We start from the raw sequence: 144,179 nt of genomic DNA, 5'->3' as shown, positions 1-144,179 counted from the left end.
ACTACTGCTGTTTACTTCTAATGGAATTAATTTTGCATATTTTTCCTCATGATTAGAGGCATATAGATGTCATTTCCAATTATGCTTTGTGAGGAGATGAAATAAAATAGATGAAGACATAAAAAGATAATAAATAACAAGTATATAAGAGTGAATAATTCACATTTCACAAGTGTCCCTCTTTACGATAGATAATCTTATCTGGTCCATATTTGCTTCTAAGCCTGGCACTATCCGACTTCTTTTACTGCAAAATATTGTTGGGAATATTGAATTGTGAAACTGAGATGCTAGACAAATGATTTAAAATCAGAGAATTTTTTTCACTTTAATTAAAGATGATTGCACAATAGTTTTGTCCTCATTTTGCCTCAGTATTCTGTTTGTCATATGTATGGATGTTTGAAGCTCTACGTTTGCCAGCAGCCCTAGGCAGGCTCAGCGCTACCTCGTGCCGTAAAGGCACAGGAAAGCGTGCCTGCTTGGGAAAGCTACTTAAAAAGGAGCTCATGGAGAGCCATGGCCTGATTCTTCAAGGACCAGCAACTTTTATTTGAGGCAGCTATTCGCATGCATAAATGCTTGCAGAAACCAAGTAGCAACAACAAAGGATCAAGACCGGGCAATAAAGAGAAGTGGAGATACATAAAAAATGCCAGCAGAATGGTTTTGCTGAGCACCTTACAGCTAGATGCGTGTGCAAACTCTGTGCCTCTGATACTTGCAACAGAAAAAGGAAGACAGGACCTCTAAAAACATTTAGGTTTACATAGCTAAAACAGGTGAGCAGCACTAGTATTCTAGTATGTGAGTTGTGATCCTGTCTGTATTGAGGAAAAGCACAACAGCAGAAAGAGAGAGAAGTAGATTTGCTGATGCCATGACCTGCATAATTGTCTTGCTGCACTATTCAGTTGTAATAGAGCTGTTCCAGGGCTACTGGAATAGAGGAAACTAGACAGGACCTCTTTATGGCACAGGTTGGTCAAATATTTTATTACAACTGCTGACATTTGTTGTTGATATGCATATAATATGTAAGATGCGTTGGGACAGATGAAGTCAAGTTTCAAATGTATTTTTTTCTTCTTTTATTGTGAGTGGATCATATTATTGATCAATGAACATAAACACAGGAGGGATAAAAAGGTCCTTTTATATGTTAAAGGCATTTCCTTCTTATTTTATTATTTAAGCCAAATGTAAATTCATTACAAGATTTAAGACTTAAAATTAATTTAAAATGTATAACAGTCTTTAGAAAAAGCAATTACTTGAGTTTGGTATTATCTTACTCTCTGCTGTCAAGTTATTGGAATTTATCAGAAGGTGGGAGAAGCAGAAGAGGCAAGCTGTTTCAACACAGTGCAGTTTTATTGCTCTCCTGTTAAATTGTGAAGATAAATTTAACACGCACACACAAAACCTGAGAGCTTTTATCTGAACTCCTGCTATCCTGAGTTGTAGCAACTTAGAAGGTCCTGTCAGTGGAACTAATGGAGAAAATATTTGTCAGGATAAACTACAATCACTGAAAATGAAGAAATAATAGAACTACTTTTGTAAACTTCACATTAAATAGTAGAGAAATTATCATCTAACCATGGAATTCGCCATCTCCATACACTTATTGAGATCCTTCAGATTTCATGTAAGTAGGGTGACCAAAAATGTGGACGGAGTACAGTATTGATTATAGATGAATTTCTACATGTATATTGATACATACATTGGGACACTAGGAAAAAAAATCAAAAAAACAGCAAAGCCAAACCAACCCAACCCAAAAAAAACAGAAATAAACAACAGCAATAAATGGAAAACAGAAACCAACACACAGCTATTAACGTCCTAAGAAAACCAAAGAAAGTGAGAAAAAGATAACTTGCTCGACAGGCAGGATTTAAAGGATAAACTGGTATTTAGAGGGAGACCTTGTACAATGCACAGACAACTCTCCTGATGAGTGAGGCCTACTGTGTTTGGAGAAATTGGAATGTATTTATTTCCATTTTGTCATTAATCCCTCTTCATAAAACAACCAAAAAGATTTCATTTTAGTTCACTGTTCAGGTTAGGAGGAAAAAAAAAAACCAAACCAAACCACAACAACAACAACAAAACAAAACAAAAACCACAAAAACCACAAAACTAAACAAAACCAAACCAAACAAACAAAACCCAACAAAACAAAACCCACATCCCCTCCCCCCCAAAAAAAATAATCACAAAATGAACCAACAAACAAACAATAACCCAAACCAAACTAAACGAAAAACAAAATCAACCAATGAAACATAAAGTCAGAAAGGTATCACTGTAACGAAATACTTGAAGGACCCCTTTGTGTCTTTTATGAGGGAAGAACACACTGTACCAAACTGCAGAAAAGAAAAGCTTCATGACAGGATTACACAATTCAAAAGCCGAATCTCAGTGTACAAATCCTATTTATAGATATGGTAATTTCCTGTAAAAATAATTATTTTTCCTCTTTTGAAGCAGAGCAGAACTCAGTGATAGATATGTCTGAAGACAGAACTGCAGACCTGAGCTATCACCCAGGAGTTAATCTTAGCCTAAAAACAACTTTCTGCCAGGATTTTACCATAATGCAGCTATCATTACACATCATTAGGTACCATCATCTGTCCTCCAATTTACCAGTGTCCCAAGAGGGGAGACTGTGAACAGGGTAAGTACAATATAAAGCTTTTGACTGAAATATGGCTCCTGAATTTCATAAAAGATGTTTCAAGAGCCATGGAAATATCCAAGAGGCATCAAAACCTACTAATTGCAATAAAATCTTTCAGCCCTGGATACCTGCTTTTTCTGCTATGTCTGTCACTACCTCAACCTGTAATTCTCAATTATTTAATGGTTCCTGTCAGAACATCAGCCCCAGATGTATCCACTGGCTGTGTGTCTCACCATTTTATTTTCATGTGGGATGAGGTATCCATTTTAAAGTATCACATACAAGGTATTTTAGGGAAATTTGAGCTTCTAGTTCTTGCTAAAGGTGTGGAGGACCTAAATATATTTTTAAATCTGACCATTTGTCCTGGATTGGGATTTTTGTTGTTGTTGTTTGTTTGTGGTGGGGTGGTCACCCATAAAACACACCAAAAGTTCTTTCCGATATTTCTCTTTTCTCACTGTTTTTAACATCATGACACTGTCTTTTATGACAGACCTCTGTTTTGTATAGCTGTCAACAGATTTGTTTGTCAGCTGAGAAAAGTTTGCCAAATTTCAGGGTCATTGCTAAAGATGTTCCTTTTTTTAGAAAAAAAAAAATCCCAAAATAAATGTAAGACTCAAATTTATTAAGAAAATAACATTCTCTTTCTTTCTTTCTGCTGGTAAAATTACAGCAACATTTGGTTGACAATAGTGCATTGGAACATATTTTATCTGCTGAAGGAAATAAGAAGAATAACAAAATTGTTTTTTGTTGGCAGAAGGAAAATAGACTTTTGAGGAAATGAATTCTGTCACTGGAATAAAATAGACTTTAAAAAAAAATCCTCTCATTTACCACAAAGCAACTTTTCTGCAAAAAAGACATTTTTTCCCTCAAAATTAATAATTTGTCTAACTTTGTTCTATTTCATCTGGCAGTCTTCTCTAATGGTTGAAGTTTCACCCCGTATACCCTTCTAAGTCACTAAAAAGACTTAGACTCTTATTTTCCTGAAGGAGTATAGTTAGCAAGGCTTCCTAGACATATTAAATTTGACAAGTGAAATTTATGGGGTCATTTGTGGTATTCTGGGATTGTTTCCAAAATATACTATGTGAAAAAAAAAAAAAGTGAATTAGCTATTCATGTGCTCCCCTAGTCAGGTATACAAACATATGTTATATCCAGGGTATTGTTTTAGGAGGTCAAACACAGTTCTACATCATACAAGGACACAATTTCTGAGAAATCTTCAAAACCCTGATATCAGAATGTTGTTATCCAGCCATATGGAAATTTACGGCACATTTTTTTTCTCTGTAGTTATAGGCAATTGCATGTGATAAAATAAAATCAAACATCAATGTTTTGTGCATAAATTCTCCTTTGATGATATTATAATCACAGAAAGGAACAGGAATAGATTTATCTGTATTCCCATCTTCAGCTAATCTATTGATGCTTCATAAATTGTTACTGTTTCTCAGGAATGGCAAACCAATGAGATTTTTCAAGCCAGCTTCAGGAATATTAACTGCTTATTATTCAGTCTTGAATTTAGTCCTTCATGTGAACCTTCACTCTAGAAAATCAAGCCTTATGTCTCCAATACTAGACACCAATGGAAACAACAGCAATTATAGTGCTTTTGAATATTTGCATAGATTTTTATTCACCAAAAACTCTTGCTCAGTTTTGATTTTTCCATTTGAATAGTGTTGTATTTCAGCTTCCTCTGATACGTGCTTAGTTAACAACCATAATGTAGAATTTATGAAAAGTGAAAGGAAGCAACTCTGAAAATTACAGATAGCAAACATTCACACAACTTGACCAGCCAAGCTGGAAGGCAGAGATGGTTCTGAGGCTGACGCTACCTGCAAGCATGCCCCAAAATATTTCATTTGTATCATTACCTAAGGGTACCGTTTCATTTTACCTATAAAACACCAAAAAATAAAATATCGCTTTACCTGATATCAGGGTTTTGTCTCATTTCCCCTCATATACTGCATAACTATGAATTGGGCTGTTTTTCCTCATGTTGCCTTCCACCAAGGTTTGTCTTTGACCTCTAATGGTTCCATGAGTTTCATGCTTAGTCAATCATCTAAAAAATCCCTGTGAATACATCTACTTCAAATAAGCTTTCCATTGCAGTCCCATCACAATTAGGGAAAGGAAAAAAAAAAGTGTCACTGGGTACATGACCATTGCTGCCAAAAAATTGTAACTTCAGTTCCTTTATTTGAGCTCCCAACTCTACCTCACCTATATTACAGCTGGTAAGAAAGATGCGTTATACTGAGCTTTATTAGATATGTAATATGAATTATCCTGGAATATAGGTTGATGACAATTTGTGAGAAAAATCCAGGCATATTATGAGGCTTTTATACATGGAGTACATGTACTCCTAGACCGTTCCCAGTAAGATTATTTGTTAATCTGATAAGGCCACTTAAGAGTATTAGCAAGTGCCAAAGGTCTGATAAAGTACAGTAAATCAGGTTACACTTCACAAGATTATTAAAACAAAGGCACTAGAGTGGGAATCGCATTCACTAAATGTTTACAATCACATACAAATATAATTCAATATATTACACCAGATTAAAAAAAAAAAAAATTATCCTAAAGAAAAAAATACATTCTACAACTCTATCTGATATAACACACAAAGATATAATCTACAACTCTGTCTCTCATATAACACTATTTTATCAATAATTTAATCAGAACCTGTGTTCCCAAATGTCTATTGCAAAGCACCAAGCAAGGAGTTCAGTAAACACAGAAGCAGTTTCAGGACTCATACAAGAATAAGCCTATTGTTGTGAGCACAAATATAGCAGTAAAATACTTGTATTGCGATCAAATCCATCACAAAAAAGTGAAGTTCCAGATAAATATTTTTATGACATAGCCATGAAACAGATTTTAACTGTGCCAAATGTTTTTCACATGGCTAAGTGTCTCTCAAATTAGTAGAAATACTGAAATGAAACACTAATTAAACAACTGAGATATGCTTCACAGAGATAATTTCTTTTTTGAGTCCTATTTCTGAAAGTTCACCACTTCTTAGAAGTACCAGGCATGGAGAGCTCACATCCATCACTAATCATGAAAGGTCTAAGAATTCCAACAGGTATTCCCACTGAATTCATCGGTGTAGTCTTAGCTTTGTTTTATCAATAAGAATCAGGTTACCCAATGTAACTGAGCAAAGTTTGTGCTATTGTTAGTAACAACACAAGGACATAAGAACAAAACTGTTTATAAAATAAATGTACAAAATGTACAACATGAATAATATGGAACAAAAGGAGTGGGATTAATCTCACTTGACTCCTGCCATCCCAAGTCCACACTGCACGTTAATTCCAACAGTTTCACGTGTCTGTTTAACAAGTGAATGAAGTGCTGCTGAAACTGCTTGTCTCCATTGACTACAAGAGCACTTAAATGCTGTAAACTTAGAACAGGCACCTGACTTTTACTTAACTACAGTCAAGTGAGATAACCTTTTTCTGGCGTACCATGTCGCCAAAGGACTTGCTTTTCAAGGCCCAAGATAGTATTTCGGGCTGTAGCATGAGGTACGGCCTATGTTTCCAACCATCCAGTGGTTGCTTCCACCATTGTAAGTACATAACGCTTACCTTGACGTGTTTGTGGAAGTGTAATATAATCAATCTGCCAAGCTTCTCCATACTTATACTTTAACCATCGCCCCCCATACCATACAGGCTTTAACCGTTTCGCTTGTTTGATTTCGGCACAAGTCTCACATTCATGAATAACCTGTGAAATAGTGTCCATAGTTAAATCCACCCCTCGATCGCGAGCCTATTTATATGTTGCATCTCTACCTTGATGCCCTGAAGCATCATGGGCCCACCGAGCTAGGAAAAGTTCACCTTTATGTTGCCAATCCAAGTCCACCTCAGCTACTTTAATCTTAGCAACTTGATCCGCTTGTTGGTTGTTTAGATGTTCCTTGGTGGCTCGACTTTTAGGCACATGAGCATCTACATGCCGAACTTTCACAGGCAGGCTCTCTAGCTGAGCAGCAATGTCTTGCCACAGTGTGGCAGCCCAAATGGGTTTACCTCTGCACTGCCAGTTTCTTTTCTTCCATTGCTGTAGCCCCACAAGGCATTTGCTACCATCCATGAGTCAGTATAGAGGTAAAGTATTGGCCACTTCTCTTGTTGAGCAATGTCCAAAGCCAGCTGGATGGCTTTCACTTCTGCAAATTGACTAGATTCACCTTGTCCTTCAGTGGCTTCTGTAACTTGTCGTGTGGGACTCCACACAGCAGCTTTCCACCTTCGCTGTTTTCCTACAATACGACAGGACCCATCTGTGAACAGTGCATACTGCTTATCAGTCTCTGAAAGAGTATTATACGGTGGTGCTTCTTCAGCACGTTTTACTTCCTCCTCATCTGGAGACATCCCAAAGTCTTTGCTTTCTGACCAGTCTGTAATCACTTCTAAGATCCCTGGACGACTGGAATTTCCAATTCGAGCTCGTTGCGTGACCAATGCAATCCATTTACTCCATGTAACTTCGGTTGCATGATGTGGAGAGGGAACCGTCCCTTTGAACATCCAGCTCAGCACCGGCAGTCGAGGTGCCAGGAGGAGCTGTGCTTCAGTACCGATCACTTCTGAAGCAGCTTGAACTCCTTCATATGCTGCTAGTATCTCTTTTTCAGTTGGAGTATAGTTGGCCTCAGATCCTTTGTATCCTCGACTCCAAAAACCTAAGGGTTGACCTTGGGTTTCTCCTGGTGCTTTCTGCCAGAGGCTCCAGCTAAGTCCATTATCTCTGGCTGCAGTGTAGAGCACATTTTTAACATCTAGTCCAGTCCAAACTGGTCCAAGGGCCACCGCATGAGTTATCTCATGCTTAATTTGTTCAAAGGCTTGTCGTTGTTCCGAGCCCCACTCAAATTGGTTCTTTTTATGAGTCACTCGATAGAGAGGGCTCACAATCTGGCTGTAGTCAGGAATATGCATTCTCCAAAAACCTACAACGCCCAAGAAAGTCTGTGTCTCCTTTTTATTAGTAGGTGGAGACATTGCTGCAATTTTGTCGATCACATCCATTGGGATCTGATGACGGCCATCTTGCCATTTTATTCCTAAAAACTGGATCTCTCGTGCAGGTCCCTTGACCTTGCTTCGTTTTATGGCAAAACCAGCATCCTATCTGGGTCTGTCCCCTCTTGGTTGTCTGGTCCAAAATAGATGATCTCTCACACAGCTAATTCTCTCAGGAACTGAATACCTCTCTCCATAGTATTCCATTTCCCTAACTTGGATATACAATCTTCCTTGTAGGTAAATCTTACTTTCATAGCTGCCAGGAGTCGGGTCCAGAGAGTAGTGGCATTAGACTCTCTTGAAATTGCCCTATCAATGGTGGAATCTCTTGACAGAAATCCCAGCTGCCTGGCTTCACCACCTTCCAATTCAATTGTTTCTGCCCCATTGTCCCAGCATGGGAGCAGCCAGGTTAAAATATTCTCGCCTTCACAACGACTAAAGTCTTTTCACAGATCTCTCAGCTCACCTGGAGAAAAGGACCAAGTGGTGGTCACTTCATCTCCTCCCTGTCCTGATGATGCCCCTTGGGTTGATGTTGGCCCTGTGCCATCATCTGCTGCACGGGTAGTCTTTCTAGTGACTTTCTTACAACCAGCAACTGATGCTGATAGGGGTTCACCATCATTTGATTTATTTCCAGAGTCGGAATGACTGTCACAGTGATTGCTGTGGTTACAGCAGCAACACTGACCAGTGTGTGAAGAAGGGGGGGCTGCCTTGTTAGCCTTTGAGGCTGGAGAAGTAATGTTATCTGCAGCGACCTTGGCAGAGGAACTCTGCGGAGGAGCTGTAGCTTCAGCCTGCGAAGCCGCCGTTGTGGGGGCAGTGGCTGCAGCGGAGCTTTTGCTGTTTTGCTCTTTCTCGAGCGGCTCGGAGTGCTTTTTGCTAAAGCTTCCGAAGACGCACCGCAAATCTCAGGACAACAAAGAGACGCAAACCTCCTGTTGAATGCCGTTTCTCTTAACAGAAGCACAAACTGACACACATTCAGCAAACCAGATAACACCATCACAGTTCTATCAAAACTCCAAGGATATTCAAAGCTCTCTAAAACATTTGCGAACTGTCCTAGCGAAAAAACGACAGTATTGTTAGTCAGCCTTTCTAAAGGTTCGCTCGACCAATTAGCAAGCACAGAGCCATACTGCTCCTTAATCTCTCCTGGAGGCTTTTCAAGGTAAAGCAGAAGCGAGTAGAAATTCATTAGCGGCTGCAGTATAAGGAAATAAACCAGTGACAAACCACACAGTATCATCATGACCATTGTCCAATTCCTTGTTGTTATATAATGAATACTTCGATTTAAAAAGAAGGCCCAACACAGATATGGAATCAATGAGCACAATGTAGAAAATAACTGATACAACTTATGCCATAACATCTTTAAATCAGTGTAATTCACTTTGCCTTAATACCACTAAATAATGTTCAAAGCAAACAGACGCGCGAGTATCACAACTCTATGAGTTGGCACCGTGCCAAGAAAACTGAAAGGTACGTCAGAGCAGTAGAAAAGCCAAAAATCTTCAAATTTACCCCTTTCTCTTGCCCCACGTTGGGCGCCAATTATCTGTCGAGGGTTAAGATTGCGGGGTGACAATAAAACCCTGGCAGATGTATTGTTAACCCCCTCTCCCCCCCCCCCACTTCCCCTTTTTTGCCCCTCTCTCTTCCCCCCTTTCCCACGTCAGACAGGTGATCAGGAGGGAAAGAAGAACAGAAAGAAGAGAGTTGGAAAAATTAACAGTGTTTTACTAATGCTACTAATAAGAATAGAGAAAATAATACAAAATATACAAAACCAATCTTGAAAGTCTCAGCAACTGCAGAGCCGGCACCTGAAGTCCTGGATTAGACTCTGCAGCCAATCGGAGCTGGATTCAGCCTCTCACTAGGCCTCAGTTCGCAGGGATGACTAGCAAGGTCCTCTCCTAATGTCGGCCATAAACAGAAGGGAAAAAGGGCCGAGATCCTTGTGATCTCCCACTTTTATATGAAGTATTCACGTGAATGGAATGTTATACACAGTTTGTCAGTTTCTTGGTCATGGGTTTCTTGTCACCCCTCTCAGGAGATGTCCGTTCGTGCTTATCAATAAGTTTGCATTCCATTGCTAGGTTTACCAAAACATGTGTCTGGTTCTCCAGGAAAATGCAGTTAATATAAAGGCTTTAGCTGACAGGCAAAATTCACTGAAAGAGAAACTTGTTTTTAACAAAACCAGGACACCATCTTTATCTAGGCAGTCGTGACTACAGTCAATATTACGGCAGTTTAGCTAAGACAAAAAAAAATCTATGTGCAAGTTAGCCTTGATCTAACACTATAAATTAACATTTTGTTTGTCTTTTAATGAATTAAATATTTGTAAAAGATAGTGTGAAAAATTAAATACTTCAATAAATCTTTTTATTAGGGAAAATTAATAGGTAAATTTACAACTCTAAAAATGTTATCATTGCATTAATCCAATTTATTTGAGTTATATTGCTTTCCAAAACCACTGATCAAACCAGTAAGTTTATCAGACCTGTTTTTATAAGACTTCTTTAAACACATAGCATGTTATCACTATAATACTGAGCCAAACTAAATTGAATCATTTATCTTTTTAGAGAAAAGCTAAATAGGACCATAATAACTAGAGGGGCATAAAGAAGTATTAATAGTACTTTATTTAACAACATCAATATTCCCAGCCACATCTTCTGACTCAGATGTGTGCTACAGGCTTGCAAATAAATGCAATTTTTAGTTTTATTAAAAACCAAGTCACTTTAAGGAAAAATAAAATTTAATATATTTACTGAAGTGATTCAGAAAAATTGTAGCTGCAGGAGAAAAAGAAAGTAACAATTAATAAAAAATCAAACTTTTATGAGTTTGAACATGCATCAGAATTATTCTATAACTTGATGAATTTTCCAAGTCAAACATGTATTTTGAGGAATTTAAATGGCCTAGATATTCTCCAGCTTGTTGTTGCCATTTACACTCCACAGAGCATGTCAGCGCGTTATTTGACCCACCCGCACAAATACATAAAGACTAATTTAATTAAGTTAGCTGTTCCAGGACTGGTGAGCCTTCCCAAGCTATTGAGGAGGTATTTCAGCTGCATAATTGAATAGATATAATCTTTTCCAGTCACAAAACTCATAGTTCACTTCCTGCAAGGGAATTATTTATGAGAGTGTCAGGGTGCATTTCAGCAAAAGCTGTAGAGTCACTATCCTCATACCAGAAAGAGGAGACATATGAGCAAATTGCCATGTTCCTAGGATCTTGAAGTTTTAAAAATTCTCAGGTAGAATAAAATAACATTGTATTTTTTTTAATTAACACTAAATAGCCGTGTGGTTGATCCATCTTCATATGTAAATATTTATTTCATTGATAGCCAGATTATAAAGTTGCATTATTTTATAATCACTATTATTATTTTATCAGAAAATATTAATTGAGGCAATGTATACACTGAAGTCTTGTCTTACCTTTTTTCCCAAACTCACAAAAGGGTCACTGCTTCTCTTTGATAATTTTTAAGCACCTAAAATTTACTACCAAGACTACCCTGACTCTGATTTGTATTAGTTTAAAGCATGATCTTCTCAGTCTTATTTTTCTGGGAAGAATAATTCTCTTACAGGTCATGATAAACATAAATGTAGTAAGCTGATGGCCAAGTACAAGGATTATAAGACATTTACAATCTGATACAGAATTGTTTAGTAAGAGCAAAATTATATTTTAGTAAACTAGGTATTTAAAATTATATTTTAGTAAACTAGGTGCCTTAACAGTAAAACAGTTAATGGAGGGAAAACAAATAAATAAAAGGGCTAATACAGATCTCTGTGCCTTTATATTTACCCTAACATCTATGTTTGCTTAATAAAGGACCCATTCTTGATTTATATGTAAAGGCTGTTTTGCTGTCAATATCCAGCAATGTTAAGCTAGAAGGATCCCTAGAAGACGTTTTTTGATTCATTCATATGAGCAAGGTAAGTCCAGCCATATAGATGTATGTCTCAGCATTTACTTGTCTATTGTGTCTGTGAAGACTTGCACAGAAAAAGCGTTGTTAATCCTCCCAGAGAGCCTATACAGAGGTTGGCCTTCTTTCTAGTTATGAAGTTTTCCTAGCACTTTGTCTGAGTGTTCATTACTGCAACAAAATTCTACTATTTCTCTTACAAAATTGAGACTTCTCTCACATACACCTCCTCTACCATTTCTTCTTTAGTCTAAACAATCTTGAATCTTTAAGGCTTTTTTCTGTAGGAAATATTTTCTGAATATCTACGAGTTGTGTCCTACTGAAATACTTTCAGGCAGACCAAGTCTCCCTCAGAGTGAGGCTGGACTAATGCTTTACACATTTAGCACAGGACAAGAATATATTGCTTATCTCAAATAATTCTTCATTCTGTTTTCCAGGATGATGTTTGCCTTGCAAGACAACAGTGCCGCCTCACATTCAGTTTATGATCCAGAGCCCCCTGAACCCACAGGCAGTGACAGTGACAATACTATGTCCTAGACCTGCACAGACATTTATCCCTGACAAAGCCAGGACTCAATATTTATACATGTGAAATGCTAAGTTATCTTTCTTAGATTATTTATCCAGTTTATCCACATCATGTAATTTCAAGAACCTTTCAGCTAACACACCAGTAGACCCTTCCTGGCTCTTTGCACTCTCTATTAGCACCTGAGCATTAACAAAACCACTGAATGGCAGCAGAGTCAGAGCAACGCTTACAGAATCCCACTGGATATCTCTTCCATTTTCATAATGGCATGGAGTTATTCAAAATAAGTCTCCAAGTTCCCAGTCAGACTGAAGGCTGCGATATAGTGTTTTAATCGAGACCATGCTGCTCCGTGTGTCAAGGCTACTCCGCAGTTTATAGGATTGTGTGTATGGAAACTGTGCTGCAAGTCAAATCTATATTTTTGTATGTTTTTGACCATGCTGAAGCTCTTGACTCTGCTTAGTGACTAAATAACATGAAAACATATTAAGGGCAAACACAAAGGGAGGCAGATGGTATGCTTTATTTTCCCTTGTACTTGTTCACCACTCACCAGGGCAATGCTCTTGGGTCAGAATGGGTTGCAACAGACAAGAAGAGGCCAGATGTTCTCCATGAATTGCTTTATTAAATTAATGCCAGTCTGAAATTTCACCAGTAATAGGGTCATGACTGCTATGACACATACACACACAAAAAAAAAGAGATGGCAGTTGATGTTTCTAATTTCAAAAAAATATTTTTTCTACTATTTCATGCTAATCTAAAACTTCAGTGACATAAGTCTTTCTTACTGTCTGTAAGACATACAAAGAATAAACAGATGCTTCTCATGATTTTACAGTACCTGATATGAGCACAGGTCAAAAGTATGACAGAGCTGTACAGCAACTAGACTCAGTCCTGGGAGACATACTGGTGACTCAGTGGAGCAATCCCAGGGGGCGAATTTTCCACTCAGAGGAAACTCAGATCATGCATTAGAATATGGTCGTGCTGCTGCCAGCACCTAAGAAACCTTGCTCACAGCTAGGTCAAATATCCATGCACGGCACTACATTGCATAGTGTAGAGATATTGAGGAGAGAGACAAAGTCGAATGTTACATGCCTGTCTGTAAACTAACAAGTCATCTGAGACAAACAAAGCAACAAAACAAAATTAAATAGAAAGGTAATCCTCTAAGTGGCCTCATCATTTTGTAAATATTAATTACCTGTTGTTGATACAGCTATACATATTATGGATGGATAAATCACCCACTTGAAACAGAAACCCCAGCCGCAACTCACCCTGAAGTGAATCCCTAGCCAGTGTAAAATGACATAGCTTCCTTACAGCCCAAGATGTGGTGGTTGGTTAAAGCAGTATCAGATGTGGTCCACTAAGGCTTTTTCCGTATTGCCTGGGGCCATGACCATTTGGTACATCTTATTTCTGTGCATCTGCACTACTTCCTGCAAAGCGAGAGGACATGACCTTATGTAGGGACATTTGATGCTTGTTTGATGTGAGGTAAACCATGGCCATCGACAGTATATGTCTTTGAGATGAGAGTAACATTTTAAATATATATAAGCTTAGAAAACTGAATGGGTTTCACAGAGTAAGTAAAGGAATGGTTTGCAAAACAAAATAGAAAAAAGAGCATGTTACTAAATAAAGCAGTCCCTTTAAAAGGCTGAGCTTGACTCTATTTCAAGACAAACATTTCAACAGCATGACTGTTGAGATGGCAGCAAGCATCCTATAGGAATCATTTGCAGAAAAGAAGCTGTTTCAAAGTAACAACTGTACACAAAATTCCAGTTGCTTTTATCAATCCTACACTACAGTGTAGGAGAAAGAGAGAGTATAGACCACTGGAATCACACAAGAATAATTTTTTTGCACAATGCAGTGCAGTGCTACTAAAGGTAAGGCTGCAAGTATTCATATTTACGTGTGTTCTGAACTGTCACTCTGTTACATATGTCAATTCATTTAACTAGACAACCACTTCTACAATCTAGGGTATGGCTGTAAGAGCATGAATGTTACAAACACTAATTGTCATAGATGTATTCCTTAAAATCTGGAAAAGTTAAGGCTTAGTCCCTTTCTACATAAAATTTTAATTCTACAGTACAACAAAACGAACAAAACATATTGGAATAAATTCATGTCTTTATTTTTCAAATTCGTACAGGGAGCTATACATATTTTTATCTTATAAAAATCTATCTAGAAGATACATTTTTGGTCATCCTGATTTCATAGAATCACAGAACGTTTTGGGTTGGAGCAGACCTTAAAGATCATCTAGTACCAACCCCCCTGCCATGGGCAGTGACATCTTCCACTAGACCAGGTTGCTCAATGCCCCATCCAGCCTGGCCTTGAACACTTACAGGGATGAGGCATCCACAACTTCTCTGGGCAATCTCTTCCAGTGTCTCACCTCCCTCATGGTGAAGAATTTATTCCTTATATCTAATTAAAATCTATACCTTCTTCCAGTCTAAAGCACCTTGTCCTATCACTACATGCCCTTGTAAAAAGTCCCTCTCCATATTTCTTGTGGGTCCCCTTCAGGTACTGGAAGGATGCTGTGAGGTCTCTGGAATCTTCTCTTCTCCAGGTTGAATAAACACAGCTCAGCCTGTCTGTACAGGAGAGGTGCTCCAGCCCTCTAATCATCATCATGGCCCTCCTCTGAACTCAGCCTGGTGGTTGCATGTCCCCGTTATGTTGAGAAACCCAGAGCTGAATGCAGTACTCCAGATGGAATCTCATGAGATCTCCCTCAACCTGCTGGTCACATTTCTTTTGATGCAGCCCAGGATACAGCTGGCTTTCTGGGCTGTGGGTGCACATTGCCAGGTCATGCTGAAATTCTCATCAGTCAAAACCACCAAATCCTTCTCCTTACAGCTGCTCTCAATTCATTCTCCTCCCAGTCTGTATTTGTGCTTGGGATTACCCAGACCCATGTGCAGAACCTTACACTTGGCCTTGTAGAGCTTCAGGACATTCACACAGACCCATGTCTCAAGCCTGCCAAGGTTCCTCTGGATAGCATCTCTTTCATCCAGTTTGTTGACCACACTACACAGCTTGGTGTTGTTGACAAACTTGCTTAGGGTGCCTTTTGTCCTACTGCCCATGTCATGGATGAAAATTTTGAAAAGCGCCAATCCCAGTACCAACTCCTGAGGGACACCATTCATTCCTGGTCTCCACTTGGACATGAGCCATTCACCACAATTCTTTGAGTGTCACCATCAAGTCAAAGCCACATCCACCAAGTCGTCCATCAATTGAATCCATGTGTGTCCAATTTAGAGACAAAGATTTTTTTTTTTTTTCTTAGAGTCTTGACCCCATCAGAAGTCTTTTGTCTCTTCTTACTTGGACAGCAACAATAAATATAGCATGGACACAGGATCAAAATAGGCTTTGTGAAATTTTGTCCCCGAATATTACACTGGAGGCTTGAAAGGAGAATAGGCATGTGTCTTGCAATCCCTCCCATGAAGAGGTGCCTGAGGACTGAAAGAAAGGCAGTATCACTCTAGTCTTCAAAAAGGGCAAGAAGGATGACCGAGGGAACTATGGGGCAGTCAGCCTCACCTCCATCCCTGGAAAGGTGATGGAACAAGTTATTCAGTAGGGGGGAATCATGTTTGACCAACCTGATAGCCTTCTATGATGGTATGACTGTCTGGGTAGATGAGGGAGGAGATGTGGATGTTGTCTACCCTGACTTCAGCAAGGGTTTTGGCACTGTATCTCACAACATCCTCATAAGCAAACTCAGGAAGTGCGGGCTGGATGAATGCACGGTGAGATGGATCACGAACTGGCTAAATGGCAGAGATCAGAGGACTGTGACTGATAGTACAGAGTCTGGCTGGAGGCCTGTGGTTAGTGAAGTTCTGTCAGGATCAGTATTAGGTCCAGTCATATTCAATGACCTATATGAAGAGACTGAGTGCACCCTCAGCAAGTTTGCTCATGATACCAAACTGGCAGGAAGGGCTGAGACACCAGAAGGCTGCCATCCAGCGAGACCTGGACAGGCTGGAGGACTGGGCAGAGAAGAACCTGATGAAATTCAACAAGGGCAAGTGTAGGGTCCTGCACCTGGAGACAAATAACCCCAGGCACCAGTACAGGTTAGGGGTGAACCTGCTAGAAAGCAGCATTGTGGAGAAGGACATGGGAGTTCTGGTTGACAAGAGGCTGACCCTTGTGGCCAAGAAGGCCAACGGTATACTGGGTTGCATTAGGAAAAGTGTGACCAGCAGGTCAAGGGAGGTGATGCTCCCCCTCTACTCTGCCCTGGGGAGGTTGCATCTGGAGTAGTGCATCCAGATCTGGGCTCCCCAGTTTAAGATGAAAAAGAAGGAATTAGTGGAGAGAGTCCAGCAGTGGGCTACGAAGATGATGAGGGGCCTAGAGCACCTTTCTTATGAGGAGAAACTGAGAGACCTGGGTCTGTTCAGCCTGGAGAAGAGAAGGCTGAGAAGGCCCCATAAAGCGAAACTACCTTGGTTGTCTACACAGTGCCATAAACTGCAGTCCTTACCAAAACACCCTGCATCCCTCCACAGCTGAAGAGCTGAGCTAGGAGTCACCATTCATTTCCTGCTGCCCCAGTGAGGAGGTTCAGACCCTCCTCGTCTCAGTAAATCCCTCTCCAGCTTTTTGATCCTCTTGTGGCCACTTCTTGGATACCTGTTGTGGGAACAGGAGGGCAACAAAGCTGTTGAGGGGTGTGAAGCACCAGTCTGATGAGGAGCGGTTGAGGCAACTGGGGCTGTTTAGCCTGGAGAAAAGGAGGCAGAGGGGAGACCTTATCACTGCCTACAGCTACCTGAAAGGAGGTTGTAGCGTGGAGGGTGTTGGTCTTTTCTCCCATGTAGCAAGTGACAGGACAAGAAGAAATGGCCTCAATTTGTGCCAGGGGAGGTTTAGATTGGATATTAGGAAAAAGGTTTACTTGGAGAGGTTTGTGAAGCACTGGAACAGGTGTGTCCAGGGAGATGGTGGTGTCACCATTCCTGGAGGTGTTAAAAAAGGTGTTTAGACAAGGTTCTTAGAGGCATGGTTTAGTGCTAGAGTTCGGTTGTGGTTGGACTTGATGACCCTGAGGGTCTCTTTCAACCTAAATGATTCTATGGTTCTATGACTCTATGGTTCTACGATTCTATGATTCTTTGTCTGTCCTTTAGATTCTTTAGAGTTCCACATTTTTTTTAATTTTTTTTTTTTTTTTTCCAGAAAAACCTGTATCCAAATGCATACATCGTAAAAAAAATAAATCTCAACAACAGAAAATGTCAACAATGTTCAGTAGTTGCATCAGCTTTTGAACTGTGTGTGCATGTCTACATAAATATATATAAGCACATTGTAGCAGTTGCACATCCCCCTGAGATCTGGAGCCTTCAATGGGGCAGCTGATGGCTCCTTTGGACCTTTTGTGCCCCATTGTGCCATGTACACACCTAGGGTGGTACCAAGGTGCTGACAGTCGCATCCCGCCCTACCCCAGTAATGTACCACCACATTAGTACCACTAATTAGTGCTAGTGCCCAGCCTACAGTAGTAGTACAATGCCCAGCATACTGGCTGGGGCAGAATTTTAGCCATTTTAAATTACAAAAGACTAGCAAATAAGTATGAGGTATTATGTACTAAATGATACTAAAAGTGTAAAAGCTACATATTTTGGCTTAGAAATTTGTTAGCTGTTAATGATGATTACAAGGAAAAGAAAAATAAGTATTAACATGTGTCTGTTGAACAACACCTGCTATGTTCCCAGAATTTTGCCCAGGCAACAGAGTATTCTGCTTCTCATTCAACACTAGGTAGAGAATGCAAACAAAGAATATATGCCAGCAAATACAGAGGTAATATCTGCATTCCTCAGTGTCTTCATGGAAAGTTGATGCTTCCTACTTTTGCTGTTGATTTGCCAGGGAAAAAAATAATCCTACTACCCTGTACATACAAGGGATGAGAAATATAAATACAATGATGCGAACTATAAATACAATGATGCATTAAAAAAAGAAAAATTGAATGTTTTACCAAAAGACATTGTCTTAACAGGTCTTCAATATCAGTATATAGATATATTTTTTTAAATAAAGATAATATTTTTTCTAAAATTATTGATACTTTATTATTAATTGAATATCCTATTATTAATCTATTTTTCTTTAATCTTGGCTTGTTTTCCTAATCAATATAATTTGTTACTAGAAGAGAAAAAACAAATTGCCATAGTGTCAGTGTTATTTTAATATGAAAAATAATGTTTCTAGTAAAAGAATATATGTATATATATATACAATATACTTCAGAGATTAGTTTTTCCCTCAAGAGAATGAAGTCAGGTTTTGCACATTTTCTCTCTTTGAATCAGTGAATACTTCAAATTTCAAAATAGCAACAGAAAGGCATGCCCAAGGATTGTTTTGTGTTAGCACAGAGTTTTGCTGTAGTTTCAAACTTTTACATGCTATTTTTTACAGATTGTTTTGTAGGGTAATGTCACTATTTCTAATCACTTTTGTCTTCAAAATATTAAAAAATAAATATGCCCAATTTTGAAATATGCCAGATTTTGAAAATTTTCAGAAAGATTAAACAAACTGAAATTAGCCTTTTCTCACAAGCAGATTAGATTTTGATTAATTTTTTATTGTTCAATTATGAAAAAAAGTGCTAAAATAATCTGTCAGTACTTCTCAGTCAGATCTTCTCTCACAGTCCCCCTCAGCCTTACTAACAGCAAAATTTCTTTGTAGCTCAATAGCTTTTTATGTTTAAAATCAAATAGGAATATGCTGGAGCAGCTAGTCTAAAGTACAGCTCCAAGAGCTTCACACTAAACTGTTCAAAGATCTGTGCTTCATGCTTTATGTCATCAGTCGCAATGACTAGTGCTACAGTGAAATTCCTTATAATATTTTTGTTTCTCCTTAATATAGATTGAAGGTTTTGTTTATTATTCTTGACCTTTAAAAACTAGGTAAATCCTGCAATTTCTGCTGAATTTAAAAGTCTCAGTGTTCTCTGGTAACCTCAGTAGTGAAATTCTCAATAAAGCAGACAGAGGTCCAATAATAATATTTCATTTGCTAGGAAGCTGAGCTGTAAAGCCTAACCTCATTAGGTTCTCACACACAGTTTTCATTCAAAAATAATTATCTCAGAAGTTAGTGCAGTAATCTGCAAGGATGTCACAGTACAGATTTCCACATCAAAGTGCCACCAGCTAAGATACTCTATCTAAAGTGTACTTTACAGTGCAAGACATACAATCTCTTTCAAGTCACATGTTGCTGTTCTTGCTCCTAGCTAAAGCCCTCTTGATGAAATAGCCTTTCTGAGTCTCATTTAGCAAGACAGGTGAAAGTACGTATGCCATATTTTTATAGATGAATGCTACCATGACCCCTTGGTCCAGACGAGTTTCTCAAACTAATTAGTTTACAGATACTTGCTTGTAAACTGTCTGGAAAAAACACAAAGCAGAATAAACAAATGCAGAAGAAAAGAAACCAAGATTTTTAGATTAACAGACTGACTCAGTCTGTTTATACTGATCATGAGAAAACTGAGGATGAATGTTAGCTGCAAAGAGGTTCAAAATAAGTGGCAAATGAAGAAATCCTGGTTTGAAGGTAGAGTTTTGAATCATAGGACACATTTTTAAAATACAGAATATGGCAGAGAGAAGCTAGTTGCAAAGAGGCCGTGGTTTTCTTCCCCATAGTTTTCACCAAACTTAAACCTGGGAATGAAGAAAAAATGGCAAAATTTAACTTAAATCTGTCTAGTTTACTATAACCTCTGGCCTAACTAAATATACAATTATATTGTCACTCCACACTGTGTGTCAAGGTCCAGTTCTGGAGCTGGACTGAGTTGGCTTACAGGGAGGGTTTTTGGGTATGTTCGGTTATCAGAATGTTTCAGACAATGAGTCACTGGTAACCCTGAGAAACAATGTCATTGGCAAAATCTTTGATCACGCTGCTGTTGGTAAGGATGCATTAATGACACTGATAATGTTGAGGAACTGATATTGCAAAGATTAGTTTAGAGTAAAAATTACTCTGGGAAAAGTAGGTCAGATAGAGGTTGATCATATCCAAGCCATTTAGCCACCTTCATCCTTAATTTTAAACCATGTTGACTGCCTTTTGGCAGTGGGTGAAAAATACACTTTTCAGGTGGTTAACATTTTTTTCCTTTGATAACTTGGGAGATTTTTTATTTTTTCAATGTAGTAATGAATTCCACTTCAGTAAATATACTGCTGTTGTTAAAAACAAACCATTTGAAAAACTGTCAGAGATGCGTATACAAAATGACAGCTACCCCACTTAGTGTTCTTAGAATAATGGATTTTAAAATTGAAATCTACTATGATTTACTTTTACAAATATTGGGATGCAGATCAAGCAATCATTCCCAAGAAGTTCAAGGCTCAGATTTGGCTCTCCATGCTGTCTAATTTGAAGCAAAACTTCTGATGGAAACCTCCTCCCTACCAGTCTGCTGGAAATGGTGGATGACCTTAACTGGAGATGGGGTGCTACTGTGAGTTACCTGTTCTGTTTACATGAAGAAAAACAGCCCCTTATTCTCATATTGCAATACAAATTCCTTACTTAAAGGAATTTAACAGAAGCATTAGAGCAGTTAGGAGTGTGACATGACAATTCCATCCTAAAATGATGCTGTTCCCCAAGAGTATGTTGGCAGAAAATTTCTATCATTGGGAGCTGTCCTAGTTTCAGCTGTGGTAGAGTTAACCTTCTTCCTAGCAGCTGGTATAATGCCGTGCTTTGGATTTAGTGTGAGAAGAACGTAGATAATATGCTGATGTTTCGGTTGTTGCCAAGCAGTGTTTATACCAAGTCAATGACTTCAGCAAGAAGGCTGCACGTGCACAAGAAGCTGGGAGGGAGCAATGCCAGGACAGCTCACCGAAGCTGGCCAAAAAGGTATTCCTTACCATATTACATCATGCTCAGTGTATAAACTGGAACTCACCGGGAAGCAAATACTGCTGCTCAATAGCTGACAGCCTATTGATGTCATGGGCAATGAGCAATTGCACTGTGCATCACTTGTTCTGCACAGTCTATTATTATTATCGTTATAATTCGTATTTTCTCTCCCTTGCTGTCCTATTAAACTGTTCTCTCAAACCACTAGCTTTTTTTCTGTCCTTCCTTTCAATTTTTTCCCCTGTCCTACCTGAAGGGGAATGACTGAGCAGCTGGGTGGTCCTTGTTGTTGGTTGTGATTAAACCATAACAGGAACCCTTATTCTTTGCTAGATTCCTTTGTGTTTCAAGTGCAGACAAGGAGAAAACAAGCAGTTAAAGGAAGAGATATTTAGCTTATGTGCCCACATCTCCAGTAGGGATAAATGAGGGAAGGTTAGGTTCCTACATTATGAGCCAAGGTAAGGGGGGGTAAGGAAAAGGGTTAAATGTAACCCTGATGTCACTGTAGAAAATGCCATGCCATACTGCATTTTAAAAGATATCACACTAGGTTTCTCTGAATATCAGCCCAGGAATTTAAAACTTATGTAAAATCTGGTAAATTTTTTACGGGTTTTTAGACCCTCAATTACACTATCTACTTAATTCTAGAGTATGTTCTTAATTCTACTGGGAAAGCAGTAGAAGATGACAGTGGTGGAAAGCTGTAGGAATTCTCTAGTGGCAGAATAGGCCCTGTCTTTTTCTTAGACATCACCTTAAAAGACTTGTATGCTTTACAAAACCAGGACAAAACAGCGTTGTATTTCTGTTCTATACAAACAATGGATCCAGGCTTCTCTTTGGCTTCTGTAACAAAATTACCCAATTCTACTGTTAAAGACTACTCTTAGGACGCTGAGGAAATATTTGGATTTGTCTCTTAATGCTGCATTTGGGAAAGTGACTCAGCTGAAAGAAGAACTGTATGAGAGGCATTTATCCCAGGTTTTCATGTTTGATTTTAGCATGCTTTTCTTTGACATAATTGTAGAGACTTATAAGCCAGAAAATGTTATTCTGTATGCAAATAACCTGAGCTGTGCAAAGCTGTATCCCAAAGCTTCGCTATCAGGAGGATAAATCTCACAGTGTCCCTGAGAGCTTTTTCTTCTCCTAGCATACCAATGGTATATGGACCCCAACTTCATGACAATTTGGTTGGCCCAGGTACAAATATTTAAAACATTTGCACTTTTGTTCAAAGCTCACAAACTGTTTGATTTCACTGACTTCAGATAGTCACTAGTTCTGTTCAGATCTGAACCTGTCCCAGAATCTAACAAACAGACCTGACAATGGAGACAGGCCTCAATACACTGAGGAAAAAGTCACCATAACAGATGCAACAAATTGATTACATTGTCCATCTTCGTTAGTTTTAGAGGGAATTTTCTGTCATGGTGGAAAGTGGATTTAAACACAAAAGGTGGTGATCCTGTATGTCCTGATAGTAGTTTTCTGCTCTTTTCTCAGCTGAAATCAGAAGTTACTCAATTATTTTTTCATGCTCTGTTCAGCCATTTTAAGTTCATATTCTGCATGGATGAAGATAGGCATTCTTGCTTTAATCCAGTGCAACAGAACATTACATAAAAAGAAGCTCAGACCTCAACTCCACTAACAGAAATGGAAGAAGAGGAGCTAATATTGAATAGCAAGCAGAAACATATTGACAGTCAACTAATCACCAGCATTAGTCAGCTAAAACTGCCCTTCAACATCACCTCAAATGAGGCAATTTCTACAGACATGTGCAATCCACCTGTCTATATCCCATCTTATCAACTTTTTCCCCTTGAGCTCACAACAGTGATTAAGGAATTGTTGTGGGTTGTTTTTTTAATCTACAGGAAGAAGATAGTAAAGGTGGAAGAAAACTGAGAGTCACAAGTGTTAGCAGGTGTGTGCAAGAGTAAGAACAGAAACAGGTCAAGCCACACACAGTAAAGCAATTCATATGCTTAGCTTCAATTTTTTAGAAGTTCTTGTCTGCCTGACTCCACACGCAAGGAACTAATTCCTCTAGTCCTTCTGTACTGCGCAGTGCCATCATAAACACAAGCTTTTACTGAATCACCTGGATCCCGTTCCAGGAGGGATGTATCCCTCTGCTAACATACCATGATAGAAGCAAGCAGTCTTTCTGTGACGGCTTTTAAGTGAATTTGCCCACAAATCGCTGAAAATATAATGTCCCAGACAATTTTACTCTTAAACGGAACACTTGTTACACTCCGGAGGTGTCTGATGGGTACATCACAGATATGCAGATACAAATTTACTGAGAACTGAAAACATGTTTGGAAGATTTGTCTTGGGGTTTGGATGAGCAGGAGCCAATTTGTTGTCTATGATTGAAGCCAGGAAAGCTTTGAAGAAAAATCCTAAGGAGAATCACAAGTAATTCAAATTTGTAAATCACACACATACAGAAAAATGGTTTGCTCCAAGCTCAGCAAAAGAGTAGTTATGTCTGGCAAAGCTCTCATACAGACCCATGTAATTATAATTGCCAGGGAAAAGCAACCAGCAAATGGTTTAGAAACTTCATCTGAATAAACGCAAAAGCATTCACTGAGTTTACCAATGTCAGGAATTTCATGGAGGAAAATGAAGAGAAAAATAGAAAGGTATTCCTTCCACAACTTGCCTTTGTGAGTTCTGCTGAGCAGCTATGAGCACCATTTCACAAGAAAGCACTCTTCCCTACAACAGACTCTGCATTTGCAAATACTGTAGCAGTGTCAAGGTCTGTGATTTCTCATGATGTGTTTTCACATTACTTTCATGTTAAACCTCAAATAGAAAAGTGTGAGACTCAGCTTTCCAACAAATTATTTTGGAGCATGAGTTAGATTCAAGCTGCATCTCTACAAGTGGTTACGTCTACCACATGGCTCACCGTCACCAAAAGGAGAAAAGCATTGCTCTCATCCCTTCCTATTTCTTCACTCTCACAGTCCTCAACCCCATTCCAGATTATTTCCATTATTACGACCAGCCATAGAGGGGACCAGTGAGCACCAGAACAGTCACAAGCAGCAGTAGCACATGACAGATAGACAGGGAATCCATGGGGAAAAGGAGAGAGGCAAAAGGACATAACACACTGCTCAAAGTGACAGTGATCTATCAGATCAGCTTTCCACATCTGGGCTTGATAACTTAACTTCGATATTTGTTCAAAAATCTCACACTGGAAATCACCTTCTTCTCTTCTGGCCATCTGGCCTGGTTAAGTGTGTTCATCCCTCCCATCCTTGTCCCTTTCCTCATTTTTTTTTGTTTTTTTTCATTTCCTCATCTTTATTCTACAGCATCTCAGCCCTCACAGCTGTTCTTGCTCCTCTTGCCACATCCCTATTACATTCTCCACTGCTAACACGCTGTCTCACTTCACTCCACCCCAGGAGGGGTGCAGCTGGTGCAACAGACATGCACAGGGCCCCAGGCTTGTGCAGGGGCACAGCAAAAGGATCCTCCCTCATTCCCCCCAAGTTTTGCAAATCCACTTTAAAAACATCCCAAAAAAACCCAACAAACCTTCAGCTATCAGTACCTATATCTATGTACTGCGTATGAGTACATTCTTCCACTGTAATGCACAGATGTCTCAAACCAATCTTCTCTACTGAAAAGTTGCACAACAATAGAGATCACAGCTGGATGTTAAATACTGATCATTCAGATTTCAGACTACTCTGACCTTTCTTTCACCCAGCATTTTAAGATCTGTGTCTCATTTGGTCCAACTCCTGACAATGTTTTTTTAGGAGAGGTTTTTGAAGGAATTAGGCCTGCCTGTATGCTGCAACCACCAACCAGACACTAATCCAATCAAAGCACAAATGCCTGACATGTTCCACGTAGCGGAAAACATCGCTGAGTGCTTATGAGTGTAAAGCAGTTCTTGATGAAACCAACACAGCTTAGCCTTCAGCAAAGACCCAGCACAACAGCTGAGGAATTTCAATTGCAGCCCTGCAAGCATTCCTCTCTGCTGGGAGGTTTTCAGCAGCTCTGGAGACATAAGGTTCTCCCATTCTTGCACAGGGCAACAACAGGGCATAGGAACCAGCACTGCTTGAGCTACCTAGCAAAGAAAAGCAGCCTGCAGGGAATTATTATACACGGTTTTACAGATGTGAGGTGCGAAAAACGCCTATACCTTATGTCTGCATTTTCAGACGCCTGGTGACCCAGAGTGGCATGGAAGAATTGGCACGGGGAGGGGAGGGAGTGATATGGAGAGCAGAAGCCAGACCAAGCTGAGAGCTAATCTGGGGCTCCCCTCTTTCTGTGACAGCTTCCCCAGGCAGACAAATGCCAACAGATAGACTGTGGGATGTTGATCCAGCACACTGATACTTGAAACCTGAAGTGATATCCAGCTGGATTAGGTACTTCTCCTATTTCCTTGGAAAGCAGGAAAAAGCAGCCGGATGTATTACTCAAGTCACACTAGATAGGCTAGGTTGTATGCAGTATTTTCTACTTTCTGAAGTGACATAGGGCCTCAAATTGCATTTTCTGAACCTGGATCATGATTTCTGAAACAATAAGCTGTTGAAGGTTCTGATTAAATATTGATTCTTGCATTCAGCAAATTGGTTGTAAACAGCAAATGCCTGACATTGAACACACAGATCTCCCTGTCATAGATATACATATGCTTAATTTTGCAGCTAGTGTATTTGGCTATACCAAAACTGTATAAAGAGGGATCAACTCAAACATTAAAATTATTGCCCAGAAATGTGTAAGTAAATTCAGCTAGTTATACTGTAACCATTTGGAGAATAAACTGGTGGATAGTTCAGTAGATTCAGCTATCAACACAAAAAAGATAGTCAGCTGCAAATGCTGTGCTAGTCAAACATTGATTAGCACATAGAAAGAGTAGTTATTTCCGTGAAAACATTCCAGGTACTAAGACATTGATGGCAGGCTCTGGCAATGACTGCTCCAACAAGGAACATCTCAGGGAGTCTAATCCCCAGAAGAAAATGAGTATTCAGTGTAGAGGAAATCTTGGCTGAGCCCACGAGAAAGTAATTTTGGTTGTTTTCCCAATACTTTCTAATGAAAAATGAGTTTCTAATATCCAGTAGTTCAACAGTGTACTACTTGCAGTCCAGACTACATCTAAAGCAGGATTACATGCTGCTTTACAGAAATACACCACCACATGTTATGCCGACTTTTAGCTCTTATTCCATAAGTACAGACTCAATTTCTAGAAACTGAGCTTGAAATTTATTCCTTTATATGTATTTATATTTACATTTATACACACATTAAAATAGTTTCTTTTAGCGTTTTAGTAATAGAGATTTTACACTAAGACTCAATAGAAATAAATCACCAGTTTCAAAGGTCTGAAGACTGAGTCATACTTAAGTGCAGTAAAGTGTAAACCAGAGACTATTTCTCTAGTATAAATTATGTAATTTATTTATTTATGGATATTTTCATTTTTAGTAGGCTGAATCAATATTTGAAGTGTCTGCTTCCCAGTCACACTGCCAGAACTCTACTCTGAGCCCCTTGGACCAGTACAGTGAGCAGGATTTTTACTTGTAGTTGTACTTGAAGGATATTAAACATACTGCTTTTCTTTTTCTCGAATTTTCATAAGCTTATTTTAAATCATATAATTTTCTGTTACAACCATAAGGTTGTCTCAGCTCCTGTTTCCTCAGCTCCCACTTAACAAGTTGTCAAGTGACTACTCAAGCAGTAAAAGACCTCTCTGTAGAACTGTAAATTATTTATTGTTTATAGGTAGCTGTAAATGAGACTAACCAATCCTATGAAAAACAACATCAAGCACTAACTCCTTAATTGTGTTTCAAGTCACTATGAAAACAAAAGTATAATGGCAGGGATGTTATTCCAGATCTTTCCTCTTACGAGAATTCACAACTACCTGCTTCCGACCTGCCCTCCTTGCTCCTCACTGGTACCTGTACAGTCACTAGCTTTTTGTATCCAGCCTGTTCTGATCAGAAGTCTGATATTTCTGCTTCTGTGCATTGATGCCATCCTTGAGGAGATGATAAACTCCCAGTACAGGGAAGAGATGAGGAAGATGGGCACACAGGATTCTGGTATGGGAGTACAGCATCACCTCCACATGACAGTGGGCCCTTTGTATGAGAGATGACATGTCATCAAGCCTGCCTTCACAGTGGCTTGCTGACCTTCAGACATCCTACCAGACCTCCTAGTGGGATCCAACAGGTCTTGCCGTTTAAACAACCTGTCACTCCTCATTTACTCCTGCATAACATTTCACTGTATTCTTAAAAAAAAAAAAAAAAAAAAGAAAAAGAGAAAAATCACTTTGGACTCTTAAACAAGTGTGATAGTGTGTGCCACTTATATGATGTTCTTTTAAAATCAGTACATCAGAAAGGAAAATCCCTTTTCTTCTTCAGCCTAAAAAATCCACATCTCCTAAAATGAATTCTGAAGTACGGGTTTCAAGACTCCTATTAATTGGGGCCAGCAAATGGCAGCACATGCAACATTCGTGGAGACAGGTTGAGCACAAGGCAGAACAGAAGACCCAAAGGTTCAGACAGCCTGAAAAGTTATCTGCAGTTATATTTTGATCCAATTACTAATCATGCACAAACAATATGGGTGGAAACACTATTCTCTGATGAATGACTAGTTCCTATCCAGGATTTCTCTCTTCCTCCTTTAATCAGACCTGTGCTTGCAACAATTCAGGCAAATTTAGTGAATGTCAAAAACCAACTCTGCCTACAAAATTGGACATTCAATCTTCTGGACACAGGCCAACTCTTCTCCTACTTGGTCAGGCTTTTCTAGCTGAGAAATGAGGAATGTGGGGACAAAGGGCTAGAAGTAGCAGGAGAATAAAGAATAGTTTCTGTTGAGTCTCTTGCCACAACACTTGGCCCTACTTCATGTATTTGGTGTCAGCACTCTTCTTGCTTTAGATTGCCGTGGCTTCCAAAAGAAAAACGAAAAAAAGGAAATGGAGAGTTGTTTCCAATCAGAAAAGCTGATGGCATGGTGGGCAAAATCTGTTCTTCTGGACAAAGCAGAAGATGCATCTACAAAGAAATCAAAGAGGCTCATCAGCTCCTGTTGAAGGATTGCACAGTCCTATAGCAGGCAGACTGCAGCGTGTAGCTTTCCCAACAGAAAAAGACCACAGCTAAAATTAGTGACAGTCCTGAACCTACCAATATTTAGTACTCTTCCTCTATTAACACTCACAGCACCAAGACTCTCAGGGGGATGGAAGCATAGCTACCTCACAGCACACGGGTCTTTGGAAGAGTTCAGCAGAAAGATAGTAAAGAAAATTATTCTTGTTAACACACTCAATTCAGTGACTGAGGACAGTCACCATTAGGAATTACTGCATTTTGTAGAGCATATAAGGCTTAAGAGCACTTTGGAGTTAATTTAAAGGCCAATAGTGATGGATCATTTCCTTCTTGAGCTACCAGGCATTTCTCAAAAAGTGGAGAAAAGTGATAGTTTACCCATCCACTACTACTAGTGTTGAGCACAACAGTACTGTTACACCAGTTACTTCCTTAGTCATATACTTCCTACACATACAAAATACTCAATTATTTTTAACAAATCGGGGACTTGTTTGTTTGTTTGTTTGTTTAATAAAGCCCACATACATTTTTTTTTCAAGCTTTTCTAGGCTAGATATTCAGTTTTATCTAGTTTAGTTTAAAAGAACCCTGGCCCCATTTATGACCTTCAAGGGCTACACTGGATAAAACTGTCAAATGAATTAGGTAACAGTTTTCATCCAGCAGATATTAAGGGCATGGGAGGACACTGGAAATTATAGACTGTAACCCTGACTTCTGTAGTTCAGTTTAAAACAATGTTGTCAGCTCTTTATTCTGATAAAACTAATCTGTGAAAGACCTGGACTGACAGTGGCAGATAACAATTTAAATGGAACTATTTGGTAATATTTATAGCTGATTTAGAATGAACTGTAATGGATCATCATAAAGAAATCCCTAATTGTCTTGCATTTTGCCTGACGAATATTCCCACAAGTGCGATCATATTAGGGAAGGTTTTCATTAATTCCAAAAGAAAACCATGTTTTATGCTGGAAATAATGCCATAGCTGGCAACACCATTCCATGATTTTGATAACACTTTCATTTGAATAAAGATGTTCCATCTCTGTTTTGAATTAGAGGTGCCCAGGTATAACATATGTAAAAGACCAACTGAAAATTCCTCTGTAGTAATTTATAAATGTATACATAAAATTAGAAATACATAGAATTATATAAAACTTTAAACATGTAATTCATTTGTTTTCAAAATGGTGAGCAATGACTGAGGAACACTCTTCCTAGAATGGGCTGGAGTGTGCTGGGAAGTGGGACTCTCAACACCGCTGGTGCAGATCGTGGAACACTGAATCAGGGAAAGAAGTTCAGCATATTTGTCTTCTCTCTTCAGCACCTGAAGCCACTTTTCATAAATTTCGCATGACCCTGTTTAGAATGAAATTTTCTCATAAACTCCAGTTTTTCCTGTGGTTGAAATGTGTGTCTTTAAGGCACCATCCTCCTCCACACTATCGCACACAAATTGAAGACTTGCGATTGTCACTGGATTACAAGAATTTCTTTGGAACAGAAAGAAAGAACAGATGATGGGGCTTCAGTGCAGAACCTTATTTTTCAGACTTTTGCAATTGATACACAGGCTTGTATTTGGTGTTTACAGTTTTGAAAGGTAATTTCAAAAGTATGTAGCTTCTTACTACAAAACTGTGTATCATAGAGAGGACATTACTCCCCTTACTAGAAGAGGAACTAACAGCTCCAACCAGTGAAACAAAAGTTACAGGCAAAGCACTGATTCTAATAATAGTGAGTGAAAAGATGTCTCTTTGTGGTTTTCAATGTGAAAGGGGCTCTAATCTAGTGAAAACACAGATAGCCTCTTCTTAATACATCCAGGGGAATCCATCAGTCCTGTAACAAAAATAATGACAAAAGCATGAGGTAAAATATATGAATAAACTTTACTTGTAAAAAATAATTAATAAATAAATAATGAATAAAATAGACCAAAAAAAGTCTAGAAGGATGCTCAACTGCTCTTTCAAAGCTACATAAATTAGAGGACACGGAGAAGATAGCATTTCTTACAGTGTTATTAAATACAGTCTTCTATGCATAATTAAGAGTACATTGATTTCCACAGCAGAGGTAAGAAGGTATCTCCTTAAAAAGGTGCTTCCATGTTTACTAAAAAAACTAAAGCTAATTTTATGAGATTAAATTGAGTTTCAGCATTAGCATGTGTAATTCACAATAAAGTTTACAAGTTTACAGAACACTGTATATTCTGTGACGCAGGAAAAGTTCTTCATATTTTTTGAAGTTTATCCCACCACTAAGTACAAGAGCAGATGAAAATCTGCAGCATAACCCTTGAAAAAGAAGAGCTTTTATTTGAGATTTTGAAAATTACAAATTCAAGTTGACAGTAAAACAAAGGCACTTTTTATGACCTTTGAAAGGGAGAGCTACTAGCTTATATCATAAGCAACAAAAGCATCATAAAAATTATTGCAAATTAATTTGCTCTCTAAAAGCTTAACAAAGATTTAAGAGAAAACCTTCATTTACAGGAACAAAAATGTCTAAGTGCTTAATTCAAAATGTAAATGCTGTAGCATCTCTGTTAGATAAGGTTATTCTTGTCTCCCAGTGACCTGCTCCACTCTGTATATCACACTTCTTTCATCAGAATCACTCCACTCTCAAATTGTTAATATTATGTTAATCACTGGTTTCTCCTGCTAAACTCATAAACAATCAATCTACAGATAAAAAAGATGTTGTAATAGGAGACTTTTGAAAGAACATGGCTAAATATACAGCTTCCATAGAAAGGCAGTGGAGAAATAAAAAATAACTGCAAAGGAAAAGAGTTAAGGAACTCATAGAGATACCATCCATTCAGAATACACAGAAGGAAGAGATCACTTGGTTACAACACAACCAGAGGCTCCAGAATGATTACAAGTGAACTTCTGTTGACTTCTTCAGAAGTATTCTGGAAATTCCCTTTGGAAAAAATCTTTAAGCAGTATATTTCTTTCCATTTTGAAGCACAAGTACACATATTCCACATGACACCTGTCTAGATTATGAAATAACTAAAGAAACATAGTTGCCCATCTTGACAGAAATACTCTTCCTTGGCCTTTCAGTCAGGCCAATGCAATACTCTAACAGAATGCCTCTTTGTAAGACTCTGGTACATTAAAAATAAATCATACTTTGAGCTACTAATTTCCCAATAATTATTATCTCCCTTCTAGGCCCATTTGTGAACAACGATGATGTACAATTTTCCTGTTGTCTTTTGGTTTGTTTCTGCAAATACCAAAGATGCACATTTACTTGATTCCAAGTTTTAGAGGCAGTAATGCATTTGTAATGACCAAATGCTTCGTGTATTTACATGTGGAACAGTATCTTGCCTTAGATTGCTTTGCACAGGATGTGAATGTGTAGAATTTGTTGTGTCATGACTTTTCCTAGTCTCAGGAAGAACAGATTTCTTTTCTGTGAACATGAACACTTTTAAATTTAACTTTTCCTCTTCCCTTTTCTTGCCTTCAGCTTCCGAGACCATCTGGAGAAAGGGATGGAAGCCCCTGGCAACTCCTTACTGAAGACAGAGGGTGACTAGAGGCTGTGGAAGATGGGAAAATGCTGCATTGAATTCAAAAGGCAATGTCTTCTTATGCAACACAGACATCTTTCTCAAGACCATGCACATGTAGAATTAACTAAGGGACATCCTAAATGTCATCATTTTTACTCCAAGTGCAAGGCATAGTTTTTGACCTTGTCATTTCTAGCATAAGCACATATAGCAGCATGTGTTAGTATCTATGTATGAAAATTCAGAAACATAACACTCCACTGCACACACTTTTTCCCCCGGGGAGAGAGTGAGCGAACAAACACATGCCAGATGGTAGTCACATTGCTCAGTGCACTACTGGAAGGCACTCAGTTATTGCAGAGACAAACACAACGTGCAGGAAAAGCAGAAAGTCTCCTCAGAGCAGCCACTTTTTGGTGCTGTTTGTGTACTGCTTAGCACAATGGAGTCCTGGTCCATAACAAGGTCTATACATGTGCTCAAACAAGCGACAGTGACATTTCCTACCTTTATGTGGGTGGAGGTAGGGTCCAAAAGGTGGATCAAAAGCCACAGCTCTGGTTCATGTCTGTCGTTTAGTCCTCTGTATCACCATCAAAACATAATGCTAAGAATAAGACCACAAGCACACGAAGAACTATTATTAAACTTCAGTGAACTTTAACATATTGTCTGGTTCAAAGGTCAACTCTGCCAGCCCCCAGTTTACACAATTTCAATTGAATCCTCTAAATTTAGATACCATTTTCTCAATTCAGTCACAAGTATTAATCATTTCCTTTTATTTTAAGGTAGATTTGGTAGCATGTTTTGATTACTTGACAATTTCAACTACATAGAATCCTGCAGGAAACTTTACTTTGAGAATTGCACTGAAAGCCAATGCTTTAGTCACCCTTCAAAAATCCGCAGGTATAAAGTGTCAGGTGGCAACTTGTCTTATAAGTTTATTCTATGCAATTTCACTCAGATTTTGCTGGATGATTTAAAGGGAGGGAGAAACAGTGTTTTTCCTTTTGTTGCTTGTGCTTCTTGGAAGATTTTGCCAAGGTAAGGCTACTGGAAACAGCTACTCAAAATGTCTGAGTCTTTGCACTTACAATAGCTGCAGAAACTGCTGTGTGAGCAGGATGACCAGAATAAGTTTATATGGCTATGAGGTCCACCCTATAGTTCAAGTGTTAAGTCAGTACTTTTTAAGGTTTCAGCAATCACATCAAGCTCTTGATCTACAAAGCAGTTATTCTTAACAGTCCTTATCATTAAAATCTGTTATTACCTTTTTTCTCTTTGAAAAAAAAACACACGAATCTGAGCAGATTATGTTGAAATAGTGGCAACTGAAGATCTTTTGCTTCACTGTGCAGGTTGGACTCTGCTTGCTTTTGCACAACATCCAAAACAGATGGTCAGTAAAGGGAGGTAGGTTTGGATGGACAGTAGTAAATCTGGCATTTCTTTACTTCTGGGAACCTGATTTTTCCTCTAAATTTTATCTTCTTGTTCTAAGCACATCATAATTATATGGTGGTTGTGGGCCATCCTGGCAGCTGATGTAAGAGGGTGTTATTCAGGATCTTATTCACCAACTGATTACAAATACACTAAGCTCACAATGAGTCGCAAGACCAGAAAACCGACAGTTGTACCTGTTGTTAGAAACTAAGTGTTTTCAATAAAGGGAGCTCAGATATGGACAGCACCAATGAGTGAAAGAGCTGGACAACTCTATTAGAGGACAGAAGCTCTCACTGCTGCTTATCAGGTGTTTCACTGCATCTGTATATTTTCGGCGCAAGAGAGAGAATCAAACTCTGCACATTAACGACAGGATTTTTTATTGTTGTTCTAAACCAACAAAATCTAGCAGATGGCTGACACAGCATAGTTGCATTTTTCTGCACAAAATAAGCCCTTGTCCTACTCTTATTTTCTGTCTCTTAATATTACTACTGTAAAATAGGTCACAGTCCAAGAAACAAAGGCTTTTTCTCATCCTATATTTTCCTCTCATTCACTTTTTTGGCATCCAGACATTTTGCTTTGCCAGGCTGTAGTGGATTTCTTGCCATCCAAATGACTTCGTCAATACTACTGAATGTTCAGAAGCTTAATATATATATTTAGCAAAAGACTGTGTGTCACGGTCCAAATTGAAGAACGAGAGGCTGACCAACAAATGCTGCAGCTGAGGCTGAGACAAATATTCACTATCAAATCAGATATTTCATATGCAATTTCATGAACTCTACAACAAATAACTATAGAAGTATTTAAATTGTGTCAGTGAATTATATGCCATTTAAACTTCTCAAAATACACCGATGTCACAAATGGAGAAAGGTGAAAGTCAGGCACAGGAGAAGAAAACAGATTTTAAACCAATATTTTCTTCTTTTATTCCTTAAGTCTCATTCAGATCATTAGAAATCTAACAAGAGTTATAAATATTGACTATAAAAATTAAGAGCATTTTTCATCTCTATATCTCACAAATATCATGTATCAGTCAAAGTTTGTTAAATCAATTTTTATGTTGTTTTCCATGGTCTTTCTTCTGCTTTATCATCTATAACTGTACAGTGTTAAAACACATCAGAGTGAAGCTGCTGAAGGATTGCAAAAACAGTAACTGAAGTTCCCAAAATAGTCACTCTTCCTTTCTCCCCCAAAAAAGGCCCATGAAAGTCCTTACACATGGTTGTTTATAAAACAACAACAGCAAACCCAATAAGTTTTGTTTCAAAGTAGAATATCACTTGATCTGAAAGATGAATGTTTTTTTTCAGTACCAGACAAGCTGATGACACTACCAGCAAGGGAGTTCACATTTAAAAAAATGCACTAAAATTTATTCCTCAGCAATGCAGCTCAACAGAATTTGTGTATAATGAGCTCCATAGTGTGCTGAAGATGAAAGATGATGACTGATTAGAAGAGGTTGTTTATCTGAACGTTACCATAAACAAGTATTTGATGAAAGTGTTGGCTGAGTATTCAGAGATTTACTTTCTTCTTTACCGTCATGTCAGAGAACCAGATGACTATCTGTAGGTTTTGAAGCTTTGACAAAAAGTTGGCTGCTTGGCAGTCTATAGGAAAATCAGAGTTAGAGATTAAAGCTTATTTTTAGAATTCATGGCTGGCAATATAGACAGAAAATGCCTTTGAAATGGTAGTCACTTCTAACACACACACACACACATTTCAGAGAACTTCTTCTCTACTTATCCACCTATCTGTAACAGTCAATGCTGGAATGAGGAATGCAGTATTTTTGTCAAAAATTCAATAAAATAATCATTGCAGTTTAATTCTTTAACTTTTTCTTAAATAAATAGAGGCAAATTTCTGTGAGTTTTATATGAAAACAAGTATTTGGACAAGAATGTTTGCTGTTGATGTCTTCATTTAACCCTTTTACTTAATATAGCAATTCTGGGGCCATGGAGAATTTGAATCAGTTGCTAGCCAGCATTTTCAGGGGTATTTCTATCCTTACAGCACACTGGGTTCTGGCAGGTGTCTCGGCCAGGAATTACACTAAGGTACAGAAAGAGGGCTGCCTCCCAAGTACATGAAATTAGCCATATGTAACCAGAACCTGGCTGTACACCACCCAGTCTGTCTTGCTGACAACGCTGAGGCAGAACTACATCAAGGAAGAATAAAACACCAGCCTGTCAGGAAGAGACTCAAACATACCCAAATGTGGGCTGTGATTCCACGGGAAATTATCAAAGAATCCACCAAGGGAAAGGCTGCACGCCCTGTTTGCTGAAGTGAGGGATGCAAGAGCTGTGGTATCACCTTGCCAGGCTGGGACCTACGCTCACAGGTCCAGAAAATTCATGTCTGGAAAGCTGTTGTGCAATCATCTGGCCTTTGCTACACCCAAAGGCAGAAGTACCTGTGCACAAGCTTTTCCCTGTCCTCACATAATTCATAGCTCCTAGGAGTGGAGGTACTTTGATATTGGTGCTTCTACATTGTTGTAGTTTTCTCCTCTATATTTGTATAAAAATATATACAGGGATGATTGTTACATTCCAGAACTAAGACACTTCTTTGGAGCTTTCTTACTTTTTATAAATACAGAATATACAAAGCACTGTAGATGAAAATTGAGTTATCATATGATTCACTTAGATTTTCAAAGGGAAGATTATTTCCTTCTCCTTAATTCAGAAATAGTGCTCTTACATCCTTATGTAAATTAGTTGAGTGCAACTGGTTTGTAGAATATTTTTCCTCATGCTGACCAAATATTACCTATTTTGTGTGTTCCATAGAATTATTTAATTTAGTGATGCATGTAGAGAAAAATAATTATGCTTCAAAAAGTTGAATAAAAATGTGAAACTATCCTTATTTCTTCTCACTCTCTTCTTTTTATGGGGCAGAAAATTAAATATATGTGAAATTAAATGCAAATGTTTCGTGCAAAGAGTAAACATCATGACAAAAACAATCTAAAAACATCTAAAGTTTAATTAACTCCGTTTTATTAATTTATTATTTCTGCTCTGTCCAGGAGTCTTTACCCCTGAGAAACTGCACTTTTGTGGCATGGGAAAATGATGTCTTGGTGGAATGTGGCTGATAAAACAACAATGCAAAAGGAAAAAACAAAACAAAACAAAACAAAAGAAGCCCAGACAAACAAACACACACAAAAAACACCCTCCCCCCCCCCAAAAAAAAAAAACAACACAAAAACAAACAAACCAAAAACAACAACACAGAAAAGAGGAAAGAAGAGAACTCTACATCCCCATGGGGTAAAATGTCACAGATAAGGTGGATGAGAAAATGCATTGATGTCAAAGGTGGCCCCAGCAGACAGTTGAGGCCTCACAAAAATGAGGTTCTGTGTATTTCTATTAAGCCTTTTTTGGAGTTGTGATATCTTATTCTGGTTGCATTCAACTACAACCAGTGGATTACTAGGACAAGCACAGTGGTGAATCCTCATCAGTTACTTCTGCCCTTCCAGGCTGATTTAGCAATAGGCAGTAAAGTCAACAGTTCTAATTAATTTTTGAAACAAACAAACAAACAAAACCAAACAAACCATTACTGGTGAAAATGTATAGGAGCTGATTTGATTATTTCTGTGAAATCCTATTATAACTCAAAATGTATTTTGAAGAATCATTGCTAAGGCGTTCTGTCCTTCCAAAAGAACAATTGTGTTAGTTGAAACCATAGATATCCTTAGGTCAACAAACAATTTCCAGTTATTCCATAACCACTTTTCCCGGTCACTTATAAGTCTATAGAACTCTATTTGTCTGCTTGCCACATATATGCACCACTCCATAACTTGTTCATCCTTATTGTTCTTCTCTAAAACTTTTCCTGTTCTATGACAGCTTTCTGAGTTGGCAAGACCAGAATTGCACACTTTGTTCAAGATTCAGATATGCCATGGATTTATACATTAGTAAAATTATATTTTCTGTTTATTTTCTGTGTTGTTTTTTTTTAATTATTATTTTGTTTTAATTTTATTTTTTATTTTCCTTCTCATTTGTAACATATTTTGGGAGTGCAGGGGAATTAAGTCTTATTGAGTAATGAATTCATGCTTCTACAGAACTGCCATAATCCCAAAATATTATCCCTGAATATTAATGTTCACCCCATTGATGTAATTTTAATATAAAATTAAGATGTTTTCCTTAAATCCATTACTTCACATTTATCTACACAGAATTTTAGCTGCTGCTTATCATTCAGTCATTCCAAAATGAGAACTTAGTTATTGACAGTAAGAGAAAAAAAACCAAGCAAAACCATTCTGCTAAAATATTAAGTTTACTCACATAGCAAACCAGAAGTTTAAAGGTTCTGCATAACAAGTGGTATAATCATTTGTGCCCCCCGGGAACATTTCAACATTTGCATGAAATGTAATTTGTCATAATCCAGATAAACAGAGAAATATGCTTCACTAGCATGCTGTAGGATATACACTTAGAGAAGAATTGCTCTGCATCCTGTTCTTGCATGTGATAGAAATAGCATTCATAAACAGATCAGGCTTCATCCCAGAGTAGCTGCCTTTTTCTTCTTCGAGGTCTTATCTAGTGAGATAAACACACACACACACACACAAAGCCATCAGAAAAATTCAGTTCTGACAGGTCTCGGTGGAGACAGCTTCACACAGCACCTGTAAACAATTAGGGAAGCCTCTGCCATGCCAGCTGGAGCTTCACATGCCAGCAGTAGCCAGAGCAAGCCCTGGAGAATATCTTGTGTCATTGTGCAGCGACAACCAGGTTGATATTGCTGAATAATCTCAGTGATCCCTCTTCTGGGAAACATACAGAAAAAAACAGTACCTGTGACAGCACAAGTAGAAATGCAGGGCGGTCTCACATAGAAAATAACACTGCTTAGTTCAAGCGAGAGAGCCCTTGCACTGCTTTCAGGACAGCTTGAGTGTTTACTTAAAAATAACCTTCAGGCCTCAATTATCAGAATAAATAATCTGATCCAGCAAGGAATAAGCAGGTACTCTCATGTTTTACAATACATATTTGCTTATAGACAAAGAGGAGCAAGAAAATTCCATTCTGCACACGTGTGAGTATTGAAAACCAGTGATCACTACCACTGCTGGCTGCAGACCCTACAAACACAGCCTCAGTCACACCTAAGACAACCAAGAGCTTGCCATAGCCAAAATGCATTAGCTGCATATAACTGCATAAAATTTACATCTTCGTGATCTTCACGAGAAACAGCAGCATAGACTAAATATTAATATAAGTATTGTAAATGTAAATATTTAAACATCAAGTGCAGCAGATGTGAAAGGAAGAGCAATTTGCTTACTGACTACAGGAAAATATCCATCTTGCTTAGTATTGCTATTATGCTTGTAAATCACCCTCAGCTCTGCAGCTTTGCAGAACATCATTTCAGCATTGCTGGGCTTGCTGATCTGTAATGATGCAGAAGTCTGAATGGTGAGAATGCACAATTGTAACTTTTGTATACAATCATCAAGAAATGCCTTATCAGAAACTGTCGTTAGTTGCTGATCAAGTAACACTGACAGCAAAGCATAGGTAGCATTAGTTCGAGATGAAAAGGTGAGAAGTCAAAAGAAATCCCCAGATGGAAACTCCTATGGCAGAAGTAACACTTAGGAGTATTAACTTTCTAACTAGGACATGGATAACTGGAAACCCAGTTAAAGACATTCATTTATTGCAGAAATTATTTGTAAAGGTCTACATGAACTTGCTTCATACCATTTCTAATCTATAAGGGTTTTTTAAAAATTCATTAAGAAAGAAAATGTTTTGCTAATGAACAATAGCAATATAGAAATATAAATGTATCACATCATATTCTCCAAATGGTCTTATCAAAGTTTTTCTGTTTGACACAGGAACTTCATAAAAAATCACCCAGATAATAGCTCTAAAATTTACCAGTTCCTGTCCCAATCAGAGACAACCTCAACTAAACTTCTCGTGTACCCTGAGCAGAACAAATTAGGTTACTGTTGCAGCAAAGGGGAAATAAATTTAACACTTGAGAAATGTCTTTTCTTCAGAGGAAGGATCTTGGAGACAAGCTCAACCCAGCTCATGACATGTTCATGAAACCAGCATTCATAGTGAAACCAGCATTCGAAGCTGCACCCCAGTGCACCCAGGCAGAGCAGTACAGGTGCAGCTTGACTCCCATTACAGCCTGAATCCGTGCAACACATGATGTTTTTCGGTTTACCGTGCAGAGCAAGTGGAGTAAATCCAACATATCCTTCACTTGTTTGATTCACTTTAAGTGTGCATTAAATCAATCTGTGCATGTTCAGTGATCTAATACACGTAAATCCAATGCTATACTCACTATTTCCATATTACAGTTCAGCATGCTGCAGGTGAAGTTCTGGTGGATACTGCAAAAAAAAAAAAAATAAAAAAAAATAAATTCAGAAGCCCTCAGGAAATAATAAAAAAGCAAAACAAAATGGAGAAAACAGCTTTTAAAGGGCTGACAGCTGGATTTATAGCTGCCGTAAAATGGCATTCCTTTTTAGCCTGAGGTAGATTAGAAGCAGCATGAAGTTACCGCTTACACGATCAAGTGAAGACACTCAAATTGGGGAGTATAAACGTTTCTTTTAATACTCAAGTTTTCAGCAATTATTTGAATCTGGGTTTTGAATTTCTATATAGATAGCCTTAATTTGGACAGAGATCCTTTTCCTCAGAGGATGAAAATTCAAGTATTTCCTTTAGATGGAATAGAAGACTACTGTTTCAGACAAGCTGATGCTCTAGTCTGACATTCAGAGCAGACACAAGAACATGCATCAAGGCAACTATTAAATTCACCCATATGAAATTTACAGCCTCCTACACAATTGTGTCTGACAAATACGTGCAGCCTACAAGAAAATTTTAAGTTGAATTATAACATGTTGTTTAATTTTTTTTTTTTGTAAAGTAGTTACTCAGATGTTTTTAAAATTGTAAGATAACCTTAAAAAACCCAAAAAGTTGGGCTAGAGGGTGAGAAGACCTAGATTATGTTGGTACATTTACACTCTCAATGTCTTTCATTGGCATGCAAAGTATGATGCAATATATATCTAACATGCATGGCATTGCTTTATTTTTTAAAATCTCATTTTCTAGGGTTTGGTTTTCCAACAGATAGTTGTTCACCAGAGTAAAGTGCCAGAAATTTGTTAAAAAATTGTATGAGCACAGTTCACAGAATATTTGTTAGGTTTTTCTTTGTTTGGTAATGTAAGCTGGAAGCAAAGAGGTAGAACACTTTGTTCCATGATTCATAAAGCACATCTGCATTGCAGATGATTGAAAAGTGAAAACTAGAACAAATGCACCTGCATAGATCTCAAGCTACCCCACTTCTGGCGACAAGACTGGGGCATGTGAGACTGGCTCAGCTGTCTCCATACCACACAGCATTGTGCACTGGGGACATACCAGTAGTCATGTGAATTAGCTACCTAAAACACGTACAATGTCACGTTTTTCACTCATGGCAAAGGCTGCTGCTTCTCAGTTGTTGTGATTCAGAATAGGTTGGTCCTCAGTGTTGAAAATCACCCCATGCATTAAAGAAATAATTCTCTGAGTAAATGGTTACATGTCTTATGTGCTGTTTGGTTTGTTATTGTGAAAAGTTTGTCATTGTTATTTTCCATATTTCAGTACATAATTTCAGCTTTTTTTTTTTTATAATTCAGTTTTGCAATTTTTGATCAGCCTTGTACAAACAACTCCTCCAGAATGTCCTTGAAAGAAATGTTCTCTCCACTAGATCTGAAACAAATCTGTCCCTGATAAGCAAGTGGAAGGAAGAAAAAAAAAAAAATTAGGACAAGTAATGAATAAATACTGTTAAATGTAATGGAGGCTGTAAGCTGAATTATAGCACTGAGTCATTTTTCAGTGTTGTGGCCAAGGTTGCTTTATCAGTCTGTTCCTTTTTTACCACTACGCAGACTCCAGCTGGGACTTTTCAAAGCCATCTAAATTTGGACATGTACTTTTCATTTCAAATAAACTGGGTGCCCAAATCACTTGGACTTCTTTGAAAACCACAGCTTGACTAAACTGGCATATTTTCTTGAGGACAGCACAAATCAGCTTTATCTAAGGAGAAGGTCAGAAAGGGTTTGTGAATAGCCAAAGCATAAACAAGTGCCCCATCTCCAAAAGCAGCTAGTGCATAGGAGGGAAGCACAGGCTTAACCTTTCCACTCTCCATCTCCAGCAGGACCACAGATCTTCGCAAGAGTCTCCATTCGCACTCAGAGGAAGGCAAGCTGATTACTGGCAAAACTGAGCCATGAATCACGTTCATGTACACCTCCGTTGCAGAGGACAATATTTACAGTGAATCTGTGATCCAAATCCAAGTATGTAGGGTCAGATCAGGTACTACAGAATGTGCTTATGAAACAACCCCTGTTTGATGAGCAGGCCAGTTTTAGCTTCCTGTTCCTGGCTTTTTCCCTTGCACCACTGTTTGTTGTCCTCTCTATGTTTTGCTGATACAAATGCAGCCCCACAATTTAACAACACAACTAAGGAAAAGGCAAAGAGGGAGGAAAGAAGGTGGGAAGGAAAAGAGGACAAGGACTGGGCAAACAGAAGAGCATCCTCAAAGCCAGCTTCATCACTGTACCTGGAGAAGTGCTGCAAAATGGCATTACAGTTACAAAAGGTGCACAACAGCCACTCCTCCTCAATTCCATAGAGAAAGAGCAGATGGCTGAGTGACCTCATCAAACAGTGCCCAGCTGCAGAGGGGATCTGGGGAGAGAAGGAAGAGAGATGCCCCTAAAGCAAGTGCTAGTTCTCCTTGTCCCATGCACATATATGGGCAGGCATCTTACCACTAATTTTCAGGGAACTGTTAGCAACTAGTTAAAAATTCTGTATAGACCTTATATGCTTATTTTTAATTAGACATTTAAAATCTTGCAGTGTGGCAAAATCAAGAAATTATTTTGCCAACAACACTGAGAACTGAATGTTACCTGAAGATGGAAGGAGAGAGGAGGAAGAACACACCATGAGAAGGAAAAGCAAGAAAGAGGAGTAAAATAACTGCAAAGCAGGACACAGGAGAGAGATGGGCCTCAGGGCTTCTGTGCACAGAGCGGTGGAGAAGGCTGTGCTCCCAGGCTGGTAGGGTACAGCTGCTGGGGAGCAGCAAGGGCTGTGCCCAAGTCTCAGGCTAGGTCAGGGTTTTAACCCCACATACTACCACAGTGATGATGTACAATGAAAGCATAGCCATAAGTTTTAAGTCTACTTGAAGAGGTTCTCAAGAACAAACTAATTTAGCTTACATTTGAAATCTGTAACTCAATATATATCTGCATAGGGTAGCAAAATATACACCTTTGTTTGAAAACAATCTGCTTTCCATCAGCCCAGCCTTACCTAGTTCCTTGTTTTCCCTTCACTTCCTTATCTGCACACTGATTGCCTCTTTTGCACTTTAATTTTCACCAAATGAACAGATGGGGGTTGCCATAGTTCTGTTGGAGCTGCCTGCTCATGAAGATGCATGCAAAACAGATAAGTTAGCCTCACTACACATGTAGCAGAGTTCACCTGACCATGTCAAGCTTTCATTAGTCTGGAATTTACAAAGATACTGGATAAATAATAAAAACCCTGCCTAAGTTAAATTTCAAAAAAATATACAGTTCCTAGCAAGCCTACGTGTATGATTACTTTATTTAAAGACACAGAACTGTGCTTCACAGGCATCCAGTTGTTAAAAACAAAGTGAGCATCAACCAGGGAGATGGCTGTCAGGAGGCAGAGAGTTGCAGTGGGTTTTGACCCACTCACTATCTGAGTTCAGGCAATTTTTTGCTGTGTTGACTCTCCTGTAATGCTTAATCTTTTACCTGGCACTATCTTTCTTGATACTCAGGGGAGAAATAAATATATACTTGGTTATCATGAACTTGCTCTGAAAAGTGGAAGTTAGTTTACCACTGTAGTCTCCTGCATACATCACTTAATGTTTTGTTCAATAGTTTTGTTCAATTCATAAAGAAAAGAAGATGTTGACTTTTGCCTCTACTTCTAACAATTAATCCTGCAAACCCAAGCTGGAATCTGAAAGTCAAGCAGGGCTTCGTTTTTGTCAAACATCACACGTTTGCACAAGACAATCTGCCACTCAGATAGTCCCCTGAGGACAACAGTGCGGCTCTCATGCCCGCCTTGTGGTGGAAATGACCTCAATAAAGATTTCTGCTGATGACACACAGGAGGAACAGAGGCCACAGCTTTTTCCTACAACTGTGTCAGTTCAGCAAAGTTAAGAGAGCTAAGCAGGAATGAGAACACTACGTGAAGTAGTTGCTGGAGGGAAAACCTACTGTCATGGCTGCAAAACCGTTTCTCCCAGTTAGACTGAATTCATTCTTCCAGCACCTCCACCTCTCTTTTTAAAAAGAATAGTGCACCTTGCTCCAGAGGTACTCTTTTAAAAGAACTTTGGCAAACGTTTCTGTGATATACATGTCACAGTATCTGCACTCTTGAGACCCAGGTATATTATTTCCAGTTGCAGATATTCTGCTGCCTCTGGGCAGAGACAACATGTCAGTGCTGTGGGCAAGGGGGGAGGCACTGCTTTATTCCATGGAGAGTCATCATGTTTTTCTGTGAGCAGTGGAGACTGCCAGGTTTTTGCTCTGGCAAGGAATCTGGAAGTCACCTGGGCAATCTGGGTATATACCTTCACAGTAATTTGTGTGACCATCCATATTGTTTATTTAGAATACTTTAAACCATAAAAACAACCCCTGCATAACATTGACCTAAATGCATTTGGACTGCAGCAGGAGAGGTGAACTGACTCTTTATAGTTCTGCTGGCTGCCTTTTGTGTTAGGCAGTCAGATTCCCAAAGTGCAGATGTCTGCCACAGCAGGTAGAAGTGGAAGCAGTGACACTTACACGAGACATTTAAAATCCACAATTTTATATTGCCTAGGGGAACTGGCAGGCAATATCCATCCAAACCTGCAGGCAGGATTTCATTAATCTTCTCTTCTCTTCTCTTCTCTTCTCTTCTCTTCTCTTCTCTTCTCTTCTCTTCTCTTCTCTTCTCTTCTCTTCTCTTCTCTTCTCTTCTCTTCTCTTCTCTTCTCTCTTCTCTTCTCTTCTCTTCTCTTCTCTTCTCTTCTCTTCTCTTCTCTTCTCTTCTCTTCTCTTCTCTTCTCTTCTCTTCTCTTCCCTTTTCCCTTCCCTTTTCCCTTCCCTTTTCCCTTCCCTTCCCTTTTCCCTTCCCTTCCTTTTTCCCTTCCCTTCCCTTCCCTTCCCTTCCCTTCCCTTCCCTTCCCTTCCCTTCCCTTCCCTTCCCTTCCCTTCCCTTCCCTTCCCTTCCCTTCCCTTCCCTTCCCTTCCCTTCCCTTCCCTTCCCTTCCCTTCCCTTCCCTTCCCTTCCCTTCCCTTCCCTTCCCTTCCCTTCCCTTCCCTTCCCTTCCCTTCCCTTCCCTTCCCTTCCCTCCCCTCCCCTCCCCTCCCCTCCCCTCCCCTCCCCTCCCCTCCCCTCCCCTCCCCTAGAAATAGCTATATACAATTGTATGCAATATATTCTACATTTTGTCAGTGTTTATACACAGTCTAATACTCCAAAGAAATTCTGATGTACACGTATAAGTCATGTTCACTGTGGAAGCCTATAATCTAGCACATGTTTTTCACCTAGCAATTTCAAGAAGTCTAAGTGTACCAATAGAAAAATCTCACATGACAAGGGCAGAATTTCAACAAGTCACACCAGCATGAAAATAATTAGAAATGTAAAGGCAGAAATTATTCTAATGTTATTGGCTGAAAAATAGAAAGCAGCATCCATTTTGTCCAAAATTTTCAAGGAGGAAGAAGATTATGACTTGCTCATGTTTCTGACTTCATATATCATGTAGCACTTCACGTCAGGACTCCAGAGCAGCAGGAAATGTCTCCTTGTTAGCAAAGATCATAAGTTAAATTTCTGCTTATGACTTTTTAATATATACAGTAGCTTATAGGTATCAGTACCTGGGTGGCATTTGTCCTCACTGACATCTCAATGCCATATAAAGGTCATACCAACATCTACTTAAACTATGTAATAAACTGATAAGAGACACATTTATCTATCAGCCAGCACCACTAAATTAACAGTAGAGCCTTTGCTGAAGGACAAACTAAAAACAATCCAATAGCTTTTGTAGATCACTTATGAAGATAATTGATTTATTATTATTATTATATTTTATTTTTTAAAGGGACAATAGAATGGAGCTTTTCTCCTTCTACTCTCAGATATTTCAAGCCAGGTAAGAGCCGGATAAATTAAACAAAACTACAGAGAGATCAATACTTTTTTTTTTTTTCCTTTTACAAAGGCTTTAACAAACATGCAGGTACCCCATACAACGTTTTCCTGAAGAGTTTATAAACTCAATGACAGAAAAAGGGAGAGCAGAAAATGTTAATGATCATTGCAGGAGATACAGGATTTTGTTTCCTGAGCCCTGTGCCTTATCAGCTATGTCACTGGGCCTCTTGCTGAGCAGGACCAGCACTTCTTAACCAGGTAACATGGGCATGCAGAAGCAAGGAAATATCATAGATGTTTTCAGGGGTGGCAATTAAAAAAAAAATAATAATAATAATTAAAAAAATGTATCTTGCTGTACTCTCAGGGACAGAGAACTAATTGCAGCCAAATTCCTTTTCCTTTCTGTCAAGCACTCTTGATTGCCATCAGCACCCAGGCTTGCTGCTTCTGGTGTCACCAGGGGCTCTCTGAGGACATTCCTCTTCGGCTGCACACTCCAAACTTTCTCTGCTCTTTCTCCTAACTGGTACCTGCAGTCCCGAACAATCCACCTGAGCACAGTATGTTTCACAGTATCACAGTATGTTAGGGATTGGAAGGGACCTCAAAAGATCATCTAGTCCAATCCCCCTGCTGGAGCAGGAACGCCCAGGTGAGGTCGCACAGGAACATGTCCAGGTGGGTTTTGAATGTCTCCAGAGAAGGAGACTCCACAACCTCCCTGGGCAGCCTGTTCCAGTTCTCTGTCACCCTCACTGAGAAGAAGTTTTTTCTCAAATTTAAGCGGAACCTCTTGTGTTCCAGCTTGATCCCATTACCCCTTGTCCTATCATTGTTTGCCACCGAGAAGAGCCTGGCTCCATCCTCATGGCACTCACCCTTTATATATTTATAAACATTAATGAGGTCCCCCCTTAGTCTCCTCTTCTCCAAACTAAAGAGACCCAGCTCCCTCAGCCTTTCTTCATAAGGGAGGTGCTCCACTCCCTTAATCATCTTCGTTGCCCTACGCTGGACCCTCTCCAGCTGCTCCCTGTCCTTCTGGAACTGAGGGGCCCAGAACTGGACACAATATTCCAGATGTGGTCTTACCAGGGCGGAGTAGAGGGGAAGGAGGACCTCTCTCGATCTACTAACCACCCCCATTCTAATACACCCCAGGATGCCATTGGCCTTCCTGGCCACAAGGGCACAGTGCTGGCTCATGGTCATCCTGTTGTCCACCAGGACCCCCAGGTCCCTTTCCCCTACACTGCTCTCTAATATGTAATTTCCCAACCTATACTGTAACCTGGGGTTGTTCCTGCCCAGATGCAGGACTCTACACTTTCCCTTGTTAAATTTCATTAGGTTATTCCCCACCCAACTCTCCAGCCTGTCCAGGTCTCACTGGATGGCAGCACAGCCTTCTGGCGTGTCAGCCAGTCCTCCCAGCTTAGTGTCATCAGCAAACTTGCTGATAGTACACTCAATTCCTTCATCCAAATCATTAATGAATATATTGAATAATATTGGCCCCAATACTGACCCCTGAGGCACTCCACTAGATACTGGCCTCCAACTAGACTCCGCACCATTGACTACCACTCTCTAGCTTCTCTCCTTAAGCCAGTTTGCAACCCACCTCACTAGCAAGAATGGCCTAACTCAATTCCTGCAAACAGTCTGGCTCCTGGGACTAAGGACAGCATGAAACAAAACCAGCCAGCCTTGATAAAGTACCATTTATTCATTAAAAAAGTGCCACAGAGGAAACCATTCAGAAAGCAATCCCTAGCTGTTGCCAGGCTGTCACCCAAATCCTGCAAAGAGATTCTAAGGCTGAAGTATCTCAGACCATCTCTGAAGAATCTCAGTTTTGGTCAGTCCAGTTTCACTTCTGAAGTGATTGAGCAAACCCTTTGCTTCAGTTAGGGTTTTCTGATCTGACAGAAGGGCACCAAAAGGAAGAAAAACAGGAAGATCAAATGCTTCCCTTCTCTGTGGGAGTGCAACTTAAGACAAATCACCAGCATTGCTTCAGCACCAGGGATCTGCACTAAATTACTACTCTGAGACATGAGCTTCTGCAGGAAACAACACTGGCACCACATTTGTAATACCAACACAATAGCTTTTGAATATTCCACATAACCATGGTGTCTTCACCATCCCTATCAAAGTTTCATTCAAAAATTGTTCTCATTAGATGAGAAGCCTGTCTCTAGGTTTTGCTTAGAAAAAGCAACAGAGAGATTACAGGACCAAGCTGTTCTAACTCAGGCTGCAGCTTTAAGGAGCTCCTTGGTGACAGATGGTAGAGGAATATAGAACCATCACACTCACTACAGCTCCGATCTGATCTGAAATTTAAATAACCTGATTCATTAAACGATAATGCATATGGACTTATACAACGTAAAAACTGCAAAACAATCTAAATCATTAACTGTGATTTCAACACTTAAAGTTTGTATGTGACAGGTCGTTATAGAGTACAGCTTTGGCAAAGGGTAGAATTTTTTGGATAATAACAACAGCAACAGGGGGTTGTCACAAGCACAAGCCATCTCTGCTAAAACACAGAGACTATAGCTGCAATCAGAAATCATGTCCCCTAAATCACAGAATCATAGAATCAACCACAGAATCATAGAATGGTTTGGGTTGGAAGGGACCGTAGAGATCATCTGGTTCCAACTCCCTGCCATGGACAGGGACTCCTTCCACTACACCAGGTCACTCAAAACCCCACCCAGCCTGGCCTTGAACACTTACAGGGATGAGGCATCCACAACTTCTCTGGGAAACCTCTTCCAGTGTCTTACCACTGTCATGGTGAAGAATTTCTTCCTTATATCTAATCTAAATCTACCCTCTTTCAGTTTAAAGTCATTATGCCTTGCTCTATCACTACATGCCCTTATAAAAAGTCCCCCTCCATATTTCTCGTGGATACCCTTTAGGTACTGGAAGGATGTTGTAAGGTCTCACTGAAGTCCTCTCTTCTCCAGGATGAATAATCCCAACTCTTGCAGCCTGTCTTCATAGGAGCAGGGCTCCAGCCCTCTGATTATCTATCATCTATTATCTCTCTGGACTTGCTCCAACAGTTCCATGTCCCTCTTATGCTGGAGAACCCAGAGCTGAATGCAGTACTCTGGGTGGGGTCTCGTGAGAGCAGAGTAGAGGGGGAGAATCACCTCTCTCATCCTGCTGGCCACACTTCTTTTCATGCAGCCCAAGGTATGGTTGGCTTTCTGGGCTGTGGGTGCACATCACTGGCTCACCTTGAGCTTCTCATCAATCAACACCAGCAAGTCCTTCCCCTTACAGCTGCTTTCAGTCTCCAGGGCTTTATCCCATGATACTCTAAAAAGCTGCTCCCTGAAGGGGTCAAAACCTGCTCTCCTGCAGTCCAGGGTAGTCAGTTTGCTGTGTGTGCCTTCCTTGTTGCCCTAAGGCTGTATCTTCAACTCCACCATTTCATGGCCACTGCAGCCAAGGCTGACCTTGAGCTTCACATTCCCCACTAGTCCCCTCCTTGTTGGGGAGAACAAGGTCCAGCATAGCTGCTTGTTAGCTCCTCTATCACTTTGAGAAGGGAGTTATCATCAACACATTCCAGGAACCTGCTGGGTGTTTTGTGCCCTGCTTTCTTGTCTCTCCAACAGATATCAAGGTGTTTAAAGTACTCCATGACAACCAGGGTTTGTGGACATGAGTCTGCCCCTATATATGTGTAGAAGGTCTCATCCATCCGGTCTTCCTGGTCAGGTGGTCTGTAGCAGATCCCCCACTAAATGTCACCTGTCCCTGCCCTCACTCTAATCCTGACCCATAAGCTTTTGGTCGGCTCCTCCCCCATGCCCAGGCAGAGCTCCATGCACTCCAGCTGGGCATTGACATAGAGGGCAACACCTCCACCCCGTCTTCCCTGCCTGTCCATCCTGAAGAGCCTGTATCCCTCCATTCCAACACTCCAATCACAAGAGCCATCCCACCACATGTTCCTGATGTCAATACGATCATAGCCCTGCAGGCGTGCGCATGTGTCTAACTCTTCTTGTTTATTCCCCGTGTGACATGAGTTTGCATAGAGACATTTAAACTCAATGGATCTGACTTACTGGCTGCAGTGGCTAGAATTCCTTTGTGCGGCTCTTCAGGTGCTTTCCTGCTGTCCTGTGATATAATGATATAAGAAGGATGCAGAAGAATGTTATTTTCAAAAACCACAGGAGTATGTACCTGCAATTTCTTGTTCCTGACTATCACATTCAGATAACATGGTACACGTACATTGCAAGGGCTGAGTTCAATAACCACCATTCAAAAGCTTTCTAGAGCCATACCAACACACTTTAATTCCCACTTTTCTTAATTCCTCTTCCCCTCCTACTCAGCATTAGTAAATTATTTTAATCTAATAAGGCTCCAAGAGCGTTGTTATTTGCATGCACTTTATTGCACCATGGGAATCAGTAGCATTTGCAATAGCTTGCATCTGAATAACTGGCAAAATTTAGATATTAGGACACACAACTCAAGTCAATGTGCAATAAATTAATGTCAAACACTAACTATGTTAATGGTAAAGAGCAGTAATTTGAGTGCAGGTGAATCATCACACAGAATTTGAGCTCCAGGTGTTGATTTTATTTTGCTTGTGAGAGTGCAGCAGCTTCTTTGTGGTGAATCTGGCCTGGCCAGTACTGTTCTCTGCAAGGGAAGTGACCATGTGAAGATCAAGGGACAGAGTCTTACTGCATTGCAGAACTGTCCAATGCAGGGAGTTAGGCAGCCAAGTAAAATTGCACCAGGTTCAAGTGGAGGTGGCCAGGCCCTTTACAAGGCAAAAACATGGAGAGGTGAAAGGAGATGGAAAGCAGTACCTTGCTCTTGTCATAATACTGTGATAAATGTATCTGAAGCAGACCTAACAATCAGGGCAGAGAAATCTTCTCAAAGACATTTTCTCAGAACTGCTTAATAAAATTCTGAGCACATTAAAATAATGAGAAGCGACAATCTTTTTTTTTTTTTTTTAATCATTCTTTTCAGGAGAAAAGGCATTATTATATCTGTCAACAACAGGGAAAGAAATAACTGGGCATTTTTCAGATGTTTGCATTTTTTTTTAATTTTAAATCAGCTATTTAACTTTTTGTGATGGTCTTCCATGGATATTGTTCCTGATTTTAAACTCCATTTTCTATGGCTGCCTCTGAGTGATGTTTCCTCCTACACCTGCACCATGCTTTTTTTTTTTTTCCTTATATTTTTTTATAATTAATTCTTATTCAAGAGCCTAATCCAAGTGGTTGTTTAGTTCTTGACCACTTTCAGTCTGAGGCACTGTGTGTCACATTATTACAGCATCAGAGGAAAGTGTCTATTATAGAAAAATTATTTATGTTGTAGTATGACAGTTGAAGAAAGTAATAAAGGAGGAAAGAGTTTAGAAAATATAGTAGGAGTTCAGTACAAATGCATAGGTAACAAGGGGAGATGCTGTGTATCAGCAATGAAGCTCTTAAAATAGTGAGTGACCATTTCAATTTTCTGGATTCTCAGTCAGCTAAAATATAATTACATATCACTGCTGATAGAATTAAAGCTGAGAAATCTGTGGAGAAAAAAAAAAAAAGTTATGTTATTTAACATTTACAGCTCTTGATATGGAGCAACATTAGATGATGTGCAATGCAGCAGCTGTTGGTGTAACACAACAGTTCTTGTTGGCCGGAGAGGAGTCGGGACAGGCTCGTGGTCCTGGTGTGCTGCAGCAGGCTGCCAGGCTGCGTTTCACACCAGAGGTCTGTCTGATGGAACCCCTGCAGCGGAAACTTGCAAGCACAGCAGGAAAGTTTCATTCTGCTTACATGATTAAATTTTTTTTTTCCTTTCAATAAAGAAAAAAGTCCTAGCTCTATTTTAATATAGAGTGTGGGAAATAGCTCTGCTTCTACTTACTTCTTGCGAGGTCACCTTAGGAGGTCACTGGGAGCCACATGGAGTCCACATGAAAAAAACCCTTTCTAGTCCTCCCCTGAATCAGCAGCCAGGAAAAGCGAGTCAGGGGAGCAGTATTTGTGACAGATGATGGGGAGATAAAGGCACAAGCTGCCATGTGAGCCAGGTAAGCCTTGGATCCCCCAGCTCATCCTGCAGCTCGGGGCAGCTCCTGCACACACACCCCAGGCAGGAGGAGAAATCACAGGGTGCCAGAGAAGACTATTCGTGAATGACCCTGCACCTCACAACTGCACCCAGGATGACGAAATTGTGGGTAAATCAAACTGTAAGCATCCCCTGCATGTAATGCAGTGTTGAATACTTAATTCTGAAACAGGAAACAAAAAAAAAGAAAACAAACAAACAAAAGGACTATGTCTTTATTCCTGAATGCTCTTCCTATTTTGGTAAATACTGGATATTACTACTCTTTCACCATTACACGGAGTCTCTAGTAAGCACAAGCACAAATAACATATTCCAGTTATTCTTCTGAAACACATGTGCCCTTTGAGGTTTGTTGTTAGATTTTCTTCTTGCTTTCATCGTAATTCAGCTATGGTAAGGCCTCTGAGCACCTAGTTTTCAGCCTGCTGTGTGCATATGCATGTGAGGAAAAAAGAGTTCCCAACTTAAAAGGCCTTTAAACTGACACATGGCAAACATATGGCTATTTTGCATCCAAACACACCCATTTTTCTTCTTCCAAGTGTTTAATCAGAGTTATCCTGCTAAGCTACTAAACAGGGAGGGGAAAAAAAAAAAAAAGAATTAGCATATCCTTATGCTCTTTTGTAATTCCCCTTCCCTTTTTAGCATCTAAATTCCAGAGCCAGCAAGAATGTCATTACATAAAATAATCAGCACCCTTGCTCCAAGTGTTAGAAGGCTTTTTTTATGGCAATATAACAACATGACAGCAGTAGATTTTTACCTTTATTAATAGTCTTTGTAAAATAAAGGAGAAATCTTTTAAAAACATCTTTCAAAAAATGTTGAGTATTGTTGACTATCATCAGTATGAAATTCTTTTTCTGTTTCACAAAGTTTCTGCCAGGAGGAAGAACTGTCACCACCAGTAATATAATGAATCTCTATGATTTGCAGAAGTCCTGACTTTGCCAAAGAAAAATCTGTTTATACTTCTGGATCATAGATAATAAGGGGAAGCAAGGAAGACATGCTGCAAATACAGCTGTTGCTGTTCAAAGCCCTGTTAAAGTGGACAGACACCTTTAGTATAATATCTTGAATACTACACAGTGGCATATAGACGTGACTACGTGAAAATACAAAGGCAGACAAAGTGGTGGTCTCTTTGGATTTCTTTCAGGTGAAGGCCATGTGTTGTTTTGTTTTCCAGAGTATTTTCTGCTGGCCACTTTTCTTCATGCAGTTTAGACTATTTGAGAATGCAAGGTAGCACAAGCAATGGACACTGCCTCCAGCCAAAAGGCAGGAAGTTAAGAGAGCTCCTTCGCTTTAAATGAATCTGCACCAAATAAGCTTGAAGGAAATAACTTTAGCTATATTCAGTCATGCAAATCCTCTGCAACAGAGGAGCAGACGTACTACTTTTCTGGAACTAAAATACAATGAAACTTTAAGTATGCTTTACTATTTTACATTTAAATTTCTACTCAAATTCTCTTATGTGAGCATACCACTGAATCTAAAGCCATTTAATGCAGTCTTCCTCTAAACAAACTTTAAGCAGTGGAAGTAGAACATGGACAGGTAAGAGAAAAACAAACAAACAAAAAAACCCAAACAAACAAAAAACTGTGAACAACAAAACCTTTCTATTGATTTCTCCTTTCTCACACAGGCTTTCAGAATCCAAGGTCGTCACAAGGTTATTGAAGTGCAAGCACTGGAATGTTATCAAGAAACTAGAAGCAACCTTTAAGCTCTGAAGTGATATTTGAGGATGAATAGGAATCACTGTGCAAAGGTGTAGGCAGCAGGTCTTAACCTTGTTTTATGTTTACATTCAGTAGCAGGACTGTTCAGGTAAATATATAGAGGCCAATAATATCATAAGGATGTTTGATTGAAAGGACTTCTGTTTCACTTAGCTCTTCCATTTTCAGGCAACTGCTTAACATCTTTCCATTCACAAAGAGTACAGGTTCAGTCTACCAGTCCACTAGAAGACATTCCAGACATGGGCAGTTACAAATCTTTGAAGTTTATTCATGCCCAATCAATGGTTCCAGCATTTTCTTTCGAAGTCCATTCCTTCCCCATTATTTATTCTCCTGTTGAGTTTGTTGATAACATTCCCAGCCTTTTTCAGTTTGCTTCTTCTTTTGCCTATGTGAAGGTAAGCTCAATCTCCCCCTCATTGTCCTGGAAGTTCTTCTCTGTTCATGTGGCATTTCGAACTAATTTTCCTTATACCTTGGTGATCAGAACTGCATGAGATTTCACCAGCTCCTTCTAGAGAGATACGCACAAATATCTACTCATCTCTGCTTGAAACACCTTGGCTAATTTATTTGCTGGAAACACAGACATGTTTTATGGATCTATATTATCCTGATGACCATAATAGGATCAATATTAAACTCGATGTTTCTTTCTCAACCATTTTCAATCTACGATCTCCACTCTTAATGGCAAAAGCTTTGATTAGTACTTAAATGCACAATATCTCTTAATTTCTTCTCAAGAGCACATGCCATTCAAATCTTTCCGTGAACTGAAAATTTCTGCCAACAATGTATCACCTGCAAATTTTAATAGCATATGCCAACTTGTACAAAAATTAAGGTATTAGATCCAGTCAATCCTGGAACAAATAACTGAGAAACTTTACCAGTCCCCTTTTGTCCTAGTAACATGGTCCTTCCTTTATTACAACCTAATGGTATCACTTTACCTACCTATTGTGCTTGTACTAATCATCATTTCTACAGCTGAACTAATTCTTTATATTCAAATTTTGAATCTTGATTTAAAAAGTCTGATAGTATTAAGTGGTCAATATGTCAAAAGACTTACTGAATAAACTTCAAGTTCCAGGGGCATAAGTTCCTAATTATTTTATTTTGTAACAATCTCATTGGATTTTTTTGTCTTTAACAATACAAATGTATTTTTTAAAGCCAAGTATTTTCTTAAAATTTTGCAAAACTGTCAGACATCTACAGTTCAAAGGGAGTTTTTTGTATAGGTAAAATAAAGGACTTTGAGACGATGGAATGTTTTTTTTTTGGAAGTGGACCAACAGTGGTTAACAAGCATTAGATACAGTAAAATAAAAATCATTAAAATTATCAGATAACGATATTGACAATGTATTATGAATGCAGACATCTGACAATGGCTTACTTCAGTCATGTAACAGTTATTGGCATAGATATAGTGTCAAAAATCAGTTAATTTTTGACATGTAAACAACTAAAGACAAATATCTCTTGTTGAGTGCAAGTGATGGCTAGTATTTTTATGACACCCTATCTATGAACAGTAGGAATCTCTGTATATCTGCTACATTTGCTGATGTTTCATACCCCAGAGAATCTCTAACTGCATTTTACTTAAAGCAATCTTACCTTTATTTTCCATTATTTAAAAGAACAGTTAATTTACTTCAAGGAAAATCTCTTCTTCTCCTACAGCTACAGTTCTACCGAACAAATACCTTTTATAAAAGCAACATGCTCTTTGAAAAGTAAATTCTACTAGCCTTCGCATCACCAAAGTCTATGCCTGTGTTTTAAGTGAAACATACATGTTCAGCTTTTTCACAATGCAATTTATCAAGAGACATCTCTGCAAATAGATCCAACCATAAGATTTTCTCAAAGCTATTCATATTTTTCCTTAAACACTGATAACTACTCATGCTAAGTATTTCCAGTACTATTCCTTTGCTAAAGATCATCTAGCAACTCTTTTTTCTTTTCTCTTCTCTTCTCTTTCCTCCCTCTCGTCCTCCCCAATTTCTCATCCCCTCCACTCCCCCCTTCAATTATGACATAATCCCCCTGGAACTGCAATATTTGAATCAGATCATAAACTGAAATACACCAAAGGCAGCGATTTGATTTAGTAGTGACTAAAATACTGTAATGTAGTTTTACCAGAAATGGTTAGATGCTACATATAACCTGCACCTTTGTTAAAATACAAATCCTAGCCCAGATTTTAATATGACATCATTCTGAGAACGTAAATTTCTAGTTCTTAAAGCCTGAACAATAAAGCTGATTATTTACATGATTTAAAATGCATTTCATTGATTCGATTAAGGACAACCATTCTGTAAAACTCAAAGCAATCTCTTGACTCTGACAATCACATACTTTATATTCACAATCACAGCTAAGAAAATTCATTTGCAAATGTTTTTCAAATAAAATTGTTCAGTTACTTTGCCTTGTTATGCGTGCTTATCACAGTTTATGTTCTTGTATATTTGGACTGCTTATAGTTGTGAAAAATGTTCACATAGTGTTAAGGTTGCACCAATATCAGAGGCAACACTGATATTACATCTGGAGCCAACTGCAAAGTTTCAGATGTAGCTTAATCCTACTAAACAGACTAACTGTCCAATGAGAGTTACAAACAGTGCAAGGGTACTGTTCATAATCTGCTACTTATATCAATGTTTTCACTCAAAATATTCCATGGGAGCCTAAAAATAAGCAATATATCCATTTATACATGGGTATAAAGGGAGTAAATTAACATGTTGAAAATGCTAGATAACCAGCACTTGCCAAAAGAAAAAAAAATACAGGACACAAAGCTGTTACTATAAAAGTTATTTGTTTATATAGATGGAACTAATTGGGAAATTAATGTTGCATTCCAGAAGGTAAAAAGAACACTGCAAATCTGCCCTTAAAATGTTATTATGTTTCTTTTTTTCTAAAAGTAGTTTTTCATTTACTAACACAATGAAAACAGAATAAGATTGCTCAAAGGAAGAAACCAAGGGATGAACTTGTATTCTGGCCATTCTTGTTTATCTTCTTCAAAATGGTTCACTAAACATTAATCAGTTGCAATGCAAGATGGGAAAGGTCTATGATTTTATCTTTTTCAATAAAAATGCATCTTTCACAAAAACAAACAACAAGTTTTGCAGGGGAAAAAGTACCAGTTGCCTCCTGGGATCTCTTCACTGCCTCCAACACCCTTCCCTCGTCATCCTCAGAGCTGAAGAACTTCTTTGCTCAGGAGGGATTTTCTCTGGTGTCACTGAGGACACACTACAGAGGTAACAGGATTGCAGGAGTGCAGCTGAGGACAGATTTTGGCCGGCAGAATCGTTCTTACTGGTCATGTAACGTGTGATGGAAAGATCCCAGTCTGACTCTGACAGGCTGCATCAGCTTGTCAAGGTTGGCAGCAAAGGGAATAAAAACCTTGTTTATTGTAACCTGGGCACATTTGATAAGGATTGATTGAGACATAACACACACAGACACCCAGAGTATAATGTTTAGAAGCTCTTTCTGTCCAAATAGAGCCACGCTTCAAGTAAGCATTTGGGGCTTATAACCTCCCCTATCTTCCATTCATCCAGAATAAAAATTTTAATTTGCGCATCCATATTTTAAGTGGTACAGCATGTGGAATTAATAGAAACTGTTATCAGCTAAATCAGCATGGCCCTTCCTGTAAATTAAAATACGTTGCAGTTTTAGAACATTAAATGAGAGAACGAAGCTCCCTAACCTCTTAATCAAACAGTTTTCTATAAACTAAGAGCACACTCAGTACACTGCAATAGAGCTACTGGCTTTGAAGTAACTTAAAAAACTAAGGAAGGCACAAAGCTGCTGGTGGATATATTCCTAATGCTTGGTTAGCCAGTCTTGCACCTGAAAACAGTGTTCAGGAGAAGAAAATAAACTAACACTGTAAGGCACCAAATTGTTTGAAAATTATTGAAAAGTGATTACTGATAGACTTTGCAGAAAAAAGAAAAAAATATATATATATATACATATATAAAATTGACTTTAAAATGAGAGGGAGCAGAAAGGGTGAGATTAGTTGTGATTAATAAAATATGCCGAAAGTTACAATAATTCCTTTCTTCCCAAGGGTAGGCTTGAAATGTCATTACTGAGATTCTAGGATGGTTTTGAACGAGTGGAGAACAACACAGTTTAAGACCTCATTTGGGAAATTTCCTGCTAGCCTGTCTTATATAACTAATAAGAGGATTATATACTTCAAAGCTGGGTTTTATCATCCTTCTGTGCTGACCAGGGCCATCAGTTCACTGGTTTGGCTGATAAACTGGAATTAGATGTCAGAAATGGACATTTTTATAAGTAAGCAGTTATATGTCCTGAACAATTTATAAGCCAAATGACCAACAACAGCAATTTATAAAATACGGTAATGAATTTCAATAGCTAAGTGAATTTTAGACTCCTGTAAACAGTGAAAACATTTTTGACCAAAATTAGAACAAAGTAAGATGCTATAAAAAAGAATGACGGTATTATTCATCATCAGAAGAAAAACATTATTATGATCTGAAGATTCCAGCTGCTGAGCTCCAGGTGTAAATTCTAACTGAAAATAATTCATTCACTAAATAGTGCCCTGTCCCTTAGAAAATGTTCTTTCTCATTGCATGGAAGATGCATTACGCTCCTCAGAAAATGTAAATGCACTTCCAGCCACACATGCAGAAGCACAGTTATAACAAGTATTCTACAGGTATGTGAGGATATGAGATCTATGCAACATTAAAGAAATATATTCTTTAAGAAAAAATATCTGATATTTAAGGAAAATGAGTTATTATTCTTCAGTTAGCTGTGCATTCAGATAGAAAGAGATAAAATAACCACATTCATATCTGCCATTTCAAAAATGCAGATATATGATTTTCAAAACTGTGGGTTTGACCAATGTTGAATGAAGCCGGCACTCAGCTTAGCCTGCACCAGTGCCCTGACCATTGTACCGATACATAAAGGTTATTCAGATTACTCCTTTTGTAGCACTAATTGATTTCACCTGTGTGATGTAGATGCACTCATTTCTCTAATAATAGCTTATCTACAAGTAACTCTCCTCTAAGCAGATACGGTCAAGCTGGGTCACTTGAGCCGAGTGTCCCAGTGAAGTTGCACCAGAGAAGAAGCTGTCAGGTAGTCCAAATCTCCAACTGTGGCATAAAGTAAAGTAGCAAAACTGCTCAGGCTGATATTGTTACGTGACTCACTTACATGTAATGCAGCGATAGAGCTGTTATCATGTCCTGCTATTCCTGGAGCTCTCCACCTCCTTGCTCTCTTCTTCCCTGGGAAAGGTGATGAAGGTCCCAGCCAGACAAAGATTATTGTTAATAGCTCAAAAGGTCAGTCAGGAGAACTGGCAATCACCTCCTTATAAAAAATTATTTTAATTTGACTGAAAGCTGAATCATTAACTTCATACATTATAATGCTTCTAATGTTATTTTAAAAAAATAGTGTACACTCACTCTTTGAATTTTGCTTGTATAATGATTCCAACAAACTAAGTAAAATCAGAAGATTTCGAAGTCATTCAGCATGACAATGAAAGGTCTCCTGTTTCCTTCCAACCCACATCCTCCTGCATTGCTGCTGCTCAGTCAAATTTACATGATGAGCAGCCAAAGGTTGTCTCATTATTACTGTAAAGAACCATTCACCTGGGAGGATGTGAAATCTTCAAAATTCAGCTCAAATGCTGCTTGTGCTTATGTCTGAAGGCTTCTGATGCTGGCTGATGAGGCTACATGTTTATCTTCCTTTCCTGTTAACCAGTACAAATTATACATTGCTTTTATCTAGGAATGATAGGTACCCTGACAGCAAGGTAAACTTGCTGAGGTCAACATCATAAACCTAGCAGGCTTTCAACCCAGTGAGCTTCTTAAAATGCCAGTATCCCAGTGCTGATAGTGGTTTTATCTCTGGTTAGCTCAAACTCACAACTTTCCCTGAGGTCATGAGTGCACTTTTTTTTTTTCTGTTTTTTTCTCTTTTTCTTTTTTCTTTTTTTCTTTTTTTTTCTTCTTCTTTTTTTTTTTCTTTTTCTTTTTCTTTTTCTTTTTCTTTTTCTTTTTCTTTTTCTTTTTCTTTTTCTTTTTCTTTTTCTTTTTCTTTTTCTTTTTCTTTTTCTTTTTCTTTTTTTTTCTTTTTCTTTTTCTTTTTCTTTTTCTTTTTCTTTTTCTTTTTCTTTTTCTCTTTCTCTTTCTTTTTCTTTTTCTTTTTCTTTTTTTTTCTTTTTCTTTTTCTTTTTCTTTTTCTTTTTCTTTTTTTTCTTTTTCTTTTTCTTTTTCTTTTTCTTTTTCTTTTTCTTTTTCTTTTTCTTTTTCTTTTTCTTTTTCTTTTTCTTTTTCTTTTTCTTTTTCTTTTTCTTTTTCTCTTTCTTTTTCTTTTTCTTTTTCTCTTTCTTTTTCTCTTTCTTTTTCTTTTTCTCTTTCTTTTTCTTTTTCTCTTTCTTTTTCTTTTTCTTTTTCTTTTTCTTTTTCTTTTTCTTTTTCTTTTTCTTTTTCTTTTTCTTTTTCTTTTTCTTTTTCTTTTTCTTTTTCTTTTTCTTTTTCTTTTTCTTTTTCTTTTTCTTTTTCTTTTTCTTTTTCTTTTTCTCTTTTTTTTTTGTTTGTTTTGGTTTGGTTTTAGTTTGGTTTGGTTTTTTTTCCTTTTATTTTTTCTTTTTTTTCTTTTTTTCCTTTTTTTTTCTTTTGGTCACTGTTTAATTGCAGGGTGACAACAAACTGCTGCAGATGCATTGTTAACCCACTCCCCTTCTCCCCCCGCCACTGCCCCCCGTCTCCACTGAGGAAAGTCGATAGGAGTGCAAAGAGAGGCAAAGAGTCAGAGGACCTGCAAGTTGGAAAAAGTTAAAAATGTTTTACTAATGCTACTAATAAAGTAGAGAAGATAATACAAAATATAAAAAACCAGTCTTGAATTCCCCAGCACAGCTCAGCACTGCTCCAGCAGCTGCAGGGCAGGCATCTGAAAGTCCTGGGCTAGACTCTCCAGCAAAAGGGAACTGGATTCAGGGATGGAGGGCCTGTCACTAGGCCTCAGGTTTCAGGGACCACTTGCAAGGTCCTCCCCAGACGCCGACCATAGTCAAAGAGAGCAAGACCTTTGTGATCGCCCACTTTTATATGGTGTTATGACATGGATGGGATGGAATTATTAGTTGGTCAGTTTTAGTCACCTGTTCAGTTTGCTTCTCCTTGTTTACAGGAGGTGTATTCTTGCCAGCTATCTTGCATTCCATCACTATGTCTACCAAAACATGTAGCCAAATTCACAAAAGTGCAGTTACTAAGAAGAACTTAGCTGACAGAAAAATTCACTAAAAGATAAACCGATCTTGTTTTTAACATAACCAGGACACTTTTGTTGTTGTTGTTCTTGCTTAGCACAAAAGCAATGCTTTCAGTGGGTAACGAGTGATGTGCACCTGGCAGCTTAAGAATACTGTCCATACAAAGGCTAAGTAGTGAGGGGCTCTTCATAAAAAAAGAAATTACTGAGTTGTTATGGTCTAGCTGTTGAACTGCAAATGTCACTGACAATTAGCTGTGAAAAGCAGTTTCTCACTATGAAATTATGGAGCAGCAGGTTTAAAACAAAATGAGATCTTGGAAGAAATTTCAAGTAATACATAATTCATTAATGTAGTATTATTATTAATTATTTAATTGCCATGACATGTCACTAATGATAATGGTGCAGACAAATTCTAGATTAGAAGAATATGTGGATTGACTTCAGGAGTTCAGTAGTACACAAACGCAACAGAACAGATACAATCTCCAGAAATTTTTTAAAATATTGTTTGCTGGACCCTGAGAGAGTCACAAGAGGAAGAATAATTTACAACTTATCCAGTTTCTTACCGGTTTCCCTAACCACCTGCTACTGACCACTTCAAGAGCTAGGATACTAGGCCAAGTAGACCACTGTTCTGTTCTGCTATTGCCTTGTCAGTTTAAAATAAATAAATAAATAAATAAATTTAATTAGTTCACCTGTATTTCACATATGTGTAATAATGCTAACCAGTCATAAAAGCAAAAGGTACCTATTCACAAAATTGTGTTAATTCCTACATCCAGTGAAACTATAGTCATCAGGAATATTAGATCACTTCTGTGTTGCATTGAGCATAACCAACAACTTAATATTGACTAACTACGGTCCATTTAACAAGAGCTCTGGCAGTTGTCTTTGAGAGCAAAGAGTGGGCTTGGATTTTTGCAGCAGGATGCTGAGCAGTTCTGCTGTGCTCAAACAGATCCAATACTGGCCAGAGATGGATTTCAGACATCAGTCATCAGAGTTCAACAGATGCAAATCAAATCCTGTCACAAGGCACAAGATCCGAAGACTCTCACTTGCATCACTGTTAGTGGTGGGAGAAAGGCCACCACACTAGAGAACAGGTCCATACAACACAGCAGGAAGAGAAGTGACTATGGGCTTTCATGGTCACAGATGCTTGCTAAGAAGGGATCGCTCCCAGCAGACCGCCCTTTCACATGACCAAGGTGCCTGTGGTGCAGGTTACTGCACAACTTCTCTATAACAAATCTCATTATTTGCAGCTTGAATTTGTTGAAGGCCTTGTGTTAAGGCCTGGGTAGGCTAGGTACCTGGACTGGGTACCCTTCACTCCCTTGCCACATATGCCAAACATACCTTTGAAACATGATCCCCAAGGATAGCTTCTGTCTTATTTGAAGTCTGTGCTTAGTGAGGCCCAGGGGTCAGTGTGACTGAATCCCCCCTGTCTTGTGTTTCTTGTTAGTTAGTGTTGCTGAAGACAGAAGTTCTCTCACTTGGGCGACCTCACACTTTATACCTGGATAAGCTGGCCAGGGTTACTGATGATCTGAACTGTTAGTACTGGCCTTGTGTCACTGTCAGCTTCACATGTTGAATCAGAAACAGACCTCCCAATTACTGTTTGCCTACTTAAGTACCCATGCTGTTTTAACGAAACTAAGTTAATTTTTTCCATGCAGTTAGAAACTCTTCTTTTTCATAACTAGCACTGTCATAATTTTGATTTAGTTTGAGAATAATAAGACAGCACCCTGTGATAGAATTAATGTTTTTTTCAAGTAACTTTCCAGTGTTTTTGAGTTGGAATGCTAGCTGCTGTCTAGGAGACCGAGGTCTTTCTGGGCTCTCTATCTTCAGGTGTGTGGCAGCAAGGTGGGGGGCATAGACGGGACAGATGTTAACTAACAGCCAGGGTGATCAACAAGAGCATTCCATGCCATTAGCATCATACTTAATATTTCATGGGAGCTGGGTTTTCCAGATGGTGAGATCCATCCCTGTTCTGCTCAGTTTCAGTTGAGTTTTGTTCGGGAGTTTCTTTAGTTTGGCCTTTTGCCGTTCTTGTATTTTGCCGTTGGCCTTTGCACCTTTCTGCCTTTTTGGCCTTTTCACTCTTTCCCTGGGATCAGCTGGTCGGGGCCAGGGTGTCCTCTCTCTTCCCAGGACTGGCTGCTCAGCTCAGACAGAGCTCATGAGGAATTGCACTGTGTATCACTTATGTTATATTTTTATTTTATATGTATTAGCAGCAGTATTAATATATTTTTATTATTTTATTAAGTGTTTTTTTTCTCAATGCATGAGTTTCTTCTTTTTCTTTTGATTCTCCCTCCTACCTGGGAGTGGGAAAGAGGGAGCGAGCAACTATTATGATTTTGATTGCTGGCTGGTGATAAATCATGACAGTGCCAGACACATTGTCATGGACTGTCAAACGTCTCCTTCATACAAAGTGAGAAGAAGGAAAGGATCACAAATTGTGGGCTTGGAGTCTTCCAGCTATTGATTAAACAATTACATATAAACTTTTTTTTTTTTTTTTCTCCCCTGTAGCTGGAGTCCTGCAAATTGCACTTCCCAGAGGAGTCAGCAAGACAGTCATGTCTCAGACCAGGATGGATAGGTTTGGAGCATCACACAAAATTCTAAGCTTTGGTATATAGGTCATGGGCAAGCACTAAGCAGAATCTCCATTGACTTTGTTTAAAACAGCTTTAGGCATGGGCAAAGCAAGTGATTGCCTATAAAAGCACACTGATGTTGGCTGTAGGAACAGCCCCACAATGAGCAGCTAACCTCTGCTCCCTGTGTGTCCAATACTGATTTGTGTTTTTCTCTAGGTTTTGCACTCATCCTTTTTATCCAGCACTGGAAAGGTTTGCTCTGTCTCCTGCTACCTGTGAAAACATGGTGAAACTTGTCATTCAGAGGGAAGGAATGGCCTGTCATCCAGACTGTGAACTGAAAAGTACTTGTGCTTAATTCTAGTAGAGAAATAAGGTTCTGCTTGTAGTGTTGGGGAAGTCAAATTGCCCACAGGGAGAATCTCCTGTCATGCTAGGTGCAGCAAATTAAATTCCGAAGAGCCATGAGCCAGCTGGTCCTTCTGTGAATACACTGGGGAAGAACAAATTCAATTTAGCCAAGTTGTCTTTGCAAAGCTTATAATTAGGGTTTTGGTTTTCTTATCACTTGGTTTGGTTTTTTTCATTCTTTTGAACTGAGCACATTTGATGAAGAGATTTTGCCTTCCATGGAGTTGAACACTCTCTTCATGGAATTACACTTCGTCATTGAAATGAACTCTTAACATAGACGAATAAAACAGGGTCAAGGCAAAACTTTGTAATGCATATTTTAAGTGTATGCAAGTCTACAGTACAGTTTCAAACAAGTAAGTGTCAGTCTACAATGTAATAAAAGGAGTATGGTGCACAGGGCACACCATTCTGGGCTTTTCCAAACCTATTCATATACATCTGAATGTATGTTGGTTTACCAGAGATTTAAGATTTTTCATACATATTACAACACACATATTTGCCTGCATTTCTTACAGTCCTGCCAACTTTCTGACAAACAGAGATCTCAATTCCAATATAGCTGTCGTAGGAATCATTGATAAAAATAAAACCTAAGGTCAGTGAGTACCTTCAGAAAATTATATGGTTCTACTCCACGTGGACTGCAAAAATGTTGAGAAATCATTTCCTCAAAAAAGATAATAAAGGGAGATATTTTCTACCAGAGAATGTGGGCATTTTTTATTACAGAGTTTAACTGAAAAAGTAATGGTAGATTGGACTGAATATAACATAATATAATTAATATCAAGGCCCTAAAGAACAAATTGAATGAGTCTCATTAGTCAAGTAATCACCAATATTTTGGTTCCTCTGAGCTGCAACTGACTATACTGGCTCTCAAGAAGCAACGGTAGCTACTATGATTTCCTGAACACACGTAGTTTTTGACAATTTATCTTTGCTACCACTCCATTCTTTGTTGGGATACAAAGGGAACAGCTAGGAAGCTAGTTATCTTGGTTTTCCATCTGTAGCAGTCACATCAAGAGCCACATAACAGAGCTGAGATTGATATATATGGGCATATCTAAATTTGAAAGTACCTCATTCACTATAAAATGCTAAAAAGATTGCTCTTTCACAAAATTTTTTTTTATTTATTTTTTTTTTTGGTTATGATAGCAAAGTTGAGGCTTTATAAAAAAATCTGAGCTCTTAAAAGTCTACCAGTATTTCCACAAGTAGCCAGCATGGGTCTGTGGATCTACCAGCATGTGTGCTTAACTCCTTGTATGTTCTGCACGAGCTTCTTCAGTGCACGGCTTTTCACTTTTTCAGCTCACAGTCAGCTCTTGAGCTTGGAAATGGAAGCATGATGGATGCTTTCTCAGAGATATGCAGTAATACACGTTATGGCATATAGCTGCCTTTTCACTTCCAAAAATCATAAGCAACCAAGCAATATCCTAGCATAAATAAAGTGCCTTCCCACTTAGACTAGGTAGAGATACCTAAATGCAAGCTAAAAGGGCAGACTTGGAGGGAATGTCAAACTGATCACTTAACCCACCTTCCTACAAGGAAGGAGCAAGCATGTTGAGGTCTATCTCTAGCATATTTGTCCATCTGAAAGCTCACAAGCAACAAGAACAAAACCAAATATGTTCACATTTCACACATGAAAGGCCTGTTAATATAACCCTCCTGACATAAAAAAACCCACTTTTTTTCATATTTTCATTTTTCCACATGCAGGGAAACTTCAGCAGAGAAAATACATGTTTAACCTTCCCTCCATAGTATCATTGCAAAGTAGAATAAGTGGAGCAAAAGGAAGTACCTAAACTTGATATCATAATCTCTCCTGTTTCTTGGTAGCAAAGGGAAGTTTCTTACTATTCCACCTACCTGGACAGGAAAAAAAAAAACCGACAACAAATTGCCAGTCAGATGAAGTTTATGGTGCTGACTTTTTCAATGTCACATAAGGATGGCCAGATGGAGTCTGCAGGAGTTACTTTAAGGACAACTGACCAGAGTCGAAAAGACAAGCATTAACATTCATTGTCAACTATTTTATGTAATGCCCTAGGCCTGAAATCTCCCGGCATTGCAAGGTATCCTTTCACAAGAACATGAAAAGATAAAGCTGTACACCATCTGTACTCAGTGTATGCTTTCATATACTTATCAAATTCTGCAATGTTCCCTAGAGCTGCTGCCCTCTCAAGCAAGGTGCATCAGAATATGAAGCTTGTAATTCTGATATAACATTCCTGGAATTTCAGATGGGGATGGGAACAGCTGACCTCTCAGCTTCTCATCAGTTCCCCTTATCTGGGTTCACCTTTGACAGGCTCTGTACTGCACCCAGACAAAGTGGCAGTGATTTTTGCATCCATAAAACACTATGATAATGTCAAGACCTTTCAGTTCTTCATGGTGCAAATGGTTCTGCTGCCTGGACAAGGCTGTGCCAAAAAGCTAGGGAAAACCAACACAGAGACAGCATGGAAGGTCTGGGAGGAGTTGTCTCTCTGTCTCAGTTGAAAAAAAAAAAAAAAAACATATCCGTTTCAGCTGTTCTCATCCTTCACAGATCACACACCACCCACTGCACCCGCAGCTTAAGAAATATCTGTATTATAAAAGATAATACTGACAGCACCTAGTTCTGCCATCACAATGTTGTTAGTAACTGTACACACTCTTAGTCACAGTTCCTGCTAGTCAGATAAAAAAAACATCCTGACAAGCCTGATGACTGCAAGTGTCTCTGGATAAAAATCCCACCTGACGTTAGCATCCATCTTCTCTCTGAAAGGAATACAGACCTTCCTCTTGCTCTGTCCCACAAGCTTCTTGATAAATTTCTAGTATCAAAGTATCCTGGAGTAATTGCAGCATTTCAGTTACATGGAATATGTACTTAAACTCTCCATATTATATTTGTCATATGTCATTGTGACGATTTTTAATTGCAATATGCAACCCTAAACTAATTTCTGACATCTGATTTCTAAAGTTTGCATTTTTTTTTTTACTTGAGAATCCCCATTTCATTACTTAGAAGGTTCTGAGTATTTATATTATTTTCCCTATTTCAAACTAAGATCAAAACATTACTGCTCTTCTTCACCCCAAACAGAAAAAAATTACAACCCTGCAACTAAATAAACAGCAACCCAATTATAAAGTGAAGAGCAGAAAATTCTACTTGAACTGACAAGGCAAAAGACTAAACAGTTCATTTGCAGCACTTCTGTTTTATCTGCTGACTTAACTTTTTTTAGCCCTTTTATTGTAAGAAGAAAAGTAATATCTTACAATAAAAGCATTATGCAGGCTGCATAAATTACAGAGGAGTAGCCAGGCATTTCCATCGTGCTTTTGTCCTCATACAGGCAGCACTTTGTCAGAATACAAAGTTCCTAATGTAGGACCTTTTTTGAGTAGGAGTATTTCCCGCATGACAACCCTAAACAGATAAATTTATGTCGGTACAAACACAGTTTTGCAGTTAACACTTTCCTATAAGAATTTATCACAAGTCAACTATCCTCAAAGGAAAACTGAAGAGGTGGCACTCAGATAGAGTTCTCTGCAGAAAAACCTGGTCCAGCAGCATCTCAGTCATCTCTCCATCTGAGAGATGAGAGTGTATTTAGGTAATCACAGCCATCCCTTGGGACACTGCTGCTGTCCAGAAAACAGCCACAGCCTCCCACCATAGTATCTCAGTCCCAAAGAGGAATTTCTAGTGGTTACAGTTGTACTGAGTGTAGCCTTAAACCTCATAGCTCTGTACCCAGTTTAAGGGCTGAGTTAAGAAGGACCTTTGGCTTAAGGGAATTGAAATTACATCCTCACAGATCTTTGTATCTAGGTTTAATGGAAGCTCCTGTTTTCTACTCCGCTGGGTATAATCTGGCTTTAGGATTCATGGCTGATGCAGACTTAGTCACTTTAAATGATGGGACACTGACCAGGCCTGCTGTAGACAGCAAACACAAGAGGGGCCTGGATCTCTTGTCAGCCTTCACCAAAAATGCACAGGTCTTCCTTGGGCTGCCACTTCTATTCCGTTGTACCTAATTCCTGACATCCTTTCCCAAGCAAGGAAAGACAGACTCCAAAGAGCAAAGCACTGTCCACCTCCTGCGCTAGCTGTACGAGAGTCTGCATTCCCCGTGTCCTCTGCACCCGGCAGCCCTACAGCAAGGGGAGCTCCTTTTGTGTACGTGCAGGACTTTTTTTGTTGTTGGTTTTTTTTGGGTTTTTTACAGGCTTTAGCTGGATGTTGCTCATGAGCAGAAAAGCACATGCAGCTCCTGAGCCTAAGGCTTCGGTGCATCTGTCAGAGCAGAGCTAAAATAAGGTTCAATATTTTGGCTTCACTACACTGTACAAGATTATTTGGCAGTGCATTTCCTGAGTTTGAGAGGGCAAGCCTTCAATGTTGATTTGTTATTCTCTGGACTTAGGAGGTCAGTTTAAGGTCTTCTGAGCTTTTAATTTTGGAACATTGTTTTTCTACCCATCCACACCCGTCCAGATAAAACGAAAGCAGCACAACAAATATTCAGTGAGAATCACAGTTCTAGCTGTGCGTGCCACAGCAAGATGTAAATCTCCTTTCAGCATGAGTATTCATCATGGAGATATGGAGATGCCTGTATGCTCAAGTCTCATCTTCAAGGCATTGAAGACTTGCAAATTACAAAACTTTTCTCTGAATCTTCCATACAACTATAACTCTATTAAAACTTCTTCAAAAACTGACTTTTTAAACTACAGATGTAGAAAAATTCACATATCATCTATCTTTATCTGAAACATCTGAGACCCTGAAGTGCTGCCTTCTTGGACAGACAGTGTAATGAGTGACTATTTAAAAATACATAATAAATTAATAATTTAATTTGCTGTTTTAAAACCAGCAGTGTAGTTGGCATAGTGCAGGCCCAAATAATCTTTAGAGAGCAAATGTATGCCTGCAAGGTCAGGTATTGACTTTGAGGGTGGTAGAACATGACCTCACACCTCATTCAGGTGTTATGAAACTACATAACGAGCCACTATGCAATTTACTTTTTTGTTCATCGTGACAAAAGCACTAATGACAGAAATATCTCACTGAAATGCTTTTCCATTCAGAATGTACCAGCTGCTGGAAGTTGGGATGTTGATGAGCCTACTGAGATACTCACTATATTTGAAATTTTGGCAGTTTATTCTACACCAGTTTCCACCATTTCAGGAAGACTGTATGGCAAAAGTTAATATCTCTTGCTCACAGCAAGAGAGAACTTACATTTTTATTTCAGACACATTTGGGAAAGGTCTGGTTAATGTTTTCAAGGAAGAGCCTTGAGCACACCTTGTTAAGTAAGTAAAACAGGACACTTACAGAACCAATAGAACATTATTTGTTAAATTTGCTGAATATTTCTTTATTTTGTATTAGCCTGGTTTTCACAGCATCACATCTTTTAACTATCTGCGTACATGTTAAAATATAGCTTCTGTTATGCAGTCACTAAGCTCTACAGTATTTTCAGTAACTTTACATTAATTTTGAACATAAAACATATTAAAAACACATGAGCTCATTATGCCAGATTTCAAAGGCAGATTTCTGAGGCTGTTGTCTTTTACAATATGTTGGCACAGACTTAAGAATGAGTCTAACTACAACCTCATTGCAAAACATTTCCAGAGTCAACGTCAATGCCATTTTATGTGAGAAATTACTTTTCTTAAAATGCTTCTCATAGACCAATGTTATATTATTTCTTAAATCTAAGAATCTGTTTCTGCCCAAATGTACATTTTTTAACACTGCTGTTTTCCCTACAGTAGTGGGATTAATGTTGAAAAGAATTGACATATTAATTAGCTGAATCCCGATCTTATTGAAATAAGAGTGCCCCTCGTAAGGTCCTAGGGAACTTTCTGATATCGGAAGAAGTACTGGCATTTGGCAGGTAGCACTCTCTTCTGGTTACCTGCTCTCTGGGCTCCATAGTCTTTGAAGAGATTCTATTTTTAATCAGTTTTCATGCTTTAATCCAAAAAGAAGCATTTCCTTTTTTGTTGTTTTGTTTTGTTTGGATTAGTTAGAATAATTTTAGTAGAGAGATTAAGCTAGATAAAAAGCAATTTATTGCCAAATAAACTGAGTATTTGGCACAAGCTACCCTAATCAACAAATTTTGTGTTGATCTGTTAAATAATCTCTTGTCCTACTTCTCCATATGCGAACCTAGAAATACCTATCTGAGATTATCCTTTTCAGGTGTAACCTTCAGTGACCCAAAATAATGACAGAGAAATAATGTCTTTGTGATTTCTGAGGCTTTTATTCTTCCTTGTCCCCAAATAACATCTTCTTGAGTTCATACGTAACTGTTTTCCAGCTGCCTATTCAAAATAATCATGGGATCTTCCTAAACCGGGAAAAAAAAAGGCTTCACACTGTAGAAATAACACAAGAATTCAACACTGCACTGTCATTTAAATTCTCTGTTCTATTCTTAGTCTTGAGGAGATAGTCTGAACAGTTCTACAGCCTCTAAATGAAATGCTTCATTATTTCTTTGATGGTTGGCAACTGTCTACTACTGTCTTTACTACACTTGGGATAACTACATGGAAAAAAAAAATAGAGAAAAAGACAACGTGACACCCTTGATCATAGCAGAATGGGCACTTTGTGTTTCCTCCAGCTCTACCTAGCACAGAGTACTCAGAAGTACTGAAAATATGTAACTAGCTTTATCCTTTTCCTAAAAACACCTCCCCTCTAATATTACACACATCATACAGGGTTTTAGTAGTACACTAAAATACAGCTAGAAATAAATGAAGTAATAGGCAGTATACAAATGAAAAAGTGTCTCAAATACAACCCACCTAATAACTATATGGTAAATGCATTTCTTTTCCATAGTTCCATTAAGTTGCAGTTCCTATGCAAATGATAAGCACAGTGCATCTGATAATCCTTATGTTTTTCTGTCCTAGTCTACAGGAGTTCTTATACTGAGTTTATAACTGTGGTAGCTCAGTGCTTCACTATGTACAGTCATCATGCATGTGCTTACTGCTGGTTCACCAAATGGCATTTCGTGCCTAGAGTATGGCCCTCCTCCATTTGAGCTATACAAAATGAATTCTGTTGGCTTAACTCAAAATGTGATGGTCCTTAAAGACAAGATAATGGAAGCCTCTCCTCCATCAGCAGCAGACTCTAAACCAGATCTTTATTTCTAACTTAAAATAAACCACATGGTCATGCCAGTGTCATTAGTGAAAGGTGAGGAAATTTTCCATATTGCTCTGAATGGGAACCGGGAAGCTGCAAGAATTCAGCTTCCCATCAGCACAACATCACGACCGGCATGTAGTTCCAGTTCCTCACTGCTGCTGCAGCCAGCCCTGAAGAAAAAATATTTTCACATTTAACAAGTTTGCAAAATGACAATTCTCAAACAATTGTTCTATTTGACTACCTGAATAAACCATCTGGTTTTGCACATAAAGTCAAAATCAAATGGTTAGAGCTGATAAGGTTTCCAAAGTATACTTCCAGCAATCATAAAAATATTTAATAATATCAACTTGATAGTCTCTTTCTGGAATTAATCTCTGCAATGAACTCTGTCGTGGCTGGTACTGCATATATTTTCATCACCAAGACACATTTACCAGCTTGTGGTAAAGTTGTCAAAACCTATGAGATCATATACTTTTGGAACTGAAAAGAGAAAAATTACTTGTGTCCGCATAATTAATGAGGAAAGAAAACACTTGGTCCCACTTTTTGCTGTATTCCCTGTTCAAACATCAAATGCAGGTAATTTTTAATTTAAAGCCCCTACAATTGATATTATTTTTGCATAGCTTTTCCTCTTAGTCACTGATATCTTTCAAAAGGTTCCTCTATTTATCTCAACTTGCTTTCTTTTATGCTTAGTAACGATTAACTACCATGCAAACAGAAATACCACTGTTTTTTATTTAGCTTTCAAAAGTCAGTAGCAACTTAAGTTAATAGGAAAATCTACAGTAAAGGTCCACAAATCATCATAGTCTTCATATGCCAGAGACCGGTCACAGAATGTTCACAAGGACTTCCCTGACCTGTAGCATGAGGTCCTCCATGAGGCAGCAATGGTTCTGCGGCAATTGTCTGCATTTAATAGTTATTGACAATTGGCACCTCCTGCTAATGAGCTGATTGAAAATAACTTGCAACCATGTGCAGCATCTCAGCTATCCAGTGACACTTCAGGCACAAAGTCCCGGTCAGGGAAAAGAGACAAGTGCTTCCAAGGAGAATTTGTCCCTTTGCATGGGATCTCCTTCATAGATCTGAATAGATTCCTTTTGCAGGTATCCCACTGCATGCTTTAAGGTATCTAAAATGTAGGTCTTTTTCTTTAAGAAAAGTTGGCCTGATCTCAAAGCACGCCTTTTCATGGGTACTTCGATCATATGCACAGTTTGCAACAGACCCAGAAACTATATAAAGCACATCATAGCCAACAAAAGCCTCACATCTATAGTCTTCAAGGACTCATAAAACTGGAGCAAATGATTCATAGTTCCTATTGCTGCATCCTAATCATGTACAGCACCCAGTTCTTCATGGTCTGGGTGCAAAGTGAAACTTCACAGTTATGAACAAGTTGTGTTTAAAGAATTTTAATTTATTCAAGCACCAAACTTACATCTCAAAGATTGTAGTGCTGTAATGCAAACCCACACTCCCTCACAAATATAATGGAAGAATTTGCATGAAAGCCCCAAAGCAAGACTGATCTGTTTAAGACTGCTACAGTGTGATATGTACACACTAGCTTCCTCTTCCATGCAGCAAAAAGTAGGAGGCAGAAGTACAAACAGTGGATGTTAACATTTGGCTCTGAACTTCTCGGAGTTCATTGCCTGCCGAGCCATGTTGGCTGGGAAATCAGAGTACCCAGGACTTGTCTGGCAACTCCCCAACCAACTTTCTTCATTAGAGAAGGGGAAAGAAAAAATAACACGTTTTAATTATTTTTAACTTGATTGTCTAAAAACAATTCTGTTGGGGGAAAAAAAAAATAAGGATTCGCCCTTTGACTCTTTTAGTGGAAATAAAATATAGTGGACTATCCAAAATTCAGACTATTCAAAATTCAGAAGTTCCTTGGCATAAAGCCAAATATTTAATAGCTTGAAATGAAATCAACCTATTTCCTTCTCTCTCTGCATGTCTCTTCTATCTGCTGTTACATTGCCTTGATTGGATCAAAGCCAGGAGAATAATATTAAAATATTTCCAGCCAGTCAAAATGTCTATTCCAAAACACCTTCCATGACTAACAGAACAATTTGCAATGTGGAAATCATGTCTTGAACTTCTCACAGGATGACTAAAATAATCTTTTAAATCCAACAAATAACTTTTTACCTAAGAGTACTCCCTAAAAGTCAACTTAATTTCACAGACTGGGAAATTGTAGTAAACTATGGATAAACATAAAACAAATAATAAAAATTCCCTTTAATTATTTGGTCATTTGGCTAGGAGCTGTGAGTTTGACAACTTATCTCCGTCTGGATCGAGGAAAAATAGAGTAACATCATTGAAACTAAGAATGGTAGAGTCAAGAGTTCCCACCCATGAGCTCCCAAATCAAGCTGATGTTTAACTGAGAACAGGCTTCAGCTTCTTCCCAAAGCTGCTCCAATGGCTCACTGCAGTCAGAGATGCTGGGGTGTTTGGTGATGTGTCCACCATCACCCTTCAGACTCTGATCAGGGGAGTCTGGGCCACATTCAGACCAGCCCGGACCAAGGGGCATCAGGAACCGAACACAAAGACTCTTCTGGAGAAGGGAGCATGTCCTGCGATGTCTCCACAAGGCGTGTGTGGTGCAGCCGCCTTCAGCAAATGGACACCCAGGGCTCGGGGCTGGAGGCTGCCACGGGCTTTGATCCCCCCTGGGTAGAACAGGATCCCTGAGAGTCAGCCAGGTGCTGCCTGAGACCCTCTGTGGGAGGAAGAAGGGGAGCGCAGAGGGATGGCCAGCAGTGCTGGGGTGCGGGGAGAGCCCGTGGGACTTTGTGCTGCAGCATCCCAGGGAGGCAGGAGACATTGTTGAGTGAACCCTCTGGTCGCATGTGCTTGGAGATGTCAGCCATGGCCATAGTGACCTGACGGGACCCTGGGGAGACATGGGCGAGGGGTCGGTGACCGGAGTGAAACACGGTTGCTGAGCTGAAGGCAAGAGATGGCGCATGGAATGAACAGTGGCCTTGCTGTGACACCACATATGCATTTGAGCACTGGGAGACAATGGCCCGTGGTGACTTTGCCAGGAGAAGGACGGTGATGTCCCTGAGCGATGGACGGTGACATCACCAAGAGATGCATTGTGACCACGCATGCCTTGCTGCTTGTATCCGGGCGCCAAGCCTGACCCCGTCGGTTTTTGCCCGCACGCCAGCTGAGCGAGGACGCGAGGTTGGAGTGTTCTGCGAGGCGGTTCCTGGTGCTGAGGTCGAGTTCGGGGAGTTCTTCAGTGCAACTCTCAGTGCGCGACCCCAGAGCCATCGGAGGTTTTTGCCCGGCCCTGGCTCGTTCGGGCAGCCGGGACACCCAGGCGGAGCGTTCGCAGCAGCAGAGGTGAGCTGAGAGGGGAAAGCTCACCCTGGGGAGCCAGGAGGCTCTCCTTCTTGAGGGGCCTGGGCGTTGCTCCCAGCCCTGCCCGGACCAGCGATGGACTGTGGCCTCTCTTCCTTTTTTAGCGTGACACCCGCTGCTGCAGCGCCAGCGAGAGGGAGCGGCGTGACATCCCCAGCTCCCCACAGCCCACCGCCGCACGTGGAGAGCATGGCCGCGGAGCTGGACACCCGCTGTCCAATCTGCCTGGACAGCTGGGAGGAGGCCAGCTACGTCCTGCCATGCCTGCACCAGTTCTGCTACCCGTGCATCGTGCGGTGGGCTGAGACCAAGCCCGAGTGCCCCCTCTGCAAGAGGAGGGTGACCTCCATCTTGCACTCGGTGCGGGCGGACGACGACTATGAGGAGCGGGTCATCCCGCCACGTGTACGATCGGTCGTCGTCCGCGTGACAGCAGGGGCTCCCGGACACCCAGCCGCCCACGGCCTCCATCAGCCTGCAGCAGCCCGGCCACCGGCTGCGGGGCCGCTGCCCAGGGCTCCCGTGGGCGGCTTCCATGCCTCTACCTGGGCGTCCATCTTCCGCGTCCACCCCGCTGTCCTCCAGCCCCTGCTGCCCTGGCTGCGCCAGGAGCTGGGGCAGCTCTTGGAGGATGCCCAGGAGGCAGCAGCAACACAGAGACTCATCATGTCCAGCCTGCGCCGCTTCGGCCTCATCGAAGACTCTCTGGTCCGGGTGCTGCAGGCCTCCCTGGGCAGGCGCACGAGGAGCTTTGTCCAGCAGCTCGTCGACACCGTCGTGCGCCTGTGCAGCGGGGAGGTCCGACGTCGGCTGGGCCTGGAGGACACCCCTGCTGCTGGGGCGCGGGAGAGCAGCCCTGATCCTGCTCCGGGCCCTGCTGCCTCCCACGGGGAGCCTCCTGCCCCCAGCCCAGCTCTTCGGGGGAGTCCCAGCAGCCCCCGCAACGCTCCCCATCCAACCCACGGGGAGCGAGAAGAGCTGCAGGAGGACCGCGAGGAGGCTGTGCCCGGGCCCTCCACTTCCAGCCGGGGCAGCCAACGCTCCCCTGGGAGGCCCCGGCGAGCCCCGAAGAGGAGGGCTGGCAGCTCTGAGGACCCCGCTCAGCCCCGCAAGAAGCCACCGCAGCATCAGTGACGCTGGGAGGGTGGCTCCAGGACCACAACACCATGGCCTGGATGGTTGGCTGGGGGTCAAGAGACACAGCCAACTGCTCGGTGACTGGAGTGGAACACCAATGCCAAGGAGAAGACAAGAGATGCCTACACCTAGGCTCCCATCTTCCATGACCACTCTGCTGTCCTCCAGCCCCTCCTGCCCAGGCTGCATCAGGAGCCGGGGCAGCTCTTGGAGGGAGCCCAGGAGGCAGCAGCAGCGCAGAGACTCTTCATCTCCAGCCTGCGCTACTTCGGCCTGGATGAGGAGAGTCTGATCCAGATGCTGCAGGCCTCCCTGGGCGGGCGCACGAGGAGCTTCGTCCAACAGCTCGTCGACACCATCGTGCGCCGGTGCAGCGCGGAGGTCCGACGTCAGCTGGGCCTTGAGGACACCCGTGCTGCCAGAGAGAGGGACGGCAGCCCTGCTCGTGCTCCTGTGCCATCTCTTTGTGTGACATCCCTGCAGCCCCGCAAGTGCTCATGTTTCCAGCCACGGAGAGCGAGAACACCTGCAGGAGGACCGCGCGGAGGCTGTGCCCGGGCCCTCGGCTTCCAGCCGGGGCAGCCAATGGGAGGGACGGCTGAGCCCCGAGAAGAAGGCCGGCTGCGCTTAGGAACCCTCCCAGCCCCACAAGAAGCCGCCCCACCGTCAGTGATGATGGGAGGGTGCTGCAAGGGCTGCTCAACCATGGCCGGGCTGGCAGCTGGGGCTCAGCCTACTCCCCAAGAGGTCCTGGGCCCTTACATCTAGTTACTATGCAATAAAAGAACAGAAAGGCACAAAATATGCAGAAAAGGTCTCAGGATCACTGACAATGCAGTTGGTGTTGCTGTCCCCGCTCATGCTGCTTTCTCTCCCTTTTGCTGGTGCTGCACACAAAGCTTCCTCACGTGTCCGCTGGGCCCTACCATCTCCTCCACCCAGAAGCCTTGAAAGTGGGTGCAGAGCCTGCAGGCTGGTAGTGCCACAGCCCTCCCTGCCACGTTCCTGGGCGACGGGACTCAAGGCACGGGCTGCACACGCCGTGGGCTGCAGAGGAGTGGGGGCAGGAGATGGGACGAGGCTCAGGTCCACGGAGGAGCAGAGGCACAAGCCTCTCTGCTTCGGTTCTCCTGGCCAAAGGCGGCCATGCCTTGCAGCAGCCCTTTCCTCAGGGGTGCTCTGCATCAAGTGGAGCTCTTGTTTCTTTAGAAATATCCCCACTCTGGTGGGATGCGGGGCCGTTACTGGTGTGCCAGGGAGGTCTGTGTGTTGCCCCACTGTGGATGCCCTTTGCAGCGCCCAGGTGGAGAGCGCTGTGCGACAGTGACATAGCAAGGCTTTCCTAATCATGTCAACCCACAGAAGTGGCAATGCCGTTTGGCTGCTTTGTAATCTCATCTGCACAGAGTCTTTCCAAACGTGCAGGTGGGCTTGTGAGAATGTCTTACATGTTTGTCAAAATGTCCTCCAGTTTGTCTGGCAAACTCATTCGTCCATCCATCCATCCATCCACGTTGCATTTAGGCCAGTAGTCTTCCTTCCATTCACGGACTGTGCATCTTCTACATAGCAAAGACCACATTCTTTTGTTGTTCACTACAACTGTATTATTTTTCAATCACTTTCCACCCCTGCCTGGAAACAAACAGATGAACCTGGAGGAGTGACAGCGTATGTATGTACACAGGGAGCATGGAGGGGAGATGAGAAAGCGTCAAGCTTTGTACCCGTCTGTACGTGACCTCCTGCAGTTCTGCCTAAACTGAAACGATGTCCCCTATTTTTAAGGAAAACCAGAACAAGTTCAGAGCTATTAGCTTCCATAAACATGGCTTTTAAATTACTTGTTTCAGTTCTAATATAAATCAGTCCTCACCTTATAAAAAGCTAATATTAAAGGGTATTTGACATTGACTAATATCAACTCATCAGCTTTTTACTTGGTAGCATTTTTATCCACCATCACTCTGCTTCCTATATTCCACAGCACAAAAATAATCAGCACCAGGGCCAGACACTGTTACATTGAAAATGCTCTCTGTATAATGTTCGTTAGTCTCAAATCTGAGAAACCTTCGGTAACGCCATAGAAGAAAACACAACAGAGAGAAACAAGAACAGTTGGCAGAAGTCACAGAAATTAAAAAGTAAATACAACCAGAAGTCCAGTTCCAGGAGTCTAACAGTGCTCGGTATGATGTGTCTGAAGCAAGTGAAAGCTGGGACCTTCTGCAGCTACCTCAGCCAGCCCCGGCAAAAAGCCCAAACTAGTCTACCAGTATTTCTAATGTATATGGAGAATTAATATATATTGAGAATGCACCTATGTGAAAGAGGCACTCAGCCAAACCAACAGCAGTTTGGTTCAGGCTCCAAAGGAGCTAAAGGCCTGAGCTGCAGCTGGGCAGAGAACTCCTTCTAGGAAACCCGCAAGGAAGCAGAACGACACACTGAACACCAATACGTTGTGGGCGCAAGGGGCCTTGTGCAGACCTTGCCCGCTGCATGTGATTTGACTTTAAGCCAACCGCTTTATTCCACACGGATGACAGCCTGGGTGAGCCTGCTTTGAGCTCTCTGTGCTGAGCAAGTGTGGCTCTTTGGCAAAAGTCTTTTACCACTCACAGATCACTGGATGGGCCCAATTTAAGTTTCATATCAAGCATTCAGCTTAAGTAAGTGTGTATGAATCACTTAGAATTATAAGGTCAGGTGATTTTTAATATATTGTCTGCTTCATGTTACTTAGTAACCTGAATGTATTGAAATCTTAAGCTGTGTGTTGTAAAGTTTGGCTTGCATTTCCCAAAATTGCATCTACTTAATGGCACGAAAAGTGGCTACAGACTACTATGGACACCTGTGAGGTAAGGTGCGTTTTGCACTTAATTAGCAGGAACAGAATTTACTGAGGTTGTTATCACACCATCGATGAAAACATGAAGCAATACATGACTACGAGCACCTACAAGATAAGGCCTGTTTTGCACTTTGCTGAACAAAAAGGATTCTTTCAGACAACAAAACACCTTCAATAATGGCATGAAGTGGCTATGGACTGTAAACCAAGTGTTTGGTGCTGTGCCCCCATCATCCTGAGCTGGGGAGGCTGGGCCTCATCCAGACCAGCCCGGTCCAAGGGGCATCAGGAACCCAACACAGAGACCCTTCTGGAGAAGGGAGCGTGTCCTGCGATGTCTCCACAGGGCGTGTGTGGTGCAGCCGCCCTCAGCAAATGGACAGCCAGGGCTCGGGGCTGGAGGCTGCCATGGGCTTTGATCCTCCCTGGGTAGAACAGGATCCCTGAGAGTCAGCCAGGTGCTGCCTGAGACCCTCTGTGGGGGGAAGAAGGGGAGCACAGAGGGATGGCCAGCAGTGCTGGGGTGCGGGGAGAGCCCGTGGGACTTTGTGCTGCAGCCTCCCAGGGAGGCAGGAGGCATTACTGAGTGAACCCTCTGGTTGCAAGTGCATGGATACGTCAGCCAAGGCCCCAGGAACTTGACAGGGTCCTGAGGAGACATGGATGAGGGACTGGTGACTGGTGTGAACCACAGATGCCAAGCAGAAGTCAACAGATCAGAGGATGGAGTGGACAGTGGCCTTGCAGAAACACCACATATATGAGTAAGCACTGCAGGAGAAAACACTCCATTGTGATATCCCAGAGTGAAGGATACTAATGTCCTTGAGTCATGGACGATAACATAACTGAGCGATGGATTGAGACCAAGCACCCCCTGACACTTGCATCCCAGCGCCGAGTCCAACACCAACAAAGCTGGTGAAAAGGTTGAAGGAATGTCCTGTGAGGAGCGGCTGAGAACAAATGTGTAGAAACATGACTTCGTTCTCATTTTGGGACAACACATTCACTGTTGCTGGCTGTTCATGGGAAACGGTTCGTTTGATAACCACACCTTCAAAATAGCCTATTTGGGGAACTGAGGGAAAAGTAAAGAATAACATTGCCAGAAACAAACAAGCAAGCCAACTACAAACAAAACCATTCCTCAGGCTTCAATTCTGGGGCCGGTTCTGTCCAATATACATATAAATATACACATAAACAATCTGGAAGCAGGAGTTAAAAGCACTATTAGCAAGTTTGCTGATGATCCCAAACTGGGAGGCGCTGTTGATTCTCTTGAGGGACAAGAAGCCTTGAAGAGGGATCTCGGTAGATGGGAGCACTGGGCAGTCATTAAGGGGATGAAATTTAAGAAGTCTGAAGGCCAGATTCTGCACGTAGGACAGATTAACGCTAAGCACAAGTATAGACTGGGAGAGGAGTGACTGGAGAGCAGCCCTGAAAAAGGGATCTCGGGGTGCTGGTCAACAGCAGCTCAAGACGAGCAGCAGCGTGTGCCCTGGAAGCCAAGAGGGCAAAGAGCGTGCTGGGGTTCATCAAACATGCTATGACCAGCCAGTCAGTAGAAGGGATCGTCCTGCTGCATTCAGCGTTGGGGTGGCCTCAGTTTGAGCACTCTGTGCAGCCCTGGGCCCCACCACTGAAGAAGGATGTGAAGGTCCTAGCAAGTGTCCAGAGGAGGGCAACAAAGCTGCTGAAAAGGTTGAAGGAATGTCCTGTGCGGAGCAGCTGAGGCCTTTGGGCTTGTCTAGTTTGGAGAAAAGGAGGCTGAGGGGCGACCTCATGGCTCTCTACGGCTTCCTGAGGAGGGGAGGTGGAGAGGGGTTGCTGAGCTCTTCTCCCTGCTATCCAGTGATGGGGCACTGGATAAAGAACTGGCTGGAGGGCCAGGCCCGAAGAGTTCTGGTGAACGGAGCCAAATCCAGTTGGTGGCCAGTCAGGAGTGGTGTTCCCCAGGGCTCAGTATTGGGGGCAGTTCTGTTTTCTCTCTCTGTCAATGATCTGGATGAGGGGATTGAGTGCAGCCTTAGTCAGTGCGTAGGTGACACGTAATTGGGTGGGAGTGTTGATCTGCCTCCTTTTCTCCAGGCTAAACAGTCCCAGTTTCCTCAGCCACTGCTCATAAGATTTGTCCCCCAGACCCTTCAGTAAAGATCCAGTGCTTTCCGCTACCCAGAATCACAGCATGCTCCTGCGTATTCATCTCAGCTTCTAGATGTTATCTTGCCTTTCTTTTTTTTTCTTTTTTTTTTTTTTTTTTTTGTTAAAGGACATTATGTCATTGACTATAATTGTTTTGAAATAGGTTTGGCAGCTTGGTTATAAGCTACAACTTCCTTATAAGTTAGAACATGCACTGTCAGAAATAATCAATTTCCTTTAAAATACTGCCTGTATCTGAGTGATAAAATGGCTGTGGAATTTATTTAGGTCAAGATTATTTGAAGATATGACTAAACAGTCATACTAGTGCCATATAGCTGACATTCAAAGAACAGTTTCTTTTTGAAGTTGACTGGAGACACATTTTCAGCTCTCTCATAAGGTAAAACTGCCAGAAAATTAAGTAATAATGGCTTCTTTATAATTCTGTTTAGTGAAATCCTTAAGCCATAGATTTCTTTTCTCGATTAAATAGTAACTGTACACATAGGACCAGAAAGTAGATTTTAATACAGTATCATAGTCTTTTCTTCTTAATAAAGAGCCTCCCTAACTCCAACTCATAAATGTTCTTTCTTAAATTATCGCAGGTAGGTCATGGCATGTTCTCACCTCAGAGTTGATAGAGAAACTACAAGCATTGATGCCTGTGTTCTTGTTGCTGATGGGTATAGTACTTCTGTTCATAGGAAAGTATCTAAATTACCAATATGACTGCACAAAAGTTTTAGTGTCTGACAGAATCTATCTACTCAAACTTCTTCATTCAATCACACTAGCCAACTGACCTTCTACCTGACTAAATGAGTCTACTATACTCTTGTAGTATATCCTCACATACATATATTTCATCTCCATTTACCTTTTCGCATCCAACTATTTAGCTGTGTGCCTTTCCTTTGTTGCGTGAAATCTACATTTCTCTAAATTTTTACGTTCTCTGGAGTCACTGAAAGATAAAATAACAACAGTCATTTCATCTTGTAGCGCCCAGTGGATCTGAGCACTTTTACAAATGAGTTGTAGACAACATTGCCTCACTCAAAGCACCTTTGCAAATTATTTGTAGATAACTATTGGAATGGGAAATGTGGGGAATATGAGGAATTTTTGACCATGTAAGCTTGGCAACACACATAAAACTAGCCAGTGGCAAGACTGAAAACAGCAGGCAAACCCACTGAATCCCAGGTAATCCTGATAGTTTCAGATGAAAAATACAAATAACATTACCTAGGGATCACTGGGTGTGCTGGTTTTGGCTAGGACAGAGTTCATTTTCTTCATAGCAGCTAGTATCAGGCTATGGTTTGGATATGTGATGGACACAGTGTTGATAATACAGGGATGTTTTAGTTACTGCTGAGCAACATTTAGACAGTCGGAGCCTTTTCTGCTCACACCACCCCACCAGTGAGGAGGCTGGGGGTGCACAAGAAGTTGGGAGGGGACACAGCTGGGACAGCTGACCCCAGCTTACCAAAGGCATATTCCACACCATGTGACATCATACACAGCAGTAAAACTAGGAGGGAAGTTGGTGGGGTGTCACTGCTTGGGGACTGGCTGAGCATCTGTCAGTTGATGGCGAATAATTGTTTTCGTTTCCATCACTTGTCTTTCTTGGGTTTTATTTGTCTCTCTTAGTTATTTTCTTTGTCATTACAATTTATTATTAATGTTATTACTATTATTATTATATTCTATTTCATTTTAATTATTAAACTGTTTTTATCTCCACACATGAGTTTTCTCACTTTTTCCCTTCTTATTCTCTTCCCCAATCCTGCTGGGGGTGGGATGAGTGAGCCGTTCTGTGGTGCTGTGTTGCCAGCTGGGGTTAAACCATGACACCGGCCTACCATGATAAATTTAGGAATGGGGATGAAATGCATACATGCAGGTTCATGACGTGAGAGGTGTGTGAATACAACCCAGGGGCATAATTTAAATGTAAGTTCATGGTGGGTGTTTAAATGGAAAAATGCTATGAGTACTCATTAGTGTGTGGAAGACACTGTAGAACCATTTTTGTTGCAGCAGAGGAGCTGATCTAACATTTATATTAGATTAATATAAATCTCTTTTATGAAAGGATGGAAAGAGTTCGCAAACAGTAGCTCATCTTGAAAAAGCAAGGCATTAACGCCGAATGTTTTCTCAGTGTAACCTTTGAGAACACAAGGATGGATGCTCACATATGATGATCAGCAGCAGCTAAAAGAAGAAAACAGCAACCCAAAGATTCCTTATCACTGCATATGCCTCAGTAGAGCAAAGTAGACCTACTGTATTGCAGGCACTGACACCAGCCAAGAGGCTATTTAAACTCCCATTTTGAGGACAATTGGTTTTGAATGGAACACAGTGTTATTCAGGTCTTGGAGTAAATTTAGAATAATTTGATTTGTCTGAAATAATCCCCATCATATCTTTTCTTTGCCCAAATGCTTCTCCAGAGCAGGAAGTGATATAACAGAAAATAGTATGATTTCCTCTAACTTTCTCTCATCTGACATTTAAGTTACCTGCCTGGAGCAATAAGGCACTCTTCACAACTCTCACATATTCAGTGTGAACTTCAAGAAATGAAATATCTTATTTCCCTAGGCTCTGATGCACTACAGTTCTACAGAAGATATAATTCGTCGTAATTGTTTGTGAGGGGAATGTGGCATGTATGAATGACAAGTCATATCCAAGCAACTGCACGACATGCCCTTTATCCAAAGAAAATAATCAGCCCTGAGAGAATGCAGCTGGTGTAGCTTATTTAGAATATTTCATGGTGGCTGAGACAATCTAATCACTTTTTCGTATTAAAATTGTTAATAGAACATAGCAGTAAAGCATGGATTCATAATAATTTCAAATACTTCTTCCCATAGTGCTTCAAACCACAGGATTTAAATTGCATCAAATGAGGCACTTACACATCTTCTTTTCAAAACCACCCACCTGCCCTCATCCTGCTCCTATCGGAGAGAATTAAAATTTGAGAGATTACGTATGATTCATAGCCCAGTAATCGGAAACCAAACATCATTTTCAAAACTGACATGATGAGGATGCTGCCGTTCTTCCCTTTTAAATGACTGCACCTTAGTATACAAGTTTCACAGATTCTCGAATGTGAATACAAAGAAATTCATCAAAACTAACAGCAGGATAAGGATAATTTAAAAAATAAAAACATCAAAATGTAATAGCTAATGGAGAAAATACCTCTGAAATACGTTAAACTTTTGGCAGTGACTGCAGGTAGCTAGGGAACATATTTGTATTCACACTGAAGTATATAAAACTTGCTATGTATTCCAGAGCAAAAAATTCTTAGGCTGGGAGAGAGGTGGATTTATAGACATTTACAGGAATTCATTCAGTTGCAGCCACTCATGGAACAAGATCTCTTAGTGAGAGCCAGTTTCCTTTTACAGTTGTGGAGACCATTATGCAATGCACTAAAGGATACATTAAAGATACATGTGGCACTTATAAAACAGAATTACTTAACTCTACACTGGCCAACTCCCAGGTTTTGATCATTTCAATCCATTGTATGAGAAATTCTGCTGAAGTCAATTGACATTTTTATCCTGAATAAAAATATTAGGGTTTGACTCTTATTGTCAAGACAAACATATTTGAAATGTGAAGGCTAAGATGGAGGGAACAGTCATATTCTGTTTGTTTGAGTCTACCAGTCATACATGGAAAAATTTACATGTCCAATTTCAGTTTTAAATTTCACAAAAAGAGAGGTATAAAGGGAAGTGAAAGTACTACACACCTGTAAATGTGTTGTATTCCCTTGCAGTCAGCTCTGCTTGGCAAAACTGTATTGCTTCTGAGGATCTTGGTGGAAACCTGCAAAGGTGTGGAGAGGTTCTGCAGGGACTCTTGCCAAGTAAGACTTCTCTCACTGAAGCCAGGCTGATTTTGGATACTCTTTAAAAAAATCCCAAAACCTTCCTGAGACATTTGTTTATGTCGACAGCCCTGCTCAAATATAGATGATGTGTTTGGAGAAATTGTTGTGACTTCTTTCAGTGGAAGAAATGCACTTTCACTGCAGTCACCCTTACAGCTTCTTCCCAGGGCACTGTGCTTGCTAGTTCAGAGCAGTCCTGGAAAAACAAAACAAAACAAAACAACAACCAAAAAAAAAAAAAAAACAACCACAAAACAAAACAAACTTCGCCAAAAATACAGGTTTTGCAGCAACATAATAATAGTTATAATCACAGGCTGGTAGCACTCCCAGTGAAATGTTCTGCTTCACACATTGTTTCTTTGCAGAGCACACACTGCTTCCAGTTTCATACAAGCTCATCTGCAACATTTTGGGAGTGGAACCAACATCCCTTCTTTTCTTGCACTCAGAAGGACACGGGAGGTGATCCTGCCCACCTTCGTGGAACAATAAGCAGCATTCCTGGGGAAGGCACTTTCTTTATCACACTTTGTTTCAAAATACAAGCTAGTTGCAGAGGGGAAGTTCATGATGCTTTATTTTCTTAGATGGACAGGAAGCAGGTCTACATTAAGAAATAATTTCTAAAGCCAGAACAGCCATTTATTTTCTGCTGTGAATTTGGGTACTTTAAAACTGAAGACTTCAGCAACAGTCTGACTTGATCCCTTGAGCCTGAATCACCCTTAGTGGCTCTCTAAGTTGCATCTCTACTGTGAATTTCACAGAAGCACAGGCATAAAAAGAGCCTATACTTACAAAACAACAATACAATAATAACATGCGTGTATGTACATTAGAGCACTTCCTGCTTTTAGATGCTGATAATGTAATTAATAAGGCTACATTCCATATCATGTAAATGATGCGACATACAACATCAAATATTAGTCTAACCTATAATTTCAGTTTTCACTAAAAATCCAAGGAGGCGAGGTTTTGCAGGGAAATTATTGCAAACCAAGTTAAATGGGTATTTTTCTCCAGATTAATGCAAAAAGTAAACAGAGAGGAGAAAAGGAATGAGAATAGGAGTTGATTAAAATCCTGGAGATAAGCAGGTTCAAGGAAAAAGGAGGATGGCTGGCAGTCAAGCTGAGTGAAACCTAGCAGAGAAAATAAAAATAAACAGGAGGTACATCAACTACAAATGCCAGAGAAAACAGATCTTTCCCTTATGTCAACCTGTGCAAAATAAAGGTATTACAGTTATTGTCTAAACAGGCAATCAGTATTTTACCTTAAACTGAATTAGGCTTCTAGGAGACAGGCAATCATGAGGTCAATAATTCAAATGCTGATAAAATGTTTCATCAGTTTCTGAAAGGAATCCTGGCTGCCTGCAACAGCAGGGAACAAACTTAATGGCCCAGAAAATCCCCTTCAGTCCCATATTTCTTGATAAACAGATATTTTATGAGAACTATGATGGCCACAGCATGGTAAAGAATGAATGACGTTAAATTAACCCTGCTAACAAAGTGTTAAAGTGTTAAAAAGAGGTAATGAAGACTCAGGTTTCTGTGTACAGGTAGCTGAGCTTGTTTGGTTGCCACGGCAGACACCATAGGAAACACATGTTCAAATTTAGAAATGTATGGATTAAGAGAAAGTAAAAGCAATCAAAAGAAGACATACATTTCTGAATTTGAAATCAAGAGATTAGCTGACAATATCTAATGAAAATCCTTCTTTGTCCCTTTCCACAGACAGTTGTAATTTCCCATTCTGTTAGGCAGCCCACTGCCATGGGGAAGACGAGTCTTGTTGTTCAGAGGAACTGCTCTTGCCTCTGCACAAGTAGAGCATGAGAAATGGCACAAGACCTGCCTGATGATTTCCACAAAAGCCCAGTCTAATGGGACATAGCTTGCCAGGACTTGAGACTTGGCTAATATCTATGTCCTTCAGCCCTATACCAAGATCCAAGACTCTGAACTTGTACTGATGCACTGCCTTAATATTACCAGAAGGATGAAGCTTTGAGTTTTAAGTGTTTTTAAGACCTTTAAAGATGCTACATATAATTTTTAAACATATTCTGAAGGTCATCAGCATGACCTCTTTTTGTACAGCCGTAGTCCTCATCACACCATTCCTGAACTATAGCAACAGAGGGCTGTAAGTCACACTGCGGGATCTACAGTCTCTGCGGCACCACAGGGAGAATAAGTGGTCTTGACCCAAGTAGAGCATTTCCATTGCAATTCCAGGCTCCTTTCCACTGCTTCATAGATGAGTCTCTCCCAAATATATTTAATTTAATAGACTGTCCTATTTCTGGACTTAATTTAATGGACTGACTCTCTCTTTCTAGCTCCCTGTTTACTGAGCGTCCTTACTTTTTTACACTTGTAACCTAGTTGCAGTGACTGCTGGAGCAAGGATGTTAAAGTAAATGCAGGAGCAATCTCAGACAGCAGAGAATGGGCTCAATCAGTCAGACACCGTTATCTAAGGGTGTTTGCTGGGCCTATGATCCTTCTCCACTCCATTGCATTTCAATGTAAAATACATCAAGCTGACTGTTCAAACAGAATTAAGAACATGGGTTGTTACATATTTTGAGTAAACAGGCATGAATAACCTACATCTGCAAAAACTGTTCACACCAGCAACTTTCAACGGATTGTCACACAGGACCTCGGAATGACTAACACCACTCCCACCCCTCCCAAAATTTTCCTGAAAAATAATACAATTTCACAGCTCAGTCAAATTACGAAAAAGTATATTCAAATGAAAAAGATTTATGAGACACATTTTTGGGAACAAAACAACACATTTTCCAAGGGGAATTCAGAGCGCACTGCTACTGCTGTCTCATTATATCTACTACTCCTGCAAAACAAAAAGTTGCTTTAGTCACCTTCCAGCATCAAATAGGTTATAGTGCAGCCAACTGTGTTTGCTTTAAATTGCCTAGTTCAAATACTGATGGAGCTTTCCACGGCAGACTGCAGCGCCAGCACAGACTAACAGCATGTGTGCTTGTCTTACTTCCCAGACGAACTGTGCAGCTCTGCCGGCCTCCGTGTGCCCTGTTCACGTTGCTGATGCACCACAGCTGGGCAGTTTGTGCCTGCGTGTCAGGTGTGTCTGTGCTTTTATGTCTCTTCAACTGCAAATGATGACTGCTGTGTTATCTATTGTAGACAAAGGATGCATAGAGATATTTCTGAGTGGAAAGCAACAGCAGTGAAAGTAAATACTGACACACAAACATGGCTTTGTTTAACTGAAGTGACTGAGTTTAAAGGAGACCCTCTCTCAGAAGTTGTATACAACTTGCAAAAAATAATTTTGAAGTTACAGAACTGCAATAGAAGAAAAAATTCAAATATATGAGAACAATTTGTATAGCCCCTCTGTATTAGTCCTACAAATTCGAATCCGTCCTAGAATATTTTATTCACAGATTATACTTTTCATTTGATTGTTTTGTCTGTTTCGTGAAGTTTAGCAAACTCCAGTGGTGCCATGTACTCTGCTTGCTAAAACTATTTTCAGATCAGTCATTCATTTTATTTATTTGTGTCTTCACATTCAAGCTTTAAACATATTCCTGATAATTTCCACATATTTTACAAAATCTAAAATCTTTTTTAGCACAGCACACATGCATGAAAACTACCAAGAATACCAGCCCAGAATTCTTTGCTCTTTCTTTCCTTTTTCACAGAAAACTAAATAAAACTACATCGCTGTGCTTGTCTGCACACCAAAGGTATTTCTAGGATAGGAAGGATGGATGATCCAGTGGCTTCAACACTTTATAGCATCGGCTTAAAGCAACCCCATGAGGGCCTGAAATTAATTATTGGTAGTTTGCAACTAAAATTAAAAAAAAAAAAAAAAGGAGTAGAAAAACAGAGAAATAGTTGAGCACTAAGCTAACAGTTTGTGGCACCCATAAACGGGGTAAAAGGCTGAAAGTCTTTAGTGAATACTGTACATATAGCTAAAGTAAATAAAAAGCATCCAAGTGCATCACAGACATTTACTAGACCACCAATAAGCAATATGAAAATGCCTCATAACACCTACAAGATACTGTTTAAAGGTGGGCCAGTAGAGCTGGGGATGCTCTTTTTTGGATTTTGGTTTTGCTGTATGCTGTTTATTCAACAATGCACAGCATTATGCTTGTGTGACTTGCCCCATTCCCTAAACAAAACAATATCCATAGCAACACTGGTCTTGAATTCAGTTTTTTCTTAAAAACTACTGCCTGAGTTAGGGTCTGGGCTGATAGGAAGAGCAGTATGCCATGACCAGTCAGCCTGGCTGGGGGGAAAAGTGTGGGCTCAGTAAACTCACAAGCAAGGTCACACAAGCAGGTGGGGACTCTCAAAGTGCCACCTGTGCAGCCAAGAAGCAGGATATGGACAGCCTGTCACTGGGTAAGTCTGGGGGCTATGTCCTGTCAGACCTTTTTATGACCTTGGCTCAAGTCCTCAGTCACAGATATCAGGAACAAAAAGGGTGCTTGTCTTTAAAAGGAACACTTAAATTTCTTGGTCAACAAGACCAAGAAAGCCACGTGTCTGTGGTTCTCCACACCCTCCTGCAAAACTACTAAATTTCTCACCTCACAGACTTTGCGATATTTTCAGACACTATGAAAATGGAGACCAATTAAACAAACTTAGGCAAAAAAAACCCACAAAAATTGTTTTACTAAATTAACCTGAAAGTAGGCTTACATTTTTTTTTTCATGGATCTGGAAAACTAATTGCTTTAGGGTTTGTTGCATATTAAGCGGCCATTTGCTAGACTCACTTCAGTCTATCTTTGCACTTATTTTTTTTTTAATTCCAAAAATACAGTAGTCTAGCATTCTATAGGGTGAAAGTGCCTACAATGTATGAAAGAAGACTGTTTTGGTGCAGGAAGATATGCAATCTGTCCTTCCCATGACTGCATAGTTTCTAGAAGAACAAGTATACAAAATAAAACATGCTTTGCCACATATGTGGTTAATTTTCTTCTAATCTCATTACCATTTAATCAGTTTATTTTTTCAGAATCATTTGTGCTTTAGATTAATCACAATACAGTCATTAAAGAAAAAAAATGGCAACTTCTCAAAGCATTCTAAAAATAATGAAGAAATATAGTTACTAAACTCTGAAATATCCATATGAAGTAGAAGACACCTATTGGAACAACTTGCAGTTTCATGTCTGTGAGACAGAAGAACTGAAATTGCTGAAGGAACTAATCTGGCAGAATAACCTACTAGCAGGACTAAAATTTGTCTGCTTACCATGGTTAGCACACTTCCCTTTAACAATTAAAAAAACAAAAACAAAAACACAAAACCACAAAAACACAAACCACAGAGAATTTCAGAGACTCAATGCTCTCTCTCAAAGCCTGCCAAAATATTCAGATCAAGTATTCCTTCCCAGAGAGAAATTCACTTTTGCATCCTGTGGGGCAACACTGTCCCTGAGCCTGTTCCAGTCAGCATGTGGTTTCTGTGTGGCCCAACTGGGAACATGGGATTCAGAGGAGAATTCTGGCTCCCTGATGTAACGAAGTCAGCCACAGAATCTCAGTGGGTTTATAACAGATTCAGTCTGTGTAAACACAAGTTTTCGTTTTGCAAAAATAAGAGTTAATCTGATTACATTATACAAATGAATACACATGTACCTACATTGGTCCTATAGCCACACTGCTTAAATCTAAACATAGAGTTAACTACTTTCTGACTTGGGCCATAAATTTGTGAGTTGTCTTTGCTGCATATCTAAAAGACTAAGCAAGACAACATTTCCAAGATCTGGGGAAGTTCCAGGAATCTCCCTACTAAAATATCAGGAGGTGCTCAAACAGATATAATAGTATAAAACAATAATTTATCCAAAATAATTCCATTAGAAGCATCAAAGTTACAGCATCTGCCATGCACTTGTTAGTAGCCCAAAAGAGTGCAAACAAACAGCAGCATCTGCTACTATAATTCCTTCCAGCTACTCATTTGCAAGTGTGACTTGCTAAAGGACAGAATCATCCCGTTGATCACTGCTGTACAACTTAGATTTAGCCATGCTTCTTTTCATCTCTTTTTGTGTAAGCATGTGTGTAAAAATGTCAGTCATTTTTGCTGTTGTTGTTTATAAGTTACAGAAAGCCATGAATATTTCATTCTGCAGCTAAATTAACATCATACCACAATCACACATTTCTCCCCAAAGGCAGTCTATTCTGGACTTGGTATTCAATTTCCTTTCAGACAGTAGAAAACAAGTACTTTTCTACAAGGAGTTACTGTTTCAGAACTCAGTGTTCTTCACGTAGGAAGTTTGAAAGAGTTTTGCATCTAAACACAGCGCACAAAAAAGAGTTTCTCTATTTGTACTTCAAACATTGGTTGTCAGATGTACACCTACTTGAAAACACAGACATGGGAAAGAAACAAAAATCACCAGAAAATAAAGGAATTAACTCAATGCAAGTGAGAAAACTTTATTACAAAATAAAATGTGAAAAAAGTTTTCAGGTCTGAAAAGACATTGGGAAATGGGTTGTTTGGAGGATTAGCATGACATTTTTCTTTTTTTGGTTAAAAGTACATTATTAAGTCTATTTTTCTGTTAGCCTGCAGAGGTATCAAAGATTTAAGCAGCTATTATTTATTAAAGTTATTGGGTCTGCAACACACAGAACACTCTAGATGAGTAACACATCTGCAACATGAGTATTTATGTATCTGAGGCCATTCACTGACACAGCTTTAATGATGAAATCATAAGAATTAATGAATGCAAATAAATGGCAGTGAAATCAACACCCTCAGTATGATGAAAAGCAGATACACACTTTTTCACATTTGTAATTATTTTGCTTTTTTTTTTGTGTTTTGGGGTGGATTTTTTGTAATTTTTCTTTACTAGTCCATGCCAGATCCTGGTTTAGGCAATCTTTGCAGTATTTCTGCATAGACCTTTTATTCAGAAGTCTCAGAATACGTATTAAATAATGTACTGAGTGCTGGTGTTAATGATGCTAAAATGCCCACAATTTCTAGGTATATTTATCTTTCAATAGCTTGGTTTCCTATGGAAACAAGGCTTACATTACACAGATATCCTGCATGTTGTTCCAGTTCCCTTCCTCCTTACATAAGATTTGAAACCTTTGGGCAGTTTCACCTGAGCTTGCTAGAGGCAATGAGGTCTCAAGGCAAGTTAAGACTGCAAAAGCTTTGTAAAACTAGACTGGTGGCTATACATTCAAAAATAATAACTTGATTTTATAGGTCTATTGCTACAGTCAAAACAAGCAACACTTACTTAGTGGAGAATTCTCTCAAAGAGAGAGTAATGGGTAAATATGGGTAGAACACAGAATCATATTATAATTCAGTTAAGTAATCAACCAACAAAGAGAGACCACATGAAGCCAGGTGTCTTTAGTTCTGGTGTTCACAGGTTTACTTGTTTGTTACTTGGATCAGTAATAAATTCCCACGATCCTATAGAGTATTTTACATTGGAACTGTTCAGAACTGCATACAGGAACGGCCTTAACAGAAACGCTTCTGTGTTTGTATCATTGTCAATACAAAATTAGCCCCATTCCCGAGTCACTGTAATCAGCTGCCTGAGCATAAATGTACCACCACCCTCTGCTGGAAAGAGTTTAATCTACAGTCAGAGCTCAGTGAAAATTCTAGATCCAGAACAAAACTTGGGCACACAAAATTAAAGGTTACAACACATCAGGTTTATAGATAATTATTACCTACAGTAATGCAGATCATTGCACTGGGCTCCAAGACTTCCCACATAACACCAGGACAAAGTCAGGCTAATCAGAACAGAATCACAAGCAACACTGGGCTGGTGGCAGAAAATTCCTGAGCATCACCTAATGAGAAATGCTAATGGCACCAACTTGTCCTCAGTCTGGTTTCTCACTGGGTTATTTTGTAGGTTTTTTGTTGCTTATGGGGTTTACTGATTTTGAAGGGAAGAAGTAAAGCCAGGAAGACTTTCATTTTGTTAACGAAGAACCAAATTCTAATTCTGATGATAGTGAGATATTTAAGAGCTCCACTCTGTGCAGCACAATGTGAGTCTTGGAGCCGGTGGTGTGTCTTACCATCTCTTTGGTTTCCTTTGTAAGATAAGGCCAGAACAAGACAGGCAAAAATCTTACCAACATAAGATACATTTGGACAAAGAAAATCTGCAGTATTAGACTACATCCCTTTGATATCGTTTGATTATTTGTTAATGTGAAAACTCTATCAATGAATTCTTACTGATTAGTAACTTTTACCAGTATCTTATCTTAGTCAATAATTAAGCAAATATTTTTTCCAGTCCTAAAGCAGACATGCAAGACCTCTGCTTCCTTGGAATTAAAATATTTTAATTCCTTTTCTTTTTCTTGAATATATTGCTGGCTTTAATAAAAGCAGAGCTCTTTGTTCTGTTTGAAATATGTAGATATGTAGGAACCACAGTAAGTAAAGAACCCTTGATAGTCCTAACACAGACCTAAAAAAAACCAAACAAACAAAAAAACCACAAACAAACAAAAAAAACCCACAAACAAACAAACAAACGAAAAAAAATAAACACCCCAACATTGACAACATGAGACGAAACAGACAAGCCAGCTGCTCAAAACCAAGGTCAAGAGAACCAAATGAGTAACAGATGGTACTGACTACCTTTGGCCATCGAAATCAAGCTCAAGCAGTACACTACCAGCTGTGCAGAAGAGTAGAAAAGCAGATAGGTTCAAGTGAAGGGAAACACATAATGGCTTGAGGGTTCTAGCAATGAACTTATTTTAGCGAAGCAATGTTAATCGGCCACCACCCCTACCTCTGTGAATCTCTTTTATTTCAGATCTGCAAGAAATAAAAGCTTTTCATTCCCTGGAAAAATGTAAGATGAAATGAGACATGAAAACCACTTGCACTTCTAGTGTTAAAAACAATACTATCTATAAAGCAATTAGGTGTTTCCACATGGAAAAACACATGCAGTTCTCGTCTGCCTCCCTGTCTTAGAGAAAGTTAGCTGTTACAGACATACATGCAGATGTATGATGAAAAGATAGAGAAAGCACAAACATCAGGGCATATTAGAAGAAAAATAAACAGCTTACTTTTTAACAGCATGTTTTATCTTAATTTTTATCAAGTTCTTTCAGTTTACTGGGCACTGCTTGCTTCCAAGTTTAACAGCCCAGCTTGACAAAAAAAAGATTTAGGTATCTCACTCACTTGCACAGGCATTTATAGAGAATGCGGTAGATGCCATGGTAATGGGGTGAACTCTCTCTCAAGCTTCAGAAGGCACCAGATGGAAACAGCAGTCAACAAGTTTAAAACAAGTATGAGAAGGTGGTTTGCACACAGTGTGCAACTAGTGGTGAAACTCTTTGCCACAGAATGCTGCAGATGCTGAATTTTATTTGCTCTAAAAAGCAATTGGATGAATTCATTGAGGAAAAACACACCAAAGACCGTGAAATGTAAAGACAACCATCTCTGGCATGATAAGAACTTGGGTCACTGCATACTCTTATTCTCTTACCCAGGCATCCACTACTGTGTAACATCAGAGGCAGAATATAGTTTGAACGGGCCTTTGCCTTGATCTGGCACAGTATCATGTTTTCCAAACCCAGAGCAGTGAAGTTTGCTCCTTGCCCAGACTCTGTCCAATCCTCCTGGTGCTTGAAACTAAACGTGGTCTTTGTGGAGTCCACTGCATATCTAAATGTCATCTTCTGAATGTGCACAGACACACGGCCATTCTTGACAATAGTGTGCAACTTATCTCTCCCTCTCTCCTTCATCATCCTTCATGTGCTCTCTCAGAGCACTCCTTAGGGACAACAGCTACCTGCAGCTGAAGTTGCTCCCTTCCATCTTCCTCATCCCACATTCTCTCTTAGCCATTAAGTAATCCAATGGCAAGAGCATTCACAAAGACAGAGAAGATAGGGTGCATTCCTTCTTGGTCTTCTAAATGGAAGGTTAAAATATAAACACCAGATAGAGCATGAAGTGCACTTCTTGCCCAAGAGCCCAATCAGTTCATCATTAGACCAAGCAAAGAAAACCTACTTTTCTTTCCATGGGATAGCTTGAGAATGAAATATGTGCTGTGTGCTGACCAAGACAAGGTGAGAAATGGGGTCTGAATCTGTTTAGTCAGAGGAGAATTGAGCATAGGCCCCTCACATGTTAGGTGAGCTCCTCAGCTACTGGGGTGTGAAGCACACAAAAACAATGCCACGGCTTGTTCACCGGTTTAAAACAAATGATCCACTCCTTTTCACCTTTATGCATAGATAAACCTTACATATCTAGCTCCAAAAGAACATCCTGCTTTGCAAACCCAACATAAAGAGAAGTGTGATCCCAGATAGTAAAACAAAGAGCCTTGTGGCACCTTGAGGATTCACCCTTTCTGAAAGATTACCTGCTGCCCTGCTTATGGTCAAGGTTGGCATTAGTCAAAGTGCTGGAGTCTTTGAATCATCTCCTTCAGTTCCTTAATCTGGGCTGTGGACGCCACTTGTCTCTTTCTTTTTCTCCTTTTTTTTAAATTTAGTCTACATGACAAAAGATCAATGAATTGAAGTGAAGCTGTTACACATTTCTGACCATAACAACGAAGAAGTACAAGAAAACCCTTGTTCCAATATGGTGCTTCTACAATCTGAAGATCCCATTGCTACAGTTTTGGATACACATTGGTAAAATGTGTACAACTACTGTTCACAGACAACTCCTTCTTGCTCAGCCTTGGCCTCTGAAAGAGGTTGTGGACCAGCCTGGCATCCATATGAAATGCTCATGTGGTTATTCCTCAATACAGTTCCAAAAAAATAAACTTGAAATTGACTGTTTAAAATAAGCTGGTTCATTCTGACTGGGACTAAATATTATATTCTAAAAGTCCTCAGCTATTGGAGGCAAGGAAGACAGAAACTTTAAGCAAAGAGGTGGTCTGGGGACAGACAGCAATGATTTCTTCAAGTCAGCACAAATGCAGCTGAAAAAGGACACATGCCACAGTCTACATCACCAAAGAAATAAAGAAACTACTAGCTAGGATGAAGAACTGAGCAACATGGATAATCTGAAAAAAACCAAAAAGATAGTTCACTTTCAGGATATTGGGTTTGAACTGAGAACAGGACATCCAGAAAGACAGGCTGAAATGTGAAACTAAATTGAAAGAGACAGAATGGGGTGAAGAGGTAAGCTCAGGAGTTGCCTGCAAAGAGAAGCTCAGCAAAAGCTCTCACAATGCTTTATATCATTCACACACTAAGAATAGGGAGGCAAAAAAAGAGGGAAAGAAGGATCCATAGATGCATGTGAAAGAGTTCAAATAAGGAAGAAGAAATTATGTTAAAAGCCTCATAAAAGGCTATGAGGTTGGTTAAGCACGACCAGGGTGAAATGCACATAAGCAATTTATATTGACGGCTAATAAATCGAGGGAGGAGAGAGGTTATTGCCCATCCACACAATACAGCAAAGGTAACTTGTTAAAATTCAGATTGTTTTAAGATACTTCTGCTTGTACATTTAGCATCATATCCAGTCAACTTATGAACCAGCTGAATTCCTGTCCTTAATTGACACAGGAAGCTAAAAGCAACATAATTTTTTAATAACTTAATTCTCAGGTCCTGTATTGAAGCCACCTGTGTTTCTTGCTTTCACTCCTTATATTGGAAAACTACTTGAAATCCTGCTATACTGGTAAGAAAAGCAAGGCCAGTGAGGCACAGACAGAACAACAGTATCATCTGTAAGAAATTTAGAAACTTTTAAAAAAATTTTGACTACTTCAGGGCAAGCATGTTATTACTATTTCCTATTCCAGAATACTTTTCCAAGTGAAAAAGCTTTAAAATGACCCTTTCTGTCATTTCTGCAATGTGTCGTAACTCTTTGCCTTTGTTTTGTCAGTTTGAAGCAAAATCCTTCAGTGTCTTCTCTGTTCCCCTGATTACCTTAGAAGACATTTTCTGCACTTGCTCCAGTTTGAGACCATGCTTTCCAAACACAGATGACTGAACAGCGCAGGGTTCCTAAAGACTGTTAGTGGCTTGGGCATTGCTGTTAATAATCTCAATCGCTTTCACTTTATGTATATATAAAGACACCTTGCTGTAGATTTTAGGTGCACATTTGCCATCTTCTTTCCCAAAAAGCAGTAGCCAACTGCTGCCTTACAGTCTCTATGTGATTCACCTATATATGAGATTTTTTTCTCTCTAGTTAGGAAACCCCAGTTTATCTCATCACCTACATGTGCAACCTTGCAAACCATATTAATAAAATTTATGTCATTTCTGCAACTACAGTACACAAATACATTAAGTATTTTTTGTGTTATGTACTGGTTCTTATCTCGATAATTCTTCCCAATCTTGTATCAAAAAATTATCAGAATTCTTCTGCCCTTCAGTGCTAATCGTTGATGAAAACATAAGATCCATCCCTTGAGAAAGTCCTTCAGACCAAATATTCATTCCAGAGATTCTATCAGCATATTAGGTTCATTTTTACCAATGCTAACCAAAGTCTAAGTCTTACACTAACCTTCTTCTCCTCTAGTTAAATTAATAATATTATAGCTGTTACTACACCAAACACCTCAGTGAAATGTAGGCAGGCTTCTTGTTTTCAGTGAATTATTTTAACACAGAAAGCACTAAGCTAGTACAATGTGATCTACTTTTTGTAAACAGAAAATGAGGTGAATTGTGACCTATTTGTCTTCACTCGTTCTCCTCTTCAAAATTGTTCTTAAAAATTAATATTGAAATAATGTAAAAGGTTTGTAATCACCTGAACCACTTCTACACCCTTCACTTTTATCTGGATAATCCATTTTTCAGTTCTGGAGTGCTAGATCACAATAATGCTGCTGGACATAATCAATCCAATATGCCTCACTTCTATGGAACAGAGCTAATCAAGTTCTCTCCTTCTCAGAGAGTTGAATCCCTCCTTCCTTCACATACTGGCAAGATTAATGCCCTCCTCCATGTCCTTTACTACTCCATCTTCATCTTAAAATCTGGTCAGATTATTTCTTGTAAAGAAAGTTATTCAAGTACTTTTTCCTGTCCAAGGTGTCTTTAGTCTTGGTCCACTCTGGCTTCTCAACATCCTCACTTTCTCTTTTTTTGTCTCTTTCTATGCATATGTGATAATATTTAAAATTAAAAAACAAAACAAAACACTTTAGTTTCCCTTTTAAGTCTAAACTTAGCTTAACTTCTCACAAGTCTCATTTTACTCCTACACTTTCTGACTTCCAAGATATATCTTTCTTTGACAATCAGATTATTTTTCCATTTCTGCATTTGGTTCTTCTTTGGACATAATTCAGCCAAGGAAGTTAGACCTACCTGGCTTCTGACAGGCAGGATACCCTGCAATGGAATGAATCTGCATGAATTAACTGTGCATAATTTAAGTCTTAAAATGAAAACAAGGTTCTTGATCTATCAAAGAAATATGTTCTGAAATCATTTCCTAACAGAAAGAGGGCAAAACCCCTGAACTCATTTTAGGATTAAGATTTCCTCATTCTATGGAAGAAATGTATATCTTGGATAACCTTTCTTCTATTCAGAGTGTTCTTCCTTATGGAAAACAAAAATGTCAGTTCTTAAACAAATGGACATAGGAAGCTGCATGCAGCCACTTTTCAGCATCTCTTCCAACTAGAGAATAAGCATTTAACCTGAACATCAGTCCTCAGAGAAAGGACCACGGTCCCAAGCATGTCAAGCTTTATGGGACTGCCGTGGCTATGTTTTGGTGTTCAGGGCATGACACAGGATTTACATGCTGTCACATCATGCGATACTACTGTAGCTTCTTGAATTTGTACCTCTGTCCATAAAGGAAAAGAAATGTATTATTATCTGTTATTCAGACAAAACTGAAAAAGTCCTTGAGAATCCAAACTATCAAAGCTTAATTAAATACAGATATAGGCTCTGCATTTGATTTATGAATGATCTGGGTGTCCAAGACATTCCCATTAAAGATCTGGGGTACTTCCAAGGCTGTTTTTATCCTAACAACAAACCAATTCAGAAAAATTTTGTTCAGTTCTTGCACTTCTAGTGTCTGTTTTCTGCTGAACTTCCTGTTTTCAAATAGTTGAACTAACCTAATTATCTTCCTTATTTCAACCCTTTCATACCTGTGCTATCTGAACACGCATACCAACTACAATCACAAAAGCCTGGTTTCTAGAGACTAAAACAGGAAAAAAATAACATATTCCAGAATGTCTTCCCTCCTTCCTTACACCCAGCAGCTAACTCTTTCAGAGCCAAGAAAAGACATAAAGGAAGATGGGACATGCTTCAAGATAAGCTTTTTAAAATATCCACTGGGTTTGTGTGTCTTTTTCCTAACTATATGATTACAAAGCTGTATTAAGAGTTACTGTCAAGTCAGATACATCTAAGACCTGACATTCTGCAGCCTTTTAAGATATTATTTTTCTATATAGATGTGAATGTTTTTTACAATTTCCTGACCCCAGTTTAAGTATATTCTTTAATTGCTGTTTTTACTGATGTGTATGACAGAAATCATCACCAAAATAAAAGCACTAGGACCCAGACTGTTTTCGCTAGTATTAGTACAGGCAAGTTAAACTAATATTTTTTTCAGCATGCCAGAGAGATGCAATTAAAAGCTATTTTAAATTTTGAGGATTTCAGAGAACAGCTAGCAGTCACTGCTGTCTGAAAATAACAGTCAAAGGGAAAATGTTGGTGTTTGATAGTTACTGACAAGTCTTATATGGACAGACTCTGTAGGTTTGCCCAGAAGACATATTTGCGTGATATAGCTCTGCTATTACTAGATCTGAGATTTCATTTACCATATCAGGGACAGACCTAAGCTTAGAATAAGCTAAGGAATTGTCTTGCCAACACAACTCAAAGTGTGTTCCACAAGAAGAAAGGACTCCCAGTGCAACTTGGAATTTTAAACAATACAGAAGTCTCAGATTTGCTCCTGAATAACAACAAATGCTCTTCTCAAAATAAAAATAGAGCACATCAAATATACCAGCTGCTTATTAACTGTTTCATCACTCCCCACTAGACAAGTAATAATTTTTTTTCTTGGGCTTTTTTGTAGACAAAGATCAATTCTAACCACATTTGTCAAGTCACTCCATATGTAGGACTAAACAGAAAGTCTTTTGGTTTTCTAATGCTTTACTCCCTTCAGGAATTCAATCATGCATGAGATGAAATACACTGACTTAGTATTTTCATGAACTGCCTACTCTGTAAGGAACTTGCCCTAAACTTGCATTGAAAACCGTTCCGCAAAAAAATCAGTCACAGCACGACAGCTTGCATGGCTTTTCTCTTTATCAGGGACTACACCCAACTTCAGAATGTGTCAGTTCTGGAGGCTGATGCTTCCTCTAAATCTTCCATTATACTAGCAGTGACCCATGTAAGCGGCATACAAAAGTTCCCAGTTTCCAAAAACCAGCCAGTAAAATTGTCACCCTGTGATGGCATCAATGCCTCATATGAAGCAAATAATACCTATTTGGTAAGTGTTAGCTTGGAACAGCATTTCTCTAACAAAATTAAAACAGAAGGCCACATGCAACATTTCTATGGCTTTAATAGGACTCAAGCAGGCATTGGGAGGTGGACGAGGTAAGGAGGAGATTGTTGTCATCTGTAACAGAACTGGAGCATGACATTGCAGCTCTCCTCCTCTTCACGATATCCACATCACGGAACACAGCAGTACCAAGGCTCCACCCCCTTTTCTCCCCTCTCACCCTCATAAACTCTTATCAACACCTTATCATATTCACAGCCAAAATAATGACTATTTTCAGCTACAAAAATAGTAAACAGAGAACAGAAACATCACACTCCCTGTTCAGTACCTGTTGCTTTTTCATTTATTAACAAATAAAAAAATCCAACGGAGCGTCCCTTTATGAGAACATAATTTATATTTTATGAATGCAGGATAACCAGTAAGTCTTTATATGTTCTAACACTTGCTATCAATTGATGTATTGAGTTTATTTAGATGAGCATAAGAGACCTACAATCTCACTTGGAATTTATTTCGTAACAGAAAAACAATTGTCTCTCCCTTGCACTGTCACACTATAAAAGGTCACCACATACTAATATACAGTCAATAAAAAGGCGAAAAATCTACTTTTTAAAAAAAATTAATTACTTTGCCAGAAATCTTTTCCCTTCCTTAAGCATGGGAGAAAAGTATGAACGGAGCCCAATAAATAAGTTTGCCCTGTGGTATTCAGGAAGCCAGATCTAAAATAACAATCTATGGACCCTGACCCAGAGAGGAAGCTCCAGCTCAAGGCTAAGAGAAGCTTGACCAGCAAGAAGGGTCAACCGGGCTCTGCACTGGGAGGGCTGTGAGCAGCGGCACATGCAGGAGGGCCAGGCTTGGGAGATCCACCTCTGGAAGAGAGGGTGCCTGCATGGCCAGGTCACCCTCAGCACCTCTGTCCTCTCCACTCACTCCTGCGCACAGCATCCTTTAGCTGATCCCTGAGGGAACACAAAACTTCGCTTGCTGAAATCTTCCTTCTGTTTTCATACGTTCAAGAAATTATCTTGTGAACTCATTACTTTCAAAACCTCATGAAGCAGGGGAACACAAAATGACCCAGACAGACAGACATGCAAAGCAAGCAGAGCTGTTCCTATTTTTCAGAAGCAATTCTGTCAGGAACAAATTCTGTGTCTCAGACAAATAATGACTTGAAGCACTTCAGTAAATTACTCCCAACTACTTCTCTAAGTGGTGACTGTGAGATGTATCTCCCATTTTCGGCCACAGGAAAAACGTCTATAATATGTTCTTTGAAGACCTCTGGTGGCAAAGACTGAGCACTGACCTTCCTTCTCTAATTCGAACACAAAACTGGAGAGGATCATGCAGTGGTTTTGAATGGTAATTTTATGCACCTTTGAATAGCTTGCACAGAGGTTGACTGTAATTTTGCTATAGGACACATTTCCTGGAACTAATATATCACTGTCCTTATAATACCCAGAATAATGAACAATTGCATAACTACAGCTGAGTAAATAATTACTTTCACTTATTTTTATCCTGCATTGAGTTATCTATAAATTGCAACTACTGTAGATGTAATGTTAGATAAAAGAAAAGAAATAAAGTTTATTCAAAGTACTAATAATTATTTCAGCATCTTTATTTTGCCTCCCTCCTTTCTGAACTACAAGGCTAAAGCATTCAATTTTACTTTTGTTTTCTTTTTGTTTTGTTGATACCAGTTCAAATAGTCAAGATGACCCAGGTCACTCTATTTGGCTCAAAATCTGGCTACAGATCATTTTGGTTACTGTATGCTCACTAATAATAAAACCCTGCTTTCCAAGATGTGCAACCATCTTGCTCAACAGCCCAATTTGATCTAAGAGGTTTCGTTGTACGAATTAGCTTGTTGTCAACCTATCCAAACAGCTTAACTTCTTGCTCCTTTCCTAAATCAAGACGGCAACATCTATAAAAACACAACAGTATAAACATCATGAAAGACAGAATTGACAGCCTAGTTTTTTTAGCCACATCAGAAGAAGTTTAGTACATCCATATCTCCAAGACAGCAACAACCACATACCGTCAAAAAAAATGGGTTGGGAGTAAAAGAAAATATTTTCTCACTTTGATGGCAGATTTCACAAGAAAGGCTGAAATTAGCATCCTCTCTATTTTTTTTTTTTTTTTAAAAAGCAGAAATACATCTTTTAATCAACAGATTAACCTACACATATCAAATGGCCAAATAGATGCCTTTTCTTCAGTAACATCAGTAAAAAGCAGCACTCCATACGAAGGAAAGACCACCAACTAGACTGTTCTAGAGTCTGAAGAGCCTAAATCTTTGGGGACTTAGGCTCCCTGCAAGCCACAGCTCACACACGCCTCTAAATGCTGAGCACTCCAGCCTCACAAGCTACTGTTTACTTTATTTAACATGCTGCCAGAGCTTCAACAATCTCTAAGATTAAGCTATAGCGGTCTGATGGAGTCTAGCTCCACCAACGTCTTAACACATATCTGGACTTGAATATCAGGTCCAAACTGCCCATTACCATGAAAAAAATTCAGATTCCTCTTTTTATAAACAAGAAACAATTGTGACATAGCTAATTTTCAGTGATATTTTACATCTTCTAAAATAAAACATATTTGGAGACAATTTCCCTATTTGTTTTTGACTAGTGATTGCATAAGTTAAAACCACACCATTCCTACCGTTCCTTGATTAAAGTACTGGGGGGACAGAAACAGAGATTAAAAATGTCAGTTCCACTGCAGATTTTGCAACTGATCTTTCAATGACTGTGAAATATCAGGACAAGAAATACAGCAAAATGCCCAAATGTAATGGCTTCAGTGGCTTAAAAATCTGCCTATGACTTCTTTTTTAAACCATCCTATAAGCTGTTCTTAGTTGAAGTTACTGTTTGAAGCTCAAAGTATGATATACTTCATGATGACTAAAACATTTTGTAAATCCTGTGTTAATATGTTGAGGGTGAACCTACTGCAAAAATAAACAGGTCAGAATGATAATGAACTGTATGCAAGGTATGCAGCTGAGAGCAGCAGCAAGACCTGAACTTATTTCAGAAGATCGGAACACCATCCATATAGCTGTGAGTGAAATGAACATCAAAGCCTTTCAAGTGGTCAGTCATCCTTGATATACCCTTATGGACACCTTTGGGTTCTCCCAGTTGGTCCATATTTCACCAGTCTTCATCAAAGGTGGGCAAAAGACATGAGGCTGGCAAAAGACTGCTGCTTTGACTGGCAAAAAGGCGACTATAAAGATCTGAGATGTGCATTGTTAGGAAAAAGTTCCTTTCACACTTTGTGGGTTAGCAGCAAGGAAGAAAATAATACCAACAGCTCATGTTTATCTCAGGAATTGTGTAAAAATTTGCAATAAAACCAGAGGAGGCTGGGCACAAACCTGGTTCAGTGGAAGGGTTACAACGAAATGAAAAAACATTCAAGTGTCTAAACAAGAAACCCAGTGCAACATTTTCAACAAGATTCCACTGTTGCCCAGTTTACGAAGTCAAAGTTAACCTCACCAAGAAATCAGAAAGATAAAGAGGGACAAAATGAAACCCCTACAGGAGAATCTTTGTAAGGTTCAATTACCTTCTCCAGTAGTGATTTATCCTAGAAGCCTGTTCCTACCATTTTAAGTGTAGCTGTCTGGTAGAAAAGAAATTGACAAAAGTCACTTTGTCTTTGCCTTGAGCAGACAGGACCACAACTATTTTTTTTGCTACGGTCTTTAACAGCACATTACATCTCTTCAGTATTCACAAGATAAAAGAAGTTGCACTAAATGCTATTGTTAGTTACTTGAACATGAAAACAGAGAACTCCACTGTATCAAGATTTATTCACAGCTTTTAATGCTTAATACTGTAACATCAGTAGGCAGAGGTGGAAAGACTTCACTTTGTATATATCTGTAAAACATATGTAATATAACATACAGACCCCAACAAAATACTGAACTAGATAAGTTCAGTACTAGTTGTAATAACCCTCTGACTTCATGCAAATCAGTGTAAGTGCATTCATGTTGATTCTTCTAGGACTGAAATGCAGACAATATCTTAGTTACTATTGCGATTTCTATTACCTGAAAAATACATTTTATATACAGGGATGTAGCTTAAAGATAATAATGTTTCTGCACCCAGGATGATGTAAGAATGCAAGCCAGACAAGTTTGTAGAGATGTAGTGTCTTTGTTTGGAGAAATTGATACAGCCAGAATAAAATCAGACAAGCTTCTGGACATTTATTCGGGTCTGCAATCTTGTCTGAACTATATTTACCTCAAGCAATGTGAAGATGAAATTTTCCTTTCAAGCTTAAAGTCCATGGGAAATTTGCTATAGTAATTATTTGGTCAAATCATAGTTTTAAAGCCAGTTCCCACTAATACAAACTTATTTATTTCTTCCTTATGCTGGTTTGTCAAGTTACAGCTGTGATGAGCGAAAATGAAATATTTACCTAGTCCATAGACAGACCACTTTTCAAAAGTCAATAGGTAAATAATTCACTACAGTGTCAATCAACAGAAATTACATCTTGAGCTATAACTCCCTCCAGCACTAAGCTATAGACTGATTTCCTTGAACTCTTCTACTTGTCAAAGTGGATTTTAAAACTACATTTTCAGCAATCTGAGATCTATCATAAGGACTAGTTTAATATTCATTATTTACATTTACACTACAGATGGTCTCAGGAAACACAATATAGTTGTCTCCGATTCTAAAAACAAAAATATTCTTGGTGCTTTTGTGAAAGCTGGAACACTGGAGATTTCACTACCTGATTGCTAAACTTCTAATTCAAAAGCTTTGTTCAGATGTACAGCTTCAGTTTAAGTTCCGCAAACACAGGAATCTGACTCTGGATGACTTGAAGCCATTTAAGCTAGCCAGGAGTGAAACAATGAGGAAAGCCATAGGATGCAGTTATTTACAAAGGTGACCTGCCCGTAAGGAGATCCCACTGTTACTCAGACATCATCTGTTGTAAATCAGTCTCTTCAATCCTGAAATTAGGCAGTCACCTTCCAAACATAAGAAGGGAAATCATCATAAATATCTATCAGCTCAGAAAGTGCTCTTATTTGACCATGGAATGACAGTCTTCATTTCCTTATCATGGAATCATAGAATGGTTCGGGTTGGAAGAGAACTCAAAGATCATGCAGTTCCAATGCCCCTGCCATGGGCAGGGACACCTTCCACTAGACTCAAAGCCCCATCCAGTCTGGCCTCAACCACTTCCAGGGACGGGGCATCCACAATTTCTGTGGGCAGCCCTGTTCCAATGCTGCACCACTGTCATGATGAAGAATTTCTTCCTTATATCTAACCTAAATCTACCATCTTTCAGTTTAATTTCATCCATCCTGTCCTCAGAAAAGTACGGAGATATAAAATAGAAAATAAAAAGCAGCATGTCAAAAATTTCTCCAGAGAGATCTTAGCCCAGGACAACTTGAAATTGCAGTAAAATATGAAGCTCCACTGATGCTAAAGGAAGTTCAGGTATTTTGGGGCATTGCTGTCTCAGGCTTTTTGCAAGGACAGAAAACAAACCCATTTGCAAAACTGACATTTGTCCAGCACTTGAGTTTATTTCAGATGGATGATGCGTGGCATAATCCATATAACTGGAGAGGAGCAAAATAATTCTTCTTTGTACTAATCTTTTGTGGTCCTTCAGCAGTTCTGTAAAAATTACATCATGACAGTAAAACTTTAGGCTTTTTTGACTTTCCTGTATTAGTAATTTTGAATGACGCTCACCAATATCTTTTTGGATTCTTCAAATGCTTTCAGTATTCTGTAATACATATTCTACATAATTTGTGGTCTAGACCAAATACTTCTTTTTAATAATTTATGCAACAACTTACACTTGTTTTACAGACCAAGTTTCTTTTCTATGACAATAACATACTTAAAACATGAAGAGTTCAGGTTTTAATCCCAATCATTGTATTAAACCTCTTTTCGATTATTTTTGTTACAAGAAGCATAAATAACAACTGCATCTCCCCTTTACATATGTGTGAATGATGTATTCTTCTGTTTTGTTGTTTTACACTATGTTTTGACTCTGTGTTTGACTTCTGTGTTTTGTTATTTGATTAAAATATTAAAAATTTTTATTAAAACGGGCCTCAAACTATTTCAAGAGTATATTTCTTCTGACCATCTCACCCTCATTGGTCTTGAAAGAACTGGAGACCTAAATGCATTATCTAAGAAAATATGAGTTAGACAAGCAACTAGTTCCAATCACAGGTCATAATCTCCCTGCCCCATCAACCTCATCTTGCTAAACCCTCCTAAATCCCCTAGCTTCTGCTCCTCTAATCATGAGGGCTAGAAGCTGCAAGGCATGCTTTTCACTTCATTAAAATTTCCTTTTAATCTTTTATAATCTGTTAGCACAATACATAAACACCCATCAGAAGCTTATTCCCTCTAATTTCACAAAAGGGGATAATTTTACTATACACTCCATATTTGCAAAGTTAAGCTTCATTTCACACTACCACAAACCTTGGTCAAAAGGACGGATAGTTAAACGGTTGAGCAAATGACATTTACAACTACAGCTGGGTGCATTATTCATTGTGAAGCATTTATCTGGTGAAGTTAAACCTTGGTTTTGCTTATGAAACATCTGAAAGCTGATCCCAAATTATTTCGGTACATGGGGCTCTTTTCAGAAAGTACATTTTGGACTGTGTTGTTGCATGTGTGCCCCTTGCGTGACCGGCTGTCTAAACCAGACGAGATTAGTTTTCCTTCCTGAGGGGGTGACTAAAATCTCTTTTAAAGAGTAACAACTGCTTACCCCAAGCATATATTGAATAGGTCATCTTCTGTTACAAATTTTCAACATTTCAGTGAATAAATTAGCAATTCTCCAAATATTCAGTTCTAATTATTAATAAAACATATTTCCCCTAAAAATACTGTTATCACCTTGTAGTGCTATGCAACTTAGATAACTGTACAGCCCTATGGCAGAAATGCCTTCAGATAAATCCTCCAAGAAACCATAATATACCTGCAATCCAAGCTTACAACATAGAATAAGTAGTAAAAATCTCAAACAATGACACTGTTTCAAACTACATTCTCTGAGAAGATGAGAGAGGTCTCACTCATGAGAGCAGTAATCTAGCATCACTTTTCCTCTCCTTCCCTTTGCAGAAGAGACTGCTGGAGGTGATCTAGTCCAACCTCCTACTCAAAGCAGGGCTAAATTCAAAGTTTTATTCCATTCCATTCTCATGCTAACCTTTTCTTATAAACAGTTCATGACAAAATACGTTAACATTCAAGACAAAGGGAACTGGCAAATTTCAATGTGATGTTGGCTGTATCAGATTTATTATTATTTTCCTTAGGTTTATCTTCTTGGCTTGGGTTTTCATTTTGTGGTTTTGAGGTTTGATTCTTTCTACAAACACAAAGCATAGAGGTCCTCTGTTTTTTAGAAGCCAGAAACAAACACAAATAACATTAATATTAATATTAATATTAAATTAATACTTTAATCCCTGTACCACTGCAGCCAGCAGCCATCTCTAGCCATACATACAGGCCAGCTCCATGTCTCCAGATCAATCCCATTTGGAAATACACAAAACTGTGAACTGCATGAAAGTTCTGAAGAACTTCTTTGAAAACAGACTCAACAGAGCTGCCACTTACAAATTTCATGAAGCATCATTTAGAAAGTATTTTCTCATACATAGCTTCCAATAATATGAGGGGTAGGGGGTAGAGGGGAGAAATTGATATATGTGTTGCTAGTTCTAAGTATCGTCGAGTACAAAATTACATAGTTCTGCACTCTCCTCAACACTTAATCACATGCTCTTTACTTAGCCACTTCTTCCTAGTTTATTGGTTCTCAGTTTTGATCTTCTTTTCATCTTTAATATGCACCTCCACTCTTCCAGTACATACAAAAATAGTCTTGTCTTCATTGGCATTTCTGGACACAAAAGGCAGTATGTTTTCTCACTCCCAGTTTTTTTTCAGTTCACACAAGTCAATAACTATTAGGCTTCATATATTTATATATAGTAACACAGCAGCTAAGTATTACATTTGCTACTCTAGCAAAAGCTTCAATAGAGTTACTCCAAATTTATACCAGTGCAACTGAGACTACAATTTGCATTCTTTTAACTGCAGCTGAAGCTTTTCAGAACAGCTTCCCAGTAAAAAACGAGTGACAGTAAAGTAAGGAACACAAGGTTGAACTCCATCTGCAAAAAAGCTCCTTGGTTCTCTTTACAGGACTCAAAATAAGCACTTTCCTATTCCACTTTACATTTGATTTTCTTTTCCCTCAGAAGACAGTGAAATGAGTGGGTGTTTATTTGAAGGGAAAAAAAAAAAAAAAATCAGTCTTCTCACTCAGGGAAGGGCTTTGATTCCATTAAGTACTCATCTGAAAGTCATGCCGCAAACACTTCTCCCATTCTAATTTTTACATGGCATAAAGACAGTGTCTGAATTTAGAAGACCTCACCTTTTCTCCACACAACATATAATGAAGACTCTGCATCAGATTTAAACAACAGGAAGCAAGCTTTGAAGTTAACTCTAAGCATCACCAGGAAACTGATTTCGAAGTGGCAGCAAATCATTAAAATTTAGCAGTAAAAGCTGCATGGAAATATTGTCAGGCTCTGTTAAATCTTCCATCACTGATTTCAACATTGCATCACCCTAGACTTCAGCTCCGGCACTGTACTTCATTTGTTCACTCTCTCTCCTCCTGCGGTGACTCCTCCCCTTCTGCCAATGACATTATATACCTTAACAACAATTTTATCCTCCATAGGAAACAATAACTGCAGTATTTCTGAAACTGCTTACCTCAAAACCGGTACGAAATTAAATATATTTCTGTAGAGAGGAGCTAAGCACATTTATTTTAAAGCACTAAATGTATTTAAAAATTCCCTTGACTTTCCCTAAATAGATTCTGTAACCTCCTTCACAAACATGATAGAAAGCTTTCAGTATGCTACGATGTCACATGCTCATTCCTCCAAGCATTGCTGAAGACTGCCAAGAATAAAAAACAAAATAAAAACAAACCCTAAACCAAACACACAGAAAAATCCCAACCCACAACCATAAAATTAAAAAACCAACACATAAAACAAAGAAACAAACAGGAATGTCAAAGAAAGAACACAGGGATACAAAGCTGAGACAAACAAAAAAACCACTCTTAGAAATCCATCCAACTAGTCTTCCAACTATTCTTCCTCATGGCTGAGACCAAGACAAGTTAATCAGATGCTTTTATCAGTTTTTAAAAATAATTGTCATATATTCTGCATACACCAGCGCTTGATGTTCTGAAGGATGGAGAGATTTCTGCCTGAATGCATGGGTTCTCAAAACTGGGTCCATCTTTTTGAAACACCCTGTATTTATAACAGCTATGCTTTAGTTAAAGTGCTTCCATTAGGCAGGATCAGTCTCTGTTCTCTGTTAGCTATTTCTTAAATCTGCTTTAGCAACCATATCTAGACACCTAAATGTTAACACACCTTAAAAGCCTAAGAGGGAGAAGAAAACCCCTGAGGGATTTGTGAGGCTGTCAGCACTGACCCGGCTTCTGGTGAGGTTCAGAGGAGGACGCTGCCCTGGTTGTCACACCTGAGCTGAAGTCTGGGATGCACAGTTCAGAGCCACCTGAGAGGGTCTGCCTAGCAGGAGCATGGGAGAAGAAGGGTGTGTGATCTCAGCAGGGAGACTGGCAGGAGACAGGGAGACTCCAGAAATCTGGAAATCTCCAGAAGGGTAAGGGGCAGGGGGAATCTTCCTCACAATGCTTTACCTGATCACTACAGGCTCCCCACCCAGACCCATTCCTTTGCTCACAGCACCCAAGTGTGCTCTGGCACTTGTCTATGCACACACACACACCTGCTAGCAGACCTCTCTTTTGGTCAACCGCCTGCCTAGTGTGTGCCAGTAGGATTTTGGACATGAGTCTCTTAGTAAGGACATGCCTAGCCCAGAGGTGCCTCATCGTGGTTATTTATTGTCTATGTCAATTAAATATATTACTACCTAACCAATGGACCCTTTACCTACTATTTTTCAAAGTCATCATTTGTGTATCACATAATCTACCCTCTCCTGTAAAGACATTTCTATTTACAGCTTCAAGATGCACAATTCACTTTTACTCTACTTAGCTCAGAGTTTGCTTTTAGGAGACAGACCTGACTTCCATCTTCCCAGTTGTTTCCTTACATTATTTGGATCAAGTGGTACTCAAGGAGGTGTTCAGACCACCTTGCTCTTTCCCGGACATCTTTTAACACAGAAGGTAAAATGGCAACACCACACTTGACATTTGAACTTCAGTTCCAGTTGCTTCCAGCGATTCACAGATTTAGGGTAATGCCTTAGTCTGATTCAATTGCTTGCAACAAAAAAATAGTTGATGTATTCAAGCTATAATTCTTTGTGCACATATGACATTTTCAGAAAAGCCCAGTAGGTATGTCTCCAGAGAGAACAAACATCCAAACACACTGTCATTATGTTGATTTTGTTTAGTGTCTCTTCAATGCCAGGCTGGCCATGTGCTTATTCAGCTTGCGGTCAGCATAATGTTATGCTTACAAGAGTGAAAAATCAGCATGCTTCGGAAGTTACACACTGCCTAGACTGGGGAAAAAAAAAAAAGCGCTTTGTTTAGTAGATTGATATTGTAATGAAATCTTGCTGAACATTTTCAAAAGCTAGGTCAGTGCATTTAGAACTACATTAAAAAGTTATCAAAATAGCTATCTACCTCAGAAACCTAAAATAAAATTCCATTAAAATTATTAGGATTTAGGAATCTGATCTGTTTAGATACTTCAGAAAATCCTTATGCAAACCTACCTAGTTGCAACATTAAGTATATATGTACTTTTTAAAAAAATATCCAGTCCAAAATGGCGTTCATCAGGCCATTTGCAGCTGCCTATTACGTAAAATTTGTCTGTGCTAAATCAATGCACAAACAGGGATGGCCAATGAAGACCGAAAGAGAGAAGGTCCAGGCCAAATGTCCACTATTTACCCAAACTTCTGCATATGGTTTCTTCCTGCATAGTGTCTCATCTACACACTGACCACTGATTTATTTTCACAGAACTGTAGATTGGTTAAGGTTGGAAGGCACCTCATGCCTAGTCCACCCACCCTGCTCAGGGCAGGGTCACCTACAGCAGGTTGTCCAGGGCTGACCAGTTTGATTTTGATTATCTCCAAGAATGGAAAGTCTACATCGTTCTCTGAGCAACGCGTTCTAGTGATCAATTGCCACTATTGCCATTATAGAAAAAACAAAAAACAAAACAAAAAAGTTTAAGTAGAATTTCCTGGTTTTCAGTTTCTGGCCATTTTGTCTTGCCCTTTCACTGGATACCACTGAAATAAGCCTTGCCAAATATTCTTCACTCTTTCCTGTCAGGTATTTATACACATTGATGACTCCAGAGCCTTGTCTTCTCTAGGATAAACGATCCCAGAACTCGAGTTTTAAAATTCCAACTTCTGATCATCTTCCGTTTCCTAGAGAAACGTGCTGGTGCAGAAACTGCTTGCCTTTTTTTTTTTTTTTAATCTGGGCTGAAATTCAAGGTTGAAATTTAAACGTGCTCTGGGATATCTTTTTGCCAAAAGCATGCACACTTGCAGTGGAGACACTCTTATGTTGGATGCTACACCTTACAACAGTGAAAACGATCCTATATCATGTCCCTTGAGAGCAGTGACAAAGTGTACTGAGTTGGTTACAATTTCAAGGAATATTTAAAGCAAAAAAAAAAAAGAGGAAAGAAATGAAAGGATTTCCATTAAATGAGACACATAAAGATCAAATCTTCTTGCTCTACAGGATTTGACCCACAAACAAAATCAAGCATGACTTAGTAGGAATGAGAAAGATAATACAGAGAAGATTCTGTAGCAGGAAATGTAGTTCAAAAAACAGAACTTTGAAAGGGTATTAAAAGACCAATAAGAAATACTGAATGTTCACTCAAAGAATATTTCAGCTATAGACAGAACTTTCAAATCATGCAGAAACCAGGCACAATTTAAAAAAAAAAAAAAAATAAGAAAAAAAGAGAGATGATAGATTAAAAATTATTGCAGATACTTACAGGTCAATACAGCTGAGCAGACACCATAAAGCTGCCTGTCCTGTCTGGAAAAATTATTTATCTTCCCAATAGCACAAGCTAGATAGCACTTAGTCCTGCAGAGACATAAAAAGGCATGCCTAGTGTCCTAACTCTTTGCCTTCTTCAAGGATTTTTTGAAAAAGTTGTAAACAAATTCCTCATAGGGCATCTGTTACTGGCAGTAATTGGTCCACTCATATCACCTTCGAAGCTGAAGAAACAATTGTTTACTTCATATCTTCAAACTTCAGCTTCAAGACCAATGGATTAGTCACCAGGCTGAAGAGCATGGCAGACTTTACACTGCCTTCTTTTGTTCTGAATTAGATACAAATAATCCCTTTAATTCTAAACTGCTGTTCCTGTTGGAGGATGTAGTGAGATTCACAACTTCCTCCCTTTGCAACACAACACAAATTAATAAATGTATTACTAGTGTCCATACACTAACTCCTTGTAGCTTGTAAAGCTTCTTAGCCTATTTCCAGATGAAGGACAGCCAAGTCTTCTAAGAAACGCAGTTCTGAAAATGTACTTTACCAGGTATTTACCAGGTAAATGTCACATAATTTATGAGTATTCTAGAGAAATAGTGCTGCACAATCCCCATAACCGTTACTGGCTTCCATTTACTAGCACCCTCCAACAGTTCATGGCCCAGGGTTTCCAGAATCAGAACAGGATGGGCCTCTTTAACGCCATCTGGAACCTCTCTCGTGGCTAGCCAGCCACAAGACGATCACTTCTGCCAGAACTGCCCCCAGGAAGAATGTCTCAAACCAAATCCACCTAGAGTTGGCTGACCAACTTCTCATTCCTGACACATTCTTAATATAACCTCAGCTTGTATTAGATTGTCAAATGCAATGTTACCTGCACTTGCCCTACTTTCACAACAGTGAAAGAGGGGGACCAGTTACCTGTTTTTTCCTACCAGTGTCAGACCCATTGCAGAATTCCACTTTACCACCATGCAGTATTATCCATGAAGACCAAAGCCAGTTTCGGTATTGGCATCACAGGAACACTCCTCCGTTAGCAATTACCTGTCCTTTCTTTGTCCGGGATTTGTTACGTTTTGCCTTACCATAACCAACTTTCTTGCTTTTGGCAGGAATGACACTCTGTTAGACCACAGAGAATGTGAAAAAAACAAAACAACCAGCACACACACAAAACCCACAAAAAAAAAAAAAAAAAAAAACAAAACAACACACACCATACCACACAACACCACACCCTGTTTCAACCTTGGCTTTCACATGTCTGTTCCCTGTACTTTGTATTAGCTGTTATTTTTATTTCTATGTTTTTTTCTTTTTTTTTTTTTTTTTTTAGGATCTTCAGCTTTTATTTCTTGAGGATCTTGTCTTACTGAGTTTCTGCTACAGTATTAGAATATAATGAATATGCAGTCACACACTGTTTGCAACCAGTCCGGTTTTGATGCTACCTCAAGTTGGTCCTTGCTAACTTACTTCATGGTCTTGTCAGCTTGCTGGTGTTCCTTTCACTTTGACACTTCTATGAATTTGATAAGTCAATTTACTTTGGCACTTTTACCCTGTTGGTTAAGTTTCTTCCTTCATGAAAAAGCAGTTCTTGTGCAATCTCTTCTGCAAGCGTTCTTAGTGCTATGTTTATTAGAATCAGTTTTGATCCATAGGACATTATATTTTTGTACCAGACCTGGCTTTGCGGTAACTCAAGGCAAACTTCACAAGTGTCATGCTCTGATACACTTTGGTTATACTACTAGTTGACGATGGCTCATTTTAGCAAATGTTGCACTGCAAAGCCACTTCATTGCTTCCCTCAGAGATACGCTGCCAGTACGCATGATCTCTACAGAACCAGTAGGCCAAGATGTCAAAAGACTCTCTCACCAACAGCCAACTTCAAGACTTGCTCTTGCCTCAGGAAAAGCCCACTCAGTGGAACTCCAGAATAAGGAAACCTCCATCTGCTTCTAAGATAAAAGGAGCAGGTGTCTTCTCCAGCGAAAAAAAAAAAACAAGTACAGAAGGCATGACCAAACAGATGCTATAAATGTCGAAGCTACTTGTCCTGTCTGAAAGGAAACAGAACTGTGTACCCCAACAAACTGATGCAACATAACCCTATACAGATATAAGAAAATGTCAAAAGTCTTCCCATCTGCCTCCTCCCACTTTAATTTTGGAAAGACTGCTCAGGCAGTTCCATTACAAGCCACCACTTACAGGCTCATAATCTGGAACAACAGTACAGGTAGATTTGATAGATCAGTCACCCACTTGAAGGTGACACAAGTTTAAAGCAAATTAGTTCAGTACTAGAAAAAATACTTACCTCATTATGTAATCTTGTCTTTTAGGTTGAGTCTTATGTTCCCTTGTGTTAAGGTCCAATAGGCCTAAGCAGAAATTAATACAGGAAAAAGGATCCAAACTTGGAGATTTCCATCCTGTGCTCTTTGAATCACCTTTGTGTCTTTTAAACAGCAAACTCAACAATATAGAATGCTAAAGAATGATACTCACACAAGACTCAAAGGAGTAGAATCATGGGAGGTTTCTGATGAGCAAAGCTCAAGAATAGGAGAGTTACAGCTTCTAAGTTTTCTATTTTCAAGCACTTGGTAGCTATACAATCTTCACATTAAGTAAGTAAGTAAGAAATAAATAAATAAATAAATAGCTCGCTTTCTTTTTACTTTATCATCATAAGGCAGCAGTAAACACCCTGAACAGATGAGTACAAGATGAAAGATTGCTGCAGAAAACTGCACCCATTATGATGGCTCAACTTTGCCAGTCAGCAACAAATAAGAAAAACGAAGCAGACTAAGCTTTTTCTTCAGTAGAAGGTAAAACAGTGCCACCCACTGCTTTTCCAGGGTATGCCCTTGCCTTTTGAGACAGCTGCAGAAAGCTGAGATTGGTACTTTGCAATTACAAAACAGACAGCTGTCATGAAGCCTTCCCTTCCTCCCTCACTCCAACACTGCATTCTTCTACCAGGTTATACATCTACAGTGGTATTTCAGTCACAGGTAAAGTTGCATGAAACAAAAAAAGTTCTTTTTTGAACTTGCTCTAATACAGCTGAAACCTCGGTATAGACAAAGCCTGAATCACAATGAGTGGCTTTTTACCAGGGAGCTGGAGTTTCTTTGACTTTACATGTCAGCTTTCCACAGCCACTACCTGTATGTAACTCATACAGTTCCAACCTGAAGGTAACACCACATTACACCAACTATAAAGATCGTCTGCAGAGTCAGAGTACCCAACTTTTTTTTTTTTTTTTTTAAATATCCCTCCATTCCTTTTGCATCATCGCTTTATCACACCAGAAAACAAGTGTCACTCACTTTCATGCTATGTCACACGTCATTCTCTATCATTAACATACCTATCTAGCAGTTTATCTCTTGTTCCTACATGAACATTCGTTTCATCTAAGGATCAGCAGTGATCAGAACTAGTAATACCCAAGCACTGTTAAGACAAAAAGAACGCTTAAGGACTTCTTATTTCTGTTAAAAAGAAATAACTACTCACGCATATCTTACTTATCCAGATTATCCTCTGCTGGTGGATAAAGTGGCAACTACAGTTTGTTCCAACATTAGCAAAGTACCAACCAAATAAGCCTCCACAACTGCCTCATCTTTTATTAGCAAAACATCCTGTAAGCCCATTCGCAACAGGAAGCAGGGTTCCCAGTTGCCCAGGCTGAAGAATGCGCAGGCAAGTATTTCAACAAGAGTCACACATGATTCAGCACTCTCTTTAAAAACAAACTACTTCACTCCTAACAACAGAAAATTCCAAAAAGTTCAGTTGCAGTATACAGAACTACATAAAATTCTAGGCATATCTAATGACCTCAAAACCAGATATACTGTTGATTAGTAAATATTCCTAAACAGTCCTTCAATCTTGTATCTTATTACTGAACTCAAAGTCCCAGCTAAAGGGAATACTAGACTCCACATGCATTTGAGTTCTCTCTGTAGTTCCTGAGGTGACAGCTTAAAAATGTGTATGCATGTCCATAACAGAATCTTTGGAAGCAAGTTTCACTATATTTATATGACTGCTCAACACGTGTCTAAAAATTTCCCTTGCTACCTAACTAAATTGCCAACCATTCTCTTTCATTATAAGAAACACTTTTGATTCTGAGCTTACTTTCCTTAGAATGAGTAAGCATTTAAAACAACTAATTTATTTTCAGACACAAAATTAGAAATTTTTCACCGGTTCTGAATATCAAGACAGCAGTTACCTAGTGACACAGTCACATAAATTCATACTTCACCGTGACTGTTCAACAGAACTGTGGATCTGCCAGAAGAAATCATTCACATGACTTTGAGTCAGTGCAATATATTCTAACAGTAAATATACAGAAGACATCAAGGTATTCTAGCCATTTATTTTTCAGTGTACAGCATCATTCATTTAAAATGAAGTAAAAGGCCCAAATGTCACAAAATACGTATATAGTATTTGCTAGACAAACACTTGGCTAAGAACAAGGCATATACTAGCCCATACTTCATGGAGTTACAATGAAGTTCAGGCACACGAACAGGAATACTTTATTGTTTAATGGTTTACAAGTCTTTTGGTCTGTTTAACAGAAAACGAACCAACTGAAGCAAAACTTCATCATTAAAGCCTTTCACACTACCATCTTCTACTACATCATATAATGGCTTACTCTCTGTACCCCAACAGATATTCTTCCGAGGGTTATTCTGAATCGTTTCTACAGTTAGTGCTAAAGTATTTAGCTGGTAACAAAAGAACGCAAAGTATTTTCCATCAGTCACTACCGCCTGCGATACAAAAGGACGGGTCACATCTGCTTCACTCCAGAATCCTACAAAATAAAGAAACAACACTAGTTATACAGGACTCAAAATTCCTGCTCGCACACACATCTAAACCCCAGTCCTGAAACACAGAAAAATACTGGGAATTGCAGCAGCCACTTAGTAGCACAAAAAATCCTGTTTGCTTTAGTAACACAGGCGTTCTTCATACAGACTATCTAAACCACAACAACCAATTAAGGATATTTCCAAGATCAGGGACACAGTGGCATATTTGTATTTTGGACACACTTCCCTCTTGCTGATTGATGAAAACACCACACTGATCAGCCAAGGAACTTTTCAAAATTAAAGAAGTTACTAATGCATCCAAGTCCTGCAAGTGATACGAGGGGAAATGCCTTTCCATTTGAAAAAAATCTATTCCACACTTCTCACAGAGCAGTGAACCTTTGTTTCATGATAGAAGTAGGTATACATACACGAGCAAAAACTGGCTACAGCAACCAAACAGACAATAAAAAGAACATGCTATCTCTATAAGTATTAATGCTTCAAACAACCCCTGCTGAGTATTAATAGTCTTTTAGAAATATATTATTTACCTATCTATGCATGTGTGCTAGCACACACTGTAAAATTCTTAAAAGATATGTTATAGCATGCAACAAACACTACTAACAACTGCTACAGAACAAAAAAACAGATTTAAATCATGCTGTTGTTACAGCTCATAATGTGCTTACAATCGTAACCAGCTTTGCAGCCAAGAACTGACAAGAAAGTCAAGCTTTCTCACATACCATCACATAAAAATTTTGATGCAATATACAGCACAGTCAAAGGACTTTCTTCCATGTATTGTTTCACAAGTGAAAATACAAACCAGCAGGTATTTTCTAGTAACACTAGATAACAATTATTTTTACGTGAATACACAAAAGACTGATCTGGTCTATTTGTCCAGGCATAACATCCTCAAGTAAGGCTGCTGACATTTTTCCTTCACCAACTGAACTGACATTTACAAAACAAGGGGCTAAACACCATAGTTGTTTCCAAGTGTGCTGGTATGACTGAAGGCGAGTTAATTTTCTCCATGCAGTTAGAAACCTTTTTTGTGTAACAGCTAGCATGGTCATTATTTGGATTTTGTTTAAGAAGATAAAAATTTTAACTCTGTGCCAAGGTGTTAACTGTTGTTGTCTGAGAGCCAAGACCTCTGAGCTCTGCCCACCGGTGAGAGGCAGTGAGGAAGGGGGGGCATAGATAGAGCAGAGCTTGACTGACATCCAGACTGTTCAATGAGAATAATCCATGCCATTAGCATCATGCTTCATATTTACGGGGAGCTGGTATGGACAGGGACAGAGACTTGTTCTGGTTCTGCTCAATTTTGGGGGAGTTATGTTTGGGATGTTTAGTTTGGCCTTTTGCCGTTGTGTCATTTGCAGAGGCCTCTGGGCCTTTCTGCCTTTTTCTCTCTTCTCTCTCTGGGATCAGCTGTTCAGGACCAGGTGCTGCTGCCTGGGACTGGCTGCTCAGTGTGGATGGAGTTTGTGACAAATTGCACTGAGTATCTTTTATTTCATATTCTATTTGAATTTTATACATAGTAGCAGTATATTAGTGTTATTTTAAATTGTTTTTATCTCAACCCACAAGTTTCTCCCTTCACTTTCGATTCTCTCCTTTATTAGGAACAGGAGGGGCAGGGGAGAGAGCGAGCAGCTATCATGGTTATATTGCTAGCTCAGGCTAAACCATGACACCAAGAAAAAAAAATAACAACAACAACAAAAAACAAAACTGCTTAACATATACCATCTTTCCCCATTACAAATGTGGAGTGAGAAAATGAATAAAGCATAGAGGTTTTTGCACAGGCTTAGTGTTATACATGACAAAATATTTTTCTGCATAACTAATTCTCCCTGAGACAAAGCACTCAAAGTCTTAACTAACTCCCTTGTATAAGGTCTGCTTCTCTCACTGGTTCAATTAAATTTTCAAAGACCTAAGTACAGGATCATCTTCAGAAGAAAGAGCATGAGAAAAACGTGGTGGGAAAAAAAGATTACAGAACTTCATAGCAGGCATTCACCACCAGGCAGAATTTATAAAGTGACACTCTCACCTTGGTACATTGCTTGTGCTGCTGTCCAGGCAAACAGACTTGCAATACCATTAGCTCGATAAACAACTTCAATCTGATCCTCAAGATTTGCTTTTACAAGCCTCTCCCGTTTTAGTTTATCAGGAATAAGATGAAACTGTGTGTGTCCATAACAGCATGGATCTGCTACCTTTGATCCTGTGTCCCCCAGAAAGAAAGCAAAAAGAAATAAGATTCAGTCATACAACACTCATTATTATGCATACAAACACATCTCTATTATCAGACTCCAAACAACAGAAGGTTAGACCCTCTACTGTGTATCTGTATAAATATTGAGATTCCTCTGTTCCTGAATGAGACTGGAGGGATTGCCCAAAACCAAAAGGCAAGAGATCACACACTAAAAGGTCTCTGAGGAGATGTATTAAAATTCAAAGCAAATTTTCTGCTCCCATTTTCTATTCAGGCCAGCCCACTGAAGCAAATCTGTACACAGAGTACCACAGGCACAGAAGGATGCTGCTCCCCATTGCCTGACACAGAATGTCAATACAGATTTATATACCATATATACTTATATACTATAGTTATACATAAAAACATATAAATAGCGTTTTTTTCCCTGTTGATGGGATGAAAAGAGTTGGGGGGTATTATTTGTTTTTGGACTGTTGCTTCAGGTTTTTTTAAATGAGAAAAAAAAAGTTAACATTTAATTATTAGAAACTCTTACCTATAAACACCTTGTTTTCATACTGCCTTTTAAATAACGGCAGTTTGGATGGTTTGTGATCAATAACAGGAACATCTCCAAGATCTGACTCCAGTGGTACAACCTTGAGGGCAGTAGAAGAAAAGCTATGACATAAATCACGTTTCTGACACCTGGCTTCACAAAATATGCCACTTTCATACCAGAACATGCAGGTCTTGCTTACCTACACCATATATTTAACTTTAACAGAAATTAATTTTTTGCAACAGAACTTCTTGTTCTGTGCTAAGTGCTAATACACCCATCTTATGTTGAAGTCCAAATTTTCTGCAATATACAAAGAACACAGTGAAATGGTGCTAATGAAGCTGCCAATTGGTACTATCTTCAAAACCAGAATCCTTTTCTTTAGATGACCAAAAACATTTCTAGCAGCAGTCTTATGCCATTCTTGTCAATTTCTCTCATTCTCCACCAAGAACACTCCACACTACATTTCTTACTCTTACAAGCATAAAACCTAAGAATTCCATTCAATTAAGTGTAACAGCATGCATTTTACCTAAAGCACAGAGATGACTAGCTTGAAGTTCAGAAGACTTGTCTCAATACCCACAAAGCACTTACAACAAGGTAGTACGAGCATTAAGACTTGAAAAGCGCACATATGTACTACATGCCTGATTATCCAGGTCCTCCACATACTACCTATTGCACGGTTTCACTGGCAGTCACAAACATAACTGAAAATGCATGTGATCAACTTGGCATTGAAAATATCCACACCTCTGGAAGTTGCTTTGGTACACGGATCTGAAGGTACGGGTTATCATCAATCTGAAATCGCACAGGATCAACTCTACCCTTTCGATGTCCGTGAACAACAACTTCCTCCCCGTGATGCCAGTAATAGTTAACTTCAGGTTTTAGATCTGAAACACAACAGAGGGACAGTGAGAAACAGAGACTGCCCCTTTGCTTTTTAAACCCTCCCAATTGCTGTTCTGCAGCTGCAGCAAAACATTAAAAAGACGCTGGAGATGAAATCCATTACTAGTGACGGTCTGAACCACTCGGCCACCGCAGCGCTGCTCCCACTGGACTCACAGCCCGGTCCCACCGCCCACGGGCTCCCTCCTCCCTCTCCCTCCCGCCCCGTTCCGCACCGAGGGAGGAGGCGGCCAGCAGGGGGTTGCGGCCGCACAGGGAGGCGGCGAGGCTGGAGACGAGCTGCGTGAGGAACGGCCCGGGCGTGTGCTCCTGACTCCGGTAGAGGACCGGCCGCCTCTTGTGCTGGTAGAAGCTCTCCTGCAGCAGCGCGTCGCAGGCCAGGGCGCGCAGCTCGCGCACGTCCAGGTACGGCGCCGCTCCCGCCGCCGCCGCCGCCGCCGCGGTTCTGGCGGGCGCCGGTGCCTCCGCTCCGGGCTGCGGGGCTGTCCCGGCCTCGGCGGTCACCTCCGTCGCTGCCGGGGCTTTGGCGGCTGCCGACGCCGTTCTCGGGGGCAGCCCCGGCACGAAGACGGTCTTGGTGAAGCTCCGGTACCACCGGTCGGCGTTGAGAGCGAAGGTCTGCGGGTAAACCACATACTTGGGCCGCTGCAGCAGCCCGTACAGCCGCAGCTTCTCCTCGATTGACGGCGCCGCGTGCACCCGCTGCTTGAAGTGCTCCAGGCGCCGCCGCTTGGCCGCTTTGCTCTTGGCCGTGGCGGAAGCCACGATAGGCGGGTAGAACGAGTCGGGGGGCTGTGGGGAGACGGCGGGCTCCGCCTGCGACAGCCAGCGTCGGCCGGTCCACAGCAACCGCCGCCCCCCGGGCGCCGCCATTTCGCAGAGCCGCAACACAGCGGAAGGGCGGTGTCGGGCAACAGGGAAGCCTGATTGGCCGCTGGGAACCACATGAGCGAACCAACCTTCCAATCGGCAAGCTCCTCAGAAAGAGAGAGCGCTGCCGGGACAGAAAGGGGCGCGGCCTTTGGGGAGGCGTGCCGCTGGCAGGCCCCTCACGCCCTGCTGCACGGCTTCTGCGCATGCGTCACAGGTGCCCCACCCCCCCCGGCTCTTCCGGGTGGTGCACTACGGTTCCCAGGATGCACAGCGGGGGCGGTCCGGAACTACTCGGAATCGCGAAATCAGAGAATGTCCCGAGTTATAAGGGACCCACATGGATCATCGAGTTCAGTTCTTGTCCCTGCACACGACAACCCCACAGTTCACCCCATGTGTCTGAGAGTGTTGTCCAGTCTCTTCCTGAACACTGTCAGGCTCGGGGCTGTGACACCTCCCTGGGGAGCCTGTTCCAGTGCTCCACCACCCTCTGGGGGAGGAGCCTGTTCCTAATGTCCAACCTAAACCTCCCCTGGCACATCTTCCTGCCATTCCCTCAGGTTCTGTCATTGGTCACTAAAGAGAAGTGATCAGCTCCTGCTCCTCTTCCTTGTGAGGAAGCTGTAGATATGATGAGGTGTCCTCTCAGTCCCCTCTTCTCCAGGGTAAACAAACCTAGTGACTTTAGCCACTCCTCATATGGCTTCTCCTCCAAACCCTTCACCAACTTCATAGCCCTCTTCTGGACACTCTCCAGTAGCTTTATATCCTTTTTATCCTGTGGCTCCCAGAACTGCACACAGTGCTCCAGGTGAGGCCGCACCAGTGCAGAGCAGAGTGGGACGATCACCTCCCTGCCCCGCTGGCAATGCTGACCTGATGTGCTGGGTCCCGCTGTCTGTCCCGCTCACCACTGTGGCGGGGCCTGTGCGGACACCGGGCCCATCTCCCCAGGATGAGCCCGTACTTCAGAGGGATGCCTGCATTCCAAAACGAGTGGTTGTATTGCACAAAGAAGGAGCGCTTAGCTGCTGTCATTTGAGAAGACAGCATTCGTGAAGCAGTTTTCTACATGCTCCTCTTCAGCAGGTAATCACCCCCCCACCGGTGCGAAAGACCGAGCTGCTCAATTTAAATGATAAGGATAAGTTATCTCGGTAATAAAAAAAACAGATTGAACACTTTTCTTTACAGAACCCTTACTAAGGAGAAATTATTTTGTACAAACCAAGTACCACAGCAGAAATACAAGTTTATTGACTTCACATTGACAACAGGTTAAACACAAGTGAGCAATGTGGCCTTGTGGCCAAGAAGTCCAATGGTATCTGGGTGTGCATTAAGAAGATGGTGACCAGCAGGTTGAGGGAGGTCATCCTCCGCCTCTACTCTGCCCTGGTGAGGCTGTATGTGGGGTACTGCATCCAGTTCTGGGCTCCCCAGTTTAAGAAGGACAAGGAATTACTGGAGGGAGTCCAACAAAGAGCTACAAACATGATTAGGGGTCTAGAGCACCTTTCTTACAAGGAGAGACTGAGAGAGCTGGGTCTGTTCAACCTGGGGAAGAGAAGGCTGAGAGGGGATCTCATCAATGCTTATGAATATCTCAAGGGAGGGTGTCAGGAGGATGGGACCAGACTCCTTTCAGTGGTGCCCAGCGATAGGATGAGGTGTAACAGGCACAGACTGAAGCATAAGAGGTTCCATCTAAACATGAGGAGAAACTTCTTTACTTGGAGGGTGACAGAGCACTGGAACAGGCTGCCCAGAGAGGTTGTGGAGTCTCCTTCTCTGGAGACATTCAAAACCCACTTGGACACATTTCTGTGTGACCTGGCCTAGGTGTACCTGCTTTAACAGCCAGGTTGGACTAGATGATCTCCAGAGGTCCCTTCCAACCCCATCCATTCTGTGATCCTGTGAAATGGAAATTGATTGACTGGGGGAAATAATCTACTGTAATTTTGAAAGGCAAATAGAGCTATTTGGATTCTGATGTGATAGCTAAGTAACAATTCAAACATTTGTTTTAAGAGACTTAGCCATTTGCACAATTTCAGTATTCAGCTGGTGAAACAGGTACACTTCTGTGAGAAAATTTGTCGAGTCAGCTATAGTGTTCAAAAGGTCACAGAAAGGAAAGGCTGATGAGTAGGCTCGTCTCAGTGTGAGGATGAACTGGGTTAAGAACATGGGTGTTGCTGGAGAAAGCTAATGTATCTAAATATTACTATTATATGGTATTACTGAGGTGGCAAGTGTCTATGTTCTTAAAAGGTGTCATGAAGATGGAATTTGAAGAACAGGAGTAATTCAGGACACCAGACTTTTTCATGCAGCTTAAATGGCAAATTGGAAGCCTAACTTCAAGTCCCATAATTAACCCACAGACAGGCAAATAAGGGCTGATGTTCAAGCATTTCTCTGCTGCTTTAAAAAACACCAAAGTGCTTGTTTCCTAAATTTGTCTAATGTGAGTTCTGTTTTACCAACTTAGACACTTCATTTAGACAGCTAAAAGATAATTCTCTCATAAAGTGAAAAGTGCAGGTACGAAAAATGCAGACTTCCCAATACCCATCAAAAACCAAAGAAGACTTCCTCCACAGTCTCCATCTATAGAATATCTTCTATATTTCTTCAGCTTCACAGGTCAGCTTCTTCTCACCAGTAGGCAAAAATGCAGGCCTTGCAGCATATCCTGTAACTTCATTTCAGGCTATTACAAGCCTAAGGAATCTATCGATCTTAAGGATACAGTGTGCTAAATGAAGAGTATCCCACCATATGGATTGTATACCATTTCTGCCATCCTGAGAAGATCTTAAGGAAGACAGCAGAGGGCTGAAGAAAGGCATGGGTCTGGTATTTGTAGACATGTAGCTGGTGTGGCATTGAAAAGTGTGCTGCCATGCTTAACATGTTAAATACACACACTGGACTTGATAGTTCAAACCCGAGACTGTGCAAAGAGACATTTTCTGGAGTGGGTATGATCTGTGTCCAGCTAGCTGGGAGATGGAGCCATTAAACAGACCCTTCATTATCTGTGTAGCTGTATTATTCAGAGATGTAATAAACCCAGTATCTGAAATTTAAAAGGAATGCTTATCAGTACAAAGCACACAAAAAGAACCAAAGGATTGTAGAAGGAAGTTCTGGTGACTGTGGATTTCCCAATGCAGCACCAGATTCAGTTTCAATCTGAATCTTTTGTGCCTCTTTTTTCTGTCATGGAAAAATGCACAAGAGCACATCCTTCTCAACCAAAATGTTCCACACTTGAAGCATCATTCATTTAGTTTGATTAGCTTGAGGCATGAGAGCCGTGTATTTTGTAATTTTAAAATATTGCATTTTCTTCTAAACAGTAAAGGACCCTTCATTGCTTAGATTCTCAAGTGCTAACCACAAAAAGTACTTTAGGCTGTCTTCCCTAACTTTACAAAACTTTTGGTATATATGAAGGTCAGCTGATTCTTATCCTTGGTGACTAAGTCTAGAGGTGGCTGTAAGATAAATACATGACCTGACTAGTGACTCATAACTGACATCCAGTCAAATGATTGCTAAGATTGTATTTCTAAAAATAAAAATAACTACATATACAGATTTATTTTTTTCTTTCTATAATACATACCCCTAAAGGGCTGATTTACTGACTTCTGGAATGGCTTCATTTCAGTGTCATAGAAGCATGTAGAATGGAGGTGACCTCCAAAGGCCACCAGTCCAACTTCCTACTAAAAGCAGGGCTAGTTAAGTCAGGTTGCTCAGCACTGTGTCCAACCAAAGTTTAAATACCTCCAAGGATATAAATTTCAGTGCTTCTGTGGATCTGTGTTCCAGTGCTTGATCATCCCCATAGTAAAAATAATTTTCATATATCATGTCAAAACTTCCCCAGTTCCATCTTGTGCCTGTTGCCTCCCAGCCTTCTACTGTGCTCCTCTTGAGAAAAACTGGCTCAATCTTCTCTCAGCTCTCCTGTTAGGTACCTGAAAACAGCAATCATATCTTGCCTGAGCCTTCCCTTCTTCCACCTGAAGAAGTCCTGGTCTGTCTTTCTCTCCTCACAGGGCAAGCGCTTCAGCCACTGAACATCCATCCACAATGGCCCTCTGCTAAATTCGCTTCAGTTTGTCAACATCATTATTTTATTAGGGAGTTTGAAACTGGATTCCAGATTAGGTCTCACAAGTGCCAAACAAAGGGGAAGAATGACTTTTCTCAACCAGCTGGCTGCCCTCCTGTTCATACAACCTTGGATACTGGTGGCCTTCTGCTGGTGGCCAGGGTACACTGCTGGCTCATGCTGAATTTATTGTCCATCAAGGCTCTCAACACATTTTCTCCATCTAGTCTGTCATCTGCCTGTACAGCTGCCTAGGGGTTATTCTGTCCCAAGTCTTTGCATTTTTCTTAGTTCAGCCTGTTACCTCCAGGCTCTCTAGATTGCAATAGCCTCAGTACAGTCATGGCCATAATACTGTATGGACAACAAAATGGCCCATACTACATATCACATATAATGCCAAATCTACTTGGGAACCTAATATTGGGCTAACTAAAGGTGAAGACAAAGGAGGAGGGAGTCAGTGTATGCTGAAAATTTTTAGAAATTCTCTTGATCGTTGCATTTTCAAGATGCATCACAAACATTATAAGCACTTACTCCTGTTGCATTTGGAGAGCATCTCACTGGTACATCTTATATTAGAATAACAGACAACATCTGTACTACTAAAGCAACTGGCACAGAACCGTATACCTCCATACTATGAACCTGTCTTAGCTCCCAAACCAAGGGCCTCATACACACAGCTCACTGGGAATGTCCCAGTTGCCCAGCAACTATCTGGGAGAGTCCAACTGGCCCGGATCATGAGCTGGTCCAGCAGTTCAGTAATTCATATATTTGAGCTCCAGCAATAAAAACAAGCCCTGATGCTGGTTATTTTTCTGTTACAGATATTACTTTGGTTTCTTTATATACCCTATCTTTTATCTTTCATTGTCCAAACTTCTCTTTAAGAGACACTTCCAGCAGTTCTTTCAATGATTTAACAGATTAGACTTGATTGACTCTGAATGAGAAAGAAGCACCAAAGTCATTTTAGTCTGACTTATTTTACCTAATTTCAGCTGTCGCAGTTAGGCATCTAAACTATACTAATTACCAAACCAGAGATCACCTAAATCACCTAAAGGGTGATCTGTTCCATCATTTCTTAACACTTTTTTTTTTTTCTTTTTTTTTTTTTTTTTTTTTTCCAGAAGGGGTAAATCACTCCCTGGAGATAAGTCCCCGCTGAAACAGAGTCCATCGTGTCTTTCTGATGCAAGTAACTCATGAAATTAAGTCATGAATTTAGGGAGAAATATCTAAGTTGTCAGCACAATATTTATTTGCAAAGTCGTTTATGATACAGCTTTATTTGCAGACTACTGAATCACTCCTTATGACAACTTGTTTTGTTTCTTTTTTTAGTATTGCAACAAATGGGGCAATTATATTTGAAAAGTTCAGAGGCCTCTGTGTTTGTTGAAAAGCTGATACTGCATAAAATATTAAAGCTTTCAAAAAGCAGCTGAATTAAGTATGTAAAAACATGTCTTCTTACTACTGAAAAAATGCTTCCATAATGTGAAGGGCTGTGTGAAAGTAATCCCACTAGATGTCACCATCCTTCCACCAAAAATTCTTCAGCAAGTGGCTAGCTTTTCCTGAGTGCGATTTATAAGCAACTACTGGTTCTACCAACACCATACCGAGATGAAGCTTTAGGTCATACGTTGCCAGCTCTGTTGCTTTGTAATACAATAAAAAGCTATGTGGTGTCATTTCCTTCTGGTGGCTTTGTGTTTAGATAGTTTTAAAATGCTAATTCTCAGGTGAGAGCCCATTATGGGGTTTTATTGTAGCCTGGATTCACGAATATAAGAAACATTGTCAGTTAAGTTCATCCAATAATGCTGCTGCAGCTCGGTCCAGCAGACAGTGGCTTGATGGAGAGTATGAAGTCAAGACCCTGTTCCTATCTCTTTTGCTGATATACTTTTGACTTTGGCAAGGTATTTCACCTTAGCTTTTCTGTTTTCAGTTTACTATTAACACTAACTTTCTTAGTGCAGGAACTCTGCTGAATTATGGTTTTTGTTGGATTAGCTTTATCCTAATTCAGTGAAAAGTATTGTGCAAAGAGTCTGAAAAAAAGAGCTATATAGGTCCAGCTGAGGAAAATGCTGAAAGGGAATATCCACTCCCTATTCTAGCATTACCCCCTAACTCAGTAATCACTGAAACTTCCCTAGAGCCAGAGCTGGGGTTAGAGGATTTAGTAGATCCACTTAGTACTGGATATCTGAAGTCACCAGTTCCTGCTCCCTCTCGTCTTGTTCCACTGAGTGGCAACACCTTGCATTCATGTCTAAATTTGTAATGTCTGATACAGATAGGAGCCAAATTCCATTCATCTCCCAGATAGGCTGTCCATCTTTTATCTGCTCTGATCCAGGATGGAGTTTCCTACTCATTTTTTCACTACTGTTTTTCACAGAAATTTGATTAAGGTGAACATAATAAAAACAACTAATTGATAGGATCTTTCTTTTCTCATAGATAGATCTGATCATTTGGAACTTAAGGGGAAATATCTTTTTCATGTTTAATAAGACAATGGAGAAAACACAACCTTCCATGCATTTGAATTTTCTCCTATCTTATTCCATTAGGTGCTTTTGTTGTTCAAAGTGAAAAACAGAAAAATAACTGTGCAATAACTACAACAAAAATGACCATAGCTAAAGTCAAATCAAGTAGATGTACTCCAAATACAGACTTAACCAATTATACTCAACATGTACCTAATGAGCACTCATTTCCCCCCCCCACTCCTGCAGTGATTGTCTCCTTGAGTTGAGTTCCCATATTATTAGGTATGAGCAGGTAAGACCACAAACATGAAAGGCTCCTTACATGTCCTGATCAGGATACTGTATTTTGGATTCGAAGAATAAAAGAATTTTTTGAGCCAACTGACCTGTCACATTACCACTGCAGTATGAAATACTAGGAAAAAAAAAATGAAAAAGTGACTGATGAGGAAAAGTACAAAGGTTACTAAATACTTCCTATTAAAAGAATATAAACTGTCAGCTGTAATATGGATAGTGATTATATTTAATTACACATTTAAATCTTGAACAGCTTGACTGAGACACACTCGATGTCTATCAGTATGTGTTACCAATGCAAGGCTGTGCCAAACATTTTTCTTCATGCTGTCAGCACACTAGGTGACAACACAAAGTAATAGTCCACACTGTTCCCTGGAGGCTGCTTAGTTTGGAATGATGCACAGGATGGAAGACAATGCGCAGACTGCAGAAGAAACAGCAATAAGCCTGCATAAGATCTCATATACTTCAGTTTAAAATAGGTAGTATGTAAACTCCCAGCCCCCCGTACATAATTTTCCCCAAAACACACAGTTTTAGCGTTACACATTCTGAAATGACTAAAGGAAAAAATTTGTATAGATTTCAGTATTAAATTTGAAATGCATCCCTAAAACTGTAACGCCAGGGATACTTTCAAAATCATAGTCTACTGTAACAAAGCGTTTGACAGATACTGGTCAGCCACAGCATTATTCCTTGAATGAATCTGACCTGTCGTGTCCAGTGAAAACTGTCAGATGCTCAGTACTCGCAATATTTTTAATGAGATAGTCATTATGTCATAACAATGAGCTTTTATTCTTTATACAGCATTGTCATGTGTAGAGCACAAGACAGATTTAAATGGCTTTCAACTCCTATTTCAGAGCCATTTGTTAAAAAGAAAATGGTCTGGAGCTTCCCTCAGAGAAAGCTGCTATGCTAAAGTTGGATTGGGAAGAAGGCAATTTCTCTATGCTTGGTTTTACATGCACTTGGTTTCTGATAATTCATTTCAACACTGTTATATCATATTACGCTAGTAGCCATGACAGGATTAGTAGCAATACTGCAAATGACAGTGTCATCAGGCAAAAATGTATAGCTTTGTGGTTTCAGAAAAATGAAGGCATTCAAAGTCATTAACATATAAAACATTGAATAATGGCCTTTACAATAGACTGCTAAAGAAGACCAGATGTTGCTCACAGGAGATCTGAATCTGGGCGACAAGATGTTGCTACTTGTTCATTAAATGAGACAATCGAAAATTACAATTGCACATCTACAAAAACCTCTGTAGATATGGCAGCTCTTTCACTCTTAGCAGTATTTCAGCATGACAGTCATACAGGGAGTATGTTATAGTATAGATACAAAAGTCACTGCTAGAAAAGCGAAAGTGTGTATCTTGTTTCTCCAAAATACATATAATTCTATAGAAAAATAAATCATTGTCTATTTATATCTGTTGTAGATTAGAACGTAGATGAACATCCTCTCCTAAATAAGCCTTTTTGCACAAAGACTCATTGTGAATGGGTAACTGTATGTTTAGAATAATGTAAAGAAAAACAAAAGTATGATGTCTAGGACAAGGTTCAAGGATAAATATAGTATTAGCAAACTGCCATTATATTTTGCTCAGATTCAGAAGTCATAGAGTCATAGAATCATAGAATCATTTTGGTTGGAAGAGGCCCTTAAGATCATCAAGTCCAACCATAACCTAAATCTGGCACTAAACCATGTCCCTAAGAACCTCATCTATACGACTTTTAAACACCGCCAGGACTGGCGACTCAACCACTTCCCTTGGAAGCCTGTTCACAGTCCACCCTCAAGGACATCTTGGGTAAAATTAATCTCATCATATTATTGGTATCTACACTGGTCCAGGTTTTTAAGTTAGGTAATTTGTCCAGGCTTCCCATATAATCAGTGGATATCTAGTAAACTGAGTCAGTAGAGCCTAGAAGGCAATTTTTCTCTCTTTTGAGTAGACACCCACATCTAGTCAGGTGAGTAACCTCTTCAGCTATTCTCTGTAATGGGATATCATGCATCCAGCCACCACAGCAGGCACACACATGGTAGACACCAAAGCTGAAGCCATCCCTGATCACTTATGCTGATAGTACCTTTCCTTCAGCTAATACACTGGGATTGGGCAAAGCTGGCTAAATGTGTTTGAGTAGCATAGGCAAACTTGAACATTACTGTGACATGAATGAGGCACTTACTATTCTTCCTGCCAAGGGAGTGAGACAGCTATTGCTTTCTGGAGGGAATGTCCTGGTCCTCTGCAGTAACCTCCTCTGCACACCCCTGCCTCTCTTGCAGTCACCCCAGCAGCAGCTGGCTTGCCTTGGGATTGTGATTTATGTGAAGCAAGAAGAGGGGTCATTGCGCAGTTCCTGCAAGTGTGCTGCTCTGGAAATTGCCTTTGTAGTGCTGAGGTACAGCCCAAACCTCTTGGAAGGAGCAAAAAGTCTGCATTTTCATTCAGAAGACTCTGAATTAGATTTATGCACCACTCAAGCACCTGAAAAAGCTGTTTTCATTATTTAGTTATTGACTAATAGCAAGTATTTAGACAGAAGAGGTTTTAGCCACCAAAACTGAAGAGAAAATTAAAAACTCAGCTTTGTTTTCTGTCTGGATGTTGAGACATTGGAGTCATTCACAACACATTGGCTTCATAGTTCTCCATAACTTCCAGTAAAAAACTTTTTTTTTTTCCAAAAATAAAAACCAGTTTCATCTTTTTATGGCAGTCCAGAATGGCAATAAATTTCAACATATCAGAATTTCCTGTTGGACAATATGCGTGTTTTCCCCTTATTTTAGAGCCTTTGCTAGAATGATATCTGAAATGTTGTGTTCTCTAATGAACTTCCTTATGCCTACACTGTACCTTTCTTTGCGTTGAGCAATTTGCACTTTACCTCCTTTGATTTTCTCATTTTCTTCTTCTCAGATGGTGAATTAAATACTGAGCCTGATTTGCCTTTTTTACTTTCACATTTCTATCAGAAAATAGTTGCTTTTAAAATCCCGCTGCTATCACACATGGCCTATTATATATCAACAAATTATATTTTTGTTTGATTCCAAAAGAAGTGGAGTCAGCAGTTGGAACCAGACAATGTCCTTCATTTTTTCTGTTTTTATTTGACGGCATGGTGTACAGGGTAAAAGTATTTATAGCATTTATTGCTTTTATATTTACTCTTCCACACTAAAATATCTCAATTTCAACTAAACAGTTTGGTTTAGGGTTTTAACCTAAAGATAGATAGATAGATAGATAGATATGTATATTTGTGTGTGATTACTTTAATTCTACTCTAGTTTTGCATTCTATTCCCTAAGAAAATCTACTCTCTCCTTCAAGATGTAGTTTCTTCCAGAATTTCAGAAAAACTTTAAAAATTCAGTCCCACAACTAGTTTTGAAACACTCACCTTCCCTCAACTCTCCTTTCTGAGCTCATTGTTTTGTCATTCATGGACATGCATATCTTAAAAACAGTCAACACCTCTCAGCACAAAGTCAACAGACTGCATTAGGGCACCCACAGTCACTAGTACCTGGAGTGACTTCTTACAGTATGGAAGACAGAGGAGTATTAGAACATAGACAGCAATCACCAACTGCATGGAGTTCAAGTGCTGGATTTTGCACCTGGGACACGGCAATCCTGGCTGTACATACAGATGGGAGGATGACATGCTGGAGAGCAGCTCCGTGGAGCTGGGGTTCTGGTCAACGGCAAGTTGAACATGAGCCAACAGTGTGCCCTGGCAGCCAAGAGGACCACCTGTGTCCTGGGTGCATCCAGCACAGCATTGCCAGCCGGGCAGGGAGGTGATCATCCCGCCCTGCTCTGCACTGGTGCGGCCTCACCTGGAGCACTGTGTGCAGTTCTGGGCAACACAGGAGAAAAAGGATATAAAGCTTCTGCAGAGTGTCCAGAAGAGGGCTATGAAGATGGTGAAGGATTTGTAGAGGAAGCTGTATGAGGAGCGGCTAAAGTCACTTGGTTTGTTCAGCCTGGAGAAGAGGAGACTAAGAGGACACCTCATGGTGGCTACAGCTTTCTCACAAGGGGAGGAGGAGGAGCAGGAGCTGATCTCTTCTCTTTAGTGAGCAATGACAGAACCTGAGGGAATGGCAGGAAGATGAGCCTGGGGAGGTTTAGGTTTAGGTTGGACATTAGGAACAGGCTCTACCCCCAGAGGGTGGTGGAGCACTGGAACAGGCTCCCCAGGGAGGTGTCACAGCCCCAAGCCTGACAGTGTTCAAGAAGAAACTGGACAACATCCTCACATACCTGGTGTGAATTTAGCAGTTGTCATAAGCAGAGGCAGAAGTTGGACATGATGATGCTTGTAGGTCTCTTCCAACTCAGGACATTCTATGAATCTTGTTGCCTCCTCACCATCTGGGGATGGAGTAAACCATAGGAGTTGGAGCTGCATGGCACACCAGGTATGCTCTCTGAGAAGCAATCTGCTCTCACATATTCACGTGCCATGCTTGGTCCATATATTGTGAGTCTTTCTGGCCCTCTCTCTCCTGAGCAAATGTGGTCTTCTGGGGACCTTAATGCATGAAGAATTCAAGTTTTTAATATTCATGTCAGTGTGCACATGTTTAAAGTTAAGCAGAAGCTTAAATAATAGAGGTAGTTTACAGAATCAGGGTCTAATTCTGGCAGAGGACTATGGATTGGCAGTATAAGTTCTTCCTCCCAAAGAGCTATATAAAGTTCCTCTGCAGGCCCAGATTCTAACGCACTGGGGCCAAAATCATCCCTGGAATTACACTGTTAAGCTTCCAAAAACAATTCTGCAAAGAAAACAGTCTGTAAGCCCAGCAGATGATTTTGATTAATAAGAATATGTTCCTAAAAGTAAATTTACAGAGACTCCTAAAAAGTGCTACATTGTTCTTAAGTATCAAAAAAAAAAAAAAAAAGAAAGAAAGGCAGACACCTTCTATGATAACACACACTTAAGGTTACAAATTACCTGACAGATTTCTCAAAAGAAAATATCTCGCCCTAGAAAAAGATGGAGATGCTGAGCGGCGGTAGCCGTAAGGGTGTTTTGCCATAACCATATAAATTCTGGAAACAGTTTTGAAGGCTGCATTGTGTGAGGCAGCCAAATCACCCCTAATTGAGAAGTAAGCATGAGATTAAATAAGCCTGTTAAAAGAAAATCCTCCATTTCTGCTCCTCTCAGCCCCTTTTGTTATCCCTGCTTCACATTCTCAGCACCTTCCATATGTGCGTGTGAGCTTTCATTGTGAGTGCTGCTATTTGCAAGGCACTAGCTTATATTAATAAAGGAGTCAGGGTTCGTGCGCCAGCCTACCATCTCTCTCCCTGTAATACAATTAGTTTACAAAACATGGCACTTCAAAAGTCTAAATTGGGATTTGTGTTTATATGGTGTTGTAGATTGGGAGTTGTTTTGCAGGGAGAATGGGAACAGAGTTTCATTTCTTTGCAACTATTTAAATCTTACATCTTACTGAAGACTTGCAGAAGGCTTGAAGAACGGAAGGACAATAAAAAAAGACATAAAAATAACAAGAATAATGAGAAAATCACAGGGTTTCACAATTCTTTCTCCTTAATCTCTTCCTTTGCTCCAGGGTATTTTCCTTTTTTGATTAGCTTGTTTTTCCTTGTATTTACCTCAGAGATGCACACAACCACATCAGGGCTGCCACACCATTAGTCTCTGCTGCTGCCAGCCCCTCAGCCTAGCCCCAAACATGAACTTTCACAGTTTTCCATTAACAGTCTCTTTTCTCCTTTCCCCTGTTTATTCCAGTTCTCTACTTTAATGGGAAAAAATACTTTTAGTTTTTCATTTTGATTTTCCTTGTACATTCTAGAAACAACTAATCAATTGAGCCCCTGGGGAAACTGTCATAATTCCTAGTTTTTTGATTCCTAAATGGCAGTGGGCTAGAGGTTTGTGCCATGCTACTGTGATAAAGAGGATGTCCAAGAAAGCTATGGACATGACCAGGGAATGATTAGAGAGCTTCGCAAACTGAGGGACCAACAAAGCTGAGCTATCATCTGAATGGACAGGTTAAGAATGGCAATTTTGGGTTTCATGACCCAGTTCTGCCTTATTCACATGCCAGAGTACCACTATGCTGACAAATGTGGACAAACCTACTGCCATTGACCCCAAAACTGGAAGTACTGGAGACATCCACACAGGCTGACATAAGCGATCCTGTGTCCAAATGCAGGCTGATAGCATCAGTCCAATGCCACAACTCAACTAAAGCACTTAGCCAATGGCTTGCTATCTGGGATGCCTCACCACACTCACACAGCTGGACTCCATCTGGATCCAACCACCTATTTTTACATAAGTCTAGGCTTATGTATGTATGTGTGGCCACAGACCTCAAATCTCTTCTAGATACAACATGGTATCTCTTGAGATTGAGCTCTAAGCCCATTTGTCTCCTCAGCAGAAATATCCATAAGGTGTTGCTGGAAAGAAAGGCAAACAAGAGACTTTTCAGCTTGGAGCGGTAAGGGAAGGCCACACAGGGCAGCAGGAATAAGGGAGAGACAAGTGAAGAGTGGCCATCTGTGAAGAAAGGCCACAATGGCAGACAGGGAATTGTCAGCAGACTCCTGATGCTGCTCGTTGTCATTCAGAAATATACAAGCCTAATGTTTGAAATTACAGGCAAGCCCTCGATTGTCAAAAAGAAAATGAACTCTGATTTCTGCACACACACACAAAAAGCTGCAGCTTATGTTTAGTTTATTGTATTTTTTTTTAGTTTCCAAAGGAACAGAACATATAGTGATTGAAAGCACATGTTGCTAAATTGATGCCCTGGAACAATCCCAAGTAGTTTAATGTCATGCAGCCTAATTTAATTTGCATTAATAGTACAGTTAGCCAAAAACCTTGCTGGTAGTGTGAGGTTTGGTGTGTGTGCTACTGCAAAAAGTAATGAGAAATCATATCAATGTTTTAGCATACTATATTCACTGACTTGCAAAATACATTCAGGGTCCAGATCCCCAAATTATTTAGATGCCTAAATATCACTGTCACTATCACTTTGAGACAGGGTTTGTCTTATTATATGGGGGTATCTGTGTTTTGAATAATGTTAAAGAAGTGTAACAGAGGCATTTTAAAATTTTGTTATAATGAACTCATCCTAGATATGCTGCAGATTTCAGTAGTATTTCCTATACTTCCAACAGTCTAAAATATAAAACTGGTCATCCCTCTAAAACCAGAATGAAGCAAGAGTATCTATTCCAAAGCATGGTAACAACAGCATAGCCACCAAAAGCTAGAGATTGACACCACCCCACCCCCCCCCCACCAAAAAAAAAAAAAAAGAAAAGAAAAGAAAAGGCATTTATTAAAATTAGGATTGGGAGAAAAGCTGTTAAGATCAAGCTTAATATGCTGTGATGGTGACAGGTGAACCTCTATCCTCCGTGAGAGGTAAAAATATCCACACAGCTCAGGGGCTTTAAGATTCAAAACTGCCACTTGCAGGAGTAAACAGAAGTCACAGTATCTGATGAATACCTCTGCAGATTATGAGGACAAGAAAAAACAGTAATTTAAGCAAACAGGAAAAAGCCAAGAAACAAATAATAATCAATAAGCAAGGTTCATCCAGTAAAACAAGAAACCATAGAGCCACTTATACCAGAAGGAAGACCTGGGAAAGAAAGGCCTCTTCTGCTGCGCAGCAGAGGGTCAGAATTATCAGGGAGAGTTTGATAAAAAAGACAAAATCATTTAATACCTTTTGCACTAGTTTTCACTAATGAAAGGTAACATCACAATTAATTACATCAACAGAGAAAAATTTGCAGCTTTAAATGGGAACAGATCATCTTAAATACTTTAAAATTACCAGGAACTATCAAATTTCATTTGTCATTCTCAAAGAGCTGTCAAATACAACTTACAACCCTCTAACAGGTATCTGTAAATAACTCCAAAAGAATGGGTGAATAAAGGAGAAACATGGTGCCAGTCTTCAAAGGATGGGGAAACAATGTGTGAAATTACAGGTTTTCTGCTCAAATTAAATTCCTAGAAAAATATTGGAGCAAATAATCCAGCTATTCATGGTTATCTACAAGAAAACAGAAAAAAGACTGACAAGCTATATGGATTTAGTATGAGTAAAAAACCTAAAGGGTCACACAAAAGTAAATCTATGTCATACACTTGGACTTCACCTTAGTCTGTTTAGGATCACCTGTGTCTTGGATGATGATATATACAAAAGGATGCTATTTGATAGAGAGGAGTCTGAGGCTCTTCATGTGAACTGGAATAATCCATTGCTCTAATAAAAGGTAGAAGACAACAGACTAGGAAGCAGAAAAGGATTGGAGAGAGGGATTAACAGAGCATCGGTCAACAGTATCAGACTGTTAGGAGAAAGGCAAACACCGTAATGTTAAATAAACAGAGGTATAGCTTGTAGTACACCTCACATAACTCTTCAGGATTTGTCAGGGTTACGGTACTGTGTGTGGTTTCGAACCATAAGGCGTTAAGAACTTTTTGAGCAATGCGGAAATACATTGTCTGCGGAGGTTGTGGAGTTTCTGCCAGTCCTTGAAAACAGGGCAGATGCTTGTCTGTCATTAATGCCTGAGATGTACCCGTCCAACATTCAGAGCAGTGCAAATGAGAGCCAACTGTAAAGACCACTTTAATGGGTCACAAACATCACTGGACACGTGCAGGATCCTACTGCAGATTCTACACAGATATCTTAAGTCACATACTCCCTGGGAGAGGTCTCCTCACACAGGGGTCCATGCTAGGAACTAAAAATACAGGACCTCCCTACCAGTGCTCCTGCTTACACCGGTGCGTGTTGTGGTTGCTCCATACGAGGGAGGTGGAAACAATTTGTGCCCCTCTTTAACCATCTGCAGGCACACAGTGCAAGAAATTATCTTCCCCTCATATTAACAAGTGTTTCCATGGCTATCAAATATTTCTTTGTGACTCAAATCATAAAAGTTAAAGAGTTTTTTGTACTTTGTACAGCTCAGTGTTTTCCCAGGGACTGTATTCATTATGATGTTGTTACTGGGGACATACATGCTGCCTCTTGTGCAGTTGCAAGACACACGGATCCAAATGGATCAAAGGTACAGCCACAATGTTTTGTTCTTTTGAAAACAGAGTGTAAATGTGTCATCCACTCTTCTTTCAAAGCAGATTAAAAGTAACTATGACATGTGGCAAATGCATTGGAATCGTTACATGTTGTTGGCGCAGGTCTCACTCCATGAAAGCTCAATTAAAAAGCAAGATTAAAACGCAGACTCTACATTTGTCAATACATCAGTCCTTCTTCAGCTTCTACTGGGCCTGATTTATTAAATTCTACTAAGGAATGTGCAAGCATGGCACAAATCAAAGGCCAAATCTATCCCTTGAAAACACAGTTGCAGGCTGAGATTACTTTAGTTCACCGGGAAGTGGACTAGGGTTGGAAACTAGGGCTTTAGCTCATTTAAGCAAATTTAAGGGAATTAACCCTTAAGTTAAATGCAGTAATCTATTATAAAATAGAATTTGTGGTCCTCATGCATTAGGAGTCTAGTCTGCTTTTCAGCAAATCTGCAGGTAGCTGCCACTAGACGTTGGTGTGTCAAATCACACGTCTTCCGGCTTTCTGGTCCTGAAGTAATTTCTAAAGCCTGCCTCCCTCAGGGAAAGCTATAGTGGCATAATTGCAGTGGCAGTAATGCATTTTTAGTGTATGATTGTACTTTACATCAGTGCATCGAACTCAGTCTTCCTCTGTATTTCTTAGCATGATTAATGGTTTCTGTAGCTTAGAGTGCCTTAGAGCTCTAAACCCTTTGCTTTTTGTTTGTTCCTGAGGTATTATTTGTCATCATGCTTAACAGATTCCCTCTTCAATGCCACAGCTGTGTAGCAGATGAGTTTGCCAAAATATCCAGCTCACGAGTTTGACTCTTTAACCCCAGTAGTGAAGATCTGTGATTTCAGCTCCAAAAATGACTGGTAGTATGTCAGGTAACATAGAATGTGCTGCATTTCAGTTCTGAGGAGGAATATTAACCCCAGAAGCTGCGGCCAAGTTAGACAATTGGTTCCTGGGACTCCTGTTAATGGGGCACCAAGATTAAATATTTCACCTTTCCTTTGCAGAAAACTACCTGTCTCCTATGAGTAGTGGGGAAGCTCAGGGAGACTGCTCAGTGTAGTTGGCTAAATAACGTGCCTCAAGTAGGATCGTGTGAATCCCCCCAGCTTTGTAATTTAGAAGGCCTGAAGCTAGAATAAGGGACCTATTCATTTTTTTTCCCATAAATTTCTGCATATATCCTTTTGTCATTGTAAACAGAGTTAAAGCTGTTTCTTTCTGTAAGTCACTGGCAGACTTTGGAAAGTCAGACATTTAAATGAGCTGGTTTTTTATTCATCCCATGCTGGTTTAGACCCACACTACTCCTCTCCTCTCCTCTCCTCTCCTCTCCTCTCCTCTCCTCTCCTCTCCTCTCCTCTCCTCTCCTCTCCTCTCCTCTCCTCTCCTCTCCTCGCCTCGCCTCGCCTCGCCTCGCCTCGCCTCGCCTCGCCTCGCCTCCCCTCCCCTCCCCTCCCCTCCCCTCCCCTCCCCTCCCCTCCCCTCCCCTCCCCTCCCCTCCCCTCCCCTCCCCTCCCTTCCCCTCCCTTCCCCTCCCCTTCTTTCTCTTGCCATTGTCTCTGAATCCAAATCTTTTCTCCTCTGCCAGAACATACTCATGTGATGAGCACAAAGCAGTGCTCTTATTAGGACTATTGACTTCCATTTCAGGCAACAACATTCCTTCTCCCCTCTCACCATCCTCGCTAGCCAGTTAACTTCAATGGCGTGATTTTTCCAAATTTTATAAGGTTCTGTTTCTATTATAAGCTTCATGGAAAGGACAATCTTTTTTTGATGGTGCGTTAACTGTCCGATGAGTTACATGTCAGAGAGACTGTTTTAATAGTCCCTTTTCCCAAGGTTAAAAATTATTATGAAGTTAAAGTATTCAAAGTTTAAGTGTTCTAAAAATGAGCTAATGACCGTACCCAAGAAAAGGCACCAAGGAGCAGACTTTTCTGCAAGTTAATCTGCTTCAGTGTTCCTTTACATACACTCCTCTGATCAAATTTGCCAACAATATATTCCCCTGTATAAAGATACGCGCCTGTCTTCTGTGTTCTGGCATACTTTTTTTCTCCTTCCCACAATTTCTTCACATGTTGTCTTCCTACAATACAGTTTCCTTGTACAGTCTCCCTGAAAAAGGACATTTTTTACGTTGCAAAGTACTTTGCACATTGTAGATAACTTAGAAATAACAAATAATACTTAGAACTGCATGTGAGTTGATATACATGAACAAAGATACTTATAAATATTCCACATAAATAAAGATTCTTAGATTTACCACATACCCCAGAAAGGAGAGAGAGAGAAAAAAAAAAATAAAAAAAAAATTAAAAGGTGATTCGGTACAAAGGACATTTCAGGCGTTTCTGTATATTGTTTGCCACTGCCACATGCACACTTATCAAAGTCAGTTGAAAAATTCACCCTCTGGGATTTTTAATCTGTTAAATTCACTGTTGAGTTTATAAATGTGATTCGTTAAATACAACTTAATTCAGAAAGAACACCTATTTTTTGTTATAAGTTTACATACAGGCAACAGAACATGCAGAGGTCAACTCCCTCTCAGGCCACAGCATACAGGTGGCAGATGGGGTCAGTCATTCATGCAGTCATACAATTTTAACACGCAATATTTGTCCAGCCTTTTCTCTATATCTTACATGGTTTTGAGCTTCCTCTGTTGTAATTGCTTTTATTGCTGACTCTGGCAGTCTGTTTTATCTATTTTCTGTAATCTCCAAAGAAATTCCTGTTGCATTCTTTGCCGGCTTGACCCACTCTTTACTTTAAACCATGCCCCTCAGTTCTTGCATGCTTGGCACAAGCTCAAGGAAGGTTTACGATCTTCCCTTGTATTTCCTTCCAAATTTTGTATACTTCAGTCAAATCAACTCATGTTAGGTTTACAGTTGGACTTGATGATCTTAAAGGCCTTTTCCAATCTAAATAATTCTGTGATTCTATAGTTACCTTTGCCCAAAGAAAACAGACCTTGCTTCTGCATTTTTTCTTATAAACAAGGTTATAGAGCTGCAGAACCACATTTGAAGGAAAAAAAAAAAAGAAAGAGCAACTGCATGGAAATATTTATTATTGTTGTGAATGACCAGGGCAGTAAGGGAAAAAGTAACTGACCATGTTTATTTTCCACCGTAGTAAAACTTATCTCTGAAAAATAATGTTGTAAGTTCATCACCATTACATTAAAAAAAAAAAAAAAGGCTATTAGTAAATAATTACAAAAAGGTGCAAACATTTCAGTACGGAGGAGTTATAGCCAAGATTAACCATTTGTTAATCTGTTAACCTGTTAACCTGGCTCCTCCTCAAACAGAGAGCACCTCTCCACCGTGATACTAACACAGAGTGAAGCGTAGGAACTTTCTGGATCTGAGCCTTTAAAGCACTTTGTTGGTGTAATTCCACATTTTTGCATGAAGTACATTTCAAACTACAATATGACGAAGAAAACTGAGCATAGTAAAATATTTTAAGGTTCTGACATTTGGTTTCATTTCACAGTGGGATGAGAAAAAACAAGATATTTTCAAATGAGTATAATTTTGAAATGAATGTGCAATAGAAATATTTCATCAATAATTATTTTGTAAATATATTTCAATAACTGCTTACAAATCTTAAGTAGTAAATAAAGAAAACCCTGACTGCCCTAAAGATAAACCACAACTAAAAAAGTATACCATAAACAAAACAGGTTTGTTTCTCATTATGGGACATATTTTGGTTTTCCCACTAGTAAAAACTGGACAAAATGTTATAATCATTTACCTTAGGCTGACAGCACATTGTTCTGGAAAGTCTGGAAAATTGTCTGGCAGACATTTCTTATTTGTCCAGACTCACAGGAAAAAATTTTGAATGTTCTTCAAAAAATTTTGAATGTTCATATTTCTGGAATCCAAAATACTGCCTTTTGGGAGCTATTGTTTTTTTTTTTTTAAATAAGTCTTGGCAAAACCTAAACCTACTCACCTATCAAACAGTTCACAGGCTTCTTTCTCCTCCAATATTTTATGTGTCACATAAGTAAATCAAAGATTCACTGAATACTTTGGATAAACAGTCAGATAAACAAGTATCACTCATATTTCAGTGTTTCTAGATGCTCTGATTATTGAGTCATAGAACAAATGTTTGATTCCTTCTTCTATACCATTTTATTTCTCCTGATTTGCTCTCCCCTTTCAGGGGCACATTCTTCTCACCTAATTTTTGTTGTCTAAAAAGTTAGTATGAAGTTCAAGCTTTAAGGCATGTATACTCCTTTTCTACTCTATGAGCTGTGAGAGGAATGTCCAGAGGGCAATTAATTGGTGTAGTATGTGGAATGAAAATAAAAACTAGCCTGCTACACATGAACTGATACAGAGCAATATGCTTATCTCCCCTAAGAAATCTTTTTGCCAAGTTGAGTCTGCTTATGGCCTGGAAGGAACAAGTCTTGCAGGAAGATGACAATGGAGGAGGCATAAAAACCCCTGTAAGTTTATCAGTGTGGAAGTAAAAATCAGTCTTTTCCTTTGTCCACAGCTCTCAACTCCATCTTGGCTAGTAAAAGAAGCAGAATTCAGTTTTCAAATGTTTTGAGAATAGAGCCTTAGGGTTTGTTTTTTTTTTAAAGTTATTAAACACAAAGTTTATTTATATACATTAGTATCAGGTGAGCCAGCATCTGGAATTGTCTTTCATAAATATAATACCTTGACAGTGTTTTGTGAATGTTGAAGCACGGGTGCTGGACTGACATACTTAATGTATTCTCTCATGAATAATGCTGTTTACTCTTTGGGATGGTGTTTTGGTGATATGAAGGGTTGACAGTAATTGTTCAGACTAGATGATGTGTTATCTTACAGGCTTCTACACAGAGCACCATCAAATGCTAGGATGCTGCATTTCTGTTCAGCTCTGCTCAATGAGCACAGGGGAATCAAAATTCTCTCTCACCTCAACCCATATGTACATGTAATACAGTGAAGGGACCCGCAGTAGACTTGAGGCCTATCTTATCTGCCTCTAGGAAAAGCTCTTGGGAGAAGGCAAAAATGAACAAAGATGAGGTGGATGTTATAAGCATAGCAATGTACCCCTCCACCTTTCTGTGCAATCCAGTGGCAGCCAAGCAGCTCTTTTATGAATGTTATGCCCAGTAACAGCAGTTTTGAAAACAGAAATAGTTTCTCCTCTAAAACATCTTTCTCATTCCTTTCAGTTAATTTTCTACAGAGTTTCCACCATATGAAAGACTGAACAGATACAGTTTCTTGCATGTTTGCTTTTGAATCAGAGGGTTCAACTACCTAATGCTTCCACTCTGAGAAAGATAGTAGAAATGACTTGTGGTCCATGTGCCCATGGAACAGTAATAACAGTCACATGGCTGCGAAAGAAATGCTGTGACGGGTCCCTTTTGTTTGGCACGTGCACCACAGAGCCACAGCCTCAAAA

The 144,179-nt window shown here is 39.8% G+C and overlaps 2 protein-coding genes across 6 annotated transcripts; both read right to left on the bottom strand.

Moving 5' to 3' along the window:
* Window positions 1–59,798: 59,798 nt before the first annotated feature.
* LOC110357667 (uncharacterized) lies at window positions 59,799–117,311 on the bottom strand. Of its 5 annotated transcripts, none has more exons than XM_065045175.1 (3): window positions 84,999–117,311; window positions 82,071–82,157; window positions 59,799–80,117 (listed from the first exon to the last, which is right to left on the bottom strand). In XM_065045175.1, the coding sequence occupies exon 3, from the start codon at window positions 76,363–76,365 to the stop codon at window positions 74,530–74,532; it is 1,836 nt and encodes a 611-aa protein (XP_064901247.1). In that variant the 5' UTR covers window positions 76,366–80,117; window positions 82,071–82,157; window positions 84,999–117,311; the 3' UTR covers window positions 59,799–74,529. The 5 variants fall into 5 exon arrangements, with proteins under 5 accessions (XP_064901247.1, XP_064901248.1, XP_064901249.1 ...); XM_065045176.1 differs by having other exon boundaries at window positions 59,799–77,811; XM_065045177.1 differs by having other exon boundaries at window positions 59,799–82,157; window positions 84,999–86,287; window positions 86,422–117,311.
* A 151-nt stretch (window positions 117,312–117,462) lies between these two features.
* MRPS30 (mitochondrial ribosomal protein S30) lies at window positions 117,463–122,587 on the bottom strand. The gene is made up of 5 exons (XM_013372158.3): window positions 121,886–122,587; window positions 121,506–121,651; window positions 120,738–120,840; window positions 120,023–120,199; window positions 117,463–117,932 (listed from the first exon to the last, which is right to left on the bottom strand). The coding sequence occupies exons 1-5, from the start codon at window positions 122,541–122,543 to the stop codon at window positions 117,664–117,666; spliced, it is 1,353 nt and encodes a 450-aa protein (XP_013227612.2). The 5' UTR covers window positions 122,544–122,587; the 3' UTR covers window positions 117,463–117,663.
* Between the last annotated feature and the right edge of the window lie 21,592 nt (window positions 122,588–144,179).

The sequence above is a fragment of the Columba livia genome, chromosome Z (assembly GCF_036013475.1).
Source record: "Columba livia isolate bColLiv1 breed racing homer chromosome Z, bColLiv1.pat.W.v2, whole genome shotgun sequence".
Lineage (NCBI taxonomy): Eukaryota > Metazoa > Chordata > Aves > Columbiformes > Columbidae > Columba > Columba livia.
The sequence above is the reverse complement of the archived record's forward strand: the minus strand, read 5'-3'. Positions and strand labels throughout refer to the sequence as shown.

Excerpts from the sequence above, each read along its gene's own strand:
- LOC110357667 (XM_065045173.1), bottom strand. The coding sequence starts at position 76,365 with ATGCAGCCTGGGCAGGAGGGGCTGGAGGACAGCAGAGTGGTCATGGAA.
- MRPS30 (XM_013372158.3), bottom strand. The coding sequence starts at position 122,543 with ATGGCGGCGCCCGGGGGGCGGCGGTTGCTGTGGACCGGCCGACGCTGG. Across the intron at positions 121,652-121,885 it reads GCTGGCCGCCTCCTCCCTCG|ATCTAAAACCTGAAGTTAAC; the intron begins GTGCGGAACGGG and ends GTTGTGTTTCAG. Across the intron at positions 120,200-120,737 it reads TGAAAACAAGGTGTTTATAG|GATCAAAGGTAGCAGATCCA; the intron begins GTAAGAGTTTCT and ends TGGGGGACACAG.